This window comes from Neomonachus schauinslandi, chromosome 5, assembly GCF_002201575.2.
Source record: "Neomonachus schauinslandi chromosome 5, ASM220157v2, whole genome shotgun sequence".
NCBI classification, from domain to species: Eukaryota; Metazoa; Chordata; class Mammalia; order Carnivora; family Phocidae; genus Neomonachus; species Neomonachus schauinslandi.
The window spans coordinates 169,393,144-169,532,525 of NC_058407.1; the positions used below are offsets into that span (position 1 = coordinate 169,393,144).

General features: G+C 48.8%; 7 protein-coding genes across 11 annotated transcripts; 3 read left to right on the forward strand and 4 right to left on the reverse strand.

Annotated features, from left to right (window-relative positions):
• Nucleotides 1-17,538: 17,538 nt before the first annotated feature.
• Nucleotides 17,539-23,946, reverse strand: NYAP1 (neuronal tyrosine phosphorylated phosphoinositide-3-kinase adaptor 1). The gene is given in 7 exon segments (XM_021680084.1): nt 17,539-17,796; nt 18,379-18,488; nt 18,703-18,918; nt 19,809-21,326; nt 21,788-21,917; nt 21,919-22,144; nt 23,654-23,946. Coding segments are annotated over 7 exon segments (2,520 nt in total). The 5' UTR covers nt 23,722-23,946; the 3' UTR covers nt 17,539-17,544.
• Nucleotides 23,947-28,590: 4,644 nt separating this feature from the next.
• LOC110571964 (TSC22 domain family protein 4) lies at nt 28,591-44,226 on the forward strand. 3 transcript variants are annotated; one of them, XM_044915161.1, is made up of 6 exons: nt 28,591-28,676; nt 29,088-30,123; nt 32,646-32,812; nt 37,881-37,929; nt 40,453-40,776; nt 43,750-44,210. In XM_044915161.1, exons 2-6 carry the CDS (start codon nt 29,362-29,364, stop codon nt 43,981-43,983), a joined length of 1,536 nt encoding a protein of 511 aa, XP_044771096.1. In that variant the 5' UTR covers nt 28,591-28,676; nt 29,088-29,361; the 3' UTR covers nt 43,984-44,210. The 3 variants fall into 3 exon arrangements, with proteins under 3 accessions (XP_044771096.1, XP_021535862.1, XP_021535863.1); XM_021680187.2 differs by lacking the exons at nt 40,453-40,776; nt 43,750-44,210 and adding an exon at nt 38,319-38,974; XM_021680188.1 differs by lacking the exons at nt 28,591-28,676; nt 29,088-30,123; nt 32,646-32,812; nt 37,881-37,929 and adding an exon at nt 40,210-40,263 and having other exon boundaries at nt 43,750-44,226.
• An 18,349-nt stretch (nt 44,227-62,575) lies between these two features.
• On the forward strand, nt 62,576-63,780 carry PPP1R35 (protein phosphatase 1 regulatory subunit 35). Of its 2 annotated transcripts, XM_021680191.2 has the most exons (4): nt 62,576-62,903; nt 62,984-63,236; nt 63,316-63,452; nt 63,537-63,780. In XM_021680191.2, the coding sequence occupies exons 1-4, from the start codon at nt 62,673-62,675 to the stop codon at nt 63,708-63,710; spliced, it is 795 nt and encodes a 264-aa protein (XP_021535866.1). In that variant the 5' UTR covers nt 62,576-62,672; the 3' UTR covers nt 63,711-63,780. The 2 variants fall into 2 exon arrangements, with proteins under 2 accessions (XP_021535866.1, XP_044771097.1); XM_044915162.1 differs by lacking the exon at nt 63,316-63,452 and having other exon boundaries at nt 63,537-63,659.
• A 967-nt stretch (nt 63,781-64,747) lies between these two features.
• On the reverse strand, nt 64,748-70,022 carry MEPCE (methylphosphate capping enzyme). The gene is made up of 4 exons (XM_021680190.2): nt 67,223-70,022; nt 65,781-65,999; nt 65,478-65,604; nt 64,748-65,349 (listed from the first exon to the last, which is right to left on the reverse strand). Exons 1-4 carry the CDS (start codon nt 68,915-68,917, stop codon nt 65,297-65,299), a joined length of 2,094 nt encoding a protein of 697 aa, XP_021535865.1. The 5' UTR covers nt 68,918-70,022; the 3' UTR covers nt 64,748-65,296.
• Nucleotides 70,023-71,035: 1,013 nt separating this feature from the next.
• ZCWPW1 (zinc finger CW-type and PWWP domain containing 1) lies at nt 71,036-103,701 on the forward strand. Its single transcript, XM_044915281.1, has 18 exons — nt 71,036-71,109; nt 73,374-73,447; nt 76,784-76,842; nt 77,593-77,816; nt 78,238-78,316; nt 79,351-79,465; nt 79,756-79,913; nt 80,117-80,239; nt 87,573-87,689; nt 88,460-88,580; nt 89,414-89,489; nt 89,895-89,999; nt 90,957-91,040; nt 91,850-91,916; nt 92,349-92,452; nt 101,719-101,779; nt 102,313-102,447; nt 103,394-103,701. The coding sequence occupies exons 3-18, from the start codon at nt 76,815-76,817 to the stop codon at nt 103,699-103,701; spliced, it is 1,905 nt and encodes a 634-aa protein (XP_044771216.1). The 5' UTR covers nt 71,036-71,109; nt 73,374-73,447; nt 76,784-76,814.
• A 698-nt stretch (nt 103,702-104,399) lies between these two features.
• PILRA (paired immunoglobin like type 2 receptor alpha) lies at nt 104,400-120,212 on the reverse strand. 2 transcript variants are annotated; one of them, XM_021680090.1, is made up of 7 exons: nt 119,952-120,212; nt 119,234-119,623; nt 109,347-109,541; nt 105,831-105,861; nt 105,177-105,226; nt 104,941-104,984; nt 104,400-104,763 (listed from the first exon to the last, which is right to left on the reverse strand). In XM_021680090.1, exons 1-7 carry the CDS (start codon nt 120,004-120,006, stop codon nt 104,626-104,628), a joined length of 903 nt encoding a protein of 300 aa, XP_021535765.1. In that variant the 5' UTR covers nt 120,007-120,212; the 3' UTR covers nt 104,400-104,625. The 2 variants fall into 2 exon arrangements, with proteins under 2 accessions (XP_021535765.1, XP_021535767.1); XM_021680092.1 differs by lacking the exon at nt 105,831-105,861.
• Nucleotides 120,213-126,637: 6,425 nt separating this feature from the next.
• LOC110571899 (NADH dehydrogenase [ubiquinone] 1 alpha subcomplex subunit 1-like) lies at nt 126,638-126,850 on the reverse strand. The gene has a single exon (XM_044915163.1). The coding sequence runs from the start codon at nt 126,848-126,850 to the stop codon at nt 126,638-126,640; it is 213 nt and encodes a 70-aa protein (XP_044771098.1).
• Nucleotides 126,851-139,382: the final 12,532 nt, after the last annotated feature.

Genomic DNA, 139,382 nt, shown 5'->3' on the forward strand with positions numbered 1-139,382 from the left:
CATGATCCTGGAGTCCCGGGATCGAGTCCCGCACCGGGCTCCCTGCTCGGCGGGGAGTCTGCTTCTCCCTCTGACCCTCCCCCCTCTCATGCTCTCTCTCTCTATCTCATTCTCTCTCTCAAATAAATAAATAAAATCTTTAAAAAAAAAAAAAGAAAAAAGAAAGCTGACTGGCATCCCAGCACCCCAGAAAGCCTCCCTTGTTAGAGATACCAGGTATCCCTGAAAGTGGGAGTGCAAATGGGGGTGAACAAAGAGATCAGATAAAAATTTATAAGAAACTTGCACACCTATGCTCATAGCAGCATTATTCAAAATAGCCAAAAATAGAAGCAACCCAAATATCCATCAACAGATCATGGATAAACAAAATGCAGTACATACATACAATGGGATATTATTCCACCTTAAAAAGGAAGGAAGTCCTGGGGCGCCTGGGTGGCTCAGTTGGTTGAGCGACTGCCTTCGGCTCAGGTCATGATCCTGGAGTCCCGGGATCGAGTCCCGCATCGGGCTCCCCGCTCAGCAGGGAGTCTGCTTCTCCCTCTAACCCTCCTCCCTCTCATGCTCTCTGTCTCTCATTCTCTCTCTCTCAAATAAATAAATAAATAAATCTTTAAAAAAAAAAAAAAAAGGAAGGAAGTCCTGACACCTGCTATGGCATGGATGAACCTTGAGGACATTATGCTAGTGAAATAAAGCAGTCCCAAAAGAACAAATACTACAGGATTCCATTTCTGTGAGGTCCCTAGAGTAGTCAAATAGAGACAAAAAGTAAAATGGTGATTGCAGGGGCTGGGGGCAGGGGGGATGGGCAGTTACTGTTTGTTGGGTACCGTTTGGGTTTTGCAAGCTGAAATGTTCTGGAGATTGGTTGCACAACAGTGTGAATATACTTGACACCTCTAAGCTATACCCTTACAGAGAGTTAACGTGATAGATTTTATGTTAAGTACATTTGACCACAATGAAAACAAAGTTGATAAAGAAACAGGTTCTTGGCTCCCCTTCACCACCCTGAGCAAGATAACAGTTTCTCCTCAAATCCAAGCTGAAGATGTGATGTTGACTTTCTGGGGAAGTTTAAACAAGAGGAACTCTGGGCCAGAGGATGTAACACAGCTGAGGGCAGGGGGCTTAACAGGGCAAGCGAGCTCTCCAGCCAGCCCCTCTCTCTTTGATCTCTTCCCCCACTTCCATGGATGATTGGTGGAGTCCTCTCTGGAGTAACCGACTTGCTCAAGAGAAAGACCTTCAGATATTGATAAGTAAATAGAGAGCTAAAGGTCACACCAGCCTGTGACATGAAAGATAGAAACCAAAGCAACAAAGAAAAAAATGACCTTGGAAGAAGCAGAAGCAGAAAACCTTAAAGAAAAATTTAATATTGCTAGTTGTTGGAAAGATAAGATTAGATATTTCATCCCTGAAGCAAATACAAAAGGCCATTAAAAAAGGAACATTCAGAACCAAAAAAGGCTCTTAAAAATTTTAAATATGGTATTGAAAATGAAAAATTCAGTAGAAGGGTTTAAAAAAAAAAGGTGAAAAAAATCCCCTGGATAGTAGAACAAATGACAAAGATACAAAAAATAAGAGAGAAAAAATTAAGAAAATTCAAGAATCCATTTAGGAGATTGATCCAACATCAAAAACATTAGTTTTAAAGGGAAAACTGTATGGGAAGAAATTATCCAAAATAACAATAATAATAACAACAACTAGGAAAATTGCCAGAATTGAGAAATTTAATTTCTAGGTTGAGAGACCCCATACCCCATATGTATTAAATATAATGGATTAAAAGAAATCTATATTAAGACGAAAAATCTTGAGATTTCAGAACATAGAAGCCAAACCAAAGATCCTGAAAGTTGATAGAGAGAAATAATAGGGAATCAGAATGACTTGAGACTTCTCAACAATATTATTGAAAAGTAGAACAATTTTTTTTAAAGTAGAAGACCAATTTTTATTTTTATTTATTTATTTATTTTTAAAGATTTATTTATTTGACGGAGAGACACAGTGAGAGAGGGAACACAAGCAGGGGGAGTGGGAGAGGGAGAAGCAGGCTTCCTGCTGAGCAGGGAGCCTGATGCGGGACTTGATCCCATGACCTGAGCCAAAGGCAGACGCTTAACAACTGAGCCACCCAGGCACCCCAAGACCAATTTTTAAAAAGAAAGAAAAGTAGAAGACCATCAAGCAATGCCTGAGGAAATACAGATACATTAAATCATTATATTGTACACCTAAAACTCATACAATGGTTTATGTCAATTCTAGCTCAGTTCTTAAAAAGCAAACCTTCCATGGAGAAGCATAATATTAGTATTTTTTTGTTGTTTAAAGATTTTATTTATTTATTTGACAGAGACACAGCAAGAGAGGGAACACAAGCAGGGGGAGTGGGAGAGGAAGGAGGCTTCTGGCGGAGCAGAGAGCCCGAGGCGGGGCTCGATCTCAGGACCCGGGACCACGACCAGAGGGGAAGGCAGATGCTTAATGACTGAGCCACCCAGGCGCCCCCACAATATCAGTATTAATATATTTTTGTTGAAACCTATTGTTGAAAGAGACTGATTACTAAATTAAAAAAAATTCTGAGGAAAGATGATTGCAAACCTAGAATTCTGTACCTACCCAAACTATCAATCCAGTTAGGGTAGGACATTTTCAGGTATGTGAAGTCTCAAAAAAAAAAAAGAAAGAAAGAAAGATCTCCTGGCATGCTTTCCCAAGGGGGGAATAGGCTCCCATGAAACAAGGGACTAATCCAAGAAAGAGGAACCATGGAACTCAGGAACAGGAGCAGGGAGAGAGGTGAGCTGTGTCCCAGGATGACAGCTGTGTTGCAGCCGACAGTGGGCATTCTAGAGTGTAAGGGAGATGAAGAGCTACAGGACAGAGGTCTCCAAGAAAAAGCTTCGGTTGACAGATGACCTGCTGTGGTTGAATTTGTATTAGGCACCTGGAAATGAGACAAACAAAAACTTGAGACAATTAACTCCAGGGAAAGAAAACTCCAAGAAAGAAAATACAACCGTAGTCTATCACATGGCTGGAACTAATATGTATATAATAATAATATTATGAACACTGAATTCTGCTCTGACTAAAAACTAGGATATAACTTTTTTAAAAGAATTTTTAGGGCGCCTGGGTGGCTCAGTTGGTTAAGTGACTGCCTTCGGCTCAGGTCATGATCCTGGAGTCCCGGGATCGAGTCCCACATCAGCTCCCTGCTCAGCAGGGAGTCTGCTTCTCCTGACCCTCCTCCCTCTCATGCTCTGTCTCTCATTCTCTCTCTCGCAAATAAATAAAATCTTTAAAAAAAAAAAGAATTTTTATTTTTGGGGCACCTGGGTGGCTCAGTCAGTTGGGCGTCTGCCTTTAGCTCAGGTCATGATCTCAGGGTCCTGGAATCGAGCCCCCCATCAGACTTCCTGCTCAGCAGGGAGTCAGCTTCTCCCTGTGCTTCTGCCCCTCACTCTGCTCATGCTCTCTCTCTCTCTCAAATAAATAAATAAAATCTTTAAAAAATATTTTAAGTACTCTCTATACCTAACGTGGGGCTTGAACTCACAGCCCTGACTGAGATCAAGAGTCACGTGCTCCACAGACTGAGCCAGCCTGCCCCAGGATATAACTTTTTTTAGGGATGATGGAAGAAGGGGAAGAGTTGTGTGTGGGGATGGAGGTGTAAGAGTTAAATTCTCATTTTCTGTTTTAAGAAATCATGTGGAAAACCAAAAAAAAAAAAAACAAAAAACAAAAAATTAAGAAATAGCTGTACAAGCATGTTCCTGAGAAATAGGGAGGTACCTACCTACCAGGAGAAATGGCTGAAAGACTTGAAAATGATTCAATCTGAGAATCACGTTGAGAGTGTAATGAGGTGGGGTTGCTTTTCTTCTGGATCTGTGTTTTAGTATTTGACTTTTAAAATCACGTACAGGTCTAACTTGATAAAAATAAAAACAAACTGATTCAATAAAAGCTAGGGGGAAGGAGCAATAAAATGGAAGAGATTTAGGTGGAAGGATGGAACATTCTGTCCCTTCGCATTTTAAGTTAGGGGCAGGGCACATCAAACTATTTTATATGTGCAATGAATAATAAAAAAGTGCACTTAGGATTTATATGGGACCAATTATAAAGGAAAGATGAGGAGAGACAGGTGATGAGAGAAAGTGTGTGAAAGAGAAAGAAAGAGGAAGAGAGGAAGGGCAGGGAGAGACAGAAAACAACACCAAGACACACAAAGACAGAGGCGCCTGGGTGGCTCAGTCGGCTGGGTGTCTGACTTCAGCTCAGGTCATGATCTCAGGGACCTGGGATAGAGTCCCGCATTGGGCCCCTTGCTCAGCAGGGAGTCTGATTCTCCCTCTGCCCCTCCCCTTGCCCATGCTCTCTCTCTCTCTCAAATAAATAAATAAAATCTTAAAAAAAAAAAAAGACACAGAAAAACAGATGGAGATACGGAAAGACGCACCCAGACACACATACACAAAGTCAGAAACGTGGAGAGAGAAAACAGGAAGAGATCCACAGGTATGCTATGGGGGTGAATACACCTGTGTGTACTCACGCTCATGTAATGACAGAGACCCGAATCTTCATAAATAACATCTCAAGCTTTTGTAAAATAGCACAGAATGAGCTTATAACCACCGACCACCACTCCCACCACCATCATGGGACTAAGCCTCCTCTGCTTTCAAGACTCAGCTGAAATCTGCCTTCTTCTCAGGAGCCTTCTAGGCCATGCTATTCTTTTTTTTTTTTTTAAGATTTTATTTATTTATTTGAGAGAGAGAGATTGAGAGACAGCGAGCACGAGAGGGAAGAGGGTCAGAGGGAGAAGCAGACCCCCTGCTGAGCAGGGAGCCCGATGCGGGACTCGATCCCGGGACTCCAGGATCATGACCTGAGCCGAAGGCAGTCGCTCAACCAACTGAGCCACCCAGGCACCCGGCCATGCTATTCTTAAGTCATTGCTCTGTCTGCTCAACTTCTAGAAAGTTGCTCGGTATACAGAGCAACTAAATAGAAAGAGCCTGGCTTCGGATATCCTGGAGCCTCCAGATGTGCTATGGACTGATTATGTCTAGATGCTTTTTTTTTTTTAAGATTTTATTTATTTATTTTACAGAGAGAGACACAGCAAGGGGGGAACACAAGCAGGGGGAGTGGGAGAGGGAGAAGCAGGCTTCCCGCCGAGCAGGGAGCCCGATGTGGGACTCGATCCCAGGATCCTGGGACCATGACCTGAGCTGAAGGCAGACGCTTAACGACTGAGCCACCCAGGCGCCCCTGTCTATAGATGCTTTTATAATCAAGAGATAACCTCCCACTTAGGTTTGGCCACTATTGCTGGGTCTGTTTGAAGCACTTCAACTGATAGTCTAATGAACGAGGAGGGTGTGTGAGGGAGAAAGGAAGCAGGTATTTCTGTAAAGAGATTTCTGGATGTGATGGCATCGACCAAGATGGGCAGTCTAAGACATGATGGGTGGTTTGGGGGAAAGCTAATGAGTGCAGCTGTGGACATGTTGTCTTTGAGGTGGGCCTAGGGGGAAACTGCCCTGTTTTTCTGGAGCCCGGGAGAGAAGTTGGAAATATCAGTTTGGGAACTGCACATGTATCTATGATTATTTGTAACCTTGGGAAGAATGTGATCGTCCTGGGAAGACACGTACATACAGAAAAAAAGGACTCCCTATTAGCCAAATGTATCATGAAATGGGGTGAGAACATTAATAATCATGAATGTTTTGACCACTGACGACGCATTTCTCCATATGCCAGGCATGCTCTGAGCTAAATACTTCAAATGGGTCATTCTAATCCTCAGGATAACCCCTCTGGTGGATTTTATTAGTCCAATTTACTGATGAGAAAACCAAGGTTTAGAAGGCAGAGCTGGGATTTGAATCCACATCTGATCAACTTCAAAGTCCATGTTTCTAACCGTTAAGCCATAAACCTAAACATGGCTTTTTAAAACTTGTGTTTGGGCACCTGGGTGGCTCAGATGGTTAAGCGTCTGCCTTCGGCTCAGGTCATGATCTCAGGGTCCTGGGATCAAGTCCCACATCGGGCTCCCTGCTTCTCGGGAGCCTGCTTCTCCCTCTGCCTCTCTCTCTCTCTCTCTCTGTCATGAATAAATAAATAAAATCTTTAAAAAACAAAAAACAAAACTTGTGTTTATAGGTATAGGGAGTTGTCAAAACTCATTGTACTGTAGACTTCAGGTGGGTACATTTTATTATATATAAATTATACCTCAATAGAGCTGATTTTTAAAAACAGAAATACGATTTTAAAGCTTACATTGTGCATGCAGCCAGGGGTCAATAGCCAATTGTTAACAAGAAATAATACAAACTTAAAGTGCTAGCAAGTGATGAAGGTTGGAACTTAAAGGAAGGTTTTTTTTTTTTTATGATTTTATTTATTTATTTGACAGAGAAAGACATAGTGAGAGAGGGAACACAAGCAGGGGGAGTGGGAGCGGGAGAAGCAGGCTTCCCGCGGAGCAGGGAGCTGGATGCGGGACTGGATCCCAGGACCCTGGGATTATGACCTGAGCCAAAGGCAGACAGACGCTTAACGACTGAGCCACCCAGGCGCCCCTAAAGGAAAGTTTTGTGTATTTACCCACCCCCCACCAGTCTGAATTAGAAGTAAGAAGTCTTACTGGCATACTCAAAAACAAAAACACACAGACTTGTGGATGGAGGAAAGCTGTTAGGTTTTACAAAAGGAATCTCAAGGTACCATGTTCAATTGTATATATACATTTTTAAGTAAGCTCTACGTTCAACGTGAGGCTTGAATCCAAGACCCTAAGATGAAGAGTCTCATGCTCTGCAGACTGAGCCAGCCAGGTTCCCCCTGTCAAAGTACCATGTTCTAAGTATTAAGATACTCTAACTCAAACTTTCTTGACCTCAACATTCAAGGTTTATCAACCTCAATGCTATTGACATTTCAGACCATATACTTCTTTATTGTGGGGGGGGAGGGGCTGTCCTGTGCACTGTGGGATGTTTAGCAGCCTCTCTGGCCTCTACCTGCTAGATACCAAGAGCAACCCCATCTTTAGTTGTGGCAATGAATAATATTGCCAGAAGTTCCCTGGGGGGCAAAATCACTAGGTGGAGAACCATGCTCTAACTACTGATTAGCACATCACCTGAGTGGTAGAATTTTCTCTTGGGCTGCAGTACCACCAGGGTCAGGGACTCATGTCTGTTGGGCCCACCCAGGGCACCAAGCATCCCTAGATCACTTTCTAGTCACCTAGGCTCATCCCACTCACTCTTCTGGGAAGGATCACCACTTGCTTCCTTGGTGGGGCACCTCCATCACTGCACCCTGTCCGTCCTCTCCCTGAGCCTGGTCGGTGGTTCTGTGCTGTGTCCTCATCTGCACCTCTGGGAGCAATGGCTGGCCTCCGGAGCTGCTGTCCTCTTGTACCCTCCCCAACCCCACACTGTAAATCCAGAGTGGTATCTCCCTCCAAGGTATAAAGAGAGGTGGACTGTTGGTGGACAGGGCAATACCCCCTCCCTCTCCTTCAGAATGGCAAAGGAAGGGAAATCATCCACCCCAGAAAGGGTGGGCTGGGGACAGGTCTCTTTCAGAGCAATGATTGAGGGTGGCAAGGTTAGGTAGGAAGGAGGTAGATAACCCACACTCACACCCCAGGAGGGAATTCTAGAAGCTAACTGTCCCTCCCCAGGTCTGTTTTGTTGTCAGGGTCCCCTCCCACCATGGGTGTGTGGGTTTGCCTCTGGGAAAAGTTCCTGTTAGGACCATCTTTATTCCCTTATTTTAGGGCCTCCTAGGTGGGAAAGGTAGACTGAAACATGGAGAAGGAGGGGAAAACTTTTCCCCATAGACCTCCTCACTCAGCCCCAACCTCAAAATGGGGGGGAATGTTCTCTGTTTTTAGATTTCCATATCTCTAAGTAGACCAACCATGACAGTTTTATGACCCATATACAAGGATACATTTTATGTTACTAAATGAACAAAATGCCTTCAGATCTGAATGGGCAGGGAAATAAATACTACATATAATTAAAAATTTCCGTCTAGTTTCTAATTTTCCAGAAGGTTTCCCCTCATTACTCTGAAATTTCTGGAATGTGTACATCTCGCTATCCCACCCATCCCTGGGCTTTAAGGCAGGAATGTCAAACACAATAAGCATAAGGTCACCACTTGGTCAGTGGAAATTTTTTTAGATGGTGGTGACACCATTTCTGGTGCTTCCAGCCTAGGGTTTCTGACTTGAAGCCATTTTTGGTGGCAAAAGATTGCCCTGGGATGGTGGCAGAGGCCAGTGGATGGCCTGGATGAGTCCCCAGCCAACGTGCTCCTCACTCCATCCTAGGGGCAGTTTGGAGATGGCAGAGGTGCAGTGGAACTTAGACCCTCAGAATGGGCTGCCACTCTGAGGGCACATGCATCAGGGGCACCTGGGTCTGAACAGCAAGTGACAAGAGGCTCCAATCTCCCGGTACCTGTAAACTGTAGAGGTACCTTGAGGAAGCAACCAAGCATATGTGGGGAGTGTGACATTCTTTGAGACAAATGGCCCAGGCTATTCCACAAGTCAGAGTTACGGGAGCAAAAGAAGCAAAGATAATGTGCCAAATTAGAAGAGACAAGGAACATAACAACCAGGTGCAATTCCTGGTGCCGGATAGAATCTTGGTCCATAAATCACATGTTGATGCCTTAATCTCCAAAGTGATAGTATTTGGAAGTAAGACTTGGAGAGGTGATTAGGTATAGGTGAGGTCATCAGGGTGGGGCCCTAATGATGGGATTAGTGTTCTCCTAAGAAGAGAAAGACCATCCCCCGACATCCTTCTCTTTCACTCTTTCTTGCACTTTCTCGCTCTCTGCTATGTAAGGATACAGCAAGAAGGTACCTGTCTGCAAGCCAGGAAGAGGGCTTTAACCAGGAACCAAATTGGCCAACACGCTGTTTTGGATTTCCTGGCCTCCAGAGCTGTGAGAAATAAATGCCTGTTGTTTGAGCCACCTAGCCTATGGTATTTTATTATGGCAGCTGAGCTAAGACTCCAGAACACTTTGGGACAGATTAGGGAAATGTACATATAGCCTGGATATTAGATAAAATGAAAATCTATTGATATGGGGAGGTGTAGACCATCAATGGAGAAAAGCAGCTTTCAAAACATCATGTGCAGGATGATCTTGTTTTGTTAAAAAACATATGCATAGAAAAAGTCCTGTGATGTTATACAGTAAGTTTTTAAATGGTAACCTCTACGTGGTGGAAATGTGGTGTTTTATTTTTGCTTTTCAGTATTAGATAACTTTCTACAATGAATGTATATTGCTTTATAAAAATAAAAGGTTATTTTTAATTGGAGAGAGAGTATGTTCTGGGAGGGGTTTCCTAGAACATTTGCTCCCAACCCTCACTTTTTTCAAAGGAGGAAATTTTTTGATTCATCACATTGACTTAAAAAAAAAAAACACTTTTTATTGTGGAAAATTTCAAATAGACCCAAGTGCAGACAGAACATTCATCCAGCCTAACAATGATCAACACATAGCCATTCTTGTTTTGTCTTTTCTGGCATGTACTTTCTCTTTTTCTGTTTTATTTTAAAGCAAATACCAGACCTCAAATGATTTATCCCATTAATATTTCAATATTATTTCTCTAAGGACTCTAAAAATATATAACTGCAATACACTATCACATCTAAAAAGTTAATAATAATTCCTTAATATCCTCAAATATCCAGTCAGTGGTCATATTCCCAATTGTCTCATAAATGCAAGAAGCAAAGGTTTTTTTAAAGTTTGTTTGAGGGGCACCTGGGTGGCTCAGTTGGTTAAGCATCTGCCTTCGGCTCAGGTCATGATCCCAGGGTCCTGGGATCAAGCCCCACATTGGGTTCCCTGCTCACAGGGAGTCTGCTTCTCCCTCTCCTCCCTACTGGTGCTCCCTCTCTCTCTAAAATAAATAAATGAAATAAAAAATCTTAAAAAAAATAATCAAGATCCAAATACGGTCCATGGATTGCAATGAGCAATATGTCTTTTTTAGTTTCTTTTAATCAATAGGTTGCCTCTCCATCTCTTTATTTCCCCTAGCAATACATTTGTTGAAGAACCCAGGGAGTTTGCCCTGAGGTGTTTCCCACGGTCTTGATTTTGCTATTCGTGTTCACTGGTGTTCAATGCATTCCTGTCTCCTCTGTATTTCTTGTAATTGGTGGCAGCATCTACAGGCTTGATGGTATCTCTAGGTTCAGTTTTGGGGGGGGGCAAGAACACTTCAAAAATGATGGTCTATTCTTTCATCAGGAGGCACATAAGGTCTGGTTGTCTCTTACAATGTGATTTGGGATGTTTGTCTTTGTTGGAACTCAATACCTGGACCCATTACTTCATGGTAATATTCTAATTCTAAAATTCTGTCATCATTTACTAGCCAGAATGTTTCTTTATAGAGAAGCTTTATAATTTAAAATAATGAATTTATTCTCTAGCATCCTCCAAAGGTGAGAACATTTTTTTGTCAGTATGAAGTAATGAATTTAAGCACATTTGCTTTTCAATTCATTGTAGTTTTTACCTTGATGCTCAAATTATCCTATCCTTTGGTTATTAGGAGCCTCTTTAAGTTTGCTCCCAAGACTTTTTGATATGACTCTAGTTAACTTTGATTGAAATCTCTCTTCAGAGCTGAAATATCTCAACAGGTGATATGGGCCATGAGAAATAAGGCAGAATATTATTTCTGAAGTATTTCTTTTCTCTCCCCTGTAGTTTGAATGTGTTACCTCCCCAATGGGGGTCTCTCCATGCAGCTCCTATCTCCCTCTTGACTTGAAGGCTTCCAGTCCCTCTCACCTCTAGCTGAACTGCCCTAGAGTCCTCTGCTGTGCTGGGGTCTAGAAAGGTAGAAAGTCAGTGTTGAAGATGGCTTTGTGACCCTAGGAGGGGACACAGGTGTAGTCCCAGGTGAGTCCAGGTGAGTTTCACCAGGTGTCAGACAGGGAGGGCTGCGTCTGGGCTGACTTCCCCAGGGGTGCTCATCCTTCCATCCTTCATGTGTAGTTTATAAATTTCCAGCACAGCTTAAGTTCTTGAAACTGCAAACTCTTCACAGGTCTCCAATCTTAGGTAGCCTGAGGGCTCACATCAACCTCAAGCACCTGCCTAACCTGAGCCCTTCCTACCCTAACTCTGTTCGTTCCTGACTCTCACTCCATCTCTGCAGAGGTTCTGGTGTCTGTCCCTACTCCTCAAAGGAGCCATTGCGCTATCTGAAAGAGAGAAACTTGGCTTTATGTGCCGATCTGAGATTTGAACCCTCACATGCCAGCTCCTTGGTGCTGACACTTCATGCCTGCCTTGCTTCTTGTCATGGAGCACAACCCCTGTCTTCATCCTTCCTGAACACAGAACTACTTACTTTTCTTTTTTTTTTTTTATTTTTTTAAAGATTTTATTTATTTATTTGAGAGAGAGAGAATGAGAGAGAGAGAACACCTGAGAGGGGATAGGGTCAGAGGACGAAGCAGACTCCCCGCTGAGCAGGGAGCCTGATGCGGGACTCGATCCCGGGACTCCAGGATCATGACCTGAGCCGAAGGCAGTCGCTTAACCAACTGAGCCACCCAGGCACCCTACTTACTTTTCTTTAAAAATTTTTTTTTCTGGGGTGCCTGGGTGGCTCAGTTGGTTAAGCATCTGACTTCGGCTCAGGTCATGATCTCAGGGTCCTGGGATCGAGCCCTGTGTGGGGCTCCCACTCAGTGGTGAGTCTGTTCGTCCCCTTCCCTCTGCCCCTCCCCCCACTCGTGCTTGCTTGCTTACGTGTGATCTCTCTCAAATAGATAAAATCTTTAAAAAAATTTAAAAATATATTTTCTGATCTCAGAATAAAGATCTACACATAAAAATTCAAGCAATATACATTTTAAAAAAGAAAATTAAGGGCGCCTGGGTGGCTCAGTTGGTTGGGTGACTGCCTTCGGCTCGGGTCATGATCCTGGAGTCCCGGGATCGAGTCCCGCGTCGGGCTCCCTGCTTGGCAGGGAGTCTGCTTCTCCCTCTGACCCTCCTCCCTCTCATGCTCTCTGTCTCTCATTCTCTCTGTCTCAAATAAATAAATGGGGTCTTTAAAAAAAAAAAAGAAAATTAAGCCCCGTCTCTTCTTAGACCTCAAATAATCACCATCAAATATTTGGTGTATTTTCTTTCAGACCTACATAAAAATTTATAAATAAATGATTTTTCTTTTTTTTTTTTTTAAGATTTTATTTATTTATTTGACAGAGAGACACAGTGAGAGAGGGAACACAAGCAGGGGGAGAGGGAGAAGCAGGCCTCCCGCGGAGCAGAGAGCCGGATGGGGGACTCCATCCCAGGACCCTGGGATCATGACCTGAGACGAAGGCAGACGCTTAACGACTGAGCCACCTAGGCGCCCCTATAAATAAATGATTTTTCTAAAAATGTGCTTTTTATGAATAATTTTTTCTAAAAATGTGCTTTTCCTCACATTGCTTTATTCACTTATTAATTTATTGTGAACTTTTTTGTGTTTAGAACATCGATATCTTCTGTGTTCAATTTAACAGCTTCAGTGTTCCATTGTTACTATAAATTAGTGCCATACTAATGAAATTGGGGTGGTTTCCAATTTTTCATCATTTCAAACAGCACTGCAATTAGCACGTTTGTGCATCTAGCTTTGTATCCTTGTGTAACCATTTCCGTAGGATAAGTTCCTGGAAATGGAATTTGAGTCAAAACTATGTACATTTAAATTTTTAACAAATACTATTAAACTGACCTCCAGAAAAGGTGTATTTAGTTTTTTTTACACAATGAGTGCCTGTTTTCCACACATACTTGCCAGATTGATGCTATGAATTTTTTTTTCAGTTTTGTCAGACAGATAAAAAGAATTTATTATTACTTTATTTCACATCACTTGTGGTTATGGTTGAACATGTTTGTTGGTAATTTCTGTTTCTTTGGTGAATTATCTGCTCATGTCCTTCATTTGGGTTGTTTTTTCCTTTTCTTATCAACTCACGAATCTTTCTGGTATACCGTATCAATCTTTTTCATATGTTTGAAATCTTTTCCCATAGGGCGCCTAGCTGGCTCAGTCCGTGGAGCATGTGACTCTTGATCTCGGGGTTGTGAGTTCGAGCCCCACCTTGGGGTAGAGATGACTTAAAAATAAAATCTTAAAAAAAATATTTTCCTAGTTTAATGTTCATAGTTTGAGTTTGCCGTATAGAAGTTTTAGTTGAGAACATGATCAAAAAGTGTTTCAGTCTGTTTCTGGTTTTCATGTCATTTTAGAAAGGCCTTCTCCATCCCAAGGTTAGAAGAATGTTCACCCATTTTTCGATTTTAATGTTTTGTTTCTACATTTAAATCTTTTGGCATAATGAATGAAATAGAAATCCAGCTTCCCACACTCTCCCTTGAGTAGCTAGTTGCTCAAGGAACAACCATTGAATAATATTTTTCCCCACCCTTAAAATACTACATTTATCATATACATGCCAAATTCCCATGTGCATTTGGAACTATTTCTGGACTCTATTCTGATGGATGTGCCAGTCCTATGCCAATCCCAGTACACTGTGCTTTTGTTTCAACTTTTAATATTGGTAGGCCAGGTCCCCCCATTACTCATCTGTTTCAGAATGTTCTGGTTTTTCTCATTATCATTCTGGATGAACTTCTGCATTATGTTGTCAAGGTTCCCAACTCATCCTTTTGGAATTTAGAGACTGCATCAAATTTATGGATTCAGGGAAAACTGACATCTTTTATATTATGGCCTTCTTATCTAAGAATAAGTTATTACTCTGCTTATGCAAATATTCCTGGTTTAAGTAACTCAAAGGACTTTAGTTTTATTGATTGATCGAATATAAGTCCTGCACGTTTCTTATTAAAGTTACTCTGAGGGGCGCCTGGGTGGCTCAGTCATTAAGCGTCTGCCTTCAGCTCAGATCATGATCCCAGGGTCCTGGGATCAAGCCCCGCATTGGGCTCTCTGCTCGGTGGGAAGCCTGCTGCTCCCTCTCCCACTCCCCCTGCTTGTGTTCCCTCTCTCGCTGTGTCTCTCTCTGTCAAATAAATAAATAAAATCTTTAAAAAAAAAAGTTACTCTGCGATATTTTATGGTTCTTGTTGCTCTTATAAGTAGGATACTTACTTCCATTAATTTTCTAACTATTAAAAAGGTATCAGAAATTGTCCTATTTGTGACAACATTGAGGCATTATGCTAAGTGAAATAAGTCAGACAGAAAGGCAAATACTCTATGATCTCACTTAGATGTGGAATCTAAAACAACAACAAAAAATTCACAGACATAGAGAACAGATTGGTGGTTGTCAGAGACGGGGTTGGGGTGTGGGCAAAATTGGTGAAGGTGGATAAAAGGTACAAACTTCCAGTTATAAGATAAATAAGTCCTAGAGTAGTAATGTACACCATAGTGATTATAGTTAACAATAACATTTGAAAGTTGCTAAGAGGGTTGATCTTTAAAGTTCTCATTACAAGGAAAGAAATTGTAACTATGTGTGGGGATGGATGTTAACTACGCTTATTGTGATGATCATTTCACAATATATACATACATAAAATCATTATATTGGACACCTGAAACTAATACAATGTTATATGTTGATATATCTCAATTTAAAAAATAAATAAAAATGTAGAAAGTTGGGGCGCCTGGGTGGCTCAGTTGGTTAAGCGACTGCCTTCGGCTCAGGTCATGATCCCAGGGTCCTGGGATCGAGTCCCACATCGGGCTCCCTGCTCTGCGGGAAGCCTGCTTCTCCCTCTCCCGCTCCCCCTGCTTGTGTTCTCTCTCTCACTGTCTCTCTCTCTCTGTCAAATAAATAAATAAAATCTTTAAAAAAATGTAGAAAGCTATTTCTTGTTCATATTTTGTTCTTAACTCATATCTTTATCCAATTCTCCCTTATACAACTCAGTCTAGGCCCTGAGTATTATTTCTATGTTGATGATTCCTAATGTCTACAGTCTTCTCATCTTTCCCAAGCTCTCATTTCCTCTCCAACTTGGTGTTTCCTAAATTCCAAAAATTCTCATATTGCTGTCATAATTTTCCATATTCTGTATATCACACCTGTACCATTATCTATTTAACATTTTTCTTTAAAACAACTCATTAAAATAAATTTAGCTTTATCTTGTGCAATAATATCCATGAAATAACAAATACTTTGATGTGCTGGTTATAATTTCTCTAATAGGAATGAAAATAAATAGAAAACTACTAAAGTTTAAAAAAAAAAAACATTCTTCTTGGGGCACCTGGCTGGCTCAGTCGGTAGAGCGTGCGACTCTTGATCTCCGGGTTGTGAGTTTGAGCCCCATGTTGGGTGTAGAGATTATTTAAAAATAAAATCTTTGGGGCGCCTGGGTGGCTCAGTCGTTGGGCGTCTGCCTTCGGCTCAGGTCATGATCTCAGGGTCCTGGGATCGAGCCCCGCATGGGGCTCTCTGCTCGGCGGGGAGCCTGCTTCTCCCTCTCTCACTCCCCCTGCTTGTGTTCCCTCTCCCACTGTGTCTCTCTCTGTCAAATAAATAAAATCTTTAAAAAATAAATAAATAAAAAATAAAAAAATAAAAATAAAATCTTCAAAAAAAAAAGGCAAAAAAATGTTCTTCAGATTGCTTAAAAACATCTCTTGTATCATCCACCACAATTGTTGAAAGTCTGTTCCAGCTGGTAACAAACCTTTCAACCTGGATATTAACCATTGTTTCCCATTCAAAGTTCTTCCCTCAAAATCCTTCTCACCCCCTTGCTTTGCTCTGTCAAAGTGATCATTTCCCCAATCACAGGTGTTCCAAAGTTGGGCTTCGAGGATGCCCCATTCGACTCCTTCATTCCCCACCTGAGGATGTTCTTTCGGCTGCATCTTGCAAACTGTCCCTTGCCCTCCATTCTCCCAGACACTTTTTTTATCCTCCTCCCTGATTGCTTCCTAAGGATCAGAATCTTGCTTTGATGCCTATCTCTCTGGATCAGCTTCATCGTGGTTGACTCATTGCCCTTTGCGTTATTTAAACACATTTCCTGCCCCACCCCCATCTTCTGTTCTGCAGACAATCATACGGTGTGTGTGACCTTGGGACTTTCCCTCCTCCCCTTGCTCATCCAAACCTTACCTGTCCTTTTAGGCTCACTTTCTAGAAAGCCTTCTTAGATGATTCGTACCCACCTGCACCCCGCTTACTGCTGTAGCAACATCTAGTGTTGTCCCAGGTGGCTCATCACCCTGAGTAGACTATACACTGCCTGAGGGCAGGCTTTAGTCTGAATGCTCCTTCTGCATGGGTGTATTGCCAAGCACACAGAGGCTGGCTCAGTAAATGCTTGCTGAGTCAGGGCATGGTGGCATTCCCAGACTTACCTCAAACTCCACCTCTCCCTGTTACTTGCCACAGCCACTCACCCCTCCCTGCACCACCTCCAACTCCCACCAACCACGGGCAAGAGGGAAAAGAAACAGGTGTAAGAAAAGCAGAGCACACTGAAATATAAGAAGCCAGTTCTAGGATCGTTAGTCTTTTAATATATTATTCTGAAAAGAAAGGAATTAAAAAAAAGTTCCTGACATCTCTTCTGATTTTTTTAAAATTTAAATAAATACCCCGCCCTCCCCCCACCCGCTAAAATTTCCCTCCTTCCCCATCATCCCGCCCATCCCTGGTGCTAGACCCTCACCCCAGAGCTAAATAAGATGCCTGTTTCACAGCAGGCCACACTCACTACCAAATTCTGGCCACTCGTAAATACTGTAAATGAGTCTGCGGCCCTCAGCTCACCGGAGTCCCTCCCTTCTCTTGCTTGGCTCCCCAGTCCAGACCAATCCCCAGCGGCAGGGTGGGCGTGGATGGTGGGGCCTTCAGGCGTTGGGGAGAGCACAAACTTGGTTCCTTTTAATTGCCCACCACTGCCTACTCCCTGCCCAGAAGTAGGTCAGAAGAGCCCAGAATTGCCCTCCCAACTAAAATAAATAACGAAATAAATACCCCCTCCCCACTCCCGGCTCTATTAAAGAGCCCCTCTACCTCACACTCTCTAGCCTCGTCCTTCACCTGACCCCCCCCCACCCCGCCCCATCCTCCCTACCCTTCCCTCCTCCCCCATGCTGACCTCTGGCTCGGCCCTCTCAGGAGGAGGAGGAGTCTACCTCGCCCAGTAGGGAGAGCAGCGGAGGGCCTTACTCCGAACCTCAAACCCTCCTCCCCCAAATTTCAGGGGGTGCGGCTGGTGCCCCATGCCCAATGGGCCTGGCAGATTCCCCGTCTCCGGGGGTTAGGGTGGAAGGCAGGGGGTTCTCCCTGGCTTTCTCTCACCTGGTCCTTCAAGTGTCCCTCTTTCAAGGCAAGTCTCCCGGAGAGCCGGGCACCCCCGCCCCGCTCCCCAGTCCGGTACCCCGGTCTCCGGGCCTCCTCAGATGGCAGTGTCCCAGAGGACAGTGTGCTGCCGGCGGCAGGGCGGGGTGCCGGACTTGCGGGGCTCGGGCCCCCGCCGCCAGCTGGGGAGGATGGGCATGCTCTCCTGCTTGCAGAGGCCTCGGTCTGGGCGGTGGCGGGCCTTGATCTCCTTGCACACGCAGCGCTTGCGCTCTATCACCTCCAGCAGCTTGCCGTCGCGCTCCCGGGAGGGCTGAGGCGGTAGGGGCAGCGGCAGGGCGGGGTGGGTCTGTGCCCCTTCCTCCCGCCGCCGGCCCGCGACGAGGGGAGAAAGGAATAAGGGGGGCGGGTCAAGGACCTCAGAGTGACCAGGCCCTGTCCCCCACTGCAAAGACCAATGTCTTCCCCCAGAAACAAGTCCTCTCTTGCCCCCCAGGCCTCTGTCCTCTCCCCCTGGCTGGGGGTGTGTGTGTGTGGGGGGGTGGGACAGGAACAGAAACCCAGCTCTTGCACCCTCTTCCTGGCAGGGAGCCCTGGTGCCAGGCTGGGCCCATCTCACCCTGAGGAATGGGCACCTTTAAATCATTGTCTTCCCAGTAGAACGCACTTTTCAAATTGGTACCCCCCATTTTCTAAATGCACAAAGGCACACGGTAAGCTAGAGGTGGCGCTGCCTGGCTGGCTGTCCCCACCAAATACAGCCCTTTCCCAGGATCAATGCCCACCCCCCCCCCCTCCCCCCGCCACTGGGTCCCTATTCGACCATGCCAGGCCCCGGCTTGACCTCCTACTTTTCTTTCCACACCCAGGCCTTCTTCCCCACCTGCTCCTTCACAAATAAAAGAACACCCAACTTCGACTTCCTCCTCACCTGGCTTGGGGCATCCCCAGGCTGGCTGCAGGGCCGGGGGGTATGGAGTGCGGCCTGCCGGACTCCAGAGGTGGAGGCCGAGCGCCCCAGGCGGTAGCCTCCCGTGAAGTCTGAGGTGGAGAAAAGGTAAGTGAGGAGGGTAGGGGCCTCCAGGTTCCCCTTCTGCAGTTCCCAGAGGGCAGCCCCTTCCAGGCTGCCCCTGACTCAGCAGGGGAGGCAAGGGGATGGCGATGTGGTGTTAAAAAGGAGAGCCCAGGACGTGGACCCTGAGAGATCTCCCCCCCTTCCAGCCCCATCTTTGTCTGGGCGCGGGCGGGGTGTCACCTCCATTGCGGTGGCAGGCAGGAAACGTCTGGCAGGGTACGGGCAGCGCCGTGCGACTCCCTCCTCGGTCCCCTCCGTGGTGGATCCTGGCCAGCAGGCCCTCTGCCCCCTGACTCCTCACTGGGATCCCTGATGCCATAGGGCCCCTGTCCTCACGCTCCACCTTGCCTGGACCCTCAGCACTGCCATTCCAGGCCCGGGCACCATCCTCGACCTCTGCTGGGATGACAAGGAGAGCTTAGTGCTGTACATGGGAAGGGTCTTGCTGTTCCCCCCAGCTACACACACTGCGGCGTGCATGGACCAGAAGTGACTGCCCTTTTGCAAGTCACAGCAGAGAAGAGAGGGACCCTATTTCACAGTCCCCAAACACAAACACACAGGAGGGACCCCAATACTGCCACTTTCCTTTCCACCCATTGGTATCATCTCTGGCCTGACACACAAATATTTGCTGCTGCCAAACCCTTTTCTGTGGTCATAGGGGTCTCCCCTACCCCAACTTTAACTCCAGAACCCCTCTGGCCTGATAGGGCCACAATGACCACCCTCTGAAACATAGACCAGGAGCACTGTTCCCCCAGGAGGGGGAGATCCCAAATCCTGAGCCAGGAAGTAGAAAGGGGGGGTGTTGGGGGAAGGGCTGCAAGTGAACTAAGCTCAGATCCGAGAGGAAGCCTGGCAGAGCATTGCGTTGCCAGGCAACGGTAGGGGCCTCCCTCTCCTCTCCCTCCTGTCTGGATGGGTTGCCATGGCAACAGCTGGGAGGCAGCTGTGTTTAGCTCCTAGTGTGCGCACACTCACAAACACACACCCCTGCAGCCTAGCAAAGGGAAGGGCAGGGAGTAGAGCAGGACAGGGCAGGAGGCGGCGAACCTTGGGGACAGATTCTAGCCCCTCCCCATCGCAGATCTTCCTGCCCGTCCAGCACACACATGGGGACCCCAGCCCACCAGCCTGCTGCATGCCCTTATTCTCCAGTCTCCTTGAAAACTTCCCACTTCAGGACAATGGGTTGTGGCTTCCAAATAACCCCTCCAACACTTCCCCGAAATCATCCCAGGCATCCCCAGTCCCCCACCCCCAAATTCCCACCCCTCACTCACTGTCCAGCTCTTTTGCCTTCCTCCCTCCATACAGGACCTTCCTCTGCAGAGCCCAGCCTGCCCCAAATGTCGTGGCGCCCATCTCCTCTTCTTCCTCCTCCGGTGTCCCTGCACTGGCGATGACATGGGCGCAGGAGATGCTAGCAAAGGCACCCCCGTCGGTCCCCTGCTCCTGCAGCTGGATCTTGACCATGGGGGATGGGGCCCCCATTCCACAGCCCTTACTCAGCACCCCCCCGGCCTTGAGGCTCTCATAGGCAGGGGGTCTCTTGAGCCCAGCTGCTGCAGCTGGGTAGGTCCAGAGGGGAGTCAGGGGGCCTGCGGTTGGGTCCGGAAGGCTGTGTGGGGAGGCCAGGCAGCCACGATGGTGGAGGACCCCAGCTGCTGCGCCCATGGCCCCGCTGTGGGGGCTGGACTTCCCAGGCACTGGGGGCCTCGAGCTGGTGCACAGCATCCCGTGGAGGACTGAGATCTCCTTCTCCGTCTTTGGCTCCCCAACACCTAGGGGCGGACCAGCTGGCAGGACGGAGTGCGTGGTCACCTTGACTGCAGAGTACACCATGGTGTAAGACACAGCCCTGTCCTTGGGGGGGCCAGGGAGCAAGGCGGCCGGGGCAGGAGGGGCTGCCGGCGCCCCTGCCACCTTGGGGCAGATCATGCTGTGGGAGTTGGGGAGCTCCCGCTCCCCCCGGGGCTGGCCAGAGCCCTGGGGTGGCAACGGTGTTGAGTGGCTCCGGGCCCGGCCCGAGGGTCCCAGCAGCAGCAGGTTGGCAGCAGGAGGCGGAGGCGGTGGGGGAGGCGTCTCCCGCTCCCGGGCAGGCACTTGGGGAGCTGGGGTGGAGCCCGCTGGCTCCTTCGAGTGGCAGAGGACCGGTAGCCTCGAGACCCCATCGCCAGGGGTTCGGGAAGCAGCCTTGGCTTGGGGGAAGGCCAGGAGCGGAGGACGGTGCTGGAGGAGGTTGGGGAAGGGCGGGGGGATTTCACAAGGAGTGGTCTTGGTAGGTGTCCCATCCCTCCGGCTTGGGAGGGCTGAAGCTGGCCGACGGTGGGTGTGGGGCTGCAGGGCAGGAGGCTGGTGTGGCGAGGAGCTTGCGGTCAATGGAGGGGCCCCGTTGGCCCGGCCTTCCCCTGCCTCCTCGGGCAGCGGGTACTTCATCTCCTCATATATAGCCTCGCTCTCCTCTGAGTCCGAGTCGGCGCCAGCTGGAGGGGTTGGGCCCCTACCCCCAAGAGGGGGCCCAGTCAGGCCCCCTCCACTTCGCCCTCCTCCCCTGAAGACATCCCCCACCATCTCAATGTACACGGGCTCCTCTTCCTGGGCACCCACCTCAGGGTCCCCAGCTACGCAGGACCCCCTACTGAGGCGCTGAAGGGGCAGATTCCCCCCTCGAGGAGAGGGGGCTGGGGGACAGGACTCATCGAAGGAGACAGAGAGCTGGGTGTTTGGGCTTCTCCTGGGCTTCTGTGGAGGAACCTTCCGGCTGGACTCTCGGCCCTCTGGGGTTGGCTTCTGTGAGCCTGGGCAGAATGGGAAGGAGAAAAACAAACTGGGCTCTTAGTGCGGGAAGGAGATGGGCAGACCCCTTCTGATCTCTTAACCCATCTGCAAGGGCGCATGTGCGTCTTTATTTTCCCCACATTCCCCAACTTAAAGCACAGTGGGTTCCTTTTCTACCAGCCTGCTCTCAGTCCTTCTGATGAACTCCCCAGAATCTGCAGCTCCCGCCGTAAATTCTGTCCCCCCTCATGTCCCTTCAAGGCCACCCCTTTCCCAGGAATGGACTTTTCAGGGAGCTTCCCCTGCCCTTGAATGGTTCATCTCAGGCCCTTCCAAAAAGAACCCCCCACCACCACCACTCCCACTGAGAATGGAAGCTTCCATTTCCTTGGTTCTTCCCTGAATGAACCCTCCCCTGCAGGCCTCTTCTTGGCCTGGAATGGATCCTCCCAGCTCCCGGGGACGGCTGGGGGTGTCTCACCTGCTTTCTTGCCGGGGGGCATCTCTGCCCCCGACCCTGCCATGCTGAGCTTGGTGCTGGGATGTCTCCGGGGCTTGGCAGGGGGTCTTCGGGCACTGCTGTCCTCTGTGAGACCCCCACCTCCCCCCCCCAGGCCCACCCCCAACACTGTCCATGCTGCCCACTGAATGGCAGGAGAGTGAGCGTGGGGCCATGGCGCTGCGGCAGGGGTGGGGGGTGTGCTCCTGGGAGGCTGGCATTGTCATGAAGCCCATCCTGAGGGAGCGGCGCAGCGAGGCGATGTCCCGCACACGGACCCCAGGCCCCGGGCCAGCCCCAGGCCCTGCGGGGCCTGCAGGAGCCACCTCCTTACTGGAGCTGGGGAGAGAAGGCCAAGATGGAACAGAGGTTGGGCCTCAGGCCTGGGCCTCCCCATCCTCTACCCTCAGGGGGGGTGTGCAACCCTGTGGCCTCCCAGGAGGAGGAGGTAGGGGCCTGGGGTGGGGATGGGAGGCTGCCTGAAGGTCTAGGGCACCGAAGTAGAAACTTCAGGCAGAATCCCTCGGTTTTAAAACAGACAAGGAAATTGGGGAGGGATGGCGAGTAGGGATGATGAAGGGATGAGTACGTGTGCAGGGGAGCATCCCTGGAGCTGTCTGATCCCAGCCTGGGCATATCTGGCACGCGGCGCTTGTGTGGACGGCTTCATGCGCAGGTAGAGATGCAGACAGGCAGCACAGCCCCGCCTGGCACATACACCTGCCGCCACGGCTCTGCTCCTCGTGCGCGCACGGGCCCACACCTGTCCTCTGGCCTCTGGCCTCCCAGCGTGTCCGGCTCCTGCGGCCTCCGCTCCCAGATGAGGCCTGTGCAGCCGCATTGGCAGAACAGCCTCCTCCTGCTGATCCTTTTCCTCCCTTCCCCTCGCTCTCCCTCTCCCTCAGTGCTGTCCTTTCTCTGTCACCCTCCCAGGCTCACCCCCATTCCCTCTCACTGTCCCTGAGCTTCCGTGTGAGTGAAGGGAGGGGCGGCTGGTAGGGAAGAGGGGAGAGCCACTGTGGGGGGGCTCTCATTAAGGCCCTGTCTACTAACCCTTCATTAGGGAGAGATCACTGCAGTCATAGCTCTGATTAATCTAATTAACAACAAGAATTAAACTCCACAGTTTCGAGGAGGGAGAAGGGAGCAGGGAGGTGGCTCTGACTCAGGCTCCAAGAGGCTGTGCTGTCAATGGGGGTGAAGAGAGAGGGGAGAGGCCAGGGTCCAGGTCCCGGGGAGGGCAAGGAGAGAGGGCAAGCAGGGGGAGGTCCCCAGCCCTGGCCCCTCTGCAGGGCCCAGCCTTCACCTCTCTCACCACACACACACACACACACACACACACACACACACACACACCCCTGTACTTGGCCACTGACCTCCCCCAGCAGCCTTGGTGGGGAGGGGGCCAAACGGATCTTTTCGGGTACCCCGCAAATGACCCCGTCCCTGGACCAGGAGGGCAGTAGGGCCTGCCCCTTCCAAGGTCAGGTGACAGGGAAGCCTGGAGCCAACCCCACATTGACAGAAAGAAGACTATAGGCCAGAGGTGAGTCAGGAAGGAGTGACTCGGGCCTCCAGGGGTGGGGAAGAGCCAACAGGGTGCTCCTGAGCTGGAAGCCCCCCCAAGAGGCCAGGACAAGGGCCAGAGCCAGGAGCCAGGAGCCAGGAGCCAGGAGCAGGGTGGGGACAGGGTGTATGCAATCCCAGCAATTCTGTACTGAGCACAGACTCTAAGATCAGACTCATGACCAGGCTGTTGGACCCAGGAAGGGCAGAGGGATGTGGCCCCAGCCAGCGGGGAAGCAGACGTGGGACAGCCCGAAGGGCAATCTGGGACTGCAGCCTTACCTCCTCTTGGCCTCCTCCTCCTTGTGCTGCCTCCACTCCAGCTTGGTTTTTCGGTAGAGGAGGTTCATGTCGTGGGGCAGGAGGTGGGGGCTGGGGGGCCCTGCTCAGCGCCACCAGGCCCGGGGGGCGGCCCTCCCTGGGTCCCGGATCCACTTGGTGGGGGAGATGGGAAGGAAAAAAAGAAAGATGTGGGGTGGGTGGGGGCCAGGAATGAATGAGAGAGAGAGAAAGAGAGAGAAAGGAGCAGAGATGTGACTTGGGTCCTCAGAGAGTGGAAAACAGATGGAGGCAGAGAAAACCCAACACTACCTCTAGGATCCATAGACAGACAGACACGGAAGGCTATGTGTACACAGAGTCACACACCCGACAAAGGTGTTCAGAGACACAGATACACATCCCAGAGAGATCAGCTTGACACAGATTCCCATCCTGTAAATACATCCTGATCTACCACACAGACAGGCCCCACAAATACACAGCAGCCTCACAGCCCCACAAACACACATTCAGACACACGAACCACCAGGCCACAGACCCATATCTACAAACAGAGGACCAGACACAGATCAGCATGGGTAAACACAACCTAGGAACAGGCAGACACACACAGACATAAACACCCCCGACACACCCACAGCACACACAGACCTCCAGATACACACACCGGCTGCAGGGAACTGGACATACCTACAGACAAGGAGTTCTGCTACGGCCTACTTGCGTACAGTGCACCCCACTGGGGAAGGGGGAGATGGTCAGAATCCCCACCCGCTCTTGGGCCCTGAGGCTGGGGGTGTCATGAGGGCAGGGTGGGGATGCTAGCGAAGGGGTGGAGGCACTCGGAGTTGGGCATCTACAATACGACCCATCCATCTATTTCCATTCCCTGCGGGCAGTTCCCCCTTCCAGTCCTTTGCCTGGGCCCCCGGCCTCTGTCCACCCCTATTCCTGTGCCCTGGCCCCTCAGTGACTGGCTCCACCTCCCTCGATGATGGCCCAGATCCCCTTCTTCCTCCAGGATCTGAGAGGCTCCCGGCTGCCCTCTTCCAGTCCCTGCCCTCAATCCCACCCGGGGGTCTCCGGTCTGGCCCCATAGCTACCTTCTGAGCTTCGGCCTCCAGACCTGCTCTGGTTTCCCTCCCCCCCGAACACACTCTCCTTTTCGCCGTCGGCCTCACCTCTCCTCCTAGGCGCCCCTCCTCCCTGCCGTCCTCTTCCTTCCCTGTTTGTTCCAAACCTGGCGGCTTCATTCCCCTCTCCATCCAAGGGCCCCAGGTTCCCGGGCACCCCTCCCCTTCCCCTTGTCCTGCTACTCTGGGTTTCTCCGTCTCTCTCGCCCCGCCAATCCTCACTACTCCCTGCCCCCCACCTCCCCGCACCAAGGCTCCCCAATTTCCACATCACCGTACCTGGCCTGCCGCGCGCCGGCCCCCCCATGCCGGGCTCCGCCCGGAGCAGGAGGAGGGAGGAGGAGAGACAGAGAGAGACCGGGGGGAGCCGAGCTGGGCCCTGCCGCAGAGACAGCCCCGCCTCCGGGTCCGCCCCCAGACCCGCCCCCGGCCCCAAACCCACCCTTCCACACCCTCCAAGGACGGAGTGGGAGCGGCCGGGCTGCGCTGCGCCGCCGGGCTCGGGTGGGAGGCGCGGGGGACGCAGAGCCCGCGGAGCTCGCGGGGGCACTCGGAGAAAGGCCGCGGGGTGCGGGGGACCTGCCGCCGGCCCGCCCCCGCTTTGAGGCGTCAGCTCCTCGTCGCCCCTCGGCCTCTGCCCGGCCGGGCGGTGTTCGGTTGGGTGTCCGAGGCCCCGGCGGAGCGAAGCGGGGCGTAGCGCGTAGCGGCGCCCCCCGGTGGCAGCCCGCGACCTGCACCCCCGCGCGTACCCCGCGCGCGCCCGGCGCTCCCTGGGTGCGCACCCCGCGTCCGGCCCGGGCGAGGCTGCGGCTGCGGGGCCGAGTGCAGTGAGGCGGCGAGGCCGGCAGGGGGTGCCGCTTTCCGGGCCGAGGGGCTCGGAGAGTCGTGAGCCCTACCATCCGCGTCTCTGCCCAGCAGGGGGCGTATTCCCTTGGCTGCGCCCCATCTTCCTGCCGCCCCCTAGGTGCGGGGAGGGCACCCGGACCTCGTTTCACGGCCTGGGCTCAAAGGCTTCCGCCAGTCCGCCCCAGCGGCTCGAGTCATCCTCCCGGTAACCTCTGACTCCGCGGCGGCGCCCGCCAGGTCCTGAGTGCCCCGGGGGTCGGCCTCTGACTGGCACCACCGCGGCAACGGCCCCGGGTGCGGTCGATGCAGCCGCTCAGGGTCGCGACCTCGCGCCCCCCTTCTCAATGCCCCATCACCTTTCTCTTCAGCTCCGAGAAATCCTCCCTCGGAAATCCCTGTGCCGAACATTAGCTGCAAGAAGATCTGGGTTCTACCCTTAAGTGGCTGAAAAACGGACCTCCAAAAGATATCCATCCCTAATCCCCGGAACCTGTGCACTTTACTTTATGAGGCAAATCTTTGCAGATGCGCTGTGTGGCTTTGGGCAAATCACACCACCTCTCTGAGAGATGCCTCATCTCGTACCTACCTCCATAAGGTTGTTGGGGGCAGCAAAGGAATTAATACAAGGAGCTTCGTAAGCTGTAAAATACTTAAAGGGCTATTGTTGCCCCCAGGAGAGGGAACACATTAAAGTATAAAACAGTCCTTTCACATTTACACCTTAGTGTGAATGAATTTTTATTTATTCATTCAATAAACATTTCTGCAGAGACCAGCAATGTCCCAGGGCCTGCAGACACGGAGGAGTCCCCAGCTGGTGCTGAGTGTCTGAGTTGGTGGGAAGGGAAGGGTCCAAAGATAAATTTTGAATAGTTTGTAGCGAGTCAGCGCTGAAAGAAGGAGGATCTGGGGGCGGAGCAGCGGGGCAGTGTTCTGAATATTGCCAGAGGGGATAGAGTTGGGGGCGGGGGGGGGGGGGGGTTTGTGTGGGAGGCTGCTTCCTAGACCTCAGGACTTGTGAGGCCTTTAGGACCTGGCCGTGGTAGCCACTGTTACTATGAAGGGAGGAGTGCAGATGCATTTTAACAAAGAAATTCAGAATAAATACATAAACGTGGAGGCAGGAGGCATCATTTTGTTTTTCCCTAACCCTAAAGAGTGGTTAAAAATTTCCATGAGCTAAAGCTGAAGGAGGGATGTGTCAGCCCAGTCCTAGTCTCAATGCCATCAAATATTAGCTCTGAGGCCTCGGGCAAATAACCCAATGCCTGTGAGCCTCTGTTTCCTCAGCAGAAACACTGGAGTTTAAAACCTACCCCACCCCTGCCCTGGACTGTTTTGAGAATCTGTGAGATAACTATACAAAGCAGACGAATATGAGGAATTTTCAATGTGCTCAAGAATAGTTCCATATGACCAAAATTAATTAGAATCCATTTCCTTCTGAAGCTAGGAGTGAGGGCAGATGTGGCCTTTAGACCCTGCTTTTGCTCAGATTGTCGGTTGAGGGTGCCAAAAAAGAGAAAATGGCCGTTGGAGGTTTATTTTTTCATGCCAAGCACACAGTAGGCCCTTCATGCGTGTGTGCAGATCCTCCAATAGCAAAGGAGGGATGGGTGGGAGAGGTGGGGTGCTTTGGGCCAGCTGGGTTTGTCTTTGGGTGCATCTGTGTGGGGGACTGTGTGTACATGATGTATAAATGTGTATGTGACCGGGGTTGGAGAGAAAGCGCAAGTCAGCACATTTCTGAGCAGATCTCTTTGTTTCTCTATATGGGGGCCAGACAAGGGTGCACCTGAGTGTGTAGAATGTTCCAGCTGTACCACTGACAGCCTTTCTGAACCTTCCGGGTCTCAATATCCACGTCTAAGCAGGGGATAATACGGTGCCTGGGATGTGGTTCAAATACTCCAGCACAACACTACAAAAGGTACTGGGAGTCGAGATGAACCAAGGCTGGTTGTGAGTTGATCATTGTTGAAACTGCACGATGGGGACCTTGGGAGTCCACCATATTCTCTCTACTTGGGGGCCTGTTTGCAAATTGTCACCATAATCCCCCTTTTAAAAAAAAATAAGGACAGGCAAGACTAACAGCACCTTCCTCATAGAGTTACTGTGAAAACCAGGGAAGAGACGCCAATAACAGCGAAGCAGCACCCTTACGGGGACGCGCTGCTTACGGGGTGGCGGGCTCCCAGTACAGCCCCGGGTTGGTAAGTTGCTTCCCACTCTTCGCGGTCTCGGTAGGCCAATGGCAGCGAGCGCCTACAAGTAAGGGAATCCCGGGCCTCCCTGCAGACTCCTCCCCTTTCACTCCGCCCTCCACGGCCCCGCCCTCCGAGGAAGCGCGGGGCTGGGGCCCAGCAGGTGTGGGGTTAAGCCCGTGCGGGGGCCCCGGGGAGCCGCAGCGGCGGCGGCGGCGGCGGCGGCGGCAACTGCACCAACAGCGGTGGTGGCAGGTCTGGCCCCGGGCCAGCTGGCCGGGAGCCCCAGGAGGCAGAGAGGGCGGAGGAAGGGGAGGAAGAGGGGAAGGAGGAGGAGAGGAGCAGTCAGCAGGCCGGAGGAGGCAGGACTTCCTGGTGTGGGGGTTGTCAACAGCCCAGAAAGAGAAAGGCAGAGAGACCGAAGCGAGAGGAGCTGGGGAGCGGAGAGAGACGCAGCCCGGCCACGCGGAGGAGATCTGGGAGACCCACTCGCCCCCACCACCCAGGCGGCTCCACCTGGAGGCTCGGGGCGGGGGGCGCAGAGCCGCCTCTTCCCGCACCAGTCCCGAGACCCTTGGGGCTTTGAGAGGCCGCGCCTGGGCTCCACCAAGGAGGCGGGGGTTTCTTCTTTTCCGGAGAGCAAACTTTTTACTGAGATGCCTTGCGGGGCGAAGTGCGGCCCCCGAAGAGAACTGGACAGCCTCTGATCGCCGCCTGCGTCCCCGCCCCCCCCCCCCCCCACGCTGCTGGGGCCAGGAGGCCCCAGAGGAAGGACAGCCCGACATCTTCGGCGGCCGGGACCCCCGGCCCCAGCTCGGTGGCCGAGGCCGAGAGGTAGGGCTCTGGGCCGGGCGGGGCGTCGGGACTGCCCCAGGGATGGGGGAGCTGGGGTGCGAGGGGGGGCGCCTGGACACCCAGCAGAGGCCTCTCGGCGGCGGGGCCAGGCTGAGGAGCTGCTCACCCCTGCTCAACCAAGGCCCTGGAGCCCCCCTGCGGTCGGGCGACTGGGTCCTGTGAGTCTGAATCCCAGACAAGAAATGCCCAGCTTTGGGTCTGGGCCGCCCCTTCCTACTCTGTGGGACCGCTGGGATCTCCGGGTCTCTGTCGTCTCTGCCTGTCTCTTTGTCTCTGGGTCTCTGGTGGTTTCCCCTTCCTCCCCCATCCTGCTCCCCTGAGAGGAAGCCCCGGAGGTGGCCTGCCCACTGCTTTCTCACACACACACTCTCTCTCTCTCTCTTTTTCCAGTTTGCAAACTCAGCTCTGGAGTTGGGCAGCGCCAGCGGCAGGAAAAACCTGCCCCTGCCCCCATCTCCCGCCACCTCCCCTGCCCTGTGCCCCCTTCACCAGCCAGGCACCCCCAGTTCCCGCAAGGCCCTCCTGCCATGTCGGACCCAGATGTCCCCAGGGGCCCTGATGCCCCCGCCATGTGGCCCCCCTGTTCCAGGGGTGCCTGAGCCCTTTGGAGGAGCCCCAGCTGCACCCCCCACCCACCTTGGCCGAGTCCTGAGCCCCAGGGACCATGAGTGGGGGCAAGAAGAAGAGTAGTTTCCAAATCACCAGCGTCACCACGGACTATGAGGGCCCAGGGAGCCCAGGGACTTCCGAGCCCCCTGCCCTGCCAGCCCCCACTGGGCCCCCACCCCGTCTGCCTAACGGGGAGCCCAACCCCGAGCCAGGGGGCAAGAGCACCCCCCGGAACGGCTCCCCACCGCCTGGGGCCCCCGCCTCCCGTTTCCGGGTGGTAAAGCTGCCCCACGGCCTGGGAGAGCCTTATCGCCGAGGCCGTTGGACGTGTGTGGATGTTTACGAGAGAGACCTGGAGACCCCTGGCTTCAGCCGGCTCCTGGAGGGAATTCGAGGGGCCTCGGGAGGCGCCGGGGGCAGATCTTTGGATTCCAGGTTGGAGCTGGCCAGCCTGGGCCTTGGTGCCCCGACCCCGCAGCCAGGCCTGTCTCAGGGCCCCACCTCCTGGCTCCGTCCGCCCCCCACCTCCCCTGGACCTCAAGCCCGCTCCTTCACCGGGGGGCTGGGCCAGCTGGCGGTGCCTGGCAAGGCCAAGGTGGAGACACCCCCGCAGTCAGCCTCCCCACCCCAGCAGCGCCCCCCAGAGCCCAGGACTGGGGATAGCGCTGGCACGTCCCGGGCTGCCACGCCCCTGCCCTCCCTGAGGGTGGAAGTGGAGGCTGGGGGCTCAGCAGCGGGGACCCCTCCACTGTCCCGATCCAAGGATGGAGCCCTGCGGCTGAGAATGGAGTTGGCTGCTCCAGAGGAGATGGGGCAGGTAAGAGCTGGGTTCTGGGGTGGGGGAGACACCTGAGGGGTGGTGCTTGCTCATCTCAGCCTGGGCCTAACCTCCAGCCTGGGCCTTCCTGCCTCCACCTCCATACCGCCCTCTCCCCACTCCATCGACACTGGTGTCAGGTCAGGTAGCCCCTCTTTTCTCTTCCTGCCCTCTCCCTGGGAAGTCGATCCTACTCTTCACACAGCCTTGTTTTCTTTCTCAGGCTCCCCTTGCCCCTACATTCTGCACCTTTTTTCTTTCCCTTTGGCCTTCAGTTTGTTACCTTTGGCCCCCGTCTCCGTTTCCATATAACCCCCTGCTGTCCCCCCATCACAGAGATGTGCCTTCCTCACTTTGGCCCTCACCTTCTGTCTTGGTTTCACCTCTTCTGGCTTCGGGCATTGAGGGTGGGGGTCCCAGGTGGGGCTGGGTGCTTGGGTCTCTGGGAGAGGAGCTGCCAAGGTTGGCAGGGAGGGGTAAAAAGTAGGCTTTCCATTGTCAGTCTCCCTGGCAGCGCCATTCCAAAGGTGGGGGTCTGTCTTCTCATTAGCAGCCTCTCCCAGCCCCATCTGCAGCTTTGTACCAAGTCAGATTTCTCCAAGGACCTGAAGGATTGGGTGGGATAGAGGGCTTGGTGGTTTGTCCTTTCCAGCCTCGGTGTCTGTCTCTGGTCCCTGCATCTAGGCCTCTCCACGATTGATAACTGGGGGTGGCCACCAGGGAGTGGGCGAGAGGCAGGAAGCAGTGGAGAAAGAGTTAAATCCTCTGCTCTTTCTGCTTCCTGTCTCCAAAAGAGGAACAAGTCTGGGCTGGGGGGCAGGATGCCTGGGTCCCTGGGGTGGGGGTGGGCAGCCAGGGATGTGGGGGATGGATGTGTCTGTCCTGAAGGAGAAAATAACACCTTGGACCTCAGGAGGAAAGGCAGGGAGTGTGAGGATGAGAACTTTTCCCCCTTCCTGGCCTTGGGCACAAACCACAGTATAAAAATAACCTGGGACTGGATGTCTGGGCCCTGTCAGGACCGGTCAGGACGGCTCCCCCCACCCCCTCCTGGCCTCAAGCTCACATCTCTCATGCTGCGCCCCCTACTTTTCTGGAGCTTTCATTCAGTTCCTACCCCAGGGGAAAAGATGCTCTTTTTTTTTTTTTAAGATTTTATTTATTTATTTGAGAGAGAATGAGATAGAGAGCATGAGAGGGGGGAGGGTCAGAGGGAGAAGCAGACTCCCTGCTGCGCAGGGAGTCCGAAGCAGGACTCGATTCCGGGACTCCAGGATCATGACCTGAGCCGAAGGCAGTCGCTTAACCAACTGAGCCACCCAGGCGCCCCAAGATGCTCTTTTCTTTACTGGTCCCTGTCCCCATGCTCTTGCAAAACAAGCCTCCTTTGCCCCAGTCTCTCTGTGTCCCTAAGCCCTGCCTGAGCTTCCCTTGGGCCTGCAGACCTCCCTCTCTCCCCAGTGCCCCCAGACCCTCTCCCATGTGCACACCCCGATCCCTTCCTGTGAGCATGCATCTGTGCTGTCGTTTCCTGGCCCCTAAGTCTGGCTCCCTTCCACACCCCCCCATGTCTTCTCTCTCAAGAGAGAGGCTGGGAGGAGGGCCGGGGGGACACCACCTGGGCCCCCTTCCTCCGCTGTGTCCCTCTAACCACCCTGGACTCTCTGTTCTTGGCTTTTCCGAGAAGCACGGGCCTCCTGGGGCCTCACAGAGGCGGCTTGTTCCTGTGGCCCCCGCCCTTTTGCAGCCACCCCCAGCGCCTGTTAGGCTGTGTGGGTCCGTGCCCAGGCTCCGCCTCCCCCCCCATCTCCACCACTCAACCGCTCTCCCCGCCCCAGGGCCCAGCACAGGAGCAGAACTTCACCTGAATCTGAGAAGTTTGAGAGAAGAGGCTAGAATGGATAGAGTGGGGTGGGGAGGGTGTTGGGGGGAGGACCAGTTTCTGAGGATTCATTCATTCTACAAATAGCTATTGAACAAACTCTAAGCTCTGCCCTCTGGAGCTTACCTTCTAGCAGCAGGGAAGCAAAAATACTTTAATTTCAGATACTATTCAGTGCGCTTAAAAAAAAAAAATAGAGCAGTTCAGTGGAATTCACTAGTTGAATGATGGGGAAATGCCTCTCTGAGGAAGTGACATTTGAATCGCTTTAATAAGTCAGGTGACAGAAGGCAGACACCCTCTGACTAGCCTCTGACTGGGGGTTCCTGGATTAGCTGGTGGAAGGGTGCTGGAGTGCAGACTAGAGCCCCTCTCTGGTACTCTGATACCCCATGGACCACTTTCTGGAAGCTGCTCACCCAGTCCTCAGGATGGGCACTGTTTTCCTTGCTTCCAATACCTGCCTAGTACCTCCACCAGACCTGGGGGAGAGAGGGCCTTTGGGGCAGGACTCCTGGGTCCTCAGAAGAGAGCAGAAGTACATGGGGAGAGCTGGGGAGGCAGACTACTAGGCAAGGTTGTAAGGTGGCTGGTTCCTCTCTTGCCCTTGATGTGATGGTTCCTACCTCTCTGCCTCCAGGTGCCCCCACTCGACTCTCGCCCCGACTCCCCAGCCCTCTACTTGTTCCCCGATGCCAGTCTGGTTCACAAGTCTCCAGACCCCTTTGGAGCAGCGGCAGCCCAGAGCCTCAGCCTGGCCCGCTCCATGCTGGCCATCAGTGGCCACCTGGACAGCGATGACGATAGGTAGGTGGGCTCTGGGTCCCCACCCAACACGTGGGATAGCTGCATGAAACTGCCCGGTAGGTGTCCTTCTCCCAAGTTAAGCTTGGAGAGGACCTCTTCAACAGAGAAACCTGGCCTGGGCACAACCACTGGGCAAAGTTGATCTGGGACCCACTCCCTCTGTGTGGAGAGAGCTGGGTGGGACTCCCTGGCTTAGGATTGTCAAATCGTAGACTTTTTTTAGAGTTTGAAGGGAGTCATTGTTGTCAAATTCCAGAGCTCTTGCAGATTTAGCGATCATTTGGCCAACCCTGAGAATTTACTGGCAAATGCGCTGGAGAGGAGAAAAGGGAGTGGATCTCCTCCCTGGCTCGCACCTCCCTCTCCCTACTGAGGGGAATGGAGCTCCTGCCTTTGGAGTAACATCCTTAGGGACCATACGCACTACTTTAGGCTCCTAGGACCTCTAGTGCCAAGAAAGCGTGTCCCTGGGGTTCTGTTCTCCGCACCAAGCCAGAGCCGGGACAGGATGGCTGTGGGACACAGGGGAGGCACGGGAGAGCAGGATCGGCTGGGGTTTGCCCTCCAGGGGAGAATGGCCGTTCAGTTCGGAGGCACGGTGGGCAGAACTTCCTGTTTCAAGGGCCAGGTTTCAACATAGGAATGTCAGCAAGCTGAAAAGGGAGGAACAAAATTGCGAGGGCGATAGGCAGGCTGCTCCCTTCTGGCGGCGGACTGATAGAAGGGCTGGGGAGTCACCACTTTTATTTTGGAGGGAGGAGTGGGACTTCCTTTTTGAGGCTTGGGGGAGGGACTTCCTGTTTGGAAGGAAATAAGGGGTGGGGCTTAGCCCTGAGTTTTGTGGGTGATGGGGAGATCTGTTCCAGAAGGGAGTCTCTCCTTCCTGCCTGCCCCTCGTGTGGCACCCGCCTGCACACCCTCACCCCTCAGAGTGAGGGACTAAGTCTCACCATAGAAAAGGGCTGGTGGCCTTGTGGGGAGCCTGAGGCAGAGAGGAAAGAGAAGGGGTGGCGGGGCCAGTGGGATGGAGGGCGAGGGACCTGGTGGCAGCTGGTGGAGAATGAGGGACACAGTGGGGCAGGGCAGTGCGGCTTCTGGGCTCTCAGCTCTCAGGAATGTGTGAGGTGTGAGGTTGGCCAGGGCCGGGCGAGTCACCTGCCCTGTTGCTATTCTCAGCGCTTCCCACCCGTACTCCCTCCTACTTGGGAGGTTCCCTGGCACGAGGGCTCCCTATCACTCCCCACCCCTGTTGATTTCAGAGCCCAGCCTCCTGCTTCTTAGAGGGCTCTGCCCTCCAGGAGCCTCCTCAGCTCTATTCTTTGGCTCGTGCCTTCCCTCTGTCCCACCCCTCCCCACACCCCAGTCTGACCGGTCAGGCACCCAGCCTCCACTTTATCCTGCTCCACTCCAAGCCTTGGGGGCTCTGCTCTAGCCCAGCGCCTCTCTTGCCCCACCCTGCTGGGCCAGTAGGAAGGATTGGGTTGGGCCACCCCCTTGGCCCCCTGGAATGAGGCATGTAGCCCCCACCTCATCTCTCTGGTATGCCCAGAGCTGGCAGAAGAACAGGGTCTGAGTGGCATGGAATCTCCCTTTCAAGAGGGAAAGTGGGCTGGGGAGTTAAGTGCCTGGATCCCAGATGGGAAATTGGGGATGCCTGCCAATCTCAGAATCTGGGGATGGGAGAACAGAGGGTGCCTGGTGAATGGTGAATGCTCACGTGATCCTGGGTGGCAAAACCTTTGTGTCCCCGACAGGACCTGGCAGTTGGAAGGTATTGAATAAGTGGATGGATGGACGAATGGATGGGTGGGTAGATGGCCAGCATGGGGGATCCAGGCATTACAGGGAATGAATCCCAGGGACTTGGGAAAGAAAAAGTACATTTATTTATCCAGTGCCTCCTTTGGGTCAGGTGCTACCTTTTATCTCACTAAAGCAACCCCATGATCCCCACTTTCCAGATGAAGAAGCTGAAACTCAGAGGAGTTAGAAACTTGCCCAAGGTCACCGGGCTAGTAAGGCTAGTAAGTGCTAGGACTGCTAGGTCAGAGCCTGGGTCTGACCCCAAAGCCACATTCTACATTCTCCTACTGGGATGCCTACATCCCAAGAGGAGGAGGCAGTCATCTCTAGGATGCCTTTTCTTTCCAGGACAGGGGCAGGGACAGCTTTCCTAAGCCGGGCAAGGAGCTCCCCCCCCAACTCTGGCCTGGCCCCACCCCAAAGGCGCCACAGATCCGGGAGGGCGTAGTGCAGAGAGGACAGCCAGATGCCACTTTGTTGGTCTCAGGCCCATCCCCTGCGGGCTCCTCAGAGCATAGCTAGGGAGCGGGGCTGGCCCTTGTCCCCAGGATCAGAACCTTTCCACCTCTCCCAGGTGTCCTGCTTCTTCGTCTGATCCTCATTTTGAGACTGTTTCATTTGACCTTCAAAAAGGAAGACCAGCCTCTAGGGCTGTCCTTGTCCCAGGCCCCAGAGTCCTCCTGCAGGGCTAGAGTCCTCAGCTGTGCATATCCTGCAGGCCCAACCCCAGGGGGCGCCACTCACATTTGAAGTCATTGTCGTGGACACTTAAAGTCATGACAGTTTTCCAGAAGATGGCAATAAGTGTCTTGAAGGAGGGGGCATTTTGTTCTAATGCACACAGTCACCTTTTGGGCTTGTGGTGGGGGCTGATCCCACACAGCCAGCTCCAAGTTTTGGGGTCCTGACTCTGCCTGGGGAATTCCGGCACAGTGCCCTCTCTTTACTTACTGCGGGGCGGGGGAGGCTCTCAAAGGGAGGGTTTGGGTTGCCAGCCGGAGTCCTGGTCCCTTAAAGTGTTAACGTTAGAGTGTGACAGTGGAAAGTGCTGTCAAAAACTCTCCAGCACTAGACAAACAGGAGATAGACATCTATCAGCCAAGAAATGTTTATTGTTGTATTATTCCTTTATTTCTGGCAAGAACAAACAACTTACTTGGCATCTTTACCTGAGTGTCCGCCAAGCAAGGCCAGTGTTCCTATTCCTGTGAATCTTCCCCTCTTTGGTCTCTGTGTGTCTGTGTGTACTGGGGGAAGGGGGACAGGGTGTGTGCCCTGTGGTCGCCCAGACTCCACCCAGGCGTCTCAGATTGAAATAGCTTAAAAACTGCCCTGGCTCTCCAGCTGGCTGGCTCACCCTCCACTCTTAAATTTGTCTTGTCTCCCCCCGCCCCCGCCCCAACCCCAGGAGTCCCAGTGTCCTTTCCTCACCCTACCCTGTCCCGCTCTCTCAGGTCTGGTCACCCCCTTGGTTACTCCACCTGTCAGTGCCTTCTGCACCCAGAGCTTGGACAGGAAATGGAAAATTCCCAGCTCCCTCGTGCTCCCTTCCTGGCTGCAGGGCCTCATCCAAGGGTCACCTTGAATTGAGTGCTCATTCCCCCACAGGGAAATGAGTTGGAGCCGACAATCAGGAGAAAGGGCTCAACAAGGGAGCACAAGAGTGCAGGATGCAGCATGTTGAGACCACCCACTCTGAGAGAGGCAAAGCTGGGGCTGGAGGACAGGATCGATCCTGCAGCACAGGGAGGCCTGGATGTAGAGCTGGCCCCAGGGCTGACGTGGCTGAGGGAGAAGCTGGACAGGGGTGGGTCGTGAGCCTTGGGATGAGGCAGGAGCCTGAGACCTGGGCAGTGACAAGAGGGAGACTTGGGGGAGGGGGGGAGGGCAAGGCAGAAAGGCTTGTGCAGGCCCTTCGCCTCGGAGAGGCAAGACATGCTTGAGGGATCCAGAGGCTGACCCTGGGACCCATTTCGCCGGGCCTGAGTCGACCTCTGCTGGCCATTTAACAAACTGCAGCCAGACCGGCTCTCCCCTGTCATTCGCTCCCAAGGATCTTCAAAGCCCCTGCTCCAATTCCCGATGTCCCACCTCCAGCCTCACCTTCCCACCTCTCCTCAAGCCTCTGTTCCCTCTAAGACCCCAGACCCGAGACCCAGGGTCCAGATCCATAGGCTGTGCTTGCCTTTCAGGGCTGTTTTCGTTGCTTTGGTGACCTTTCCATTTCTCTTCTCCCTCACCATGGGAGGTGGGAGATCCTCTCTGGCCAGGCCCCAGGTGTCACCCATGATGTGGGCTTTGTGTCTGGGATGGCCGGGGCAGGGGGCGATGCTTACAGTCCAAGGAAGATGACAAGTTTATCAGAAACGCCCGCTATCCCAGCTGAGTGGAGCTGAGAGCTTGAGGGAGGCCAGTATTAGCCCAGAGGGGCGGACGGGGTGAGGTGGGGGTTGGTCTCCCTCACCCTTCGCAACCCCCCCTGACCCAGGCCTCTGGCCTCAGAGCCCCTCCCCTGACCCAGCCCACCAGCTGCCTTCCCTCAGCCTGCCCCCTTCCCTCTGCTCTGGGATTGGTGCCAGGGTGAGAAGGGGACACTGGCACTGACCGTGTCTGGGAATTCCCGCCCACCGTGGAGTCAGTGGGAGGGGGTCCCCGTGTCCCCGAGGAGCCAATAGCAGCCAGGCTTTGCCCTGGGGGGCGGCGTATATCTTGCAGACGAGCACCCCCTAGGCACTGTCTCCTCTCTGCCTGCCCGGCACCAGCCAGACCCCGCTGTGCCCCGGGGGGCTCTGAGCCCCCCAGGCAGTCCTTCTGATACAGCCCTCTCCCCTTGGAGGGGGCCTAAAGCCCTTTCCCTTGGGGATGGCCCAGCCAGGCACCTCTGTCAAGTCCCTGGTGTCATCTTATGAGACCCGAGTGGTGGGGATGGCGCCAGGGCCTCCCTGGAAAAGGGGCTGTGTCTCCTCTCCTTGCTCCCCTCGGGGAGCATCCCCCATCCGAGGGGCATCTGCACCCCCACCCCGCCGGGGCCTGGGGGTGCCTGGGCAACGGCCCCCACCCCGCCGGGGGACGGACAGAACTCTCCTCTCCCTGATTCTCTGTCACAGGTACAGGCAGGGGTGTGGGCGGGAGGCTGCAGTGAAGGGTTTGTGGAGGCGGCCAAAGCCTGCTCTGAGAAGCACCTGGAAGGCAGCCGGCTGGGGTGTCCAGACACCTGGCTTGGCACCTACTCCTCCTCACCTCTCAACTCCCTGTGTCTCTCCAGCGGCTCCGGAAGCCTGGTTGGCATTGACAACAAGATCGAACAAGCCATGGTAAGAGAAGCCATCTTGGTCCCGGGAGGTTCCGACTCATGTCCTGCTGTCCTCATCAGGGAATACCGACTCCTAGCTCCTCAACCCGCTCCCCAGCTGGGTTCCCTCCTGTCTCCACCTGAACTCCCGATCTCCCTTGGCCCCTGGCCTGGCCCCCATCTCTGTCCTCAAGCCCTGACCTTGTCTCTGTCCGGCATCCTTGCACACCGCAAACCCCCCTCCCCTCCCCCTCCCCGGCCTCTTCCCTGCTTTGCTGCTTCTCCAGTGGTCCTTCATCATTTGGGAGCAGGCAGGGGCATCTCTCACACCCAGGCCCTCGAGGCCCTGGGCAGGGATGAGGTTGGGGTGGCCTGGGACCCCTGACTCTTTGTCTGTCCCTGGGCCCCCAGGACTTGGTGAAGTCCCACCTCATGTTTGCGGTCCGGGAGGAGGTAGAGGTGCTGAAGGAGCAGATCCGAGACCTGGCCGAGCGGAACGCCGCGCTGGAGCAGGAGAACGGACTGCTGCGTGCCCTGGCCAGCCCCGAGCAGCTAGCCCAGCTGCCCTCCTCGGGAGTCCCACGGCTTGGGCCCCCTGCACCCAACGGGCCCTCCGTCTGAGCCTCCCTTCCCTCACAATGTGCCTTTGGGGGCTGCTACAGCTGCCTGCCCCCCTTCCTATGCAGCTTTAATGCCTCCTGATCCCTGGGGATGGGAGTTGAAGGCTCAGATGTGGCCTGTCCCCCCCATTCTTCCTCAGTCTCCCCCTAGTGCCCAGGGACTGGGCGGGGGCACCCCCAGGCCTTGAAGGAGGAGGGAGGGCTTCAGGATGGGATGTTGGATGGAGCCCCCCTCCTGCCTCCCGAGGTGTCAGTGTTCTGGGACCCCTGGCAGTCGATGGCTGGGGGACTTGGAGTCCCTCTGGCAGACACACCATCCCCACCTTGTTCCCTCAAAGTACCCCTTCTCCTCTGCCCAGGGGAGGGAGTGTGGACAGTCTGCAAGTTCTGGGATTCAGGTTGTTATTAAAATAATAATTATAATTAAAAAATCCGAAGAAACTTGAATCTGGAGGTTGGCATCTCGTTGCTTGTGTCCAGATGTGGCCTGCAGTGGTATTTCCACGTGTGGGGGAAAGACGGAGGTGTGGGCTCCCTTGGAGATCTTATCCAGACTGGGGAGGTTGAATGTGGTTTAGACACAGTGGTCGAAAGAGTTGAGAGGGGGGTGCGCCAAGGGCCCAAAGGGGAGTCAGCAGCCTGGGTCCTGGGAAGGGGCAGGCAGGGCGGGGGGGGGGGGGGGGGGTCGGCCCAGGTGGGGGGGGGGGGGGCCAGGGAAACAATGAGGCCTTTGGTGATTGTGCAGGATCCACCCCCAGCTTCCCAGTGTGTCCCCTCTGTGGGCTGGATCCCGGTGGCGGCGGCTTGGGGGGTGGGGCTGGGGGCCCTGAATGGGCCCCTTGTCTCAGCGCTGGGTGTGGGCCAGGTTCCCCGGGCACACGGTGCCCTCGCCAGGCCTGGCCGGCCTCCGTGGCTTCCACCCTCCGCTGGCTGAGGACCGGCCCTGTGGGTGAGCTGGGCCGCTCCCTGACAGCCTGGGCTGGGCTCCCGCCCTGGGCAGCAGAGGCAGGTAGGGAGAAGGACCCCATCTAGTGGGGAAGGGGGGAAAGCAGCAGCCTCCGCTCAGAGCACCCGGGGCCCCAGACTAAAGGGGCCCTGTGAAGAGTGGGATACTGGAGGCCGCCCCAGGTTGGACTTCCCGCCCTATAGCTCCCTAGATTTATGACAGGTTCTTTGTGTTGTCTGCACCTCAGCTTCCTCGTGGGTAAAATACCTACGGAGGGCCGCTCCGCTGGTTACGTGACATCATACGTGGGGAATGTCCAGGGAGGACCAGGAGCTCAGGAGCCCTCCCTCCTCCATCAAGGCCTGCTTAGTTTCCCTCCCCTGGACCTGGGGGAAGGAGGGCTGAGGGCACAGGGATTGGCTCCGCGGGTCCTGGAAGGGCCTCAGGGGTTGGGGTCAGGGCCAGGCAGGCTCTCACAATGGGCTAGAACTCTGCCTTCCTCTGAGTTCTCATCCACTTTGACTCCTCTCCCTGTCTCAGGGAGGGGAGGAAAGACTTAGGATGAGTCGTCGGTGAAGGCTTTCCCCCTGGATTCTCTCTTTCTTTCTTCTTGGCTGTGCCTGAAGCTCCTGAGAGACCCCTCAGGTGGTGGCCACTGGCCTGCAGCCTGTTCCCCTCCCCCCTTTGTACCAAATGCTTGTCCTGCCCCCTGCTTGGTGTTCGTGTATTGGGAGAAATGGCTGTGGTAATGCGGTTCTTCCGATGGATTTGGCAAAAGATTACTCGCTGGGTGAGTTTCAGAGAGTGCCCCTTCCTCATGACATGCTGGGGCGGGAGGTTCTGCTCAGTGACCTCTAGGTCACAGAAACCCATTTGCGGGGGGAGGCGGGGACACTCACGGCCCCTTCCCCTCTGTGATGGCCTTCTTGCCAACCATGTGTCCCTCTCTTGTCTCTCCTCTCCCTGTCTCGGTTCTCAGGTTTTCTTCTGGAAACACAAAGCTAAGTCAACCGTCTTGGAACACCATGACTCCCAGAAAAGTATAGTGAAGGTGGAGAAGAGTCCCAAGGTGATTGAGACTTTGAAGTTGGTTGAGCCCTGCGAAGAGGCTAAGGTCTCCAAGACGGCGGAGACCCCCAAGGTGGCTGATCCCTTCACGTTGGTCAAATCAACAGATAAGGGTGAGGTGGAACAGAAACGTGTGGGCCGGTCCCTGCTGCAGCTGCCCCGGACAGCTATCAAGTCTGTCTCCACACTCATGGTCTCGGCCCTGCACAGTGGCTGGCAAATGTGCAGCTGGAAGGTGAGCACCCTATTACCTGGTTCCCAGTGGTCCTTCCACCCTCCCTGATCCCTCATGACTCCTCCCCCGCTCCAATCACTTGGCTGACATTTGTTTTGTGTGCCTCTCAGGCACTGAGGCGGGCAATCGAGGCTACACGGTGAACGAGGTTTACCCAGACTAAGGGAGCTACAGACAAGATCATAGGCATTGTTGGTTCAGTGTCTTAGGGCTATGACAGGGGAGGTCAGGGGTCTGTAGGAGCCCAGAGGAGGAGCATCTCATGCAGACTTGGCGAGTCAAGGAAGGCCTTCCTAGCAGAAGAGACGGTGAAGCTGAGACCCGAAGGATTGGCCCTGCCTTGGGGTGGAGTGGGGTGCAAGGAAGTGAGGGGGGCATTCCATGAAGACAGAATAGCAAGGGGGCTGGGGTGGGGGGTTGCTGGCCCAACGTGATGGGTTTGGGCAGTCCTGGGGCCAAGGGTCAGCTTATACAAGGCAGAGTGGTTGGCCATTTGTGCAGTTTGGGTTTGACCCTAAGAGCAAGGGGAACCCTTGTAGACATTTGAGCGGAGGAGGGACACAATCAGATTTTAATTTAGAAAGCTCCCCTGCTGTCATAGGTTGTGGTGTAACCGCTCTGGAAACAGTTTGGTAGTGTCTTTCTTTCTTTTTTTTTTTTTAAGATTTTAAAATTTTTATTTCAGAGGGAGAGGGAGCAGACTCCCCGCTGAGCAGGGAACCCGATGCGGGGCTTGATCACAGGACCCCAACACCATGACCTGAGCTGAAGGCAGATGCTTAACCAATTGAGCCACCCAGGCGCCCCAGTTTGGTAGTTTCTTATAAAACTAAACTTGTAATCATCATATGCCAAGCAGTCATACTCTTGGCATTTATCCTAGATAAATGAAACTTTATGTTCACACAAAAATCTCCACGTGAATGTTCAGAGCAGCTTTATTTGTAATAGCCAAAACCAATCCAAATGTCCTTCAGTGGGTGAATGGTTAAACTGTGATGTCTCCATACCATGGAATACTTCTCAGCCTTAAAAAGAAACAAATTATTGATGCACCCAACAACTTAGATGAGTCTCCGGAATTATGCGGAGTGAAAACAACTAATCCCCAACCAATATTATATATATATATAATATATATAATATATATATAAAATGATTCTATTTATATTATATACCACTCTTAAAATAGCAAAATTATAGAACTGGAGACTTGATTAGTGGTTTAGTGATTGCCAGGGTCCAGGGGTTGGGGGTTAGCAGGTAGGTTGGTTATAAAAGGAATGAGGAATTCTTGTGATGATGGAAATGTTCTGTGTGTTGACTGTGGCAGTTGGCGACATGAACCTGCGTATGGGAGATAAAATTGGGTAGAATTTAATACACACACAACTGAGTGCAAGCAAAGGGGGACATGTGAGTAAGATCAGTGCATTGTATTGGTGTCAGTATCCTGACCATGATTCAATATTATAGTTTCGCAAGATTTTACTATTGGGGGAAATTGGGTAAAGAGCATACGAGGACTCTAGTAATTTCTCACAACTGCATCTGACTACAATTATCTCAAAGTCAGAAACGTAATTTTAAAAAGGGAAGTGTCTAGATCGCTACCAAACCAACTTATTTTGGCCTTGAATGAAGTATTACAGCACTAATAAAAAGTTCACTTGGCACCCTGTGATGGGCGGGTCAGAAAAGGACAAGAGGAGAGGCAGGGTATTTAAGAGGTAGAATTGTACCAGCTGGTTGATTGGATGACGGTGAAGGGGGAGAGAGAGACAGAAGTCAGAGCGGGCTGGAGCCATTCACTGGGGTGGAGAATGAAGGAACAAGAGCAGACTTAGGAGAGCAAGTGATGAGTTGAGGGCATTGGGACAAGATGAGTTGAGATGTTGGTGGAATATTTGCATGGAGATACCTAGGAGACAGTGAGATATACAGGCCTGGAGATGCGGAGGGAGCTCTGGACTGAAGATGGAGGTCAGGGGGCCATTCTGACCTTAATTTTTTTTTTTTTTAAGATTTTATTTATTTGGGGGCGCCTGGGTGGCTCAGTTGGTTAAGCGACTGCCTTCGGCTCAGGTCATGATCCTGGAGTCCCGGGATCGAGTCCCGCATCGGGCTCTCTGCTCGGCAGGGAGTCTGCTTCTCCCTCTGACCCTCCTCCCTCTCATGCTCTCTGTCTCTCATTCTCTCTCTCTCAAATAAATAAATAAAATCTTTAAAAAAAAAAAAGATTTTATTTATTTGACAGAGACACAGTGAAGAGAGGGAACACAAGCAGGGGGAGTGGGAGAGGGAGAAGAGGCTTCCCGCCGAGCAGGGAGCCCGACGTGGGGCTCAATCCCAGGACCCCGGGATCATGACCTGAGCCGAAGGCAGACGCTTAACGACTGAACCACCAGGCGCCCCATTTTTTTTTTTAAGATTATTTATTTGAGAGAGAGTGAGAGAGAGCACAGCTGGGGTGGGGGGCAGAGGGAGAGGGACAAGCAGACTCCCCGCTGAGCAGGGAGCCCCACACGGGGCTTGATCCCAGAACCCTGGGATCATGACCTGAGCTGAAGGCTTAACGGACCGAGCCACCCAGGCACCCCAACCCTGCCCTTCATTTTAACACAATCTCCCGGAAACCCTAGTGAGGACTCAAAGATGTGTGACACATGGTGCCTGTCTTTCAGGAGCTCGAATTCTAGTGTTGAAAACAGGTCTGCAGAACAAAGAGCAGATGTCATGCCAAATGTTGAGGCAAACACAAGGGTAGAGACAAAGAACACCTAATGCAGCCTGGGAAGGCTTCCTGAAGGAGACGGTGCCTGAGCTAGGCCTGACTGGAGGAGTTGGCTCTAGAAAAGCTTTTGCTGTTCATCTGGCAGTGGTTGTATCCCTGATTTCTCCCTAGACGAAGCTATTTACATGTGCACATCTTCTCTCTCTCTCTCTCTCTCTCTCTCTCTCTCTCTCTCGTAGTCCTCTGTGAGTTCTACCTCCATTTCCTCCCAGATGAGGCCTGGGTCCCCTCTGGAGACGCCGGAGGCTGAGATGCTGCGGGAAGTGTACCTAGTACTGTGGGCCATCCGGAAACAGCTACAGCAGCTTGCTCGCAGGCAGGAGAGGCGGAGGCGGCGCCACATCCGGGCCCACACTGGCCCCCAACCTGACGCAGTTCAGGGCCTGAAACAGGATGCCCGGAGTCCCCTCTAGGGGGGAGCCCCACATCCTCCAAAAAGCCCCACCTCACTCTTAGGTAAGGTTGATAGGAGAGGTTAGGGCAGCAGGCCAGTTGTGAGTGAGGAGAAGTTTTCATACTGTCACCTCTCATCGGGAGCCCAAGTCCAGGCCTGGGGTCCCACTTATTCCCCTTCATTCCGTTTATTCAATTTATTAAAAAAAAAAAAAAAAAAAATTATCCAAATGTTGGGAAATAAATATCAGATATTTCGGAGTAAATATAGTCTGTGGATAGCCAGAGGCAATGAGGGAAACTTGGGTGGGGCAGGGCGGGGCACCTCCGGCTGGCCCAAACGTGTGGGAGTAACTTGGGGGCTTGGGGGGGATCCCCATGTCCAGGGCCCCCTGGGCCCAAACCCACTTCCAGGGACTGATTGCCTTTGGCAACTCTGCCAGGCCAGCAACTCCGGGCATCCTGTCCGCAGCAGCACCCCTTTACTGAAGATACGTGGCGCCTCCCAGGTCCTGAGCCCATGCTCTCCCTGGCAATCCTACAAAGACGGGCGTTTTGCAGAGGTTGAGGGACTTGAACAAACGAGACCTGCTGGAAACTGCCCACTGCCCCGCCCCTCTGGCGCTCTGGGGCTCCCCCATAGCGAGGTCAGTGGGTCTGAAGACCCACGCGGCGGCGGCAGCCGGACCCGCATCCGTGGGTAAGGCTCGCAGGCCCTGCTGGGCGCCCTCGCCGAGAGCGGCCGAAAACTACAACTCCCAGGGTTCCGGGAGGCGCCGGGGGCGGGGCTGGGGCCGCGGGTCTGCGCCCGAGAGCCGAGCGTGCTGCTGCGGGTGAGGGTGTCGGCCTGGCTCCTGGGGAGTTGGAGCGGGGGGGTGCGGGTAGGGGGGAGGCTCGGCGGGAGGCCGTGGTGTTTTGGAGGAGGTTGGGGGACGGGAGGCAACACGAGGGGAGACCCGTCTCGGACTTAGTGCGCCCTCTTGCCCGGCCACACGAAGGCGCAGCGGTGGCTCCCCAAGGAAAAGCAGGGATATTTCACAAAGACTGCAAAATTAGGGCATTTCGGTGTCCACAGGGCTTGGGGGTGCGGTGGGGAAGGAGGAAGCGATGCCAGCAGAGGCCCCGGGGAAGGGGGAGAGAGGGAGAGGGCGAGGAGGAGGAAGAGTGCGGCTGGTTGTGCTGCTGGGTCTGGCTCAGGGAGTTGGGGCGAATAGCAAGCAGGTGGTGGGCGTGAGCAAAGCTGGGGTAGTGAGCAAAGGGGACGGATTGTTGGAAGCACCCAATTCCCTAGAGAAGTCAGCAAACTACTCGCCTCCCCCCAGAACCCCCTCCTCACCCCTCACTGCTCTGGAAGAGTTTGGGCCCCCTTGCTGGGAATTCGGGTTGCCTTTCCCAAAAGTCGGGAACTGCACCAGGCTGCCCAGCCCTATAGCCCTGCTACCCTGAGCGTATTAGCTGTCCACTGCACCTCAACCTTGCCAGCCGACGGAATACCAGTCACCGCTCATTAAGCTCCTACTGTGACTACTTTTAGGTCTCCTAAATTCTCACAACAGCTTTGTGATGAAGTATTACTGCTTCCGTTTCTTGGAGGAGAAAACCGAGGGACAGAAAGGTCATGTTTAATAAGATCATGTAGCTTTCATTGATCCAACTGATGAGTCTAGCTCACACTGGACATGTAACATACATGTTACACGCACACATACACGTTACACTGCAGGTGTTCAGTACATGAAATGGCTTCACTGGGAATGTGTCTTGAGTTTGGCATGAAGGCAAAGACTGTGCTCGGGTGGGGAGTCAAAACAGGCGGATACACAGTGGCTCATTTCTGGGGCTTTCAATCACCAATTATTCCTCACCTCTGCCTGTGTGCTGGGAACCATTCTGGGGCCCAATGGCATTGGTGCAGGGTCTGTGTCCCCGGGTGCCCAGAGGCTGGAAGGTGCTTCACTGTGTGAGCAGCCCCTCCCAAGTCCTTAGAGACAGGCTCCTCTTCCGACTGGGGACCTTAAGGTTTTCAGTGGGAGGATGGTGGGGTAGGGTTAAGGGTGGCCTGGAGGGTCACTGGTAAATAGCCTTGCAAGTAGCTACAGGCCCAGGAGCCAATCCAGGCTGGAGGCTGGAGGCTTATGGGAGGGAATTGGAGGCTGGAGGCTTATGGGAGGGAATACTGCCTTCATTTTTCTTTGGCTTCTTTAGCATCTTGGGAGTGGGAGGGGAGGAAAGGAAGAAGGTGAGTTCAGCCCGCAGCCAAGGGAGCTGTTGGCACCTCCCATCGCTCCCTCCCTCCCCAGACATGATGGAGTCCTGTCTGGGCTTGGCCAAGCAGGGGAATGGAGACTTGCAGGAGAGAGGGGGGTGGGATGGAAGAGAAGTCCACAGGCCTTGCTTTTCCTAGATGTCTCGGTGCACCCAGGTGGCCTCCTTCCTCCCCATCCTAAGTAATCCAGCCCAGAGCCCTGGGCAAGGCCTGTGGTGGGGCCTGGGAAGGAACTTTCCAACTGGGAGGGAAGTATAAGGAATCTCCTGGGGGTAGTGATTTACAGGGAAGGATGCTTACTCACCCCAGCCCTCTCCTGGTAGAAAGAAGTAGAGGACAGAGTGACCCCCGCAGAAATCTGCCTCCTGATGACAGTCTTGTGAAAAACTCCCACCTTGGACACCCTCCCCTCCTATCCCCATCAGACCTCAGGCACCTCTCCCCCAAAGCTGCTCGACTGCATGAGGCCAAAGTAGTAGGGCTATGGGTGGGCTGAGTTGGGACCAGAGTCCTCCTTTATTTTCAAAAGAGAGGGGCCCTAGGAATGTGGGGAGCAACATGAGAGTGCTGGTCCCAGATGCCCTCGCTCTCTGCCCCATCTCCCCTTCTCCTCCATCATCATCTGATTGCCTGAAAATGTCAAATCTTTTGTCCGGCTCCACCACACAGCAAAACATGTCATACCCTTGCTGAAACCTTCCAATAGTTTTCCATCCTTCTTGGAAAAAAATCCATACTGTTCCTTTTGTCTAAAATGCCCTTCTCTCAGATCTTGGCACCGTGGGCTCCTTGCCAGTCTGGATTCTGTGCAAATGTCGCCACGTGTCTTCCCGAACCCTTTCCCTGATGGCCTGACTTAGAAATCAAGAGAGACCCACTGTCCTGGCCATCCTCTGCCTCTTTTTTTTTTTTTTTTTAAGATTTTATTTATTTATTTGAGAGAGAGAATGAGAGAGAGAGAGCACATGAGAGGGGGGAGGGTCAGAGGGAGAAGCAGACTCCCCGCCGAGCAGGGAGCCTGATGCGGGACTCGATCCCGGGACTCCAGGATCATGACCTGAGCTGAAGGCAGTCGCTTAACCGACTGAGCCACCCAGGCGCCCCATCCTCTGCCTCTTGCCATGCTTTGTCTTCGTGTAGTACTTAACAGTATCTGAAACTATATTTACTTATTGGCCAGTATACTTGGGAGGCAGTGCAGTGTAGTAGTGAAGAGCATGGGAAGCGATTTGAACTAACACTTTCTGGATGTGTAACCTTGGGTAAATCGGCTAGCCTCTCTGAGCCTTGGTTTCCTCATCTGTAAAATGGGGAAAGTAGTAAGTAGTACCTGTATCACCGGGTTGTCAGGAGAATGAAGGAAATGATGCTCAGCACAACACAAGGACTCAGTAAATGTTAGCTGCTAGGAGTATGATGATGGTTACGATTTACGGTGTACGGTTTCTATCCCCATGGCCTAAAACAGCACTGAATAAAACAAAGTGAACGTTCACCTAGTCTGCGGGAAGCACACTCCAACCAGCTGTGTTTTGGATGCCACGCCATTTTGGAAGTGCCCAGAAATGCCATGTGCAGCGAGTAGCAGGAAGAGCACTTGACAGAGAGTCCAAAAGCCCTTGGTTCTGGACTCAGTATTGCTGCTACTGGGCCTTGGGCTCTTCAAATAAAATAACGGGTTGAAGCAAATGGTTCTGCTCCCTGCCAGCTTCCGGGGGTTCTGGTTTGAGCCCTGGGCTCCCTTTATCCACCGCATAGTCTTCAGGGTTGGGGACACATGGTGCCTTCAACTTCCCTCAACCCCACCACCTAACAGCCCAAAGCCGCCGTGAAGAGGGTCGACCCAGGGAAAACATTCTTGGTTTAAGCCCTTGAACCCAGAAACAAAGTCTCAGCCCTGGACAGCGGGTCTTCTCTTGACCCACGTCACCCCCTCCCTTTTGGCCTCATCTGCTCTCCTATCTGACCGCTGGCGGGGAGCCAGCCCTGACTGAGCCCCACCAGGGGCTGGACCCAGGCCTGAAGGCTGAAGGCTTCGGCCTCAGTTATTCTCGGACGCGCAGACAGGGTGTGTGTGCAGAAGCACGCGCCTGTGTGCACTTGCGGGTATCTGTGGCTAAATTTTGACTTGTTCCTGTCTTGCCCCTCAGGAGTGGCAAGACCGAGATTAACTAGAGGGCTGGTAATGCTGTCTGCCCCTTTGCTGGAGCCACCTATCTGCTCCTTGGGTCATTCTGGGGGTACTGGGCAGCCAGCCTGTTAAGATCTCCAAGGGGGAAATGGACCAAGGGTAGGGATCTCCTCTTTCCTTCTCGGTCCTCTTTGTCTCAAAAGCTGAGCCCACCCGCCCCACACCCGTCTGCCCACCTCACCGGGGATGCTCGGGTCTGTGTCCCTGCCATAGCTGAGTCATGGACTTCTTCCTATTTCCCTTTCCCTCAGTGCCTCCCGGGGTGAGTGGCTGTAGAGGGGCAGGTTTTGCAAGACAGGCTTGGTGTTTTGTGTTGAAGGAGGAGTGCACAACTGAGGTGTGGCCGCGGCTGGCTCAAGCTGGGGCGGAGAAGGCCCTAAGAAGGCCGGTCCCCGGGATGCAGGGGGTCCAAAGCACCCTTCGCCGGCTTTCTCTCTCCCCTCCAAGTTTAAGAGCCAGCTGTTTTTCCGTTATTGTTTATATGCTCTGACACTTTTTCAACTGGGTTATGGGTCTTTTCTAGAGGCCCACGTAGTTCAATATAGAGTTTAAGAGCCTGCCCTCTGGAGCCAGACTACCAGGTTTTGAGTCCTGGCTCTACCACTTACTAGCTATATGGCCTTGGGCAAGTTGCTTAACCCCTCTGTGCCTCAGTCACCTCAGCAGCAAAACGGAGGTACTTCAGGGATGTTGTGAGGATTGTATGAATTAAGGCACAGAAAAAAACTTAGAACAGTCCTTGCCACGTATTATGTGCTGTAGACATGCTTGTTTTTATTATTATTTCTTATTGATATCTAGAAGCTCTGGATATAGCAAGGGTGTTAACCCTTTCTGGGATATGAGTTGCAGAGGTTTTAACACAGTCCTCTGTTTTTTCTTTTAACTTTTTATTTTGGAATAATGTGGATTAGAATGTAGTCATCAGAAATAATATCCAGTTTTCCCATGTAGAAGTGAAATCTTTACAAAAATTACTTGGCATATATACTTCATTTTTAAAAAATTATTCATTATCGAGATGAGATCTTATGGTATCTGCCTTTCTCTGCCTGACTTATTTCACTTAGCAGGATGCCCTTAAGGTCCATCCATGTGGTCACAAACAGCAGGATTTCCTTTTTTTATGGATGAATAATATTCCATTATATATATATATACAGTTTCTTTATTCATCCACCAGTGAGCTTGTAAGTAACGCCATTATAAATAATGCTCTCTTTTCTCCACATCCTCACCAACACTTGTTATTTCTTGTCTGATGACAGACATTCTAACAGGTGTGAGGTTTTTACCATACAGATAGAGTTTTGACTTTTTTTTAAAGATTTTATATATTTATTTGTCAGAAGGAGAGAGCACAAGCAGAGGGAGAAGCAGGCTCCCTACTGAGCAGGGAGCCCGATGCGGGGCTCAATCCCAGGACCCCGAGATCATGACCTGAGCCGAAGGCAGACGCTCAACGACTGATCCACCCAGGTGTCCCGAGTTTTGAAATTTTTTATGGGGTCAGAGAGATCCTTGTGGTGTAACTCGGAGCGCGGCGTGTCTCCATGTAAGACCTTTCCGGGGTGTCTTGTAGCAGTTAGGATGAAATCCAATCTCCTTACCTCAGTTCCTGGCTGGGGTCCCTGCCCACCTGCCTGACCTCATCCCTCCAGGTTTGTCTGTGCTGTCACTTCCACTGTGCTTGGCTGGTTTCCATTTATTTCCTCTAACCCCCCTGGGCCTTTGCAAATGCTGATTCTTCAGTTTTGGAAGTAGTTCCCCCACATTCTTCGCCTGGCTTGCTCTCGATCCTCCTTCAGAGCTGCTGCTTCTCCAGCTACCTCAGAGACGCCTTCCCGGAGTCCCTGCCCACCCTGTCCCCTGGGCCGTGTCCCAGGGCTTACCTCAGCACAGAGTCTGGCATGCAGAGGTGCTCAGTGGATGTTTGGGGTAGGGAATGCACTGCTTGGTCCTGGCCTGTCCGCTCGATGAGTTCAGCATGGGCTTCAGGATTCAGGCCTCAGGGTTCAGACTCACTCCCTTTGGGGTCCTGCCTTTGGCTCCCTGACTGGGCTCCCCTTCCCAAGAAGATCTTTAAGACCCACAGGCAAGCAGGGCGAAGCACAAAGCTGGGGGCTGTAAGGGAGAGGCAGGGGAGAATAAGGACTGTCCAGAAGGACTCGGTGTGAAATAGACACGAGTAGGAAGTCACGGGGGAGAACCCTCCTCATCCCTAAAAGCCCATCCAGACTCGTTCTTTCCCCTGCCACACACACTGTCCTCTACCTGCTCGCCTCTCCAGCCCATCCACAGCCCCTGAGGACAGGGTGCTACTCAGGCCCTGTTGAGACAACAGCTCCAGGCAGCATTGACAGGTTCCCCAGGCCCCTGTGCGACACTGTCCCCTCCTTTCTCCTCTCGGGACCCAGCAGCCCTGCCTCCATCCTCCTCTGGTGTCCTTCCCTTCTCCTGTTCCCTGGTGCATGTTCGGGAAACTCTGGAGCCAACCAGGGAGAAGCCAGAGGATCGTCCACTCCCAGTATGAATGCGAGCAAAGGAGGGAGGGGTCAGCACACACCACAGGTTGGTTTCCCTGTCCCCTCTCCGTGAGCTCTCTGCGCAGAGAACCTGGCACCCACAGAGTCACTCCCCTGAACCCAGGGCAGTGTGGGAGGGGGACTTCAAAGCCCCATCGAGTACCTTCTCCGGCTTCAAGGCTTCAAGGCTTCAAGGCTTGACTTCTAGAACCAGACCAAGCCCCTGGGAGCAGGTAATTAGCAGTTCACAGGAGGCGGGGCCAGCTCAGAAACACTTGGGTTCAAATCCTGTCCTTCCTGGCTGTGTGACCTTGGACAAGTGAGTGAACCTGTCTGAACCTTACTTTCCTTATCCAGAAAATACGGTAACTTTATTTCACGTGGCTGTAGGAATGTGAAGTGTCTTCCACAGGGCTTGGTACCTAGCGAATTGGCAACAGGTGAATAGCTCTTCTAACTATATTGGAGAAGTGGTTCTCAGGATGTGGTCCCAGACCAGCAGCGCCCCGGAAGCTGGCAGAAATGCAGACTCTCAGACCCTACCCCAGACCCACTGAATCAGAAACTCCCAGGGCAGGGCCCACCAAACTGTTTTAAGGAGACAGATGAAGTTTGAGAATCACTGCCACTTTGGGAATGCAGACTGTCAGGTTCTGAAGGACACATCAAAATCACCTGGGGGCTTGTTAAAAATACAGATTCCTGGCCTCAAAGCCAGGGATTGAGGTGAGGCCTGGGGACTATATTTTAACCTGAGATGAGTTTGGGGTTGGGGGGAGGTCCGAGCACCAGAGGCTGCCCTGGGGGAAAGTCATGGAAGGCACTTCGGGTAGTCGAGGCTCCAGCCCTGGGGGGCTGAGGACTCCCATCGGGTGGCAGACGGGATATAAAGCTGGAAACTGAAGGAATTTGCACTTTACCCTGAAGTCGCTGAGTAAGAGGACGGGCACACAATGAGGGCAGTGCGTGCCAGACCTGGCCACCCGCCCAACCCCGTGACGTCACCCCACAAGCCCGGGGACCCTGGCCGTCCGGGGGTCTCCCCGGCCTCCTCCCTCGGTCCGGCGGCTGCAGGCGGGGAGAGGCCCGGCCCGAAGGCACCACGCTCGGGGTGGGACGACAGCAGGACGGCCGCCGAGCCGGGAGACCTGCGCGGCCCGTCACCTCGCGCTCCTGGGCTCCAGGTGGCGCTGCGGTGCGCGGACGCGGGTTCCGCCCGGGCCTCGCCGCCGCCCTCTCGCCGCGCCTCCCCCGGGGCCCCGGGAAGCGAGCTGGCGGCGGCGGCAGGGTCCGCGAACAGGGAGGGGACCCTGTGTGAGCCTCCCGACGGCGTTAGCCCGCGGAGGGGCCGCCCGCCGTGGCGACGTGGGCTGTGGCACCCTGGTTCCACGGGACAGGGTATTCCTAGTTAAAACGACTACTCCGCAAGCTAGTGAAACCCGTCCCCTGTCCGGGAACAGCCGATCCCTCTTTTCCTCCCGAGTGTCGGCGGCTCCTGTTCTTGTTGCCATGTCCACCATCACGGGGCCCCTTACTTCAGGCCTAGCAGAGCTTTGCATCCATAATCTCATTTCGTCCTGAAGGCAGACCATCCCTTAGGCCCGAAAGCCATCACCGCCGTTTTCCGAATCAAAAAATTATGCTGTAGAGGGGTTCATAACTCCTGTAAGAGCTCACAGTGATATTGGACGGGACACAGGTCTGCCAGGCTGGAGCCTTCTCCATCCTTCAGGGCCACCCGTTACTGTTGTGTAGGTTGTGCACTGCACAACTCTATAATCAACAAAGATGTATGGAACCATTAAGGCAATTTTCCATCACATGGCAGTGAAGGGCTTTGCGGAAGGGGCACATTTTTCTAATTTGCCCAGAATTGCTTTCTGGGCTGCCCCAGTGTCCCTGCAGCCTTCTCTCCAAGTTTGCTCCTCCTCTTCCCAGAAGGTGCATCTGGCATCCAGATTCCACGGCCGCACTTGGCTTTCTGCAGGAGCCTGGCCCAAGGTATCTAATCTCAGGTGACATGGCATGACACTACTCCTCAGTGGGATCTGTACCTATTAACAAATCCATGCTTGTGTGTGTGTGTGTGGGGGGGGTGTTGGGGGTCACCGCATCTGCCAGGCCATAACTATGCCTTACAGGTGAGAGTGTCTCGTGAGCAAGATGGGATTTTCCTGGCAGGATTCCTTGGGGGGCACAGGCCAGGTGGATGAGCCCTATGAACCAGGCATGTTGATCCTCCAAGCTGATACTATAAGGGCTAAGAGGAGGAACCCTCCCCTTCCCAGGGCCACACTGGGCACCCTGCAGTTTTGAGGGTGGACAGAGGGGATCTGGAGAGGATAGACATGGTCTCAGGAGCACTGAGCTCATTGCGTGGATGGTTCCAGCACCAGTGGGGCAGAGATGATGCTGGGAGTGGAGTGACAGAAGCTGGCCTGGGGTCTGGAGAAGAGGAGGAGAAGGATATGGAGGACCAGCCTCCTGGAAGTGGAGGAGGGGAGGGATACCTAGGCTGCACTGGGTGAGGGGGACCACCCCGGGCTGGGACCCCTGGCCTGAGGGTGGAGAAGGAAGAGGAGAGTTTGATCGGATTGGGGGACCCTGGTCTGGGTGCCCAATGTCCCAGCGAAGCTTCAGGCGGTGGTGGGGCTCTCTCGGAACGGTGGCTTCCCATTCCAGGGCTTCCTCTGTTCCTCCCTTTGAGCCTGCACCCTTACATCTCGGTTCCTTGCTCAATGGATGACCCCCACAGCACAGAACCGGCTCCTCCCCTCCAGCTATACTGCACCCACTTCATGTTTCTAGGGTTTTCTCTATTGCCAAGGAGCAGCCATGACCTCAGGCCTGACTCTTTTAAGTGGCATCAGGATACCTGCTGCTTCCTGCCGAGCCTGGTGGGCCTGGCTGTTGTGGGCACATCCATACAGTCATCCTGAGCTGCTGCTTCCGGCTGGGAGTGAGGCTTGGGGGGCTGGATGGGGAAGCTGCCTTGGCCAGTGGGGTGGGGAGAATGCTGGAGTCCTGAGGAGAAGTGAGGATCCTGGGCAGGAGAGAGCAAGAGGTTGGTTGCAGGGGATGCCAAGGGGAGGGGACCAGCTCTTGGGTGGTGGCAAAAGATTGAACTCAGTGTGTGTGTGTGTGTGTGTTTGTGTGTGTGGTGTTTTGGGGGAGGGGTTGTTCTGTCTGGAACACAAGCTGCTCAGAGATCAACTAATATAGCCCCGCCATTAAAAATGAGAAGACTGAGGCTCAAAGAGGAGAGAGATGGTGTTGTTGGAGGGAGGTGGGGGGTGGGAGGGCGGCCCTTTGACTTCTGGCCCCAGGCCCATCCTCTGAGGGGTGAGTCCCTCCTACTCCTCTCTCTGTCCCCAAGAACAGACTTTGGACCGGGGACTGCAAATGTGGTATCTATGTGCACATGTGCACTTCTTCGGTGGCCCCGCACTGGTGTGGAAGGCCTCTTTCTCTGCCACGTTCACTTCTTGCTGGGCTACCCCGTTCCCGCTGGCAGCCCCCTCCATCCCCCCAGCCCAGCACCAATCGACTCCAGCTCTCTGCTCTCCCATTGGCGCCAGAGCAACAAGCCTTCCCTCAGCCTAGGATGTGGATAGGAAATGCACTGGGCCTCTGGGGGTTTTCTTAGGTCGAAGGACTGACACTGTGCATGGCAGAGACGAACTTGTGAGGAGGGGGCCCAGTGCTGATTCCTAGGGCTCTGCTTGCAGCCCAGGTTTCGCTCTCCTAAAACTCAGTGCCTAAGGCCTCAGTTCCTTGAGCAGGCTTCCTGGTCACCACGGCCACCTGATACTTTGGACATGATCAGAGACCAGTTGTGTGGCCCCCCAACCCTGGGCCTTAAGATGTTGGAGGCCACTGGATGGGCATGGCTGGACACAGGCCCTCCCCATTAACTTCTTCACATGGAGCTGACGTGGCTCCCACACAGAGGGACTCCCAGTCAGTCATTCCTCTACAATGTCAACACCAGGCTCCCCTCCCCAGTGCCTCCAACACTCCGCCCGTCTCCTACCTCCCACTCTTCCTCCTCTTGCCTTCACCTGTTTCCTTTGGCAACTCTCTGGAGCCTGGGGAAGCCCTCTCAGGACAAGATGGTCCTTCAAGACTAAATCCTTCCCACTACGGGGCCTCCAATCTCAGCTCTCCAGGGATGGGGATGCTGCTGAGGTGAGTGTGTGGGTGGGATCCTGGGGAACACGGTGGCCAGAGCCCGAGGTGCCGCCCAGACCTGTCCCCCGAGCTGTATTAGTTTCCTGGGGCTGCTGGAACAAGTTTTTAAGTTTTCCTAAAAAAAAAAAAATGCAGTTTCTTGGGCCGTACTACAGACCTTACTGGATCAGAAACTTCATGGTGGAGCCCAGCATTCTGTGTTTTAACACGCTCTCCAGGAGATTCTAATGCAGCTGGAGTTGGGAGAAACCACTACTTTCAACTCCTCATTTAGAAAAAAGTGAATAAAGGAGCGCCTGGGTAGCTCAGTTGGTTAAGCCTCCGACTCTTGATTTTGACTCAGGTCATGATCTCAGGGTTGTGAGATCGAGCCCTGCATCAGGCTCCGTGCTCAGAGCAGAATCTGCTTGTTCCTCCCCCTCTTGCTCTTGTACACGGGCTCGCTCTCTCTCTCAAATAAGTAAAATCATTAAAAAAATGTGAATAAGACTTACAGCAAACACACAGTGATTGATAGGATTAAAAGAAGTCATGTGCACGGAGGACTTACTGCGTGCCTGGATCTTCAGAGTAGCTGCTCAATAGATATTTGTAGCATAAATGAAGGAGCTATCCAGTGAGTAATGATGGAATATGAATGGTGTTTTTCACTTGACAAACATTTACTCAGTCAGTTTGGGTTCTGCCTGGTATGAAAGGTAATTCCCCCCGACCTTGCCAGGTCACAGTGGAGAGGGGGTAAACTGATGTTCGCAGTGCAGGGTGAGAAGGGCCCCAGCTAAGGGGTGTTTGGATGGGCTGTATGAGCCCACAGATGGAAGGAAGGAAACCATTGTTGCTTTTCGTGCTTTCACACATGCATTATTTTTTCCATCTCTGAAAAGAGCACTAGGGTATGGTCTATTTCCTATGCTGACTTGCCGTGTGCCTATGAATGAAATGCTTGGCCTCTGTGCACGCGGATGCATTTCCTCATCTGCAAAATGGGAATCAGCACACCCCACAGGGTTTTGTTTTAAGCAGCACGCACAACGCCTGGCTTAGAGGAGGTTCTGAAAGATGTTCAATCTCTTCTTGTAATTTCCCCCAGCAATCCTGTGATGTAGGTGTTAACATTCATTTTAAGTCCAGAAGGGAGAGAAACATGTTAGAGACCTAGGCCAAGGTTAGTTATTGCAATGGGGGGTGGGGGAGCCCAAACTGAGGCATTGAGCTCCCTGGCCGCAGGGGGGCAGAGGATGAAAGGGATGGTTACTATCTTGAGAGCGCCTTAATTTACATAACAAAAGAGGCAACCAAGTTCCTAGGAGGAACCCTTAGGGCAGCTACCCCCAGGCTGGCCCTCTCCCGCTCCAGCTCCCAGATAGAGGCTTGTGGGAAGCACAGTTTGTTCAGCGAAGCTGCAACCGAGTCACAAGCCTGCTTTGATTCAAGGGGAGGGGACACAGACCTCACCTCTCAAGGAAAGGAGTGTCAAAGAAATTTTGGCCATTTAAAAAAAAAAATCATCACATCACACAAATCCCAAATTGTCAGAATCAGGGATAGTGTTTACAATGTGCAAAGAGTAATTTTCTCTTAATTATTCTTTTTTTAAAGATTTTATTTATTTATTTGACAGAGAGAGACACAGCGAAAGAGGGAACACAAGCAGGGGGAGTGGGAGAGGGAGAAGCAGGCTTCCCGTAGAGCAGGGAGCCCGATGCGGGGCTCGATCCCAGGACCCCGGGATCATGACCTGAGCCGAAGGCAGATGCTCAATGACTGAGCCACCCAGACACCCCAAGAGTACTTTTCTCTTATTTGACATTTATTTTCTCTCTCTGTGGCAGGCCAGGGGGCTTGGAGTCAGTGTGCTGGCCTGCAGCCTGACCTGTGCTCTCCTCTCTGGATCAGGAGAAAGGAGTGGTGGGCTCAGGCTATAATACCTCAGACTTGACCTTCTGCTGGGGGGAGGGGGTCTATCCTGCCAGCCCTGGGGATCAGGCAGAATGGGAAAGGGGGGCTGGGAGCATGGGTGTATGTATGTGGCTGAGGGTGGGTCACAGCTGATGGAAGTGCAAGGTCAGCGACCCATCCTCCATCACTCCCCATGTGACAGGGACACAGTGTGGAAATGTCTCTGGGCTGGCCCCCACCTGTAGGCAGCAGCCAGTTGGGGAATGGGAGATGGGAAGTGAGGGTCCCTGCAGGTTTGCAGAGGGTGGTGGGCGAGGGCTGTTGCCTCATTTCTTTGACAGCCTTGGCTGTACTGGAGGGTAGCTTCCTGTGGAGCCTTTGCCCTTCCCCTGCCCTCTCCTCCCTGGCAGGACTCCTCAGCTGCCCTCTGCAATGGTCCCAGCCACTCCATGGGTCACTGCATTGGAGATCTCCCCCTGCCACTCACCAGCATGGTCCCTTGAAGGACCTCTGACCCTATCCGGTCTCCAGTCCCATCTAACCCACGCATAGCATCTGGCCCAGCAGAAGCTCAGGATGACCTTGAATGACCCCTTCCAGCACTCAGACTCACCTTCCCCAAACGAGGATCCAGGTCTGGAATCACCCCTCCCAGATGACTAAAGGGAACATCAATACCTGGTGGGGTCTAACCCATCAAGACAGAACCTAAGGGCCTCAAGTGTGACCTCTTCCTGGGGACCTTCTCTGTGTCTCTTTCCCTCTTCCTTCAGCCTTCCCTCTTCCCTCCTCTCCCCACCCTTCCCTGGATGGGAGATGATGCAGAGGTGGGAGCTGCCCAGCCTGTGTGTGGGGGGCGGGGAGGGGTTAGTTGATGAGAGCTTGGGCAGGGCCCCCTCACTTGGCAATCTCAAGTAGTGCGGTCAGGGAAGCTTCTCTGCTTCTCCCCTCTTTTGCTTAGAGTAGAGGGGTGGGGGCAGTTACTGGACAATATTTTAAATTTCTCTCCTAACTCCTTCCTCCAGGGTTCCCCCTTCTCACCTTCTGCTGTCCCCAGACAGGGCTTGGTTTGGTGTGGCATGTAATTGAAATCCCTCTTTGCAGAAGAGGGTCCAGCTCTAGAACATGCCACCATGAGGAGACTCTAAAGTTAAGGATAGAGAAGGAGTCACTTGTCAGTACCTTCATAAAGGGGAGTTTTGTTGTTTATTTTTTTAAAAGGAAAAGCAATTCTAAGCCTCTCCGCTGGTCCAACCAAAAAATGTCTTAGGAAGAGTGGGGGCAGGACTGAGACCACCTCCTTCCCTCACCTCCACCCACCCATCCTCACATGCGTATTGTTTCTGTAATGTCATTTGTGGTAAACTTTCCACTTCCTGGAGGCCACCCATAAGCTGGCAAATAGAATGGCTTGTTCTTATCTCTGTCTGCACCTAGGAGGAGGTAGTGGCTAAATTTTAAGGCTGAAATTGAGCAACTGAACTTACTGAATTCATGGCTAGTGTTCCTGTAGGGCCTTTATATCCCTTAGCAGCCAAGGCCTGCGGGCTAGTTTTAAGTTTCAGCTCTAACACTTCCTGTGTGCCAAAGCTATCTCAGCCTCCTTTAAACAAACAAACACAACTTTTTTTTAAAAAAGATTTTATTTATTTATTTGACAGAGAGAGACACAGCGAGAGAGGGAACGCAAGCAGGGGGAGTGGGAGAGGGAGAAGCAGGCTTCCCGCCGAGCAGGGAGCCTGATGCGGGGCTCGATCCCAGGACCCCGGGAACATGACCTGAGCCGAAGGCAGATGCTTAACGACTGAGCCACCCAGGCGCCCCCAGACACAACTTTTTATTATAGAAATGCTCATATACAGAAGTAAAGGAAATATTATAATAACCCCCCCCACGTACCCATCATCTGTCTTCAACAATCACCCACATTTGGCCAGTCCTGTTTCCTCTTCACAACCACCCTCACACACTGCTCCTCTTCCCCAAACCAACATTACTTTTAATTAACATTTTTATTAAGATCCTTATAGATTCACACGCAGTTGTAAGAAATAACACAGAAAGATCGCTTGTACACTTACCCCAGTTTCCCCCCATGGTAACTGCTGGAGACTGAATATTTGTGTTCCGCCTTAAATCCATATGTTGAAACCTAATCCCCAGTGTGTTGGTCCTTGGAGGTGGGGTTTTTGGGAGGTAATCAGGCAATTAGTACTCTTATAAAAGAGACCCCAGGGAACTCCCTTGCCCTTCCAACAAGTGAGAAGACAACCATCCACAAACCAGGAAACCATTCCTTCCTAGACATTGAATCTGCCAGCACCTTGATCTTGGACCTCCCAGCCTCTAGGACTATGAAAAATAAATTTCTGTTGGTTATAGCCACCCAGTCTATAGTATTCTGTTATAGCAGCCTGAGCCGACGAAGAGAGCAACATTTTGCAAAACTATACTATTTTAAGGATACTGCCATTCGTATAATCCACCAACCTTATTTGGATTTCCTAGTTTTGTACTCATTTGTGTGTGTATATTAATTCTATACAATTTCTATACAATTTTGTCACCCGTGTAGGTTCCTGAAGCTACCACCACAGTAAAGGAAACGAACAGTTCCAACACCAAAGGATCTCTGGTATTGCCCTTTTATGACCATGCCCGCCTCCCTCCCTCCATTTCATCCCTAGCACTTGGCAATCACTAAATCTGTCTTCCGTTTCTAAACTCCTATCATTTCTGAAATGTTAGATAAATGGAACCATGTGGCATGCGGTATTTTGGGATTGGCCTTTATTATTATTATTATTATTATTACTGCCCAGCATAACCTAGCCAATTCACCCAAGCTGTCATATATCAATAGTTTGTTCATTTTGATTGCTGAGTACTATTTTATGGAATGGATAGACCATAGTTTAACTCTTTACCTGGCGAAGGACATTTGGGTTGTTTCCAGTTCTTGGCTATTACAAATAAAGCTACTATAAACATGTGTAGAGGGTTTGAAGTGCTCGGGGAAATGGAATTAGCTACCACATTCTGGGGACCACAGGTGCTTAATGGGTCCATCATTGTTTCTAAGGGCTTTTCAGCGGACAGAATTAGAATATACTTTTCAGGGCACTTGGTGGCTCAGTCACGTAAGTGTTTGCCTTCCGGTCATGATCACAGGGTCCTGGGATTGAGTCCTGCATGGGGCTCCCTGCTCAGCAGGGAGCCTGCTTCTCCCTCTCCCTCTGCCTGCCACTGCCCCTGCTTGTGCTCTCTCTGTCAAATAAATAAATAAAATCTAAGAAAAAAAGAATTAGGATATACTTTTCAATTTAAACTAAAATACACCAAGAGTTCGTAAGCTACTTCCTAAATTCAAGACAACAGGGAATTTGCATAACACCATTGATTTTGTATATGTATCTCTTTTCAGCTATGCCAAAATTCCAGTTCTGATAATATCAACATAATTATGTTTTATCCTACACATTTTCACAGGTTCCTAACATGACTACTGAATACAATTTAAAATTTTAAGGCAGGTTTTTTTTTTTTTTTAAGGTTTTATTTATTTATTTGTCAGAGAGAGAGCACAAGCAGGGAGAGTGGCAGGCAGAGGAAGAAGCAGACTCCGCGTTGAGCAGTGACCCAGATGCTGGACTCTATCCCAGGACCCTGGGATCATGACCTGAGCTGAAGGCAGACGCCCAACCGTCTGAGCCACCCAGGTGTCCCATTTTTATTTATTTTTTTTTATGGGAGTTAATTTTGTTCTTAGGGTAGATCTTCGGGATGTATAGTTAAATTACTGTGTTTTCAAATCATTCAGAAGAGTTCCCTTCTGTGTAGCTACCCCAGCAACTAGATACACATTTAGGTTCATCTGTTTCATTTTACTTTCAACTTAGGGACTGATTTTTTTAAATTAAAGATTTTATTTATTTACTTAACAGAGAGAAAGAGAGAGAGGGCGGAGAGATGCAGGCAGAAGGAAAGGGAGAAGCAGGCTCCCCGCTGAGCAGGGAGCCCAATGTGGGGCCCGATCCCAGGACCCTGAGATCATGACCTGAGCCGAAGGCAGACACTTAACCGACTGAGCCACCCAGGCGCCTAGGGACTGATTTTTTTTTTTTAATATTTAATTTATTTATTTGACAGAAAGAGACACAGCGAGAGAGGGAACATAAGCAGAGGGAGTGGGAGAGGGAGAAGCAGGCTTCCCGCAGAGCAGGGAGCCTGATGTGGGGCTCGATCCCAGAACCCTGGGACCATGACCTGAGCCGAAGGCAGACGCTTAAGGACTGAGCCACCCAGGCGCCCCCGGGACTGATTTTTAAAAATTAATTTTTGTCATATAATAATGGAAAACATAGCTTTCCAAAGTCAAATACACAAAACAAACTATATTCAAAGTCTAGCCTGTTTTCCTTTTATTCTGTTCTCTCCTTCTCAATGTCAGTAATCATGAAAAGTTTTTGAATTATACTTCCACGTAAAAACACACACACACACACACAAGTATTTACATTTGTAGCTCTCTACTCTCACAAATGAATAGTAGAGGGAATTTTCATACTTTCTTTTTCTTCTCTTCAGCAGGAAAGCCTGCAGAGTGTTTCACCCCAGAGATCCTCGGGAACATTTTGTGTGTGTTAAATGCGGGCAGCTATGCATTCCACCTGATCTTCCACAGCAGTTTCTGGTAAGATAAAGCATGAGAAAACTATCAAACTGCAAAGTGGTACCCAAACGTGCCTGTTGACTGAATATTAACCCCTTTTGGGGAGAGCCTCAAGAGTCATGCGCCCGACTTAGCACATTTTGCACAAGAAGAAACAGAGGCTCACAGAACTGAGAGGACCTGCCCCAAGGAACACAGGGAACGGACAAGCGATCCAGTCTCCTGCCCCGTAGTCTAGAAGTCCAGGATAAATCCACCGAGACTTTCTTTTTAAAAACTGTATTCAACATACAGATACGTATTTTTATAGAGACGAATACTGTAGGGAGCTCTCGAAGGGGGAAAAGTCACAAAAGGCCATAAGGCGGAACGAGGCAGTTACCGCCCGGGCAACCACGAACGCCCAGAGTGCCGGGAAGGAGCCCGGAGCTGGGCTCAGCGAGCCCCGCCCTCACTCATACTGGGAAGCTCCGGTCCCAGTGCCGAGGAACGCCGGGAGATGCTGCGGAGGCGCTGACGAGGGAGGGCCAATGCGGGGCCTCCTGACCTAAAGCTGTCTATTTGGCACCCCGACAGAAGGGACTGACAGACACACTGTGGACTGGAGCAGAAGTCAGGTAAAGACTCTGCAGGACAGAGACGCCACATCCAGGTTTCCGAAGGAGAAATTGTCCTCGTGAGGACCCGTAGGGCTTCCGCGGGCGGCGGTTCCGAAACTCCGGCTTAGGGGCGGGGCCGAGGTTTTGCGGGCGGAAGCCCGCGGGAGACAGGGAGCCGAGCAACGGAAATGACGCTTAGGAGCGCCAATGGGATGGAGCGGGGGCTGGTCTTCCCGCCCCATTGGGTAGGGGCAAGCGGTTTCCGGTAGCGGCATCCGGGAGGGGCGGCGGAGGGGGTGGGGTGGCGATTTCGTGTCCCGTGACCCCTGGCCTCCGGAGACCTTGCACCCCCGCAGCCACACCAAGATGATGGGCTGTGGGGAGGCCGAGCTGGAGTCGGTCGGAGGGGAGGAGGCATTGGCGGCCCCCGGGCCACCCCCAGAACCCCGCGCCCCGGAGCCCAGAGCCCCAATGCCCGAGCCTGGCCTGGACCTGAGCTTGAGCTCGCGGTCCGAGACCCCCGAGCGGCCGACCAGCTGCCCCGGCCGGCGGAAGGGGCGGGCGGACCGGCGGGGCGGGGCCCGCAAGGGGCGGCAGGTGAGCTGGGGGAAGGCCTGGCCGCCAGGCCGCAGACAAGCCCGCGCCCACCTATTCACCGTCCCGCTCTCTGCTCCCAGGTCCGCTTTCGCTTGGCGCCGCTCTCCCCCGTGCGGTCCGAACCGCCGCCGGCCGCCGCAGCACCTAGCGAGAAGCCCGCGGCACCGCAGGACCTGGGGGCGCCCGCGCAGCAGAGCAGCCTGGCTTTGAGCCTCGAGTTGCAGGCCGCGCGGGCTGCAGCCGGCAGCCAGTTCGATGCCGCGAAGGCCGTGGAGGAACAGCTGAGAAAGTCGTTCCAGACCCGCTGCGGCCTGGAGGAGAGCGTGGCCGAGGGTGAGAGAGAGACGGCCGGCGGGGCGCGGGAGTGGGGATGAGAGGCGCCGCTCACCCCCACTCCCCACTGCGGTCTCAGGGCTGAACGTGCCGCGCTCCAAGCGGCTCTTCCGAGACCTGGTGAGCCTGCAGGTGCCGGAGGAACAGGTTCTGAACGCTGCGCTGAGGGAGAAACTGGCGCTCCTGCCACCGCAGGCCCGAGCCCCGCCCCCAAAGGTGAGGGACCTGGGCTTGTTTCTGTGTCGTGCCCCCTTCCCCTTCCCGAGTGTAACCTTGGCTTTGGGCTCCAATTCCCAACAGGAGCGACCTGGGTCAGGGCCAGACATGACCATCCTTTGTGACCCAGAAACGTTATTTTATGAGTCTCCACACCTGACCCTGGACGGTCTGCCTCCTCTCCGTCTTCAACTCCGGCCCCGCCCTTCAGAGGATACCTTCCTCATGCACCGGACACTGAGGCGATGGGAAGTGTAGACGTGGAGGCTCCCTGGATTGCTAATTAATATTTTTGTTAAAACTTTTTCAGAATAAAGTGGTTTTTGCTAACAAATGGGACTCTTCTTGGGAGACTTAAAATGGGGTCAAGCCTCAGGATGAAAGCTGTCTGGAAGTCAAGTTTTTGGCCTTTTTGGAATTTGGTAGTGATGGCAAGTTGAGAACACTGTCCCACCTCTTCCCCTTACTTCGGTCATAGGACCACGTTGTTACTTTGCATTTTTTTTTAAATAGTGAAAGCATGCGTGAGGGGGTAGGGGGAGATGGGAGGGGGCAGAAGGAGAGCGTCGCAAACAGGTTCCATGCTCAGCGCGGAGCCGGAAGCAGGACTTCCAGGAGTCTGATGCTCAACCCACTGAGCCACTCAGGTGCCCCTGCACTACTTATTTCTGATCACTTTAACATGTGGGTGGGTCTCAGTCTGTTAAACTTCAGGGACTCCTTCCCTAATTACCTGGCTCAAGGACCCTGCAAGACAGCGGGCTATTTGCACCCAGTTATTGAAATTACTTCCTTGCTTTTACCTCTAGGGGCCTTGCCCATCTTGTTTACACCAGATCCAAGAGTGCTCAATATTTGTTGAATGAATATTCAAAGTTCCAGGAACACTTGAGGAGCTGCTGAAGAGTTTCATGTTAATTGCCTATTCATCCAGTTGCACATCACAAAAAAGGTGGGTGGGTGGTCTGATCAGTAGTGCCTTTTCCTAGCTCCACTGTTAATTCTTCCAAAGTTAGCCTTCTGTCCAAAGCTCCCACAAAAAAATTCTTGTCAGTGGGTTTTTGGGGGAGGGGAGATGGACTCTTTGCTTCAAGTTTCACATAAAAATTCACATTATATCCCTCCTTCCTGATTAGAGTTGTTTAGTTGTGTGTAGATTTGACTAGCATTCAACTCAATCCTCCCAACCACTGAAAAATCTGTCCTCTTCTTGAGACTTGTTTGGGCAGAGGACGCACAGGTTCTAATGGGAGGCGCCATCCCTTCCCCATTAGCTAGAAAGTGCCAGACACAAGTGTGGGGGCCACTGCCCTAAACATCAAATTTATTGTGCTGTTCTTACATTCCAAACCCAACCCCCTCTCCCAGTGGGGGTCAGCAGAGGGAAGGATATTCACAGTACCTGCATGCCTCCCTGCCAAACTTCCCCCTCTTAACCCTCAGTCCATTCATCTGTGGTCGCTGAAATGCAGCTAGGGACAAGGGCTGAGGAGAAATGGAAATCTCCTTTGGAGAACAGGAGGAAGAGGCTAGAGAACTTGATACCCGCCCCCCCCACACCCGAGGAGAACAGAGGTCAGCAAACAGTCCATGCCATCCAGCCCAGTGAGCTGGGGGAGAGAGGAAGATGTCGGTAACTCCAGCACAGCTGGGCTTGCCGCTTAGGGTGCCAGAAGTGTAGGGAGGAGGCTGGGGCAGCAACATAGGAAAAGCGTTCTTTGCAGATCCATGAAAGGAAACTATTTTTTGGAGCCAAAAAGGAAAGACCTTGGGATACTTTCCTTTCCCCCCAGGTCCTTAAGAGCAGTGGGCAGCTTCTTCACACTTTCTGTTCAGGGGGCCACTTAGTGGCTGGGGGAACGGGCCTTGTGGAACAGGTACACAGAACGCTGGAAGCCTGGGGAGAGAGTGTGCAATCAGTAGGGCTGGCAGGACTTCAAGACTCCATGGGATCTGCATCCCCTCTGCCACGACCCCCCTCACCATCCGCGGCCCCCCATCCTCTCCCAAGTCAGCCAACCTTACCTCTGGAGGTGTTGTGGGGTGTAGCCACAAGCTCATAGCTGGAGAAGCCCACCTCTGGGGATGTCAGGTAGGAACTGAACTGCTCTGGCCTCAGCTGGATTCGATAGTAGTTCTTATAGATTGTTTCCTAGGGAGAAGGGCAGGGGACCACTTCAGCTTGCTGGCTTCTCTCCTGGTGAATGATGCCCACCCTGGGGAACTATTCACCTTGTTCAGAAAGTACTTCTCTTTCTGTTTCCTTGAGGCCTTTCTTGCCCCAACTAAAGGAAGGATATCGCAATATCCACCCGAATCCCAACTCACCGTGAGAGTCTTTCTCTTGCCATAGGATGACCAAGGTTGGGGCTCTAGGACCAGGATGCCCCCAGGATGTAGATGCCGATAGATCCGGCGAAACATGCGCTTTAGCCCCTCATCTCCCCAGTTCAGATGCACCCACTTGGTGAGGCTGAGGCAGAGCACCACATCATACTCGGGTGTTTGGGCCTCCACCAGCTCATCTCGATCCAGCACATAGTTACCCTGAAGCAAGATTTGGGGGCAAAGTCAACAGAGGCAATAAAAAGAACCACTGCCCCTCCCCCCCCCCACCTGCTCTGCAGGCTCTAAGACAAAGTCCTATAGCCTTACCTTAGCCCTTGGCCACAACCTTCTCTGACACTTGTCAGACTAACTCCCAAATGGTGCCCTCTTAAGTCTCATTTTCTTGCTTTATACCCTCCTGCCCCTGCTTTCTGTTGGTAGTAAGCCAAACATAAAAAGGGAGCATGGATAATTTTAAATTGAGCAAATTACTCAAGAGGTCTCCAAAACTGGGGTGAAATTTCAAAGAACAAGGGTTCTCCCGAGACTCCATCCAGTACTTAATCCCACCCCACAAACACTAAGCTGAGTGACTCAATGTTATGCAGAGGGACCTAACCCAGGTTTGAAAGGGAACCAACCTGTGGTTCCTTCCCTGGAGTTGGGGCTGGCAAAGTTCCAGACCTATTTCCTTTCTCGGGGAGAAGAGCCCCAGCCCTTAGGAAACCTTTTCTAGATGATAAGCTCATCAACACCTTCTGCAAAGTCCATTCTTGCAGGCTTAACCCAACCTGCCACCACCAACTGTTCCTGCAGATGGTCGAACCGGAGTGTTCTATGGAGAGCTATGTGCAGTCAGGGGACAGACACTCTGAAGACACAATACCCTCCCCTCTTGCAGAGGACTCTGACTCTTACCTATCCCACTATCTAGGGTCAACATGAGGTTGACCAAGCCACTTGGGGTTCTGACCACCAACATTCTTCAACCAACTCTGGATCGAAGTCCCTATCAAAATACTAGGCACTACCCTAAATCCTGCTCCCACCCCAAGGCATTCCGTGTCTGACACCTATCCCTTCGTGCACCTCCATTCAGTGCGCTGGAGGACAACTTTCCATCTGGATCAAGTCTCCGAGTGAGCAGCAGCAGCAAGCAAGGGAAGGCGGACTAGTCTGGATTACAGCAGGGCAAAAGGAGTCCAACCCCATCTTGGGGCCAGTAGTCATGACAAAGGAGCCCAGGTGAGAGCCCCCACCTTTCCAGGTTATAGAAAAGGAGACACTCAGCAGTCATTCACAGATTCAGACCCTTGAGGATCTGGTTCTAGCAAAGAGTGCATGCAGAAATCTCTCTGGGTCTTAACTTCCCTGGGTCTTGTTCCCATTTAATCTCATCTTCACACCTGGCCCCTATCCCAAGAGCCTTCGGACCCTCTTACCGTGACGAAGACAACATTGTTGGGGAAGACTGACGTGTCCGCTCCATCCAAGGGCACTTGGGGTGCAGCAATGGGACCCCGGCTGGCTGTCAGTGAGGCTGGGAAGCAGCTTCTCTTTCGGACGGTTACAGTCCCTTCCTCACTCTCTGCCCCTGGGTCCCCCTCAGAAGTCTGGGATGGCAGACGCAGCTCCTCAGACAGGTAGTGTCGAATATTTTGGCGGGCCGAGTGGATGAGCCGGGAATCGATATCCAGGCCCACCATGCGGGATGGACCCCACTTACAGGCAATGCTCAGGGTCAGATGGCCCACATTGCAGCCCAGATCTAGGACGTCCCGACCCCGAAACCACTCAGGCTTCAACACTCGAAGGCGCCCATCCTCACAGGAAGGATTGCGGTAACCATAGTACTTGCAATAATTCCCATACTGGAACTTGAGCTGTTGCTTTTTGAAGCCTGCTGCAGGTAATGGGTGGTGGTGGTGGTGGTGGTGGTGGTGGTGGTGATGGTGGTGGTGGCGGCCTCCCCCACTCCCTCGGCCCTTTTCCTTGGGGCCCTGGCCTCCACCCCTAGCCCCTGCCTCTGACTTGCTGGAAGTCCTGCGACGTTTGCGATGTCGTGAGGAAGACGGGGGTGCAGAGGTAACTGAGGCAGCTGGAGGGGCTGAAAGGGAGCCTGAGGGACCCTGTAGGGCAGACGGAAGGGGAGACACGACCTCATCCCTGCAGTTGATGGCTGTGTTGAGTTCATAGGGCTGGGGGGCATCCCGGTTCTGGCCCCTATGCCGCTGCTGCTGTGTGGTGCCCTCCCCGTGGAGTGAGGGAGTGAGGGGGGCTGTGGGGAGCACAGAGTGGCTATCATTCCCTCCAGTTGCCTGCTGCTGCTGCTGGTGGTGCTGTCCCCGGTGTCTATGCCGCTTCCGAGCAGTCTTGAGTGGCGATGCAAGAACTACCTGGGCCTCATCAGTGCAAGTATTGAGACTGAGCGGGTCAGTAATATCTTTGGGGATGAGGATTTCCACTGGATCTCGCCCCTTGGCCGGAAGTGGAGATGACTTAGGGGTCTCTGCATTGAGTGCGCGGCTCACTTCCTCATCCAGGAGACTATTCAGGTTCAGTGGATCAAAGATATTGCCCCCCAGGAGAAAATTGGAGGGTAACACAGAATCACAGTCCGAATTAACCCGCCTGCGCCTCTTGAAGGCCGGATGTTTGAAGCCTCCACCACCTCCCCCTACGTTACAACTATTTCTCCTCTTGCCCCCGCCTCCCCCAGGGGGCCGGTGGGGCTGATAGCCATTTCGGGGTCGAGGAGGGGCAGGGGGGCCCAGTTCTGTTCCGCCCCCTCCCCGTCGCTCCTCCCCCACGTCAGGGGGAGCGGCTCGCCCGTGGGGATCCGACAAGCGGGCCTCCCCATGCGACTGCGCCTGGGGGCCGCCCCCTCGTTGCTGCTGCGACTGGCCTCCCCGAGTGGATGTAGCCCCAGGGTTCTCCTTGCCAGCCCCAGAAGCCGGGGCCCCCGCCGACTGTGCACGCGGGCCCAGCCCACGCTGCGTCCCGCCGCAGAGCTCCCCGGAGGCGGCCTCTCGGTGCGGTTGCACCGTGGGGCCGCCCCCTCCGCCCGACTCATCTTTGAGCGGCGGCGGCGGGGCCGGCACCAGAAACGGCTCCTTCTCCGCCGCCATCTCGATCATTTCCTCCCCTTATTCCGTCCCAGTCGAGGGCAACGAGGGGGGGGGGACTGGGGGCTTAACCCCCCTCCCTAGAGCCCGCTCCCTTCCCCCCTTCCCCGAGTGCGCGCGCAGCTCTGCTCTTCTCGCCTTGTCTCGCGCCCAAGCGCCTCCCCCGAAGCGCGCCCCACTCGCCCGCGAGACCAAAACAAGATGCCCGCGAGAACCGAACAACTCGAGGAATCAACCGCGCGTGCGCCGAACCCTTTCTCCTCCACCACTACCGCTTCGCCGCGAGCGCGCACTGCTAGAGCGCGTTCCTCTCGCCCCTGAATCACGCATGCGCACTCCACCACCACCCTGGTTGCGCGCGCATGAGTACGAACCAACTTAACGGCTCCGGGAGTTTAAATATAGCCCACCTCAGCCCCCCCCCAAAAAGCCCACCACCCCAAACTGACACCCTACTTCCCTTCGCAGCTATGTCCGTCCCTACTGATATCCTTTGTCTCTGCCGCGCGATCCCACCCACCGTAGGCGGGAGACGGGGAGCTGGTGTGAAAAGGTCTCCTTGACACCCGACCCTCGTTCCTGAGGAATGAGTCTCAGCGGTCTCCGCCCGGCTCTAAACCCAGCAACCTCCCTACCCCGCCTCCTTCCTCCCCCTAGCGGGCAGCGCCTGCGCACACCCTTTTGGGCTTGCGCGGGTAGATACAGCACGTGCTGGAGCTAACGCCCCGCCCTGCACCCTAGGGGCGGGGACTGTTACGTCGCTTCCTCAGATTTGGTACACGCAACGTGCGTCAGCACGATTTGGAGGGGGCGTGTCCAAAGAATGGGGCGGACCTCATGAATTATTCATAATTTGGTCGCCTTCCTCCCCATTACCCCCCTACTTAGAAAGGCTTCCGAGGGAACGGAGGGTGAACCTAAAAGTAGAGGAAGGGAAGGAGAGGAGCGTACAGACAGTTTTCCTACGAACTGTTCTCAGTAAAATACAATAAGTCATTGTAACTCACCCCCCTGGGAAATATTCTCTGCTGAACTGAAAAAAAAAAAAAAGGCACTAAAGCAGCCGATCTTGTCCAACTTCCTCTTCCCCCGAAATGGCCGAGTCGTTCTCTCGCTCCTCCGCCTTACCCCAATCGCGATCACCTGGGGACACCACGCCCTCCTCTCCGCCTCCACACCCACAACCCTGGCACCAAAACCTCCTCCCACCACCCGACGCCTGCGCGCGAGCCCCCAGCCCGCGGACTGCGACCCGACGCCCACCACAGCCACCAATAGCAGTACATTCACTACCACCACCGCCACCTCGCACGCAGGCCTTCCCAAACACACGCTGTCTTCACGCAGCCTTATATAAAAACGAGTGTGGGCGGGGAAGAGGGTTCGGCCTGCTTTGGGCCCCGTGCCTCGGCCAATGGGGAAGAAGCTATTCGGCGCCCTTTCCACAGGGTGCTAAGGTGGTGTGTTCTCCCTGCCAACAGAGCTTGGGGAGTGGGTCCTGTGGCAGAGAAGAAGGCGGGAGAGGCGAGAGTCGGGTTGCGGATAGTCTCAACTAAAATATCAAGATAGGGCGTGAAGGAAACTAAAAGGAAGAATAGGAATCAGGAAACGAAAAGGAGAAGGAAAAGGCAGTCTGGGGTAGAGAAAAAAGTTAGTAAAAGAAAGATGTGCTTCATGAACGATCAGGCGCTGCTCCTGCCGCCTAAAAAAGTGAGGCCACTAAGGATTATGGGATTTGTAGTTTTACGGGGCATTCGGTTGGAATATGGCGGAAGTAACAGCTGCGCAAACGCAGAAGCACCTTCAACTGGGCATGCGTCTCAGTCCTGGAAGCACGCCGCTGGGGTGGCAGCGAAGCTAGTGCGTGTCCTCACGCCTTTTCTTGGTGGCGGGAAAGCTGGGTCGCGGTTGGAGGAGTTTGCAGAATTGCTGCAGTGGCTCATTTTGTTCCTTGCCTTTAGGTTCTCCTTGTTCCAGAAGGTAGCTGGCTCTTCTCTGGTTGCAGATGAAAGTGCTAGGCGCTGCCAATCCTCACACCCGTCGCCTGAGGAGTTTTCTCTTCAGGACGACAGCCAACTCTCATCCCTCCTCAGAATCTCTACCGCAAACCTACCCGCAACAAACAGACAAACAAAAGTCACCCAGTCTTCTGGCGGGCAGCTACGGGCTGAGCGGGAATGAGGATGCTGGTGCCTCCACTGGGGGTGGGGATGCGGGCAGGCAGCTGAGGGGAGATTATCTCATGGCGGGGGTTCCTGAGGTGGAAGAGAGGCTAGCAAGCCATTATTCTATCCACTGAGGGGAGTCAAGGACTTTTGGTTTTGGTACCTTCGATCTTAATTGCCGTTCTTAAGAGCAAATTGGTGAGAGAAGAGAGCGGGAAAATGCGGATCCCCAGAAATTCTTCCCTCTGGTTAGAAAGGTGGAATTAGGACTTTTACTGTTCCAGACCTTGGCATCTTGTGAGGGGAAATGGTGCAGGGATCTGGGGGTTCATAGGAATGTGCTCCTTTAAGTGAAAACACCACACAAAGTCGAGTTAGAGGTCGGTAACGGGCACCTGTGGAAGTGTTGCAGCTGGCAGATAGCAAGAGTTAGAATGAAATCAGCGCTCACGAAAGAAAACCCGTATTTTGGTGCTGAGTGGCCATATCTTTTGTGCTCCCTTGCTCTGAACGAATAAGCTTCAGTTCATTTATTGATAAGATTCTGGACAAGGTTTAGTTCAGGCAGTTACCACAGTAAATGTCTTGGTAGGTGTGGGCAGTAAAGGTAGCTGGAATCTTGTTTTTACCTTCTTTCTTGTGAAATTATGCTCGCTGAGGAAAAAAAGAAAAAACCCACTATGGTTATTAATGGGGGCATGAAAATAAGCAGGAGTCCACATGCCATTAGACACTGATGCCAAAAGGAAATCAGGCTCCAGCTTAAAGGAGATTTTAAATAAAGTTTTCCAGGCTCATGGAGCCTGTGCAGACTGTGTGTCTGAGGACAATTCTAAAGGGTTTACTTGTATTCTTTTAGACCGAGGATTCCAGGAACAATATAAAGAGGGAATAATTGGATAGTTAGGAGAGAGAAATTTGTGAATACATTCTAAATGGGGGGAGGAAGGTTAACGGTTTTTGAAAAATATTGACATGACTGAATTGTTATTTAGCTAGATCAGTTCTCAAGCTTATTGGCCTCAGAACCCTCCTATACTCTTAAAAGTTATGAAGGATTCCAAAGATTGGTTTATAGCTACATATCTTTTATATCTATTGGTATTAACATATTAGAACTTGAAATGAGAACACAAATTATTTAATGTTAAAATATGTTGTAATTAATAATTATGTTGATATAAATAATATTTTTTTTAAAAGATTTTATTTATTTATTTGTTAGAGCGTGGGCGAGAGAGAGTGAGCGAGAGTACAAGCAGGGGTAGCTGCAGGCAGAGGGAGAAGCAGGCTCCCTGCTGAGCAAGGAGCCCGATGCGGGACTCGATCCCAGAGCACTGGGATCATGACCTGAGCTGAAGGCAGCCGCTTAACTGACTGAGCCACCCAGGCGTCCCGATATAAATAATATTTTTACAAAAAACATTTTCCTAAATGAAAGAAATTTAGTGTGAAGAATGGTGGTGTTTTACATTTTTGCAAGTCTCTTTCATATCTGGCTTAATAGAAGACAGCTAGATTTTTATGTTTCTGAATTCAATCTGTTATGATAGCTCGTTTTGGTTCAAGTATATGAGAAAATCCAGCCTAACATGGATAAGTAGTCGGAAAAGGTAGGGGACCCCAGGGGTCTTTGGATCACACTTTGAGAACTGCTGAAGGAGACGATTTCATCTTAAAATCACTGTGATGACCTTTAGTGTTCTTTTTTTTTTTTTTTTTAAAGATTTTATTTATTTATTTGAGACAGAGAGAATGAGAGAGAGAGAGAGCACATGAGAGGGGGGAGGGTCAGAGGCAGAAGCAGGTTCCCTGCCGAGCAGGGAGCCCGATGCGGGACTCGATCCAGGGACTCCAGGATCATGACCTGAGCCGAAGGCAGTCGCTTAACCAACTGAGCCACCCAGGCGCCCAACCTTTAGTGTTCTAAGTGAAAGAAAACTTACTCTTTTTTGGAACACCTCATTCACCTTCCCTTAGTTCCCTTCATTTGTTATTTCCAAGTTCTTTTTCCCCTTTTCACCTTTCTTACTTAAGTTGAGTGGGTAGGATCTGATAGTGCAATTTTCCTTTACTTTCATACTTAAAGCTTTATTGGATTCCCCCCCCCCCTCTCATCTCAGGTAAAAACAGAAACAAAACAAAAAACCCTTCAAATGTTATTCCTGGCTCCAGAGCCCTTGGTTATTTAGTAGCTGGTCAGATGAAAGTTGGTGGTATTTTGTGTATTTATTAACTGTCTGGTTTTAAAAAAATTTCTCTCTCTCTGCACTACATTTTAATATTTCTTATTGTGGAAGAAGAAAATTCATCTGAAACAGAGGAGCAGAGACTTGTCAGAAAGTGACTTCTTGGCTTTCCCTTCTCTATTGATCAGGTTAGATATTTTCTTTAAAAGTAATGTTCTTCATCAAACACACTCTAGATTAAGGGGAATTATTATATAATGCTGCTTATAAATTTACTATATCTTATTATAGTGATCCACAATTTTATCCAGTTGGTTGGGGCGCCAGTAACATACTTTGGCCTAGAGAGGTCAGTATAGGTTTAGATAATGATTTGAACCTAAATGCTGGAAAATTTTCCATTTTTAGGTGGATCAAAACACTCTATTTTATTTAAAGAATTTGGAATAAAAAAAATCACTTTTGATGTGGTAATATCAGCATGTTATAAAATGCTAGAGATATGCAAGGGGGTACAGTAAAAAGCTCTCTTCCACCCCCAGCCACCCAGTTCTATTTCCTAGAGACTCACTTTTGTCAGTTTATTGTGTATTCTTGCAGAGATAGTTTATGAATAAACAACCATATTATGTAGATGCACATTTTAAAAAATCAAATATTGTCATCTCAAATACACTAATTTTCATTTTGCTTTCCCCATTTAGTATAGCTCACCTTGTAATTTATATTATCTTCATAGGGACTTCTCATGATCTTTTTTGGAATTCTGGAATCTGAGAGAAGTGTTTGTCATTTGTGGTCAAATTAATATTCATTTTGCAGCCTAATTTTATTCAGTTTCTAGCTTCTATTTAGAATTACCATAAAGAAGACCAATTTGCTGCAGTGTTTCTCCCCCAGTTACCCACTTGCCTTTTTTCCTAGAGTCAATCGACTTAGGGGTTGGTGGTGATGAGTTAAGATGGAAATAGTGAGGAAATGTGCTCCTTAATACAGAGGAAAAGTAGTTGCTGCAGAGCTGCGCACCTGAATTATTCACATTTATAGAAGTAATACAAGGAACAGAAAAATACCAAAAGATAATTTGAAAATGCACTTAGCCATGTTGTACACACACTAAGTCAAGCCCCCAATACCTTTTGAATTCATCTTGGGATCTAGAGGGAGGAACTCTATACCCTGAAGCAACTGAATGTTCACTATAGTTTGGTCATTTGAGGGTCTAAAATTTTCATATCCTTTAAAGGGATGTGTATATATCTTATATATAAGATCCATTTTATGCTGCTTTTGGGTCTCTTTATAGTGGGAGATGACATAGTTGGAAGACTGAGTTTCAGTTCCAGGGCCTTCAAATTACTCAAAACCAACAGCCAGAAATAAGATCATTGAGCAGAATAGATGTGTTATTAGTAGAATTTAGAGGCAAAAGGCCTGGGTTCGTCTTGGCTCTACCATGTATTAACACTGAGGCTTTGGGCAAATCACTTAATTGCGTTTTGTATATTTTTTTTCATCTGTGAAAAGGGGAGCTGGCACTTTATGACCTCTGTAGACCCTCCCAGAGCTACAATGCTTGTTTTAAAAATAAGAATGGCTTACATGTGTTAAGCCTAAAGAAAACTGGGTGGAAGGGTTATAAGAAGTTGAAGCTGATAAAACCAGGGCATTTTTCTTCTAATTGCTGAGTAGAAATAGTATCGATAGTGGAAAGCAAATTGGAAAAAAATGTACAAATTATTGCAACGTCACAAGATGAGTCTTGGCACTCTGCTAGGCGGTAAATGGCTTATAGCTGTGGGCAGATACTGATCTCTTCAGCCTTTGATGTGGCTGGAGGGCCCCCTACTCCCACCCCTCAGTTGTCTATGGCTGTGAAAAGCCTGATCCTTTTACTCCAGAATACCTGGAAATATAATTTTCTGTGTATTTCAGCGTGTCTTTTTAATATATGCTTTCTATGTGTGCTGTGATATTAAAATGGGTTTGAAGCACTGAATTAGACTATTGGGATATACCATGCCACAGTTAATTAGCACAGACTTTCAAAACCTGAATTGTAATCTATCAATTACCTATTATGTTTAAATCCCTCTAAGCCTCAATTTCTCCAAGTGTAAAAAAGTACCGATCTCAAAGATTTACTGTGAGAATTAAATGAGATGACATATGTAAAGGGGAAAGAATATAGCTGGTGCTCAATAAGTGTCATCTATTATTATTAGTCACAATTTTGGTAATGATGATGAAGCACACTGAAGTGGTATAGAACATCTGCGAGTAGATAGCTGTAGGATATAGAGTGAAGGTATTAGATTCCTATTACTAGCTTCCCTGGGGACCTCTGCCGGTTACCAAATATTTTTGAGCCACAAATAGAGAGAGACTGCTAGAATCCAGCATACTGGAAAATTTATTGGACTAGAAGATCTAAGTAAAGGGTAGATAAAGATTATGGTGATGTTAAAAAGGGAGGGTTCTCTATGCATAGGGACCTCTGAATTAGGTCAGAGAATTGCAGGATTATTTGTATCTTAAGTGTTTAGGAGAACCTTGTGAGATGAGTTTATCCTTCTGAAGAAAACTCTTACTTTTTTTTTTCTTTTAAGATTTTATTTATTTATTTCACAGAGAGAGACAGTGAGAGAGGGAACACAAGCAGGGGGAGTGGGAGAGGGAGAAGCAGGCTTCCTGTCGAGCAGGGAGCCCGATGAGGGGCTCGATCCCAGGACCCTGGGATCATGACCTGAGTCAAAGGCAGACGCTTAACGACTGAGCCACCCAGGCGCCCCGAAAACTCTTACTTTTTAACTCCCAGGACTGTTCCTACTACTACTATTGATGCTTCCATCTGTTAACAACAAGACAACAGGCCCAAAATGCAGTTGCTTCTATTAAGCCCCATGTCACCAAAACAAGACTTAAAGTTTTGGCTCTCCCAGAAATAGAATCTTAGTTTACAGCCCATCAGGAATCACCGATCAGCACTAGTTAGGTAATCTGCCTAACAGACCCCTACCATCTCCTACAGGAAAGTAAACTTGCCATAGCTAATGCCCTTTTTTGCCTAGTGTACCTTCCTTGTTTCTGCTCCTCCTGCCAGTACAAGTCTTTCATTTCGTACATCTCCTCTGAGTTTCTTTGTACCCGCTAGATCAGATGCTGCCCAATTCATGAATCATTGAATAAAGCCAATAATATCTTCAAAATTTACTCAGTGAATTTTTTTTTTTTTAACTCATCGCTACCACTACCACTTCCACTATTGACTAGTGCCTGCCTTATGTAGGACAGGACTCTAGGCACTTAAAACACTGAGGATTGTTGCTTATCTTTAAAACAGTAACTCTCATTATCCCCTGGCATGTGATTGACGCTGCTGAGGAGGTAGAAGTGTAGTCCAGAAGGCCGAAAATGTAGTTCAGGAGTCCCAGGCGAAAGATCCTGAGCCCAAGAAGACAGAGAATAAAGTTTAAAATCATGTTCAATCAGGGTTCTAGCAGTTACTTTCTTTTTTCTAACAGAGGCACAAAGAAAGTGTAGCTTCTGAGCTGAATGATGACAACATTGCAGAGTAAAGAAGGTGAGTCAAGAGTGAAGGAGGTTCACATTTTATACATTTCTCTCAGTTTTCCCTTCTTTCTCAGTCCTTGGTCGTTTCGATGCCCTTCCCACCAAAGGGAAGCTCAGTCCATATATATTTTACGTGCACTTTGTTAAAGTTACTACTTTTCTAGAAACTTTGAGTGAAATGTGTATGACCTAGAAGCAGTCCAGCTCAAGAAATGTACGAGCTCATATGGAGACAAAAGATATTTTAATATCTATAACACAAGTTTGAATGTGGTAAATGCCAACAGAGATGCATGAAGTGTTGTGGAAGCTGAGAAGAAAAAGATACTACTTATACCTGGGAGGATCAGTGTAATTTTCGTTGTACTAGTTTGTTTTCTTTCCCCTCCAATTTTTCTAATTTCCCATAAAATTTTGTTTAAAGTTAAAATGAGCAAATTTTAAAAATTTCCATTTGAAATACTCATCTTCCTGCATGTTCATATTTGTCACCTTTGAACTACTCAGTAGTTCCTAAACTCGGCATCAGAATAATCTAGATGGCCTTGTAAAATGACAGATTCCTAGGCCTCACTCCCAACTATTTCATCTGAATCTCAGGGGGTGGGGTGGGGTGGGAGAGGAGAGGCCTAGTAATCAGATTTTGTTAAAAAGCTCTCTCCAGATAATTCTGATATCCCCAGTCAATGGGCAATGCGAACGCTTTCTGTGCTAGACTCTGTGTTTCATAAATTCCATTTGATAATCAAATTTCTTTCAGAATGTGGGAAGGGGCCAAAGAAAACCTTTGCCCCACCTGCACAAAAATTGCATAGCTTGATGTGCTATAGCCCTAACCCACCCAAGGAGGAGACCCTGGAGATCAGTTCCCCAAAGGCCAGGTCAGAGAAGAAGGAAGAGAAAGCAACCACAGAAAATGGTCCAAGCGGTGGCCAGGAGAATAAAGGAAAGCCTCAAGACAAGCAAGCAGTGAAGAAAGAAAAGGTATCAGTCTCATTGACGGGTTCTAGTGGGACAGTTTCTCCTAGATATCCAGTCTAAACGATCTTTTATGTAGAGGAACTTTCAATTTTTATTCCTTTCTTGGGGCTTCTATTTTCTTCTCCAAGAGATAAAACAAAAAATCTTGATGAAAGCCTTTAGCTGGAAATAATGGCTGGGTAGGGGTTGAGGTGGGATGGAGGTGAGAGTAGATGTGGTCGGAGACTTTAAAAATTTTCCTTTTCTTTTACTCCTTTATTCCCAGGAAATCTGGGATAGAGTGTATAGAATCCTTAGGGACATTGACTTCATGCTTGCAGCCTTGCGAACTTACTGCCTCGTGTAAAAGAGTCTTCCCTGACTGGTCAGAGAGGAGACCCGGGGATAGACGAGTGGTTTTCCTCTTCTGCCCTTGTCTCTGTAGGAAAGAGCAAGTCTCACCAATGCAGAATTTGAGGAGATTGTCCAGATTGTGCTACGGAAGTCCCTCCAGGAGTGCTTGGGTATGGCTTATAGTGAGAGAAGAAGATTTCAGTTAGACAAACTGTTATCTGAGGGGTAGAATAAGTTGACATCTGTTCTCCTTCCTTCTAGTTTCCTAAGTAAGGAAATACTAGATGGACTTTAAAATATTTTTAAATAGTTCATCTTCTATCAACAGGACTATAAACCACCTTAGAAAGGGGGTACAGGCTGTTAGAAAAGTGAGTTACATTGACTTCAGAATAAAAATACAGTCTCAGATTGTTTTTTAAAATGTAACTTAAGGGCGCCTGGGTGGCTCAGTTGGTTAAGTGACTGCCTTCGGCTCAGGTCATGATCCTGGAGTCCCGGGATTGAGTCCCATATCGGGCTCCTTGCTCAGCAGGGGGTCTGCTTCTCCCTCTGACCCTTCCCCCTCTCATGTGCTCTCTCTCTCTCATTCTCTCTCTCAAATAAATAAATAAAATCTTTAAAAAAAATAAAATGTAACTTAAATTCATTTTTACATGTTTACAATCTACTTAGAAACGATAAATTGTATTTCTCGGATTCGAAGAATGTAGTTTCCATCTACCCTTGTATATTTCTGATTCCAATACTGTTTTAACATTATGCTCAGGGATTTGACTTTTGGAATAAAGAACTCTATAGTGTAGGCCCTGAGGACTTCACCGTATGTCCTGAGGAGAAGGGGAATAGTTTGATGTTTTCAGCTATTCGTAGGTGTACTTCTATTCTTAGAGAAAGTTTCAGGAACAAATGATATAAAACACAGTGGTGTAAAATTTCTGGTATATACACAAAATAAAATTGACATTACCTGGCTATCCTGGAATAAGGCAGATCAATCTGGAAAGACTTGCCGAAAGATACAGATTTGTAGTTTTTTTCTGAGAATTTAAAGACTTAAAGTTCTGTGATAATGACAAAACTCCAAAGGTGGGCTCTTCCAGATAACAGGTGGAAGACATTTTAATGGAAGGCTGCCATTTGGAAATAATCGAATCAGTATTTTCTTAATTGCTTCTCTGCATACAGTATTTTGTTTTGGGAGAGATGGGATCTAGCCTTGATTTTGCAGATACTTCCTGTGCCCAGCCCATAAGATGCACCCAATTAGACAAGGAACCAAGAATTGCTTCTTCTACTGATAATGACAATGCTGATGGGTAAGTTTATCCCAGTGAGGCGAGTTGATCACAGGGTGGACTTAGCATTGGTAAATGGTTATCTGTCTATCTAGTCGTTCTCATATCTCTATGAATTTCTCTCAGGAAAGATACCTGTTTGAATTGGGAAAAATAGGCAAGTAGATGGATAAAATGGCCTCAGGAAGCCTTAGAGAGCCTAGGATTCTTCTATCTTCCTGACTTTTACCCTTGGGTTTTTTTTTTAAAAGGAGGGTATGACATATTCCTCCTTATTGCCTTTTCATTAAAGAAAAAAATATTATTTTCAGAGAGAGGGTAATGGCACCACATATTCTAGAGATTTCAGCCACTGAGGAAGCTGGAGTAACCTCTGTGATAAAGAGATCTAAGCCAGGCCAGCCGGATCCTGCACCCTCTGAGAAGAAATTCAACAGATCTTCCCTAAGCAAAGGAAAGAAGGGAGCTCGTAAGTACAGTCAGATATACTTTGACATCTGGCTCAAGTACCTATGGCACAGAATTAGGGAATGGGACAGTGGACAGACAGAGAATCTTCAGCCCAAGGCTTGAAACTCTTAGGCTATGATTCTTCTTCCTTCTTTCACTGGCCCTTACTATCTACATTCTCTTCATCTCCCTACCCTACAATGTTTTGTTTTGTCTTCCCAGAAGATGAGAAAATGGAAAAGGCCCAAAGTGGACATGAGCAGAGACAGAAAGACCAACTGAAAAAAACAGTTCAAGATGACTCTCAGACCAGAAACCGACAAAAAGGAGAAGGCGGTGGTTTTGGTGAGTTCAGCATGATTGGGAAAACTTACCTGGGCTTGAAAATTGAAGATAGAGACAGAGAGAGGCAAGGGTTGGGTTGCTGGAGGAAATTCTGCAAAGACTGTAATTTATCTCTCATAGCTACTTGTCAGGGATATGCCATGGAAGAGAAAGAATTCATTAATTCATTTATTCAGTCATATAATCCATAGTTGTTGGGTGCTTACTATATACCAGCAATTTTAGGAGGTGCTGAATAAATTCAGAAGAAATTAATATATGCCTGTTGGAAGGGAAGCAGGCTTGTGAGGAAGGCAAACAAGAAAGCTGCAAGTCGGGAGTAGATCTGGAAAAGTTTCCAAGAAAAGATACGTTTTGAGCCATATGTCAGAAGTATAATTTAGTCAGGTGAACTGAGGTGGGGATGGGGGCCAGAGTGATATTTATTGGCAAAGTTATGGAGGAGAGCTAATGGTTGTAGCTTTTGGGTGTATGGGGGTGGGTAGGAGGTTGTAGGGGGAGATAAGGCTAGAAGCATGCAAGGGCCTTACATGTCAGGCTAAGGAATTTTAATTTAATTTAATTTAATTTTTTTTTTGAATTTTATTTTAAAAGTAAAGAGGAGGGGTGCCTGGGTGGCTCAGTCGTTGGGCGTCTGCCTTTGGCTCAGGTCATGATCCCGGGGTCCTGGGAATGAGCCCTGCTTCGGGCTCCCTGCTCTGTGGGAAGCCTGCTTCTCCCTCTCCCACTTCCCCTGCTTGTGTTCCCTCTCTTGCTGTGTCTCTGTCAAATAAATAAATAAAATAAAATAAAATAAAATAAAATAAAATAAAAAGGTAAAGAGGAACCACTGGCATTAAGTAGGGAAAACTTGGTAAGATTTGTATTTTAGAAGGCTCACCCTGGCACTGGCATGGAAAATGAATTGGTGGGAGCACAGCTAGACCCACAGAAATAGTGATCCAAGTGAGGAAGACAGTAGCAGTGAAGAAGAAGAGACAACGTTGAGATTTTTAGGAGGAAAGACCAGTATGGTATGGTTGCCAGTTAGATCTGAGAGGTGAAGGAGAGTGAGGCTTCAGGATGATCCTGTTTTCTGACCTGAGTGGCTGAAAGAACCATCATTTGAAATGGAGAATATAGAAGAAAGAGCACATTTCAGATGGTGAATTCAACTTTGAACAAGTTAGGGGATCTGTGATGAGCTTTAGCATCCAAGAAAGAGCTTTAGTATCCAAGAAAGAGATCTGGGAATACGGATTTGGGAATCTGGATGAAATTTTCCAAGAGGAAGACATGGAGAAGAACAGTGAATAGAAAACCCATAATGTTTAGGGGGAATATAATGTTTAGGGTTGAGCACAGGAAGAACTGCATGGGGAGAAAACTAAGAACTAAGAGAAAACTTATGGACGTGGAAGGAGATCTAGGAGAGTATGACATCACAGATGTCAGGGTAGGAGAAAATTTCAAGAAAGAGGAAGCGTTTAGCCTTGTCCAGTGCTGCTACAGAGACATCGGAGGATAAAGATTTGAAAATGCTCAATGATGTTACAGTTAGGAAGTTACTAAGGTCTTGATTAGAGCACTCATATGGGTTGGTAAGGGTGAATGGCCAGTTTAGCTGGTTGAAGAATAAGTACTTTTTCAATTAGTTTAGATGTGAAAACCAGGATGAAGAAAATGGTGAACAGAGGGGAGTGGGTGTAGAGTTGAGGGGCGGCTTTTCTTTTTTTAACTTTCTTTTAAAAGAAAGAGACTTGACCTGTGTGTTGTTAGCATATGTATATGCTGAGGGAAAATTGTTTATAAAGAAGGAAAGATTGGGGTGACTGGGTGGCTCAGTCGGTTAAACATCCGACTCTTGATTTTAGCTCAGGTCTTGATCTCAGGGTTGTGAGTTCAGTGCCCGTGTTGGGCTCCACTCTGGGCACGGAGCCTACTTAAAAAAAAAGAACAAAAGAGAAGACATTGAAGGGAATGAGAAGAGAGCCACAGGGCTTATTCTTAGAAAGGACACTTTAGCCTTTGAGATTAGATGGAAGGAAGATAAACATGGATATAGATTTATTTATTCTTTTAACAATAGTTATTAATGTCTTATGTTCTATTCCAGGCAGTGTGCTAGGTATTGGAAATACAGTGGTGAACAAAATAGATAATCCTTTCTTTCATAGAACTCATGGTTTTAGTGTATTGGGTAATAAACAAATATAGGTTATAACCATGATAATTTTGGGAAATTTTAGAATGAGAAATAAAAGAGATCAGATGATGTGTTAGTATGTTTAAAATTTTGAAAATAAATACACTTAACAATGTGGGGGGAAAACAGGCTTGCACCAAAAACAGGCTTGTAGGTACTTGAAAGAAAACTCTAAAAAAAAAAAAGAAAGAAAGAAAAGAAAACTCTAGGCAGGGGCATCTGCGTGGCTCAGTCGTTAAGCGTCTGCCTTTGGCTCAGGTATGATCCAGAGGTCCTGGGATCGAGCCCTGCATCGGGTTCCCTGCTCAGCCGGAAGCCTGCTTCTCCCTCTCTCACTCCCCCTGCTTGTGTTCCTGCTCTTGCTATCTCTGTCAAATAAATAAATAAAAATCTTAAAAAAAAAGAAAAAGAAAAAGAAAACTCTAGGTATCACACAGGATAGTCCAAGGCAATAAACTGCTTCTTGTGTTATGATGACATGGTAACATAAGGAGCCGGAGGTGTAAGTCTCATTTGGGCAATTGGGTGGTCTGGGTGGCAGTGTTCCATCTCCTGCACCTCTCAGTATTAAGGCAAGGATTGGATTTTCACTGGGAAATGGAAAGTCCTCTCCTTAGGCAGTGCTCATTGAGTCAAATTGTGATTGTCGTGAATATGTAAGCCTCTGGCTGTAAATGGACTGCTCTTCCTGTTTCTTCCAGTTGCCAGGGACAGGTGAGTCCTCCTGGAGTAGGAAGGAGGAAGGGCAGTATCTGATAAATACAATCCATTTGTATGAAGTGAGGGAAAAGAATGGAGTGTCATCACAGGAAATAAGAGAGACCTAATCAAGATCGGGCCAGTCAGGGAATGCAGCTGTAAGGAGATGGCTGTTAAGCTGAAATCCGAAGGAGGAGCAGGAGTAGGAGAAAGAGTTTAGGGAGAGTGCAGTTTGGCATATTCTGGGTATTAAAAGGAAGTCAGTGTGATTGGCGTTTGGAGAGCAAGGAGAAGCAAGGCAGGAAAGTGGCTCTGGATGAATGTACAAAGTGAGGATTTTATCCTCAGTGCAGTGGGAAACTACTGATGAGTCTTCACCAGGGGAGTGATGTCATCAAATTAGTATTTTAAAAGGCTCCCTTTGGTGATTAATTGGCGAATGAAGTATGTAGGGGCAAGAGTAGACAAGTGAGTCCTAGGATTAGATACTTTGGTGGCTTGGAGGAGGATGATGGAAGTGGAAACAGAAGTGGATGGTTTTAAGATATGTTTTAGAGGTAAACTTGTCAAAACTTGGTAGTGAATTGGATATTGTGTGTGAGAGAGACGAGAATATGTTAAAGATGATTGGTTTCTGGCTTGAGCAGTTACATGAGAGAAGGTGGGGAAAAGTGGAGGAAGAACACATTGTGGGATAAGATCAAGCATTTGGGTTTGGGCCTGTTAGGTTTGAGATCTTTGTGAGACATCCAAATGGTGAAGTCAAAGAGCGAGGTGCCTGTAGGGATCTGGAGCTCAGAACAAAAGCTAGAAGTATTATTCATCTGTCTGTGGTCAGGTGTGGAGATGGGTCTCAAACCTGTAGGAACGGGCGAGCTCGCCTCAGGAGAAAGTGTAGCATGGGAGCAAAGGCCCGTGACTGGGCTTTGGGATCCCAACATTTGGAGACTGAGTGGAGAAGGAAGAGGAAAATGCCAGAAAGAGTGGAGGGGGCGGGAGAGGGCGAAACAGAAGGAGGAAGGATCACAGAACCCAAGGAAACAGGTGTCCACTGAAATGCTCTTTGTGTCTCTGTGCCATCAGTCTTCATTATCATAGAGCTGTGTCGTGAGCCTCAGTTTTCTGGAGCACATCATCCTCTCTTCTAAGTTGTTTGAAAGGAAACTTCAAAGAACCGTGTGTTGCTGTCATTAGAAATTTTATCCCAAGCCGCACAAATATACCTAGTTCTACATCATTAGGATGACTTTTCTTCATTCATTTGCTCACGAATATTCATTATTTTCACAACCAACCATTTATTTTATTAATCTGTGTTTACTTTTATGGTCCCTGGCCCCTTCTCCCACTCTTTTTTCTAGTCTTGGTAGGTCTCCTCTATAAACATCAAAAACTATCATTGGCAGCTCTTTTTGTTTTGTTTTGTTCTGGTTTGGCTTTTTTGGATGATATTGTTTTTATGTATACAAAGTTTCCAGATTTTATATTATCATATCAAAGACACAAGATGCCAGCACATAGTGATCAGAAGAAAACCCAGGTAGGAAGCCAACACAGAAGGTTCCAGTGGACCTGGGCTAGCCAGGCCTATGCAGAGTCCTGATACCACCGTCCATTGGCCCAGAGGCAGGGCTGGCTTGTTGGGCACCCTCACAGGAGGCCTGTGCCTGAGCCAGGTCCACAGGGGCTCTCTGTGGATTGCCCAGCGGCATCCGCCTCTAACTCCAAATTACAGTCCTTCTGTCTTGGTCCTTGCTCAGCTTTCTCTGGTTGCTGAGGCAGAAGGTAAAGATCTGTTTGGGCTAGACATTCTCATCGTCGTGGGACGGGGGTGGTAGCAGCGATGGAGGGGCTGCCCAGGAGCGCAGCGTGGAAGAAGGCAGGCCCCAAGTGGCATGGCTGCCTGTCACTGCAAGTCTTGCCTACCAGCATTACCAGAGGCGTGGATCTCACTGACCCACGGCAGTTGCTGTGGTGTCGCACATACGTGTGTGTTCCAGGCTCTGCTGCTGTCTTTTCAGACTAACGTATCGTTCCTGACCAGTGCTTTTTTCTTCAAATTAAATTAATTCAGAATGTGATGCATAATATGAACTACCTTGAAAGGACCCAAATAAAAGTCAACTGCTTCTCTGAGGGCCGATTTCAGGGGGATGGAGGGCATCCCTTATGTTCAGGCATGGAAGGTAAAACTTGACAGTGGGCAGATGAACTCATTGGAGAAACATATTGGTTGATATTGTTAATTGTGATGGTATGGTGTAGACTCATGTGCCTGGTTATGTGATATTTCTCTAGCAATGCTCAGTTGAATGAATGTAGGCACAGAAAAGGTAGAATGTGTTTATTCAAGGTTGTGTTGGGCCAGCTAGGTGGGAAGAAGGACGGAGGGCAAGGGAGTTGAAGATGTCTGCAAGAGAATCTAAGGAGTCAAACCTGAGTAAGTATAGTGAAGAAAGGAGGTCGCTACTAGATTGGGAAGAAGTTAGGGGCCAGTGGATTGGTGATCTAGATAAAGTGAAAGTTCCTTAGAGGTCTTTGGGCAAGTGAGGTGGAAGGATGGGGCATTTTTTAATCAGAGAGGGATGTTTGGATAAGTGGGTTCAAGGGTGTGTGAGGTCCCTATGGATGACTGAGTGGGGCATGCAGGAGGGGAGTGCATCACGAAAGTGAAGTGCATACTGAGGTGGCATGGAGGAAAAGACCAAGGAACTCAGAGAATGGGGTGCTTCTTTGAGTTACCTCTTGAGAACAGCAGTCATCTGGAATGAGGGCAGGAGATGGATAGGAGGAGGAGAAGGCTGAACCAGATGCCAGCATCTTTTCAAGGGAGACGAGAGGGTGGTGTAGTCCCATGGCATGGATCTCAAGGAAGGAAGGGTTTTTGTTTTTTTTTGTTTTTTTGTTTTTTAAGATTTTATTTATTTAGGGCGCCTGGGTGGCTCAGTCGTTGAGCGTCTGCCTTCGGCTCAGGTCATGATCCCGGGGTCCTGGGATCGAGTCCCGCGTCGGGCTCCCTGCTCGGCGTGAAGCCTGCTTCTCCCTCTCCCACTCCCCCTGCCTGTGTGTTCCTGCTCTCGCTATCTCTCTCTCTGTCAAATAAATAAATAAAATCTTTAAAAAAAAAAGATTTTATTTATTTATTAGAGAGAGAGAGCACACGAGCAGGGAGAGGGGCAGAGGGAGAAGCAGACTCCTGTCTGAGTGGGGAGCCCGATGCGGGACTTGATCCCAAGACCCCAAGATCATGACCCAAGCTGAAGGCAGATGCTTAACCAACTGAGCCACCCAGGTGCCCCAGGAAGGGTTTTCATAGGAAGGAGGATAGTAATGGTCTGGAAGTGGGGATGAGTAAGGATGATGCTGACCCCACTTTCTGGCCTGGGGTGTGAGAGAGGGAACAGACTCCGCTTAGAGGGCTGTGGGTGGGGTGGGGTCGGCTAGGGGTATTGTCATTAGTCCATCACCAGGTTTCGAAAAGGAGATGGATGTTCAGAGAAGTTGAAGATATGTGGATTTTTTGTTGCTCTTGTCTAGAATTCTAAAGAACATAGCGGAAGGGTTTGGGACAGAGAGAGGAGAGCCTGTGAGGGGCATTGGGTCAACTTAGCAGATGTTGGGATAAAGAAAGGTGGGGATAAGGGTTTGGAAGGTAATGGATGAAAGGAATGCTTGGCCTTTGAGCAAGGCCTGAAGTAAATGTGGTTGAGTTGGTAGGCTTATCTCTGTCTTTTGGAAGGGATTAAACTCAGGGCTGTTGGTCCCAAAGACTGCAACTTGGTGATTTGGTGACAGGTAAATCAGCTGGGACTCAGGAACTCTGGATGTTGTACACAAAAGAGATGCTGGTTAGCTCTTCAAAAGAACTTTCCAGTAGTGACAGGCCAGCAGAGAACGAGGCACTAGCTGGAAAAATGCTGGCCAAACTTTTCAAGAACTGTCAATACAGGAAACACTCCTTTTCTCCTCGGGGGAAGGAGAGATTAATAGTATGGCATAGGAGGGCGCCTGGGTGGCTCAGTTGGTTAAGCGACTGCCTTCGGCTCAGGTCATGGTCCTGGAGTCCCGGGATCGAGTCCCGCACCGGGCTCCCTGCTCGGCGGGGAGTCTGCTTCTCCCTCTGACCCTCCCCCCTCTCATGCTCTCTCTCTCTATCTCATTCTCTCTCTCAAATAAATAAATAAAATCTTTAAAAAAAAAATAGTATGGCATAGGAGAAAGATTGATATGTGAGACGTGGGGCCCAAGTTTAGCTCTGCCACCAATTTAGACTGATCTTCAGCAAGTCAATTATCTTCTCTGAGCTTAGTTTTCCCATTTATCAATCTAGGATTAGACTAGTTGATCCCTAAGGCTGTGTGATTTTGAAGGGAGTACATTGATTTTAGTTGGACTGAAGAAGGAAGGGCATATTTTTCTTTCATTTCAGTTTTTTTTTTCTACTTGCAGGTCAATGCCTCGTCTGGGTCCAGTGTTCCTCCCCAAACTGTGAGAAGTGGAGGCGGCTTTGTGGGAACATTGACCCCTCAGTGCTTCCTGATAATTGGTCCTGTGATCAGAATACAGGTAGATAGGACTGGAGATGGTTGGGTTTCTTTTGTTTGTTTGTTTGTTTTGTTTTTTAGTTTTTAATGGTTCTTCCCTTTCTTTCTCTGTATGTATCCCTTAGATTAAATATGTCATAGATGTAGTTATAATTCCAGGGGTCCTTGTAGTGTTTGGGAGAGAGGAAGGGATCATCCTGTCATATCAAGATGAATCTGGCATAATGGGCTAGAAGAAGACACCCTGAAGAGTTATGTTGTGGGAAGGGCCTGGGATCTAAATGTAGATTCTGAGTGAATTCCCCCTTCTTCAGCATTAGTCTGACCCGGTTGGTCCTGGCTAGATTGTTGGTATTGGGTTGGTGGATAAGAAGGGATATGGGATATATGGGGGGAAAGTAGGTGAGAGAGAGCCAGTGGCTTAGAATTCTAGAATGTTTGAAACCACTTGAAAGAGATTATGATGATCTAAGCCCAGCCCAATTATTTTCACAGATGAGATAACAGAGTCTCAGAAAAATGACTGTCATGATGTTATATAGATGGAAGCAGTGTCAGATAATGTGGGATATAGGCCGAAGTTTGGAATCTCTGTAAAGTACAAGGAGGCAGCACTCCTCCTCTACCTGTAGCTGCATATCCTCCACGGGTCTTTGTTCTTCCTCCATGCCTGTTTCCCAGGTGCCCTTTTGGTCCCACCTGCTGCGTATTCTTGTCCTCTCTCCTGCCCTTATCCAGATTTTTCTCTGATGGGGTTCTTTCCTTCCCTTCATTCCTTCTCTCTTTTGCCAGACTTGAGGTATAATCGCTGTGACATCCCTGAGGAGTCCTGGACAGGGCGTGAGAGTGATGTGGCCTATGCCTCCTACATCCCAGGATCCATCATCTGGGCCAAGCAATACGGTTACCCCTGGTAGGGCACCATGGCATAGTCAGAGCATCCTTCATGAACTTGGAGGTGGTAGATTCAAGCAGAGAGGGAAGGAAATGGAGAGTATTTATAATGGAAATGGTACCTGCCTTAGAAAGAACATGGGATGAGGGAAAAGATAAAGTCCCAAGCCTGGAGGCTTTGAAAGAATGCATTTTCTAGAGGTTTCACAGGGAGGTATCTCCCTGGAAGAAAAGGTCTACCAATTCTACCCTGAGTGGATAGAAAAAGGAAGGTGGCTTTAAGGCATTTTTTTTTTTTTAAAGATTTTATTTATTTATTTGACAGAGAGAGACACAGCAACAGAGGGAACACAAGCAGGGGGAGTGGGAGAGGGAGAAGCAGGCTTCCCGCGGAGCAGGGAGCCCGATGCAGGGCTTGATCCCAGGACCCTGGGATCATGACCTGAGCCGAAGGCAGACGCTTAACGACTGAGCCACCCAGGCGCCCCGAAGGCATTTTTTAAACATTGAGTTATGACGTATTTATAAAGTAGAGAGAATGAAGATGGGTAGGATGGTTTCTTCTCTGGAGATGTCCCTAATCAGAAGATTTTTTCTCAGGGTTGATGGAAGGCCTAGAAGGGTAAGATACTCTTACTAGGAAGATTTTGAGTTTCTTTGTACAGTGATAGAAGTCTCTTTAAGTCATTTGTTAGACTACTGATGGAGATCCACAAGGAGGGGTCTGTCTTTGAGATCCTTTTTTTTTTGCAAAACCTATTTCCCCTTTCTGTACATGTGTATTGATGAGTTTGTGTTGTGTTCATCTAAACCCTTCGTCTTCTGTCCCCTAAACCTGTTTGTTTTCTCCAGGTGGCCAGGCATGGTAGAATCTGATCCTGACCTGGGGGAATATTTTCTTTTTGCTTCTCATCTTGATTCCCTGCCGGTGAGTTTTCCTGGCTCAGGCCAAAGTAATGAGCAAATCCATCCTAACAGGTGTACAGAATTAGAAACAGACATAGCCAGCAGACATCAGCAGAAACAGACACTTAACTAGAGTGACAAAGACAGAAATAACTACCCACATATAAAAATAAACTTGTATCTAATTAAATATTTAATCATTACTAGGACATTTATGGTTCTGATAAATGTGCGTTGGTTAGGATTCCTGAGGTCAGGACGGAAGAACAGACTGAGGTAGGGTAGGTGGGTCAGGTTTATGGCATCAGATGAGGCCCAGCACCTCCTTCCTTTTATGAATCCTCAGTTCTTCCCCCACCTTTTCTGGCTAGAGGGCCAAAGCAAGGAGAAGGACAAGAGGCCGTAAGAAAACCATTTTTTATTTCAGTCTAAATACCACGTGACATTTTTTGGAGAAACAGTCTCTCGTGCTTGGATCCCAGTCAACATGCTAAAGAACTTCCAGGAGCTGTCCCTGGAGCTAGCTGGAGTGGTAAGCAACCCCTGGGGGTCAGTTGTGATACAGGGAACCCGAAAACTAAATCTGCCTTTTATTTAACCTGATTTTCTCCCAGGGGAAGCTGTGTTGGGAGGAAGTCCCATGTCTGACCAAGTGTGCAAAGGTGAGGTTATTCATGAGGGACTCTTCTTTCTACCCAGGATTGCAGCGGGATAATGATTTTTCTTAGTCTCCTTCCTTGCCTGCAGGTAGGGGGTCTTCCTGAAGACTGGAGTTTTCTACAGTTTAGCCAAGGCAGGTGTGGCAGAAATGAGGGCACATATCAACTCAGGGTTTCTCAGTCAGGTACCATTTGGGGCCTGATAATTCTTTGTTGTGGAGGGCAGTCCTATGTATTTTAGCATGTTTAACAGCATCCCTGGCCTCTACTGACATCTAGCCAGGGGATGCTACTGCCTCTGACCTCAGTTGTGACAACCAAAAAAAATTGTCTCTAGACATTGCCAGATATCTTCTGGGAGGCAAAACCTTCCTTGGTTGAGAACCACTGAATGAACTAAATAATATTTCCTGCCTATAATCACTTTGGGCTCAGCCAGCCTTAGAAATAAGCAGAGGCCCAGCAGCTCTGGGGCCTTCAAAAATTAAGCAGTATTAAACCAAGTTGCTGGATCTGAAGAAATTTGTGAGAAGCTTAAAAGTGGAATCACCTGAGCTCCTTTAATCTTGCCTCTCCAAATTTTCATGGGATTTACTGTGGAGAGGACACCAAAATGTTGGTTGACTGTATTGCTAGCAACTGGTAACAGGTTTGTTATGGGGGGATAAAGGGAGATTGTGTCTCTAAGCTCAAAAGATTAAGAATAGGAGTATCAGATCAATATCAGAAACTGGAAATAAACATAGTTAAAGATCATGTCTGGTGAGTAGCAGTACGTTGGAGTCACTTCTTAAATATTTATCATTGACTTTAATCTTCCTCTATTTCAGAAAAAGTGCAGGAACAAGGACTGCAACCAGAAGCTGGGAGCAGCCCTGATGATGGCTCAAGAGGCAGAACAGATCAGTATACAGGTGAGTGTTCAGACCACACACGTGCTCCTCTTTGGGACTTGGGACACAAAGCAAACCATGTACTCTCTACTACAGAAAAGTGGCTCGTCCTTCCCCATCATCCTGTCTTAGTCTTAGAATTAGTCTTTTCTTCCCAGGCCAGATTCCCTTGACTTCTTAAATCATTTATTCTTGGGGCGCCTGGGTGGCTCAGTTGGTTGAGCGACTGCCTTCGGCTCAGGTCATGATCCTGGAGTCCCGGAATCAAGTCCCGCATCGGGCTCCCTGCTCGGCGGGGAGTCTGCTTCTCCCTCTGACCCTCCCCCCCCCATGCTCGCTCTCTCTCATTCTCTCTCTCTCAAATGGATAAATAAAATCTTTTAAAAAAATCATTTATTCTTTCCCCTACCCTTGGACAAATGGGATCTTCTCTCATCCCACAGAGAGACAGTTTATAGTAGGGGGCATCCTACCTCCCTATTTAACTTTAGATCTCAGATGTATGTGTCTTAACCTCTCTCTTATGCAGGGTCAGTGTTTACCCTCAAATTCTGCCTTTGGGGGTGCAGTGGAGAATGACAAACTGAATTATAAATAAACTGGAAAAAAGAGATTATAGTAATATAGCATATAATTATATAACAATATAAATATTATAAAGATAATATAATAGTTAATCTTCACAGAAATTGAGATAAACAGAACATGAAATTTCAAGTAAAAATGGTATAGAATATGAGTATAAAGTCCATAACTAAAGTCTTAAAGACAGAGAGCAAAAATCATCCCTGGGAGATAGTGGATGATGCTTTTTTTCTTGGTTTCCTCAGGAACGGGTTAACTTGTTTGGTTTCCGGAGCCGATACAATGGATCTGACAGTAGTGGGGAAGGAAAAGGTAGGGTCAATAGGAGGATGAGGACTAGAGAAGGAGGTGAGGAGAGGACATAGAGAGGGAGGTCCTTCATGAGGGCAGCAACTGAACCTTTATTTTATATCCAGTGTCATCCACCTAGTTCTGGATTCTCTAACAGGAGGCTCTGCATGAATGCCATTGACCAAGTGTCCAGGGTGGATGGATGGATAAATGGATGGGTGAAGAGAGGAATGGAGAAAAAAAGAGGGTAGGAAGGGAGGGTGCGTGTTGAAGAGTGGTGGGACTTTGGAAAAGGTGGTGCCGTGATAATCTAGGGCCATGTTTTATGGAGAAAATGCCACTGGGACATGAAAGGCAGAGTTAGAAGACTGCTTCTCTGGGATCAGCACCATTAACTCATCATCTAATTTATTGGATAAATTCTTTAGCCTTTCCTTCCTATTCCTGTTCTAGACTTAAGTCTTTCTGGGGCTAACAGCCCAGATTCCTGCATGGAGAAAGAAGAGGAAGAGTCAGAGTTGGAGACGGAGGAGTTGGAAGAGGAGGAAGAGAAAAAAGTAAGATTGATCTTGGGGATTGCTTTTAGGAGATTCCTGTAGGATGTCTGGTTGGCATGGATTTATACTTACTAGGGGACCATCCTGTGCCTGGCTTAGGGTGGCCCTGACTAGCTGGTCTTATCTCTTAGGGGTCTTCAGGGAAGGGGACTCTCCTCTTTCCTCAGTTATTCTCTCTAATATATCACATTTCTAGGAACTTATTTCTTGGTTATCATCTCAGTTCTTAACGTAGTGCTTTGGTTCTTACTAGAGCAATTTCAGCGAATAGCAGGTTGCCTCTCTTCACTCTCGGTCCTCCCTTGTGTGGACCCTTAATCTTAAGTGTCTTAATAGTCATTCACTTGCCTCCTTAGGCTCTTTTCAAGCATATGAAATATAGATTTTTAAAAAAATTTTAAAGGGGCGCCTGGGTGGCTCAGTCATTGAGCGTCTGCCTTCGGCTTAGGTCATGATCCTGGGGTCCTGGGATTGGGCCCTGCGTCAGGCTCCCTGCTCGGCAGGAGGCTTGCTTCTCCCTCTCCCACTCCCCCGGCTTATGTTCCCTCTCTCCCTGTGTCTCTCTCTGTCAAATAAATAAATAATTTTTTAAAAAGATTTATTTATTTATTTGAGAGAAAGAGAGAGAGTATGTGTGTGGGATGAAGGGGAGAATGCAGGGGACGCAGAAGGAGAGGGAGAGAGAATCCCAAGCAGACTCTGTGCTGAGTGGGAGCCCAATGCAGAGCTTGATCGTATGACCCTGAGATAATGACCTGAGCCGAAACCAAGGTTGGATGCTTTAACTGAGTCACCCAGGTGCCCCAGCCTGAAATACAGATTTAAAAAAAATACTTAAGACTTTTTTAAAGAGTGGTTTTAGGTTCACAGCAAAATTGAGAGAAAAGTACAGAGAGTTCCCATATCCCTCCTGTCTCCACACGTGCATAGCCTTTCCCATTATCAACACCCCCACCAGAGTGGCGTATTTGTTTACAGTTGATGAACCTACACTGGCACATTATAATCACCCAAAGTCCATTGTTTACAGTAGGGTTCATTCTTGGAGTTGTTATATTCTATGGGTTTGGACAAATATAGAACAATATGTATACATCTTTATAGGATCATACAGAATATTTTCACAGCCCTGAAAATCCTGTGTGCTCTACCTATTCACCCCTCTCCCCGCAACCCCTGACAACCCCTAATCTTTTTATTGTCTCAATAGTTTTGCCCTCTCGAGAACATCATATAGTTGGAATTAGACTGGCTTCTGAGAAATATACATTTAAGTTTCCTTCATGTCTTTTCATGGTTTGATAGCTTGTATCTTTTTTTTTTTCATCTGAATTTTTCCATTTTCTGGATGTACCATATTTATTTATTCCTTCACTTACTGAAAGATATCTTGGTTGCTTCCAAATTTGGACAGTTATGAATAAAGCTGCTATGAGCTGCTGCATACAGGCTTTTGTGAGAACATAAGTTTTCAACTCCTTTGGGTAAATACCAAGGAGCTTGATTGCTGGATTGTACGGTAAGAGTATGTTTAGTTTTGTAAGAGAACAAACTGTCTTCCAAAGTAGCTATACCATTTTGCATTCCCATCAGCCTTGAATGAGATTTTCTGTTGTTCCACATCCCTGCCAGTATTTGGTGTTGTCAGTGTTCCAGATTTTAGCCATTCTAATAGGTGTGCAGTGGTATTTCATTGTTGTTTTGATTTGCATTTCCCTGATGACATATGATCTGGAGCATCTTTTCATATTCCTATTGGCCATCTGTACATCTTCTTTGGTGACGTGCCCATTAAAATGTTTGGTCCATTTATTTAATTGTGTTATTTGTTTTTTTTATTGTTGAGTTTTATGAGTTGTTTATATTTAGATAACAGTCCTCAATCAGATGTGTCTTTTACCAATATTTTCTCCCAGTCTGTGGCTGGTTTTCTCATTCTCTTGACATTGTCTTTTGCGGAGTGGATATTTTTAATTTTAATGAAGTCAGTCTATTAATTGTTTCTTTCATGGATCGTGCCTTTGGTGTTGTATACAAAAAGTCACTGCCATACCCAAGGTTATCTATATTTTCTCCTATGTTATCTTCTAGGAGTTTTACAGTTTTACATTTTTACATTAGATCTATAATACATTTTGAGTAAATTTTTGTGAGGGGTGTAAGGCTGTGTCTAGGTTCATTTTTTTTGCATGTGGATGTGCAGTTGTTCCAGCATATTTGTTGAAAAGACTGTCATTGCCTTTGCTCTTTTGTCAAAGATCAGCTGACTATTTTTATGTGGGTCTATTTTGGGGCTCTCTGTTCTGTCCCATTGACCCATTTGTTCTTTTGCCAATTCTACACTGTCTTGATTACTGTAGCTTTATAATAAGTATTAAAGTTGGCTAGGGTCAGTCCTCCAGCTTTGTCCTTCTTCAGTATTGTGTTGGCTATTCTGGGTCTTTTGCCGTTCCATATAACTGTAGAATCCGTTTATTGATACCTACAAAATAACTTGCTTGGGTTTTGTTTGGAATTGCGTTGACTCTATATATCAAACTGGGAAAAACTGTTGAAATATTAAGTCTTCCTGTCCACAAACATGGAATATCTATTTATTTAATTCTTTGGTTTTATTCATCAGAGTTTTGTAATTTTACTCATATAGATCTTGTACATATTTTGTTAGAATTATACCTAAGTATTTAAATTTTTTGGTGCTACTATAAAGGGTTTTGTGTTTTTAATACCAAATTCCATTGTTCATCGATGGTATATAAGAAAGTGATTGACTTTTATATATGAACCTGTATGCTGCAACCTTGCTATAAATGTTTATTAGTTCTGGAGTTTTTGTTGATCCTCTTGGATTTTTCTGTGTAGGTGATTATGTTATCTGCAAACAGAGATAGTTTTCCGGTTGATCCTTGAACAGGTTTGAATTATGCGGGTCCACTTATATGTGGATTTTTTTCCCCATAAATATAGTGCAGTACTGTAAATATATTTTCTCTTCCTTATGATTTTAATATCTTGTTTTCTCTACCTTTATTGTAAGAATACAGTATATAATACATATAATGTACAAAATACATGTGAATCATCTGTGTTATTGGTAAGGCTTCCAGTCAACAGTAGGCTATTAGTAGTTAAGTTTTGGGGGAGTAAAAAATTATACACAGATTTTCCACTGTGTGACGGGTCAGCTCCCCTAACCCCTGCACTGTTTAAGGGTCAACTGTATTTATGTCTTCCTAATGTCTCTATCCTTTATTTCTTTGTCTCACTCCATTAGCTAGAACTTCCAATATGATGTTGAAAAGGAGTGATGAGAGGAGACATCCTTGCTTTGTTCCTGATCTTAGGGGGAAGGCTTCTAGTTTCTCAGCATTAAGTTCCTATATTAGTTATAGGTTTTTTGTTTTTTTTTTTAAGATTTTATTTATTTATTTGACAGAGAGAAACACAGTGAGAGAGGGAACCCAAGCAGGGGGAGTGGGAGAGGGAGAAGCAGGCTTCCCGCGGAGCAGAGAGCCTGATGCGGGGCTTGATCCCAGGGCCCTGGGATCCTGACCCGAGCCGAAGGCAGATGCTTAACGACTGAGCCACCCAGGCGCCCCAGTTATAGGTTTTTTTGTAGATGTTCTTTGTCAAGTTGAGGAAGTCACCCTCTCTTCCTAGTTTACTGAGAGTTTTGACCATGAATGGGTGTTGGATTTTGTCAAACGCTTTTTCTGTGTCTATTGATAGGATCATGTGATTTTTCTTTTTTTTTGCCCCTTGATGTGATGGATTACATTAATTGATTTTCAAATGTCAAACCAGTCTTGCATGCCTTGAATAAATCCCATTTGTTCATGGTGTATAATTCTGTTTATACATTGTTGGATTTAATTTACTAATATTTTGTTGAGGATTTTTTTATCTCTTTTCATAAGAGATACTGGTCTGTAGTTTTTTTGTAGTGTCTTTGACTGGTTTTGGTATTCAGGTAATGGTGGCCTCATAGAACGAGTTAAGAAATATTCTCTGCTTCTTTTCTCTGAAAGAGATTATAGAGAATAGGCATAATTTCTTCCCTAGTTTGATGGAATTCACCAGTGAACCCATAGGTCTGGTGCTTTCTGTCTTGGAAGGTTGGCTACAGGTTACTGATTCAATTTTGTTAATAGATATAGACCTATTTAGATTGTCTGTTTCTTCTTGTGTGAATTTGGACAGATTATATCTTTTAAGGAATCGGTCCATTTCCTCTTGGTTATCAAATTTGTTTGCATAGAATTATTCATAGTATTCCTTTATTATCCTTTTAATGTTCATGGACTCTAGTATATTGTCTGATATCAGTAATTTGTTTCCTCTCTCTCTTTTTCTTGGTTAGCTTGGCTAGAGGCTTATCAATTTTATTGATCTTTTCAAAGAACCAGCTTTTTTGTTTCATTGGTTTTCTCTACTAATTTCCTGTTCTCATAATCCCATCAATTTCTACTCCAATTTTTATTATTTCTTTTCTTCAGCTCACCTTTTTAAAAATTTTAACTGTTAATTTATTTGATTTTTGAAGGTGAAAAACTATTTGAGGAATCAAGTCAAACACTAATTGGGAATTGTGGTGGGGAAACACAAGGCTCACTTTGCTAACAAGCAGTATTTGCTGGAAGAATTTCAGAAAACAGTGCCAAGAGGCCAGCCTAGCTGTGTGGCCCTAAGGGAAGTCACAATATCTGAAACCCCAGATCTGCTTATCTGTAAAATGAAGAGATTAGGCCAGGTGACCTCATGACCTCTAAATGTCCTTCCAGAACTTAATTTCATCCTGCTAGGCTCAACAATTAAGGGCAAAGCACCATAGGGAAAGTGCTGTCCACTCAGGAGCCACACAGAGAAATTAAGAATTTTTAGAAAAAGCTTCAGGGATCTCTGTCATCACTTCATTCAATCTTCAGCTCACTTTGGATTTAACTTGCTCTTCTTTTTCTAGTTTCCCAAGGCTGAAACTTCGACTGCTGATTTTAGATCTCTCTTCTTTTCTAATATATGTGTTCAATGCTAAATTTCCCTCTAAGTACTGCTTTTGCTGTATCCCACAAATTTTGATAAATTGTGTTTTCTTTTTCATTTAGTTCATATTTTAAATTTCATTTAGTTCCATATTTTAAAATTTCTCTTGAGATTTCTTCTTTGACCCATGTGTTATTTAGAAGTATGTCATTTAATCTTTATGTATTTAGGGACTTTTTAGTTATCTTTCTGTTACTGATTTCTAGTTTAACCGTGTTGTGGTCTGGGAGCAGACACTGTATGATTTCTATTATTTTAAATATGTTAAGTTTTGTTTTATGGCTCAGAATGCAATAAATTTTGGTGAATGCTCCATGTGAGCTTGAGAAGAATATGTATTCTGCTATTGAATACAATGAAGTAACTTGTAGATGTCACTTATATCCCGTTGACTGATGGTGTTGTTGAGTTCAGCTACGTCCTTCCAGATATTCTGGTGTCCATGGATCTATCCATTTTTGATAGAGTGGTGTTGAAGTCTCCAGCTATGATAGTGGATTCAACTATTTCTTTTTGCAGTTCTGTCAGTTTTTGCCGTATGTGGTTTGGTGCTCTGTTGTTAGGCTCACTTTAAGGATTGTTGTATGTTCTTGGAGAATTGACCCCTTTATCATTATGTAATGCCATTCTTTATCCCTGATAACTTTCCTTGCCTTGAAATCTGCTTTGTCTGAAATGAAATAGCTACTCCTGCTTTCTTTTGATTAGCGTTAGCATGGTGTATTTTTCTATTTACTTTTATAGTGTGTATATATATATATCTTTATGTTTAAAGTAGACTTCTTGTAGACAACATATAGTTTGGTCTGTTTTTTAATCTACTCTGACAATCTGTGTCTTTTAATTGGTGTATTTATTTTTTATTTTATTTTTTTTTTAAAGATTTTTTATTTTTATTATTTATTTGACAGAGAGACACAGTGAGAGAGGGAACACAAGCAGGGGGAGTGGGAGAGGGAGAAGCAGGCTCCCTGCAGAGCGGGGAGCCCGACGCGGGACTCGATCCCAGGACCCCGGGATCATGACCTGAGCCGAAGGCAGTCGCTTAACCGACTGAGCCACCCAGGCGCCCTAATTGGTGTATTTAGACCATTAACATTCAAATTAATTATTAATATAGTTAGATTCATATCTACAATATTTGTTACTATTTTCTATTTGTTGCCCTTGTTCTTTCTTCTTATTTTTGTTTTCCACTCTTTTTCTGCCCTAAGTCTGTGTGTGTGTGTGTGTGTATTTTTAAGATTTTATTTTTTAAGTAATCTCTACACCCAACGTGGGGCTTGAGCTTAAAACCCCTGAGATCAAGAGTCTCATGTTCTACCAACTGAGCCAGGCAGGCACCCTCCAAGTGGTTTTTTGTTTTGTTTTGTTTTTGGAGAGAGGAAAAGTGTGTGTGCAAGTGGTGGGGAGGGGCAGAGTAAGAGGGAGAGAGAGAATCTTAAGCAGGCTGCATGCTCAGGGTGGAGCCCCACTCAGGGCTTGATCGTATGACCTTGAGATCGTGACCTGAGCCAAAACCAAGAGTTGGGTGCTTAACTGACTGAGCCACCCAGGTGCCCCTCCCCACCCTGCAAGTGTTTTTAACTGAGCATTTTATATGATTCTATTTTCTCCCCTTCCTTAGCATATCAGGTTAAGATGTTCTTTTCCTTTGGCTTTTTCTGGGCTTTTTCTTTTTTTAAAGTTATTAAATTCCAGGCAGTTAACATACAGTGTAATATTAGTTTCACGTGTACACTCTAGTGACTCAGCACTTCCATACATCACCCGGTGCTCATCACAATAAGTGTACTCCTTAATCCTCAGGGCTTTTTCTTTATCTTTGATTTTTTATAGTTTGTAGATAACATGCCTACATGTGGTTCTTTGGCATTTATCCTTCTTGGTGTTCTCTGAGCTTCCTGAATCTGTGGTTTGGTGTCTGAGAAACTTCTCAGTCATTATTGTTTTTAATTATTTCTTGGGTTTCTTTCTTTTTTTTCTTCTCCTTCTGGTATTCCCATTGTGCATATGTTACACATTTTACAGTTATCCCACAATTCTTGGATATGTTAGTGTGTTTTTTTTTTTTTCTGTCTTTGTTCCCTTTGCTTTTCAGCTTTGAAGTTTTCTGTTGAGATAACCTCAAGCTCAGGGATTCCTCCTCGTCCATGCTCAGTCTACTAATAAGCCCATCAAAGACATTTTCTGCATTTCTATTACAATGTTTTTGATCTCTAGCACTCCCTTTTGATTCTTTCTTAGGATTTTCATCCTTTTGCTTACATTGCCCATCTGTTCTTGCATGCTATTTTATCCATTAGAGCCTTTTGCATATTAATCATATTTGATTTCAGTTTCCAATCTGATAATTCCATGCCATGTCTGGTTTTGATATTTGTTCTGTCTCTTCAAATTGTGTTTTTTGCCTTTTGATATGCCTTGTAGTTTTTTCTTGATTGCCAGACACAATGTACCAGGTAAAAGAAACAGTTGTAAATATGCCTTTTTTTTTTTTTTAAGATTTATTTATTTATTTTAGGTGGGGAGAGGGAGGGAGTGTGTGAGTGGGGATAGGGGCAGGGGGAGAGAGAATCTTAAGCAGACTCCCTGCTGAATGTGAAGCCTGATTCGGGCTTGATCCCACAACCCTGAGATTATGACCCAAGCCAAAAATCAAGAGTCAGACGCCCAACCAACTGAGCCACCCAGGCACCCATAAATATGCCTTTAGTAATGTGGTCGTAAGGGTCAGGGGAGGGGATGTGTTCTATAGTCCTACTATTAGGTCCCATGTCTTTTTTCTTTTTTAAAAAATTTAACTTATTTAAGTAATCTCTATACTCAATGTGGGGCTCGAACTCACAACCCTGAGATCAAGAGTTGTACCCTCTTCTGACTGAACCAGCCAGGCAACCCTAGATCTCATGTCTTTAATGAACGTGTGCTCTGGACTGTGAACTTCAAAGTGTTTTTAGTGTTTCCCCCCCATACACACACACCCCCGATTAGGTGGGACAGGATGGTTAGAGTGGGCTGGGGTTAAATATTTCTCTTCCCCCTGGACAGTCAGGCTCTGATAATATCCTGGTAGATTAGGCTGTGGTTAACTAGTTTCTCCTGAGAGCAGGCCTTTGTCAGAAGGATAGAGTGCTCTGGTATATTTCAAAATGGTTCCTTTTGCACTCCTCCTGCTGGAAGCATGAAGGGATTTTTCTCTGATATTTTATGTGAGAACCTGGTCAGATTCCTGGAGGTCAAACTCACAAAAGTCTGGGAGCACCTATAAGACTGGGCACCACTGGAGTTTTTAACTCCCAGACTTGTCTGCATTGAACAATTTATTTAGTACTGTTGAGGTTTTCTTGCCCTGGAACTGGTTCTTGTGAGAAGTACTGGTTCTTCTGCTTCTGAGTCTGTGCTCTGGTAAGTTATGTCTTCCTGCATTTGCCTCTCTGTCTCTTCAGGGTTGGTGGCCCTGTGTCCTTCCCTCTTTGATCAAAACAAAAAGAGTTGTTGATTTTTCAGTCTGTTCAGCTTTTTTACTTGTTGTTAGAACAGAGTGATGACTTCCAAACCCCTTACATGTATAACTGGAAACTGGAAGTCCTGAAATACAGATTTTTTACTTTCTCTTTTAATCATTTTCTTATTGAGGAAAAATTGGCCTGTAACATTATATAGGTTTCAGGGGTACAACATTGTAATTCAATATCTACATGCACTATGAAGTGATCAACACTAAGAGTCTAGTTATTGGTTTAACTTTTAATTTAACAGTTTTTTTTAAATCATGTTCATGGCCTAACTTTATTTCTTTCTCTTGTGCATAAAGCCTTGTACTGACTAATACCAAATAGAATGGAAAGGAGAACAGTTTTATCTTTGTTGTCATTGATTTAAACAGTATCAGGCTACAGAACCCAATGTGACTCCCCTAACCACCCATCATTTCTGTAGCATCCCACTCTATTAAAAACACAATTAGGGCGCCTGGGTGGCTCAGTTGGTTGGGCGACTGCCTTCGGCTCAGGTCATGATCCTGGAGTCCCGGGATCGAGTCCCGCATCGGGCTCCCTGCTCGGCGGGGAGTCTGCTTCTCCCTCTGACCCTCCCCCCTCTCATGTGCTCTCTCTCTCTCTCTCTCTCATTCTTTCTCTCAAATAAATAAATAAAATCTTTTAAAAAAAAACACAATTATATGACTTCATTTGTATTTTCTTATTTTTCTCTCCCATTCTCAGGACCCGACTTTGCCCAGTCCCAAGCCAGCCAAAATTCAGACCAAAAAACCCAAGGCAAGAGGTAAGCAAGCCAGCTGGGAACAGGTATATGTGGCCATTAAGGCAGAGCAGAAGCAGACAGTGGGAGGGTCTGCAGGTCACCGGATCTTACTGACTGTCTCAGCTCTAAACTCTGCAAAAATGGTCAAGATTCCTACTAGTGTCACCAGGGAAGCTGTAACCTCCTCGCTTCTCTGTTCTGATTATAAAATCTTAAGTTAAAGGTGGAATGAATGTCTTAAATTCTTAGCCAAGAAGGATGACTTCCTGGAGGAGCCAGGCTATGAGGAAAAACATAAGAAGAAGAAGGTCCAGAACGAAAAAAGGTGGGGGTGGGAGGGTGGGGGCGGGGGGTAGAGAGAGAGAGGGAGGAAGAGAGAAACAAAGAGAAATATTTGGGAAAAAGGAAGGAACTGAGAGAACTCACTAGACTGAGAATGAGCGGAGGATGCAGGGCAGAGACTAACTGTGGGGAGTCCATGGACCCTTGCCAAACTGTCATTTAGAGAGAAATAAACAAATGTCCTTCATGGTTGGGGGGTGGGGGTGATGCAGGCCTAACAGATGGACAAGATGTGACCCTGCAAAAGAAGACAATGAAGAGAGCTCTGGGAAATGAATCTGCAGCCCCTCCTGTACCCATAATAGGAAGGAAAGAAGGGCATGGGAAATCGGAACCTGACCAGCCAGGTAAGGCTCAGGGCCTGGGCAGAACTATGGGAAATGAGGTTCAAGTCTGTGTCTCCCCTCCCTGGATCATTTCTTAACTTTATAGCTTCTCATTACTTTTAAAAAGAATAAAAATTAGGGGCATCTAGGTGGCTCAGAGGTTAAGCGTCTGCCTTCGGCTCAGGTCATGATCTCCAGGTCCTGGGATTGAGTCCCACGTTGGGTTGCCAGCTTAGTGCGGAGTCTGCTTCTCCCTCACCCTCTGCCTCTCCCCCTGCTTGTGCTCTCTCTCTCTCTCGAATGAATGAATGAATAAATAAAATCTTTAAAAAAAGGGGCGCCTGGGTGACTCAGTCGTTAAGCGTCTGCCTTCGGCTTGGGTCATGATCCCAGAGTCCTGGGATCGAGTCCCGCATCGGGCTCCCTGCTCAGCGGGAAGCCTGCTTCTCCCTCTCCCACTCCCCCTGCTTGTGTTCCCTCTCTCGCTGTGTCTCTCTCTGTCAAATAAATAAATATTTTTTAAAAAAAGAACAAAAATTAGGTATCTCAGATTGCAGAGTGTAGCACAAAATGGTTATTGATGTCATTTGATCCAAGGACAGGAGAATGGTGAGGAGTGGGGGAAACTGATGTTTATCGAGTATTGCTGTGAGCTGGCTAGATAGATACTCCTTGCTGGTTCCCTTTAATTCTTTCAATATCTCTATGACTAGACAGTTGCCATTTTAGAGATAAGGGGATTAAAGCCCAAAGGGTTTAAAATTTGCTCAAGACCCAGGACTAGCATATGGCTAGATCCGTGGCTTAAATCCAGGTCTTTCTAACTCCAAAGCCCATTTTCTTTCTATTGAGAAAAGTCATCTTTCCCAGAGATTTTTTTTGGAAATAGGAATTTAGGAGTTTGACTTGTAAAAGGGAAGGCCAGATGGCCTAATAGGACTCTCAGTTTCATCACTTTTTCATCCAGGCCCTAAGAAAAAATTTAAAGCTCCTCAAAGCAAAGCCTCAGGAACCAGCTTGTCTGAGGACAAAGAAACTAGTATGGTGCCCAAGGGCCTGACCCCACCAGCTCATCGCGGGGTCTGTCCCGTGGGAGGGAAAGAAGGCTGGAAGTGTCCTCCAGAGGCTGGAAGTGTCCCCCCTGACGATGACGCCTCCAGTGACCTGGACCTGGAGCAACTCCTAGAAGATGTTGGAAGAGAGCCGGAGCAGCTGGAGGGGCCGCGGTGTGGAGATGACCCTGGGGAGTTCACCTTGGCCTTCTTCGAGGAATAGCTGTGTGCACCTGCCTCCCTGCTGCTCTCTCACCCCCTTCCCTGCCAGCAGCAGGGAGAGCCCCTCAGAGGGTCCCTGAGAGGCTGCTAAGGGTGGGGCTTGTTCATCGGCTACAGGTCACCTGGCTGAAGTCCCAGCTGTGCAGTTTCTGTGTTAATAAAACAGGTTACGGCTTTCCGCAATTGGTCTCTAACCACATGCTTCCCTTCGGCTTCCCTCCCTCCCCTCCGCTCCGCTCCCTGTGGCACGTCCCTGTTTCCATGGGAGGCCGGCACAGTATAGAGATCTGGGAAGGCGGGGACACCCGAGTCCTGGGAGAAGGCTGTCGAGAAGGGCAGGTCTGGGTTCAAACCCCCGGCTCAGCCACTTACTAGGTGCGTGGCCTGGAGAAAAGCGCTAACCATTGTGGTCTCTTCACGCCTCAGGTGAGTGCGTCCAGTCCCAGCTCAGCTTGTTGGAGATGCTTAATGTGGTGGTGCACTTGACACATGCTCGTTCTGATCAGAGGGGAAGGAGAATGGGTAGAGGAGGGGCAGATCCTGGGTTCTGGGCTGGCTACCAGCGTTCCGGGTTTACTGTTCCCCGCCCCAAGGCAGTCACCGAACTCCAGGACTAGGGGAGGGATCTCAGGTGTGAGCTCTTTATTATAGTTCGTTTTTGGCGAGAAGGAAAAGACAGAAGTGGAAGCTGCCATCAGTTTTCTACTTAGAGCCTTGGGGCAGATTCTAGGTATTTTTATTCTTGTGGGCAAGGGCTGGGAAGGCGGAGAGGGAGTTGGAGCAGATGGCTCTGTTTTTCTGCGGTCCTTGGTGGCCTTCCACACCTGCTGACTTCTGAGCCTTCTGTGTCTGGCCGGGGTTATTATCAGAAGCTGTGACCCGCTGGGCAGCTTAGTCTAAGGAGGTCGTCCTTCAGTCCCACTCATCAGGCCTTTATGAGAGAATATAGGGTCTCCTCCTGGGGGCTCTCCTTAGGAGGGATGCAGGGAGATGCTGCCAGTGATGAGGAGCTGGAGAGAGTGAGGGAGGCATAGAGGATGCCGCTGTTGTTCTGGGCTTCATTCTGGCGAGAAGGAAGGAGAAGGGGGTGAGACAGTGCAAGGGGAGCTGTCCCCACCTGAGAGCAGTTATCCGGCACCTGAGGGCTCCACCGATGCTGCGAGCAGTCCCTCTATTCTCTCCACCCCCCCTTCTCCAAACTTCTCTTTAATTCCTTCAGGCCCTACTCCGAGATGCTCACCTGGGGCTCCAGCTGGGGCTCCAGCTGGGGCTCTGTTTGTTGTCCTAGAAAAAAATCAAGGTGTGCTGGGGTCAGGTGGCATGCCGGCCAGGGTAGAGAAATGGGCAGGGCCCTCCAGCAGTGAGGTCATCTGCTGCATCAGGACCAGGGTCAGGCAGGAGGGATGGGTGGGGCATGTGTGTGGGGAAGGATTGGCCGAGGTGGAGAGTGGGGGAGTGATGGCCATAAGAACTTACTTTTAAGCCCAATGTTCTCATATTTCTCCTCAGTGTTTTGGAAGGATCCCCTGTATAGGAAGGAAAGGGCGGAAAGTGGGTTAGAGGCTGAGCAGAAGAGAGTTCAAACCTGTGTGGGGCTGGTTCTCTGTGTGGGGGCTCTGCGACCCCCTGACACTCTGAGGTGAGCTCTCATTTGAGGCTCTCTGGAGGCCTCCTGGAAGATCGAGAGGCAGTGTGCAGTGTAGCCAGTAGAGGTCCCAAGGGCCCATTGAAGGCGGATTGTCCTGGAGAAGCAGCCTTTCCCAAGGCTCTTCCTTGGGAAGGGTGAAGTCTTGTCTGCCCTGCGGTGTCGGTACAAACTGGAGAATGAACACCAGCTCCACCCATCTCAGGTCTTCTGGAGGGTGCCCAGGCTGGAAGGGAGAGAGGGGAGGGAAGGGGCTGGAGAGAAAGAAAGAAGTTGGAAAGATGGGCTGGAGGGAAGGAGAGGTGGGAGGGTGGAGAGGAAGAGGGCTCCAGCGGGAGGGAGGGAGGCGAGGCTAGGAGCTGAGGAGGGAAGTGGCTCTGAGAAAAGAGACACCCACTGGGAAAGGACCAGGAGAGCGGAGTGATAGGTGCCCTGTGCTCTTCCCATAAGGAACTTCCTGTTTCCCAAGCAGGACAAGCACTCACCTAGCTACAGTTCTGGCTTTAGTCTGCAGGCCTGTAGGGGAACAGCATATGTCAGGGTGCCATCCATAGAGGGCACCTCTCCTCCCTGCCTTCCTGCTCTGTGTGCTCTGGGACCAGCCCCCAGAGAGACCAGGGCAGTGGAGCAGCTCTGCTGAACACACCTGGGACTCCTGAGGCTGCCCAGCCCTGTCCTGTGGTTGTCCTCAACACCAAATCAGGAGAGCTGCTCTTACCTGCACCTTCTCTCTCCCTCCCTCCCTTCCTCCCTCCCACTCTCTCAACTTTTCCCTTTGTTTCCTTCCCCCTTCCTTGAATTCCCTAAGCATCCCTCAACCTTGCTCCTTCCACTGCTGAGGCCCTGCCCACCCATTCCTCTCCTTCCACCCTTGTCTCAGACTCATTGCTTCCTCCTGCCCTGAAACACTGGCTTTTTGTGCTTTCCTAAGTGGTGGTGGTTTCTCTCCTGCCTTGTGAACCTCATGGCGGGGACCTGGGTCTGAGCTGCAGCCCGTTCCCCTCCACCCTCTTCCCTCCTCGTCCTCCTGAGTTTCTCTGCGGCATCTCCCAAGGATTGGCCCCTGCTTCACAGCCATCCCCTCCACCACCTAACACCATCCTGGGAGGTCCTGTCATGCACGGAGACAACCCTCTGAACACACGGGACTCCTATGTCCCCCAAACGGCAGGGCCCTCTACTTCACCATACCCTGGACTTTTTTTTCTTTTTTTTTTTAATCTCTGGGACTGAGAACTCTGAAATATTATTAAGCCAGCATCATTTTTATGCTACAACTTTCTTTCCTTCCAGCTTTCTCTTACCATCATCCTGCTTGCTATACCTGTGCGTTGACCCCATGAACTCTCGTGCCTTAATAATCCACTTTCTTTCGGGCTGTCCAAGCTCCCCGCTGATCCTCTACTCTCCACTCCCCTCTCACGAGCTCCTTGAACTCTCCTGTTCCCCTGTCCTTATGCCACACTTAGCTGACACATCTTTAATTCTGGCTGTGGCCTATGGTGGGGGTGCTATTTGCTTACCCAATATCCATTCATTTCTTCTTACTCAGTTACAGAACCTTGATTTTATTTGGGGCGGCAGTGTGCTCCCCTCCTGATAGATGTGGGACATATGACTACATCCTCACCAATACGATTCAAGGGGAAGTTGTGGTCTTTTTGTCCTTTCTTCCTTCCTCCTGTTTCCTGCCTGGATTCAGAAATAATGGCTGGAGTCTGAGCAGCCATCTTGGATCATGAGGCAACCTTCAGGGTAGAAGCCAGTAGCCAGGACAGTGAGCTGGAAGATGGAAGCCTGAGTGCCTGAGGACAGTGGCCTCTGCCATCTGCCTCCTCATCCTTTTATACGAGGGGAAACAAGAAACTCTGTCTTACGTAAACCCTGTTATTTTGGTCTCTGGTGCCAGCAGGGAAACATAACTTCTAACCAACAAGTTCTAGAAGTTTCTAAACCTGCATGGTTGAATACTGTGAGGGGAAACACGATCATGGGCAGCGAAGCTGTTACAGAGCTCTGGCTTCTCATCTGGGTGGAATCCTGAAATACCATCTTCCATTCCCTCAGTGACTATCACGGCTCTTCATCTCTGACCCTCATCCTCACTCTGGAGACAACCGCTGTGATTTTTCCTCTGCAGAATTAAAAACAATTTGTATATCGTTGAGTTTATCAATATTTTTATTCATGGCTTTAGGTTTTATGTCATACTTAGGGAGGCCATCTCCACTCCATGGATATGAGATGGTCTCACAAGCTTTCCTCTAGTACTAGGGTTATTTTCCCCCTCATTTAACTCTTTGATTGATCTCTGTGGAATTTATTTTGGTGCAATTATGAGATCACATTATTTTCTCAGATGGCTGCTCAATTGTTCCAGCACCATGTATTGAATGACTCCTCTTTCCCCATTGATTAGAAATGCTACTTATTAACCTACTAAATTCCTGAATGTATTTTGATCTGTTTCATCCTGCCTATATTCGGGCTTTTCTCTTTTCATATACTGGTTCATCTGTGTTTCAGTATGACAGCATTGAATCATTTTAATTATTACAGCTTAATACTTGCAGGTGCTAATGCTCATGTGGTCCTTATTCCGTGCCAGGATCTATTCTCAATGCGTTACATTTAATTGTCATGACCACCCCCAGGGTAAGTATTATTACTCTTCTCATTTTACTGATGAGTGAGTTGAGGCACAGAGTAATAGTATCATTGCACCAGAGTTTACTCAGCCAGGATTTGACTGCAGGCAGTCCAGACTCTGTGCTCTTCACCTCTGTGCTTTAATGTCTGATGGGGCTAATCTCCTCTCATTGAAAATTTTCTTCAGAGGAATTTCAAATCAATATTGGAGCGTGTTGGGGTCTAAATAATGAATGCCTCTAGCCCTGTCCTCTTGAGCTATAAGTGCATACGTCTACATTTCTGATGAACATCTCTACTCAGATGCCACACAGGCATCTCTAACATATCCCAAACTAGAGAACCATCGTTCTCCCCCAAACATGGTCTTTGACCTTCTGTGTTCTCTAATTTACTTGGTGGTTCACCATGGATTCATTCACCCAAGTTCTTCTACTCCCTCACCTCTACACCAGTCCAATCACCAAGTCATCCTGGTTTTCCCTCTTAAACTGTTCCAGGATCAGGCTCTCTCCCTCCATCCACCACCAGCGCATTAGATTGGCCCCTCATAGCCCACTTCTGGCCCCTCCCAAAGACTGATGTATCTGTAAGGCAGAGCTGAGGTTGCCTCTGGGATCAGAGGCTCTTGCGTGTCATTTACAAACTTCTCTTCTCCCATCTCCAGCCTCCCCAACAGCACTGAGCTACTTAGAGTTCCTGCACTGATTTCCTGCACCTGCGTGGACAGTCACCTACTCACCACCCTCACCATTTGCCTGGCTAATTCTCTTATATTCTTTGAAAATTTTTGCAGGGTAACTTCCTATGGGAAGTCCTCCCTGATTCCCCTCCTTTCTTCCAACCTACCACAGCTCTTTCCAAATGAGGCAGTCACTCCGTCTCCCCTCCCTCCACCACTGAGTTCCTTGAAAGCAGGACCTATGCTTTATTTACATTTGCAATCTCCAATGACAAGCCAGACCCTGGAAAATAGGCCCTCAACCAAAGCTTACTGAGCTGAGCCAACTTCCTGTCCCTTCCTTTCTTGCCTTATTCTTCCCAGGGCTGACCCTCCAGTCCCCATGAACTAAAACGTGAGGATTGATGAGAAATGATTAAGTCAAAAGACAAAAACTAGAAAATGATCAAATTTGTGGAGAGGGATTGGTCTGGAGCAGTGGTTCTCAAACTTGATCACACACAGACACCACTTGATGAGACCTTTAAAAATGCAGATTCCCAAGCCCAGACTTCAAGCCCAGCAGGGATCTGCATTTTTTAACCAGTACCTGGGATCATTCTGATGCTGGTGGTTCTGAGAAACACTCAGTTGGGAAGCCTGGTGGGGGGCGTGGCCCAGAACCACTTACCTTTTCTTCTCTTCCACCTGAGGTAGAGTATCAGTCCCAAAATTGCAATTATGAGCACAGCACCAGCCAGTGCCACCCCAACTGCAGCTCCCCCACTCAGGGGTGAGGACGCTGAGCTCCTAGGGTCTTCCAAGACACTGAGGCCAGTGGTGGTGGGGGCAGTGGTGGTGGGGCCCTCGGTGGTCCTCTTGGCAGCTGAGAAGACATGAGAATTTAGCAGATTCTCCCCTGGAGGACTGGAGGTTTCTGGATGAAACTTGTCACCTTGTTCCCTAGTTTGGGGAATATTGAGGGTGGGGAGCAACTCTCTGAAGCTCTCACACAGGGAGGGGGTAATGAATCCACATCACCCAGCTTAAATGCTGCTCTACCTCCCATCAGTGTTGTGACCTCAGAACTTCATTTCATGGCCGACAAATAGGGATCACTAAATCACAGGAAGAAAAAACAGTTTTTCATTGTGGTAAAATACAGGTAACATAAAATTTACTGTTCTAACCATATTTAAGTATATAATTCAGTGGCATTAAGTACATTCACAGTGTTGTGCAACCATCACCACTATCCTTCTCCAGAACTTTTTCATTTTCTCAAACCGAAACTCTGTCCTCATTAAACACTCACTACGCACCCCCTTCCCCAGCCCCAGACACCCACTGTTCTGTTCTCTATGAATTTGACTGCTCTAGGGACTTCTGGTAAGTGGAACCAAACAGTATTTGTCCATTCTGGATTGTTTTAATAAGTGGCAAAACATCTGTAAAGCACCTAGTATATATTAGAAATATGTTTTTAAGATTAAATTAATATATATTGAACTTTACTTCCTACAAAAAGATTGTACCTTTGTAGATGTTTAATGCACTGTTTAAAAACTGACAGAATGCTAAGCCACAGGAAAAAATTCAACTCCAATAAAATCTTCAGATTAGTATGGACCAAATTTTCTGTCAACCCTCATAAGAAAGGAATAATAAAACCATCTTTTAATTGAGATAAAAATTTTAAAGTCTTAAACAAATGTATATAACATGCTATTTAGAAAAATAAAAACCAGAGGAATACATATTAAAAAAAAAAAAACCTCCTAGAATGTGACTAAAGCCACACTCTAAGCCAAATTCATAGTATTAAGTGCTTTTATTATTTAAAACAAGAAGAAATTTGAAAAATGAACAGAATAGTCGATTCCTTAGAAAAAGTATCAAAACCTGAAAGAAGGCAGCCCTATGAAAACCTAGAGGAAAAAAGTAATGAAACCTATGTAGGAATAAATTTATTAGGAATCAGGACAACAGAAATAAATGCAGGAAGTGGTTATTTAGGGGAAAACCAAACAAAAAAACAAGAAACAAACGAAAATAGACAAGACTCTTGCAAACCTAACAAGAGTCTGCTGAAATCATTTGTGAGTATATGCTCAATTATAGGTTGATAAATTTTAAAAACTGAATTAGATGATTTTCTGAAATAATTTTTGAAAATAGAGTTAAGTAGTACACTTTCAGTGATAGGTAAACAAAGAAGTAAAAACTTTAGGGATGCCTGACTGGCTCAATCAAAAGACATGAGACTCTTGGTTTGGGGGTCATGAGTTTGAGCCCCACATCCGGGGTAGATTTTACTAAAAAAAAATAAACTTGAAAAAAATAGTGAGAACTCTATTAAAGAACTACCTATCATAATTAGGATTCCAAGCTCAGGAGGTTTTATGGGTAAATTCTTATGAAAATTTAAGGAACAAATAATTCCCAAATAGATTCTAGAACACAGAGAGATACGGAAAACGATGCAATTCTAATTCATTTCATAAAATTAATGTAACCCTGACGCTACTTTCCATTCATAATTTTTTTTTTAAGTGCAGGTTAAAATGATAAAGGCCTATGTTTCTTACAGATCTGAGTGGAGGAAAATACCCAGGACTGGCACATTGGGAGCGTAGGTTGGCACAACCTTTGGGAATGCATTTGCAAAATGTAACATACCCAGGCATGCCCTTTGACCCAATGATTTCAGTGCTAGAAATTTATCCTGTGGAAGTGCTGAACAAATGTTCAAAGGCCTGTGTTTAGGGCTGTTCTTTGCAGCTTTGTTTGTGATGTGGTAGCAACTTAGAAGACTGAGGGGCGCCTGGGTGGCTCAGATGGTTAAGCATCTGTCTTTGGCTCAGGTCATGATCCCAGGGTCCTGGGATCGAGCCCCGCATTGGGCTCCCTGCTCAGCAGGGAGCCTGCTTCTCCCTCTCCCTCTGCCTGCCTGTCTGCCTACTTGTGATCTCTCTCTCTCTCTGTCAGATAAATAAATAAAATCTTAAAAAAAAAAACCCCAAAACCCAGAAGACTGAGTAAGTAGATTGTGATACATTGCTGCGGCGGGACACCCTGCAGCCTTTTTTTTTTAAAAAGGCAGAGCTGTATATGTACTGAAATGGAAAGATACTTTGTGGTACGGGGAAATGTAAACAAGTTGTAGAGCAGAATAGTACATGGTTTGATTCTATTTGTGTTATGTATCTGTATCTGTATCTATTATCTGTAAGAGAGAACATTTTGCAGAAAGAAGTAGTGGCTGGGGAGATAAAGTGCGGAGAAAAAAAATATAGTCTTCATTTGACTCCCTATGTATTGTTTGACCTTTTTTTTTCATGATGTGCAAGTATTACCAGCACCTTTATTATTTTCAAAATTTAACATTTATCAAACTTGTATAGGCACATTATTTATTTTTTAAAAAAGATTTATTTATTTGAGAGAGAGAGTACGGGGTGGGGGGGGGGGCAGAGGAAGAGGGAGAAAGAGAATCCCAAGCCGACTCCCCGCTGAGTGTGGAGCAGGACATGGGCTCAATCTCAGGATCCTGAGATCAGGGCCTGAGCCAAAACCAAGAGTCAGTTGCTTAACCAACTGTACCACCCAGGCGCCCCAACAGGCACATAATTTAAAGAGTCCACAAATTCCATACAGTTTATAAAAACAGTAGCCCCTGCATAAGCCCACCTTTCGCTATTTCTTCTGACATTAACCTTGTATTTCTAAATCACATCAATATATAGCTATTGCTTGACTTGTCTCAAGTCGTGTTTAATTACTTCCTACCATTGAAATCGAGGATTTAGATCTCTCACACCCCCATTTTCTCCATTTTACTCAACAGTCCAGCATTTGATGTTCTTTTCACGACATGGGTTCTTCACTTGGCTTCTGGAACACCATTCTCTTTGTTCTTTTCCTTCGTCCCTAGCAGCTCCTTCTATCTTCTTGTTGATTCCTCCTTTTCCTAACCTGTAACAGTCATGGGACCTCCTTAGTTCAGTTTAGGACCCCCTCTCTATCTACACTCACTTCCCAGATAATTTATCTGGGATAATTTATTAATCCCATGGCATTAATTATCAGCAACATGCCAATCCTGCCCAAATTTACATATCCAGCCACCTCTCTCCCCACTCTTCCGACTCCTGTATCTCACTGCCTACTCCCACCTCCATTTGTTTGTCTTATAATGTCTCAAATTTCAGATGTCCAGAACAGAACTCTTGATTTCCTCCCAAGCCTGTTCCTCCCCCATGTCCCCCTCTCTGTAAATAGCAACACCATCCTTCAAGATGCTCAGGCCAAAAGCCTTAGAGTCACCCTTGCTTCTTCTCTTTCTTACCCCCACATCCCATCATCTGCAAATCCTGTCTGCTCAGTGTTCAAAATATAAGCAGCATCTCCCCTGCCCTTGTTGTCATCCTATTCAATACATATCACCTCTCACTGGTGTCCCTGCTGGTGACCTTGCTCATCTTTACAGTCTGATTCTCCATACAACATCTGGAGGGACACTTGCACAATACACATCAGAGCACAGCAGGAAACGCTCACTAGACTCATTGCGCTGAGTGAAAGTTCTTTCCCTGGCTTTCAGAGCCACACAGGACCTGCCCCCACTGCCTGTTCTGATCTCACCTCCTGCCACCATCGGCTTCTTCATCTGCTTCAGCTGTACTTGTCCCACCTCATGGCCTCTGCCCTTGCTGATCCCTCTTGACTAGAACATTCTTCTCCAGACCTCTCCCTCACTTCCTACAGATCTGTGCCTAGGCTGGTTTTCTCTGCTGGCTTCTCTTAGATCCACTCCCCAACTCTTCTCCACCTGCTTTGTGCCTTTCGAGGCTGGTTTTAGTGGACTCCATCCATGGGCTCTCTCACACACTGGTTCCTATTCAGTGGCCAGTAGGAGTCACCATCAGGAGACAGAGGGAGAGGGGCGCCTGGTGGCTCAGTCGGTTAAACGTCTGCCTTTGGCTCAGGTCATGACCCTGGGGTCCTGAGATCGAGCCTCACATCGGGCTCCCTGCTCAGTGGGCAGTCTGTTTCTCCCTCTCCCTCTGCCCCTCCCCACACCACCCCCCAACCCCCACTCATGCTCTCAATCTCACTCTCTCAAATAAATAAATAAAATCTTTAAAAAAAGAGAGAGAGAGGGAGAGAGGAGGGTAGGTCATGGCATAGCCCTTGGCCCCTCTCCACTGGGTCTTGTATTAATCTGGTTCTCAGAGACATAGAACCAATGGGGTATAGAAAGAGATGTAGAATTTTGAGGAATTGGTTGATGTGACTATGATAGCTGAGAAGTTGTAGTTTGCTGTCTGCAAACAGGAGGCCCAGAAAAGTTGGGGTTTTAATTCCAGGTCAGACCTATAGGTCTGAGAACCAAGGGGACCATTTATGTAAGTCCCAGTGTGATCCTAAAGTCCCAAGAACCAGAAGCTCCAAAGTCTGAGGGCAGGAGAAGCAGAGGTCCCTGCCCATCCTCTATTTTTTTGTTCTTTTCAGGCCCTCAAGGATTTGGATGATGCCCAACCACTGCTAAACTCTTCTGGAAATAGCGTCACAGACATATCCAGAAAGAATGTCTTACCATCTCTGTGGGCATCCCTTAGCCCATTCAAGTTGACACGTAAAACTAACCATCCCAGACATGTTGACTCTATCTCCTCAGAGGCTACAGCTCCTCTCTGGTCCCAGTACCTTCTTTCTACCCTGCTCCTCAGTCATGGGGATGGTTGCAGGTGTCTCCCAGCCCTGACTGGTTTCCCTGTCCTGTGCTCTACTCAAAACTCTCCTCAGTCCCCCTGTTGCAGTGGCTGCTTCCTCCTGGCTCTGACTAATATCTCTGGGGCCTTTCTGTTCCAGCTGAATAGAGTAACACCCCTAGCAACCTTTATCCCCCAGATCCTGCTCCATTTCCCTCCTTTTCTCTTTTCACCACCATTCAACACACAGAAGTAATTTGTTGGCTTTCTCTCCCATCTTCTTTCCACATTTATGTGCAAGTGGCATTGTTGCGAGCATGTTTTGCTTTTTTTCTTTCTTTCCTGCTGTTTCCCCAGTGTCCGTATTAGCCCCTGACACATAGTAGGTATTCAATCAATATTTGTTGAATGAATGAATGAATGAATGAATGAATTTTCTCTTAGAATTTCAAGGCATTCAACCATTGTCTTCCAGCTTCCTCTGTTACTATGGAGACCGCCAAAGCCATTGTGATTCCCAAGTTTCCTGTTGCCTGTTTTTTCCTCCTTGGAAATTTTTTGGATCATCTTTTTGTCCCTGACGTTTTGAAATTTCATGTTGCTGTGTCCCAAGGTAGGTCTTTTTATTTTTACCCATTTCTCTGGGCTTCTTTGTTCTGGAAAATTTCTAGAGTTATTTGGTCAATGTTTTCGTCCCACGGCCTTCTCTCTTCTCTGTTTCTGGAACTCCCATTATTCAGAGGCTGGAGCTCTTGAACCAATCCTCATTTTTTCTCTATATTACTTTCCTATGGCTGCTGTAAGAAATGACCACAAACTGGGTGACTTTAAACAACAGAAGTTTAGTCTCTCACAGTCCTAGAGGCCAGAGGTTGGAGAGCAAGGTGTTACTAGGGCCTCACACCCTTGGGAGGCTCTGGGCGAGACTCTGTACCATGCTTCCTCCAGCTTCTGGAGGCTGCACCACTGAGTCTCTTCTCTGTGGCCATACTGCCCTCTCTTCCGTGACAAGTCTCCCTCTGCCTTCCTCTTAGAAGGAGGCTTGTGTTTGCATTTAGGGCCCTCCCAGAGAATCTCAGATAACCTCCTCACCTCAGAAGTCCTAACTGACTCACATCTGTTACCATGTAAGGTAACAGTCCCAGGTTCTGGGGGCTGGGATGTGGACACGTCTTTGTGGGGGCTGCTATCCAACCCGCTACAGTTTCCAGATCCGTGACTCTTTGTCGGCTTTCTGAGACATTTCCGTCAAGTTGATCTCTCAATCCTTTTACCAGGTTTTCCATTTTTGCCATTATAGCTTAAATTCCCAAGAGCTCCTTGTTTGTTTGGAAAGCTCCTTCTGTTGCTCCATGCTTGCAGTCTTAACTTTCTGAAGATGGTAGTTATCTGAATTTTATTCTCCTTCCATTGTTTTGGTGTCTTCCAGGTACTTCCCTTCGCTCCCCACCTCCCCATTTGTTTTGCTGTGTGTTTCATGGGGGAAAGATTGCTTAAGTATTCAATGTAATCATAGTTTTAAAATGGTGTGTCTAGCCTCAGGCATCCCAGGCACAGCAGAAGTGAGGGGTCAATCATCAGGGCTGGAGGATTCCGTGTGAGGCCGAGACCCCATGTCCTTGGCCCCTTGGCGGCCAGTGTGCAGAAAGCCATGCTGATTGGAAGCTGTGTGTGTGGTCTGGGAGAAAGTGCTTGTCAGCTAGTGGGCTGTAGGATCTATTAGGATTTCTAGATCCTTTTGGGCCCATCAGATAGATTTTCCAGAGAAGAATCTCCTGATTTCTTGCCCTTGGTGGGGTGGAGGATACCAGCTGGGTTGCTGGAGTCCTGAGAGGCATCTAAGGGGGGGGTGGGCAAGACATTTAGGGTCTCATCAGTTCACCAAATCTCCAGTTTTAAGGACTGAACCCTTGCCCCCAGTATGCCTGGGGTACTGTCCTGAGAATCCCTCTGGTCCATCCTTTCTGGAAAGCAAATCTCCAGTCTCTGCTGGGTGGGGAGGGGGCAAAGAGGTTTCCCTGCTTCTTAAATAGATTCTCACCTAGTCCTCCAGCTTTCTGATCCCCTTTCACTCCCACTGTCAGGGGGTCTGCGGTCGCCCTTTTGCAGTTTAAAAATCGCCTTTCTTCTGAGTCTCCCCACTGCCAGTTTAGGGCTAAGCTCCCCTGGTCTCCTAGGCCAGGTACATTAATCTATGTATTTCCAGCTTCCCAAATATTGTTTCTGACCATAGGACTCACATATTTTTTGTCCTTGTAGATTTTGTCTTAAAAAATTCCCTTTGCTGTCATTTTAGTAGGATTTGGTAGAGAAAGGAGGTAAATGTGCATATAACCCACCATTTGGCCAGTATTTATGCAATATTTTCTAGAGAAAATAGAAAGCGAACATTCAAAAAATAATGTTGCATATTAGTATAAAAATAAAAGATTTAGAGGAAAGCATCTCATGAGATATTTACATGGTCTTTAGAAGAACACTCCCCCAAGGTTACTGAGGTATATATAAAATAGGGGCCATTCCTGGGTGGGAAGATTGGACTTACACTGATTTCTGTTTCTGTCAATTGCCTTATAGGATTAATGCAATTCTGATTTTAAAAATACCTGTTGGTATTTTCTTCAGAACTTGGCAAACTTATTCTAACATTTATGTGAAATAATACGCCAAAAGAACAGTAAGGTTTTTGAGGAAGTAACGTGGTTCTGATGGACATAGTCTTATCAGCCACTGAAACATGACAAGTTACAAACCCTAGAACAGTGTGGTAGCGGCAAGATAAAAGACAGAACAGGGAAAAGGAGTTGACAGACCAGAAGTGGGTGCTATCCTACAAGAAGGCCAGGCCTAAGAGTCAATGAAGAAGAGAAAAAGGATTCCATAAATGCAGTTGGGATGATTGATTTGTTTCTTGGTATAAAGATCAAATTAGTTCTTTACCTCAAACCATATACCAAAAGAAGTCCTCACTACATTAATGAGTTTTACTGTCAAAAGAAAGCAGACAAAAATCAGGAGAAATTAAAATATTTTCAGCTCCTAGTGCAATACAGGATTTTGGGCTAAGAAATAAAAGAGGAATTTACAAAGGAGAATATAGTGAGGAAACATCTGTATGTAAAAAACATTATTAAGCCAACCACAAACTTATCAGTTCTATTAGCTGCAAACATTCCTTTGGGGTGATGTTTTTGCATGGTGGTACTTATCTTGCGTAAAAACATTTCTTTTTATTACTTTCCTGTATTTAAAAAAAATATATGAGCATGAATATCCAATTAATTGCATTAATTGAAAAAATTAACTTACTGATGAAACTCATAGCAAACGTGACTGAAACTGAGAAATGAGAAAAGTCAGGAAGATTAGGGAAGGAGGAAGAGGGGTCTGAGGAGAGCCAAAATCTCCCCAAAAAGGCCATTTAAGGGAAGATGGAAGAGGTGCCCGAAATATAAATCCAAGGCTGTCTTGCCTAATTCAGGTTGTGAGCCACTGTCTACTTGCTCTAAAACCAGCATGGTGGTCCTACGGGGCAGTGGTTACCAAGGGTGGGGACACAGAGAGTGTCCTTCCCACCAGGAACAGTGATGCATTGCTCAGAATTGGCAGCGCAAGTGATTGTAAAAAGGAAACCTACGATTTTTAGTTTTTAAGGAATTGTCTACAGACAATACACCCTCCAGTCCCTGCTCCTCAGAGAGACGCTCTCCCCACACTGCTCTGGGGACAAAGCTAGGTTCAAGTTCCCACGGCCTGCTGAGTAACATGGGAAGATCTATTAATGTAACACATCCCATTATTGGGTGAACAATAGGTCAAGACAACGATATGATCAGGTCAGCTGGTGAGGCTGAGCAACTACTGGTTAAGAGTGGAGGCTCTGGGCTTAAACTGAGTTCAAGTCCTGCCTGCACCAGACTGTGGCTTTGGGCAGGTCAGTGTTTAGGATCTTGGAGCCTCAGGGTCCCGATATATCTCTAACAGGAAGACGACAGCAGTACTTACTGTTACTGTGGGGTCGTGGGGAAGGTTAACTAGGGCGATGCATACCAAGTTGTTCAACCCTACACAGTGCACAGTAAGCGGGAGCTGCCGTATTTCTGCTGCAGACGTGCCTCTCAAAGGCCAGCACGGAGCAGTGAGATCGGAGTGGACAGTGGGGACAGTACAGGCAGAGGTGGGGACTAGGGATGGGGGGAGCAAGGAGGGTAAAGAGGACAGAGGCGGGGAAGAGGGAGATGGGAAAGGAGAGGAGGGCTGGGGCTGGGGCGGGGAGCATTGTGGGCGGGGTTCCGAGGAGCAGAGCAGGAGAGGAAGTGGGGGTTTTGGGAAAACAGGTAATGGGGTGTTGCCAGGGGCCCGGGGCTCTCGGTCATCATTGGGTACCTGCTGTGTGTGCTGGGCTGAGCCCATGGCTGTGGGGAGACGCAAGACTCGGGGCTAGCTGGGGCTGCACACACGGACACATGACAAGGGGAAGGCAGCCCACATCCTGAAGAAGTCAAGTCCACCTGGACGGCATGGGGGGAGGGTAGGGAGGCAGGGCTGGAGCCCCAGCTTGGGGCAAGAAGGGAGGATAACTGGGAAGCCCAGGAGGTGCTGAGGCCGGAGCCTGGGGGGGGCCTGGATCCGGAGGGGGCAGTGAGGGGGATGGTCAAGGAGAGCAACCCAGGCCTGGGGAGATGGAGGAGAAAGAGTAAAGTTGGCAGAGGCCTAGGGAGGGGGTGAGCATGGGGAGAGGAGTCTGAGAGAAGGGGCGAGCAGGAAGATTGAGGCCTGGGCCAGGCCTGGAGGACGAGGGCACCGTGGTCTTTAAGAGCCTCAGCAGGGTGGGCGTGGTGGCTGCCATGGCAGCTGGACTCACCGGGGGTGACGGTGAGTCTGGTCCCCTGGAGGGACTGCCACACCTTTGTGCCGTCTCTTAGTGTTTCCACTTGGACCCGGCAAAAGTATATATGCGCATCCTCCTTCTGCAGGTTCGATATCTGCAGGGAGCCAAACTTCTGACCCTTTGGCAAGTTCAGGAAGATGCGGTTCTTGTACTTCTCATGGATGAAAGGCTGAGTACTGTTGTAGATGGTCTCCCCATGGAAGTGTTTCCATCTCAAGGCTATACTCACTCTGGGATCGTTGGCTAACTCCCAGCAGTAATAGAAGGAGAAATTGATATGGACGGAGCCACCCATGGGGGCTGAGAGGTGAATTGGTTGCTCGATCCCATAGTCAGGATTTAAATCACATTCTTCTGAGCTACCTGCAGGACGGGGGAGAGGAGAGACTTTGAAGCCACTGGGAGAGATGAAGAAGATAACCCCAGACCTTCTGACACCCTCACCACGGGCAGTAGTGTGACAGATGGTAGGACCGGCTCTCTGGCCTGGGTGTCGCCCTCGCCAGACTTGGGGTAGGGAGGAGGGTGAAGGGTTGGGGCTGACTAGCACTATGGGACGAGCCCATCACTTGCTGGGGCTGGGAGGCCTGGCCAGCTACCCCGGCAGACCCATTCTCCAGCTGCCCAGCCTCAGCCCTTCCCGGGGACTTGCTGGGCCTCAGGGCAGAGCCAGGGTGTCCCGGACACTCACCAGCCTGCAGACATGTCGGCAACAGCAGCAGAGACAGCAGCAGGGGCAGACCCATTGCCTCACTCTCTTCCCAGGGGAGGAGAAGACAAGCAGCTCTGTCAAGGCCAGGGGAGGCCCTAGGGGGCGCCTCCTTGGGGAGTCAAGAGGCACCTGGGAGCGTGGATCAGGCCCCTTCAGAGGAGCAAGGGAGGGTGAGAGCCTTCCCCAAACTCACCAGCACCCAGAGTAACCAGCACTTCCTTTATCAATCTGGTTTCTTCTTTTCCTATATTGCAAAAGTGCTTCCTTGTGGTCAGAGCTCAGGGAGCCACGACAGAGGCCCCCAGCCTCTATCTTCATGCTGAGGGCCGGCCATGGTTCTGACCTTGGCCATGTGTGGCCTCTCCTTTCTGCCTGGACTCCTGACCACTGCCAGCACCTCTACCTCCTTAGGAGTCAGTGTTTGTCTCTCTAGCTCTCCTTTTCATTGGCTCTCTCGCCCCAGGTGAAGGGGCGGCAGCAGGACCAGCTCCAGCTCTTGCAGCAAGAAGGCAGGCAGCCATGCGTCTCTGCCCAGCTACAGCCCCCTAGAGAGGAGGAGGAGGGATCCACTGGTGGTCAGATGCCCTCGACCTCCAGCCCCAGCACCAGGGACTCCTAGCTTGCTTTTGGTCCTTCTCCCTCCCGGCAGGGGCTCCCCTTCAGCAGCCCCCGGCAGTCCTGTGCGGGACCCAGGCCTTCCAGGCCCCTTCCCTGCCCTGATCAGCTCCTCTTGTGCAGTCTCACACCCTCCCTGGGGTTAAGAGGTGAGGGTGGGCCTTCTGAAGGCCACGCCTTGACCCCCAAGATGCAAGACTGGATCTGCAGGTCCTTCTGTCCCCCACTCTAGATGAGGAGACCAAGGCTCAGAGAAGCCCTGCCCCAGGTCGAATGACTCTCAAGTGATAGGTCTAAGACTCAAACTCCAGCCTCACTGAGTCCACAAAGCATTCGGTTCCTTCTGGATGCTTCCGCCTGGTTGCACCACACAACCTCAGGGCCTCAGCTCCCAAGAGCAGAGTTCTGGGGGGTGACTCCCAGGAGGCTCTATTTTTATAATGCTCCTTAGATGATTCCCTCCCCAGCTGTGAGAGCCTTGGTTAATCCAGACCTTCCTTCACCAGGGGGGATATAAGGCCCGGAGCAGTAGCGTCACCCTGGTGACAGTCCCTGGACCATCTCCAATGGAGGGCACTGCCAGCCTGTGACTGGTGGTGGGTGGGGGTGAGAGAGTGGGGCTGGGACTTTTGGTGACTCCCTGGGCAGGTTGTAGGAGGCTGGGCTCCCTCCCGCCCCCGGATGAGGTTGGCATTGGCTTACTGAGTAGATGGTGAGGGTGGGAGAGCATGATTTCATCACAGGAAGTGACCTTGTCTTCTGGAGATGGAAGCAAGCAGACTGACTTCCTTTCTCTCTTTCTGTTTCTTCCTCAAACCCCATAGTTTTCTTCCACGCCTCTCTCCAGGCCAGCCAGGCAGCCCCTGCCTTTTCCCTGTGTCTGTGTTTCTTACACTTCCTCCCAGGCTCGAGAAGAGAAGTTCTGCATTTTCATGGGATCCCCTTATCTGAGCCAGGCCTTAAACATCCATTGGGTCATTTTCGGCTTTACAACATTGTGTGGTGGACGTATTTTCACCAACAGGAAACTGAGGCGCTGTCAAGAAACTGAGCTTTAATGTCATGGACTCCTCTGGGCTGTGGAAGGTGCTTGGGCGAATGGTAACTGCTGGAAAGGTGGACAGAAGACAGGACAAGGGACCAACTGCCTTTTTGATACCTCCTCTATAGGGTAGCCTGCCCTGTCTGAGGGGTGACACCTGAGTTCCATTCTTACCTTGTCTCACTAGCTGTGGGACCTGGCTGGGCAGTCTTCTCTTTGCCAGGCCACCCAAGGAGGGGGCTGGACCCCACTAGGGGGTGTCCCAGCCCATTCCGTTGGGCAGTATGGCATGTTTACTAGATTAACTTTGGCAGAGTACCTGCTGTCCAGGTGTTTCAGGCTCCACTGCTCCCACATATGGTCTCCCTAGATGCAAACTGCACATTTCATGTCCTGTTCAGGCCCCTGGACCCACCTGGATCCCCATGATGTCTGGAATTGTGAGGTGTGATTTTCTGCTCACAGATGGTGTGTGGTCTATGGATTTGCTCATCCTCACTTCTCCCAACAGCAATGAGAGGGCCCACTGATCAGCCTTGAGCTGTGGCTCTCACAGAGGGGGCTTCTGGTGGGAGAAGGGTCTGGAGTTTCATGATTCATAGATGGGCAGAGCCTAAATGCAGCTCTTTAGCCCAGAGGGTGGCCATGGGGGAGGGGTCAGAAGTGCTTGCTCAGGAGCAGAGACAGAATGAGGGCTATGAGCTGTGGACCACACTTTGTGAATACCACCTTAGATCTTCTCAAGTTCTCCTAAGTTTCTGTTCTCCCTTCCTCACTGGCCACATCCATCACTACCTTACCCCCTCCACGGTACCTCACCTTGCTCCTGCTTTCCCCCCAAGACCAGGAGTAAGGCAAAGATATCTGCTCTCACTACCTCCATTTATTATGATGGCGGTTCTAGCCCATGCAATAAGGCAAGACAAAGAAATAAAAGTGTTCTGGGTTTTCTTAGATACTGTATTTATGTATTTGGCATTCATTTATCACAGGGAAATTGTATTAACTATTTTTTTTTAATTTTCTGCTTTATTTATTTATTTGACAGAGAGAGACACAGTGAGAGAGGGAACACAAGCAGAGGGAGTGGGAGAGGGAGAAGCAGGCTCCCCGCGGAGCAGGGAGCCTAATGCGGGGCTGAATCCCAGGATTCTGGGATCATGACCTGAGCCGAAGGCAGACACTTAACGACTGAGCCACTCAGGCGCCCCAATTTTCTGCCTTCTTGATGCTCAGGCACTTGTGGCCTGGCTGACTGGGGAGAGATGGCCCCTCCCAAGGCTAGCCTATTCTTAGATAGAGCAAAGGGCATTCCTAGGAGCATGCCTTTCCTATGCAAACTAACCAATCCAGGGCCCATACTCTAAACTACCTCCTTTATCTAACTCTCACCTACCACGCCAATATTTCCTCTGCCCTGAGTCAACCCTGTGCCAGGTGCCAGACAACGAGAGACAGTTGTAACCTGTAACCCAAAGCCCACCGGAATTAATCAAACTAGCCAATCCTAAGCTGTTTCCCTTTCCTTGCTTGTCTTGCCAGGGGAAAACACACTAAAGGTGTGGTCTGTGCTTCCCCTTGGTCTTGCCTCTTCCTCCTCTACTGCTTCCCCAGGTGGCCGGCCCTCTACGGCACGGCATGGCATTTTCCTTCTCTGCAGGAAACGTAAGTTACAAAAACCTTCCTTCAGTGTCATTACCCTCTCTGTGTCATCACTCAGTCACCTGTATACATTAAAACACTGTGAGAATAAGAATTGAGCCAAAAGGCATCCAGATTGGAAAGAAAGAAAGAAAAACTCTTCGTTTACAGATGACTTGATTGTTTACATAGAAGATCCAATGGAATCGACAAAAAAAGCTACCAGAGCTGTACCTGATTTAAGCACCGTCACAGGATACAAGAGCAATACCTGAAAATCAATTGTTTTTCTATATACTAATGACAAAAAATGGAAGTCAAATGAAAATGGTACCACTTACAATAGCTTCAAAATATGAAATACTTAGAAATAAATACAACAGATGTGCAAGATCTGAACACGAAAACTATAAAACATTATTGGGAGAAATTAAAGATTAATGAATGGAGATTTCATACGTATGTATGAATAGTGTTCAATACTGCTCAGATGTCAATTCTCCCCAAATTAACATGTGGATATAACACAATCTCAACCAAATCCCAGTAGGCTATTTTGTAGAAATTGGCAAGCCAATTCTAAAATTCCTGTAGAAATTCAAAGTACTTAGAATGGCTAAAAACTAAAATTGAAGAACAGAGTTGGAGGATTTACACTACCTGCCTTTAAGACTTACTATAAAGCTACTGTAATCAAGATGTATTGGTGTCAAGACAGATAAATAGATCAATGGAACAGAACGGAGTACAGAAAGAGACTCACAATTACGTGGTCAATTTATTTCTAACAAAGACGCAAAGGCAATTCAGTGGAGAAATCAGTCTTTTGAACAACTGGAAATTTAGATTAAAAAAATGAACTTGAATTCATATTTTGCACTACCTACAAAAATTAACTCAAAATGGATCATCAGCCTAAATGTAAGTCCTAAAATTAATTAAGTCAGGAAAAAAAAACAACAACAAAAAAACAGGGTGCCTGGGTAGCTCAGTCGTTCAGCATCTGCCTTCAGCTGAAGTCATGATTCCGGGGTCCTGGGATGGAGCCCCGTATCAGGCTCCTTACTCAGCGGGAAGCCTGCTTCTCCCTCTCACACTCCCCCTGCTTTGTTCCCTCTCTCATTGTGTCTCTCTCTGTCAAATAAACAAATAAAACCTTAAAAGAAAAAAACAGGAGAAAACCTTTGAGACTTTGACTTAGGCAAAGATTTCTTAGATTCAACACCAAAAGCATTAAAGAAAATATTGACAAATTGGAGCCCCTCAAAATGAAATCTGTTCTTCAAAAGATACCATCAAGAAAATGAAAGGAGAAGCTACAGACTGGGAGACAATATTGGCAAATCACACAACTGACAAAGGATTTGTATCCCAAATATACAAAGAACCCTCAAAATTTGTGAAAAAAAATCCCAACTGAAAATACGAGCTAAAGATTTGAAGAGATAGTTTGTCAAAGAAAGACATACAGTTCACAACCACATGAAAAGATGTGTAAGAGCATTAGTCATTAGGGAAATGTGAATGAAAACCACAGTGAGATCACATTGTATATCTGTTAAATGGCTCAAATTGAAAGACCAGCCATTCTGACTGTTGGCAAGGAAGTGAAGCCACTGGAAATGTCCTACACTGCTGGTGGGAATGTACAGAGGGGCATTCATTTGCGCCATTCCTTAAAAAGTTAAACACGTATCTACTACAGGCATACACACACGTACCTCATATCACAGTGTGGACCAGCCGCAAGTGGGAACCTGTGAAAAGGAAAAGTCTCAGGCCCCACTCCAAGCTGTTGAAGTTTGAGAACCACTGCCCTGGGGCAAGGACACGGACTTTGAGGACCTGTCTTGTCTGCTACCTTTCCTTTTCAGGGCAATCCTGTGAGAAAAAGGAATTTTATTCCCACCCAACAAAGGAAGAAACGAAGGCTCAGAGGGATCACCTCACTCACTCCAGTTCCCTCCACCAGGCAGGTCTAGAGTCTGGACAATGCTCAGGTCTGTGTGCCTTGTGAGCTTGGTGCTTTCCCAAATGATTGTCCTTCTTCCCAGCTCCCCCAGCAGCCTAACTTCCCCCACCTTCTCTCTCCTCCCACGGCCTTTCCTATGAAGGCCATTTGTCAGTGCTGCTTTCATCCAGCCACTGGTCAAGTTCTGGGGAAAGAACGGCAGCAGGGATGAGAGTGTGAGGAGGGGCAGGCCATGGAGGTATGGGAAGATGAGAAGGAGGGCAAACCGGGGGCCAGATCTTGGTCTCTTTTCTTCCCCATGTCTGCTTGCGGGCCACGCTGACATCAACACTCTGTTTACTTCCTCTTGTTTTCCATTGAGGGAGGGAGGACGGGTCCAGAGAGGGTTTGTCCTGCCCTGGCTGGGGGCAGGCACGCAGTGAGCCCTCCAGAAATGAGAGCCAGCTGAGAAGAGAAGACTCCCCCATGTGAAACAAGTAGAAGGAGGCCCCAAAGTTAATGTTGGAACAGGTGGGGATGACACCTCCCACTTCCTGGGTGCTGGGTGTTTTGCTGATTTGCTGTATTCTTGATGCTTTGACATCTGGAGCCTCACTGAGCAGGGAGCGACTGCCCCTTGCAGTGTTAGCCAGCTCCTGGAGATAGGAAAGACGTGCCCAGGAGCACGCCTTTCTTTTTATTTTTTTTATTTTTTAAGATTTTATTTATTTAAGAGAGAGAGAGATAGTGAGTGAGAGCATGAGCGGGGAGAGGGAGAAGCAGGCCCCCCACCAAAAAGGGAGCCCGATGGGGGGCTCGATCTCAGGACCCTGGGATCATGACCTGAGCTGAAGGCAGATGCCCAACCGACTGAGTCACCCAGGTGCCCCAGGAGCATGCCTTTCATATGCACACCAACCAGTCCAGAGCCCACACTCCAAACCACCTCCTCTATCTGATGCTCCAGGAGGGCAATATTCCTCTACCCCATTCCCCCCAGGGCAGCCCCTCATCCTCAGAACCTGCTGAAATTATTCCCACTGGTCAGTCCTAAGCCTGCTTATTCTGCTTTGCCTTGTCTTTTCCACAGACACTATTATAAAGTCTCCAGCCCCTGTTTTCCCTTCACTTCTTCGGCCTCCTGACCGACCTTGGTGCCTCCCAACATGGCCCCGCTCAGAATTCTGTGCCTCCTCTTTCTAGAGGTCTGTGAGTATAAATTCGTATTTCACGACAGTCATTTCTGCATCTTTGTGTCTTACCATACCCGATGCGAACAAATCCAAATGCAATTTTATTTTATTTTTAATTTTTTTGTTGTTTTTATTATGCACTACGTTAATACACTGCATAACCTTCTAGAAGGGATAGATGAGTATGACCGAGTTATTTTTCATCCGTCAGGAAAATGCTTCCTTAATCCATATTCTGCAAACCCTTTGACACATAGTAACGATTAACTCCAGAGACCCGCCTATCCCTTTGCATCAAACTCCACTGATACGGATAACAGGCAACCCTTTTTTCCTTGCCCCCGTTACTGAACCTGTGGATGTGTGCTGTGGCCATGCCGGGGAGGACCAAGCACACGGCCATGATGCCGATCCCGGGCAGGATCTCGAACCTCATCGCAGCGCGGTTGCCAGGGCCAAACCTGCCTTCCCGGCCCGGTAAAGGTGACCCGGCCTCGGCCCCCTTCCCTATAATTATATTTTAAAACAGTAGTTAAGTCTCCCCAAGCCCCAGGAGGTAGGCAGGGTCTGTTACAGTCCTCATTTCACAAGAGGAGACTGAGGTCCCGTGGGAGGTTATGAACATCACTTAAGGTCACATTGCCAGTAAATGTCTGCTGTGGTGTGGGGTCTGGCTGTGCACGGTGACATTTTCCCCTTGCAGTGACAGAAGTCAAGAGTCCCCTGACCCACATTACAGCCGGGGTTCCCTTTTCTGGGTTGTCTTCCTGCTACACAGGGAGATGCTTAAGGACAGATGGGCTCATGGAGCTTTGGGTCCCTGTCACCGGCTTCATGCACAGGGCAGTCAGGGCTGACTGGTGTGGATGGAGAGAAGACAGAGAGGTCTTCGTCTTTAAAGGGTGGGCGTCAGGCGATGAGGATCCATGTAGCTTTCCAGGCAGTGTGCAGTGTTTTCTGTGTTGCTCATTCTGTCCCCACTCAGACCCTCTAAGGGAGGTGGCTATTATCCCCACTTGACAGACGAGAAAATGGGCTCGGGGAAGGGAAGGCATTTGCCCAGCTGTCTGACCCAGAGCCTGCCTTCTGTGGAGTCGGCCTCTGTCACATTCGCACATTTCATGTGTGTCGTGTGACCGAGACTTCCTCCTCCTCACGGCCCCTGGCTGCATTCCAGCTCCTGACCAACCTGACACGTGCAGACTGAGCTTCTAGATGAGCGCAGAGGGCAGAGACCTGGGAGGCAGGGACTGACCCCTGACCTTGCTGCGTTCCCAGCTGGGAGGAGAGAAGGGATGCTCACAGAGGAGACCGTTGTCCGCCCTTGCCCTCAGAGCAGTGGAGGGTTGTAACTGTTGAACAAACAGCTCTCCAGAAAAGAAGCCCCGATTCATAGCATTTGCCCATTTCCATGGTGTAAAAACTCCCACAGTACTGAGTTAACTACTACTGTGTGGACCAAATGTTTGCGTCCCCACTCCACCCCCAAATTGACATGTTGAAGCCCTAACCCCCAGTGTGGCTGTAGTCAGAGATGGCGCCCCTAAGGAAATAATGAAGGTTAAAGGAGTCATGGGGCTGGGGAGCCGATCCTGTAGGATCAGGGTCCTTATCGAAAGTGACAGCAGAGTGCTTTTCTCTCTCTTTTTCTCTCTCTCTCTCCAAGTGCACAGTCTGAGGGAAGGCCTTGTGAACACATAGCAAGAGGGCACCACGTACAAGCCACAGGCCGTGACCTCAGAATGCAACCTTGATCTTGGATTTCCTGGACTCCAGAACTGACAGAAATTCCTGTTGTTTAAGCCACCAGGTCTGTGGCACTTCATTATGGCAGCCCGAGAAGACTACTCCCACTCCCAATGTGAAGTCCGCTGAATTTGAGTCCAGAAGAAATGCACAGCAGCAGTATGTCTTTCCCACTGTAGGACACAATAGCATGAATAACCTCAAGAGCATAGATCATAGTAATATGTGGTAAAATTAGAGAGGGATGAGCTTCCTTCTTTTTAAATATAATTTATTGTGAGTTTATATTTTTTCTTGATTATAATTTTTTTATTGATAATGCTTACCTGACAAAATTTACCATTTTATACCATTTTTTAAGTATACAGTTCAGTGGCATTAGGTACATTTATAGTGTTGAGCATACACTTAATTTTTAATAATGGCTGTGTTATTATTGGCTGGAAAAGGGCTCACAACATTCCCCAAAATGTACAATCAGCTCCAGCACACTTCCCTCTGTGGGGTTCCCAGGTGGTCATCAGGTGCCTTAGCAAACTCAAAAGGAAAATCCATGAAGTGATTTTGTTTATGGGCATTTCACGGAATTCTACCTTAAGATGAATTAGGATTGACACGTATATCCCCTTCCTCTTTTTTTCCTTCCTTCATTTGTAAAATGGTTTTAGTAATCTGAGCTGAGCATGTGCCCTCAAGGAAACTGGCAAGTGGATCTCAGCTGAGGTGGGGCTGCAGTTCATGTTAGCCCCAAAACTTCATGTCACTGCATGTCACCGGCCATGGTATTTATGTGGTTTGGTTTGAAACAGCAGATGTATATTCTCTCACCATTCTGGAGGCCAGAGGTCCAAACACTCAAGGTGTCAGCAGGGTCGTGCCCCCTCTGAAGGCTCTCAGGGAGGGTCCTTCCCACCTCTCCCAGCTTCTGGAGCTCACAGGGGTCTCCCGGGTCCTTGGCCGGTTGGCACCTGGCAGTCCCTCCTTCCCGTGTCTGCCTTTCAGCGTGAAGACTGGCTTCACTGTATTTCCAGTTCAGACGCAGAGTGCATCAGGGCTCTGGGCGTTCACCGGAGGGTAAAAAACTATGAGGAAGTGGTTAACAAACATGCCTGGGGACAACACAAGCGTGTGCTGAGGGTGAGACCCAGGAGGACCGAGAGAGGGGGAGCTTGCATCTGAGATGAAGTACATGGGGGTGGCGACGGCAGCAAGGACCCCAGGAGGAAGAGGCTTCTCCAGAGTCAGGGCACGATAGCTGAAATCACCCCACCTGCAGTCCTGTCCCCAGCACACAGTCTGTCATGGGACTTGATTAACTTGTGGTCTCTGGAGAAAAGTTATTATTTGGTACAAGCAAAAGGCAATGTTCCTTCATACATATTGGTGAATGTTGTTTCTGAAGGCAGAGAAGAGAGAGCATCTCTACTTGCTGGATGGGATGCTGCTTGATTCATGAATTACATAAGAAAGCCAATTCTAAGAAAGGCGGAGAAGATACCAAAAGCACAGCGGCGTCGCTCAGAGTTGGGCTTCCTGTAGCAAAGCAGGGCACAAAGTCCTCCTGTTGGACCACAGGGCCCATTCTCCCTCCCACACCTGCCTGAGTGCTGGTCCCACCTGCTCTTCCTGGGTTGATGGGCTGATGCCCCCTTGTGCTGAGCCAATGGAAGCAGTGGCAGGATCCTGATTGGGGGGGGTGAGGGGGAGCGAGGAGAGTGCGGTCACGTGGGGGCGCCTGGGGTCCCTCTGGCCAGCGGGGGTGCGCCTTGCAGGGCTGTGGTCAGGTTCACTGTGGCCTGTCACCTTCCTTTTGGATGGTGGGTTTGCCCCTATCAGTTGTGAGACCTGGGCCAGAGCCCTACCAGAGCCCCATGCCTTATGTCAAAATATTTAAATTATCATAATCTGCCAAATAATCTCTCTCTGCCCAGAGAAGTATACCTTCCTAATACAAAATTGAGAAACGTGTTTTTACACAAATGAAAGTCAGCAAAACAAGGACAACTGTATTGATTATTATTACATGAGCCTGGATGATCTGTTTTGGGGTGGCGATATTTGCAGGAGTTTTAAAGATATGTGGAATTCTTCAAGTATTACATATTTATGTTGTAAAATTTTTTTTTTTAGAAGTTTTTTTTTTCTTTTTTTTTTTTTTTTTTAAGATTCCATTTATTTATTCATGAGAGACAGAGAGAGAGAGAGAGAGAGAAGCAGGCTCCCAAGGAGCAGGGAGCCTGATGCGGGACTCGATCCCAGGACCCCGGGATCATGACCTGAGCCGAAGGCAGACGCTTAACCATCTGAGCCACCCAGGCGCCCCTATGTTGTAAAATTTTTTTAACATCTCCCCGTAAAATCACTAAATATGTTATGATCATTATTCTCATATAATTTGTTTCGTATGGGTGGTAATGCCAAATTCGACCACCTTTCTTGGATCATTGTAGCTCTGAGGTAGTTTTGTTTATTAATTCCATCTGGAGAAACCCCTGTCGAGGCAGCAATCCGTGCAACTCTTTTTTTTTTTTTTGAAGATTTTATTTATTTATTTGACAGAGAGAGACACAGAGAGAGAGGGAACACAAGCAGGGGGAATGGGAGAGGGAGAAGCAGGCTCCCGCTGAGGGGGCAGCCTGATGTGGGGCTCGATCCCAGGACCCTGGGATCGTGACCGGAGCCGAAGGCAGACGCCTAACGACTGAGCCACCCAGGCGCCCCTATCCGTACAATTCTTAAAGCAATACTTAGATTTGGAAATGTCATGCATTTTACACAATATATGCACGGGCTGTGGTGGGGTCATATAACAAGTTATCCTTGTTACAGAAAATATTACAAAATGTTTAAATTTTATGATCTAAGTTGTTACCACTTACACCATGATTTTAACCACATTGTAAAGCAACTTTGGTAGCTTGCTTCATGCCTGATATGTCAAATTCATATATATATGTTACATATACATGTATGTCGTTATGGATATGTAATAAGACTGGTTTAAAGTTCCGCAGTTGACTTTTGCAACTGTTAGAGCATGCTAGTCTGTATCTCTAGAACTATGAAATGGAACATGAAGAAAGAAAGTGGGTGTTTGATACAACTAGGAGACAGGTGTTACGCAAAAATCCATTGCATGCAAGTTATCTGAGGGAAAGATTTAACAAGTTAATTAGTCTTTTTGTTACTTAGGTGGCTTTTCTGCTCCTTCCCTTCATACAGGCCCATGCAAAGACAGTCTTCTGTGTCAACAGGCCACAACCCCCACCCCTGGCATTGGGTCCAATCTGGGGGCCAGGCTTCTCTGGGGCCAGAAGGGTGTTACAGGCTCCGTATTGCACTGGGCCAGCCCTGGGTGTTAGAGTACCACATGTTCGTGTGTCTTTTATAAATTCACTTGTATGTTTAGGTTCAAGACTTTCTAGAGCCTGGGGCCAGGGTGGGATCCCTAACTCTGGACGTGGTGTTGGTCACAGCCTGGCAGGCAGCCGATCTCCCCGCCTCTCTCTGAATTCTGGTAGCTTAGCTGCTCTCTCTGGAGGTACAACAGCTGACTTTGCTGGAGTGGCTGTGGGCCCCCACTCTGTCTCAATAGCGTGTTCCTATACTCTGTAAGGGTTCCTTTCCTAAGCTCTCTGTTCCAATTGCCTGCATCTGAGAGAGCCATCTCTTTCCCATCAGGGTCTGCCCTGCTTCACGAGGGGACAAAGGCATGTGGGGTGTGAATTCATCGTTGGCAAACATGCAGTAGACACAAAGGGTGAGGTGCTCAGTGGCTATTTGTCCTACCGATTGCTGAAAACTGCTGCAGGAGAGGAGAACCACAATGTAGGTTGGAAAATGTAGACTGGAAAAACTTCTTTCATTCCTGGACCTGAGATGCACAGGATAAAGTAAATCCCACCACTGCTGTGACACAAGCAAGCTGAAAATGCTCATGGTTTAAGACAATGAACATCAGTCCTTGATTGTACAACATCCCAGTGTGATGTTCCTGGTCCAAGGCACTCTGGGGCAGCTCCTCTCGTCCCTCCCGTACTCGGTGATTCAGGGACCCAGGCTCCTTCCATCTTGCAGCTTCACCTCCTCTAGTTCTGTGGGTTCCTCTCCACTCACCTGGCAAATGGGGAAACAGCGTGGAAAATTGCATGACAGAGTTTTGCATTACTTCCTCTGGAGGTAATATACATCCTTTTCCCCACACTGCACAGGCCAGAGATCGGTTGTCTGACCCTGACGTGTCTGTGAGGCAGGCTAGGAAATGTGTTTAAGTGTGGGACCAGGATCAGGGTGAGACAGGTGAGGCACTCACCTCTGCTCAGAGCCTTAAGAGGCTCCAAAAAACTCAGTAGATTTTGGAAGTATTATTGATGAGCTTGCTTCCATTAAAGCCAGGAAGGTAAAATTATAACAAATTCTATTTGGGGTATAAATAAAATATTTAAACTTAAAATAGTTTTGAGAGTTTTAATGACCTACTTTTTAATGTTTCAATATTTTTTCAACTCTTGAATGTTCTGTTAAGAATTAACCAATAAGGGGCACCTGGGTGGATCAGTCAGTTAAGCGTCTGCCTTCAGCTCAGGTCATGATCTCAGGGTCCTGGGATTGAGCCCCAAGTAGGGCTCCCTGCTCAGTGGGGAGTCTGCTTCTCCCTCTCCCTCTGCCCCTCCCCACTGCTCAAGAACTCTCTCTCAAGTAAATAAATAAAATCTTTTAAAAAGGCAATTAAACATTAAAAACACATGAAACATGTACATAGGGGCCCACTTTTTGTGTGTCCCATAGGAAAAGGATCTAAGTTTTGAGGAACATACAACAGTCTCAGTCCTCAAACTTTATTTTTTATTTCTTTTATTTTTTTCATTTTTCTTCTTTAATACCAAACGCCTTTAAGAAGGGACACTTCTCTCATACAGCTTTCCTTGTGCCCAACGGTGTTGTTACGACAGTGTTTTCCTTCTTGTTGCCAAGTAGTTTGTTACTTCCCTTTTAATTTCTTTTTGATCCAAGATTTAAGAGTGTGTCTCTTCCTTTCTGAGGACATGTAACTAAGATGTTTTGTCCCATTTAAAAAAGGAAAGTTCTGGGGTGCCTGGGTGGCTCAGTCGTTGGGTGTCAGGGGAAGTTCTATCAAGCCATGATTCACACACCATACAATTCACTCATTTAAAGCATACAATTTGGGGTGCCTGGTGGCGGGTGTGCTGGCTGGGAAGTTTTCCTTCATTGGAGAATATCTTTCTTTCGCCTTCACTGCTAATGGGTGTTTTTGCTGGATAGAGGATTCTGGGTTGACGGCTCTTTCTTTGAACACTTGAAACGTAGTTCTACTATCTTCTGGCCTCCATGATTTCTGATGAGGAATCTGCAGTCCTTTGAATGATTGTTCTCCTGAATGCAATGCTTGTTATTTTCTGGCTGCTCTCAAGATTTATTTCTTTATCTTTGGTTTTCAATAGTTTGATTATGATGTCTTTGAGTTGATCCTGTCAGGCATTCACGGATCTTCTTAAATCTTTAAATTTATGTTTTTCACTGCATTTGAGTTTTCAGCCATTGTTTGTTCAAATATTCCTTTCTGCATTGATCTCTGTCTCCTCTTCTTCCAGAATTCCAATGACATAGATGTTCGATCTTTTTTAGAGTCCCATGGGTTTCTAACACCTCTTCGTTTTTTTAAAATCTTATTTTCCCTGGCTGTTCAGGTTGGATAATTTCTTTTGATCTGTTTTTAAGTTTCCTGACTCTTTCCTCTCTCATCTCTATTCTGTTATTGACAGACTTCTAATTAACTTTTTGTTTCAGTTATCATATTCGTCAGCTTTAAAATTTCCATTTGACCTTTTTTTATGACTTTTATTTTCTGCTGAGAATGTCTATCTTTCCATTCATTTCAAGACTCTTTACCTTTATTTCATGGGGCATGCTGTTAAAACAGCTACATGAAAGTCTTTGTCTAATAATCCCAACATCTTGGGGTTAGTGTCTTTCATCCGTGGGCTATTGAGATTTTCCTGTTTCCTCGAATGTCAACCAATGTTGGATTATATCGTGAACCTTTTAAGTATTATTATTCTGTGTGGTGCTGGGTCCTGTTAAAATTCTATGGAGAGGGACACCTGGGTGGCTCAGTTGGTTAAGCGTCTGCCTTTGGGCTCAGCTCATGATCCAGCTGCGGTCATGGTTCCCAGGGTCCTGGGATCGAGCCCTGCATCGGGCTCCCTGCTCTGCAGAGAGCCTACTTCTCCCTCTGCCCGCTGCTCCCCCTGCTTATGCCCATTCTCTCGGTCTCTGTCAAATAAATAAACAAAATCTTTAAAAAAAAAATTCTATGGAGAATGTTGATTTCTCTGTTTTGGCAGACAATTGAGCTAAGTTCAGACCACAAGTCCCAACACACCTTCTGTGGGCCGTGGTTCCAATGCCATTATCTTGGAGGTGGGCTTGGGGCTTCATGCTTCATATACAGCTGATGGATCCCTTTTTCAAGCTTCCTCTTCTTGCACTTCATGTCATGCACTTCCTGTGACTGCATCTGTTCTCCGGGAAAGCGGTGAGAGAAAAGGAAGAAAAAAACCAAGGGGATTCCCACCCTCCACTCCTTCCCTTTGCCAGTTTCTATCAGGCAAAGGGCTTTTTTCTCTGTCTCCTGGTTTCTTGAGGTCAGTGTAGTCATGTCTGCTCCTGGACCTTGCCTCAGGGCAGGCTTGGGTGGGATTAAAAATAAAAACAGGGTTTCCCTCCCCTACTCTCCCGGTCCTAGTCCCCTGACCAGAAAAAGAGTTTCTCTTGGAGCTTTTTCTTCCTGTGCCCGCTATGTAGTTCAGGGATCCAGGATGCCCTGAGTGTGAGCTGGAGATATGGGATGATAAAAACCAAAGAAAACCATCAGCTCACTGCCATATCTTTCCTTGAGTTTTGATTTCTCTCTCCAGTCTGTCTGTTATTACTTACTTTTCAGTCTTCCATTAGCTGCTTTTTGTGTACCCTGTCCAGGGTTTTCGTCGTAATAGTGTAAGACATGGGTTGGAGTATCACTTATTCCATCATAACCAGCACTGGGGCTCCTACCTTGATATTTTAAATCCCATGAATTAGGCATTGTTGTTGCTGTTCGATAAGCTCAATTTGTTTCGAGTTACAATTTGTTTCGAGTTGCCGACAGGCTTCTTTCTTCTCCCCACCCCCTTTTGTACCTCAGAACTTACTTCTTTCTGGTAATTTTGTCTGAAAGTATCTTTATTTTTCCAGTGTTCTTAAAAATAATTTATCTGGGTGTATAAATCGAGGCGGACGTTATTTTTTCTTCACAATTCAAAGACAACATTGCACTATCTTTTGGGTTCCACTGAGAAGTTAGCTGTATGTTTGTGGCTATACTGTAGATACTGTTTTGTTTCTGTTTTTGCTTTTCATTTTGCCTGCTATTAACACCCTCTCTTTGTTTTTGGTATTTTGCTGTTTTACCAGACTGTTTCTGGTTGTGGACTTCTTCATATTCATTATGCTTGGAATTTTTTGGGCTTCCTGAATCCATACGGAAAATTCTTTTTTTTTTTTTAAGATTTTATTTATTTATTTGACAGAGAGAGACACAGTGAGAGAGGGAACACAAGCAGGGGGAGTGGGAGAGGGAGAAGCAGGCTTCCCGCTGAGCAGGGAGCCCGATGCGGGGCTCGATCCCAGGACCCTGGGACCATGACCTGAGCCGAAGGCAGATGCTTAACGACTGAGCCACCCAGGCGCCCCAACAGATCTTTTTTTTTAAGATTTTATTTATTTATATAAGAGAGAGAGTGCATGAGTGAGAGCATGAGTGGGGGAGGGGGGAAGGCAGAGGGAGAGGGAGAAGCAGGCTTCCCGCGGAGCGGGGAGCCCTATATGGGGCTCGATCCCAGGACCCTGGGAACCATGACCCGAGCCGAAGGCAGACGCTTAACGACTGAGCCACACAGGTGCCCCCATACTGGAAAATTCTTAACCATTGTCTCTTCAAATACTGCTTCTTCCCCATTTTTTCAGTCTTTCTTTCTGAAGTTCATATTATTAGACGCATCCAACTTTCTTACTGTCTTTTATGTTTGATTTTTTTTTCTTCATATTTTTCACCTCTGTGTTTCCATGCTGCATTCTAATCATATCTCTGGATCTGTCTTAGGCTCATCCAGTAATGTTATCTCTTGCTGTATCTAATTTGCTGTTTAATTTATCCTCTTTCTTATTCTAATTTTTTAAAAAAGATTTTATTTATTTGATGGAGAGAGACACAGCAAGAGAGAGAACACAAGTAGGGGGAGTGGGAGAGGGAGAAGCAGACTCCCCAGGGAGCAGGGAGCCCAACACGGGGCTCGATCCCAGGACCCTGGGATCATGACCTGAGCTGAAGGCAGACGCTTAACCAACTGAGCCAAACATTTCTTTTTTTTTTTTTTATTCTTATGTTAATCCCCATACATTACATCATTAGTTTTAGATGAAGTGTTCCATGATTCAAGCCAAACATTTCTTATGGTTTGGGCCATTTTGATTTTTTCTTCTGTGAATGCCTCTTTGTATTTATTTCTTTTCTATATTTATCTATTTTTAACTTGATTTGCCGTTGAATAGATCTTTTGATACCTGATTCCTTATCAGTCATATATGTTGCAAACACTGTCTTTCTGTTTGTGACTTACTATTTCATTTTATCGTACCTTTGAACTATAGAAAAATTTTTTAAAGATTTATTTATTTGAGAGAGAAAGAGACAGAGGGAGAGGGAGACAAGCAGACTCCCTGCTGAGCGGGAAGCCAGACATGGGGCTCAATCCCAGGACCCCGAGATCTTGACCTGAGCTGAAATCGAGAGTCGGATGCTTAACTGACTGAGCCACCCAGGCACCCCTGAACTGTAGAAATTTAAACCAAATCTTCTCAGATTCATCAATATTTTTTTTTGTATGCCTTATTTAAGAAATCCTGTCCTACGTTGGGGAGGGGATGTGCTATGGTGAACTCTTGTGAATTGTGTAAGACTGATGAATCACAGACCTGTACCCCTGAAACAAATAATACATTATATGTTAATAAAACAAAAAATCCTGTCCTACTCCTAAGGTCATAAAGATAACTTCCTGTATTTTCTGCTAAAGACCTCAAATTTGCTTTTCATTTTTGGTTTTTCATCCAGTTGGAATTGGCATTTGTATAAGGTGTGAAGTTGGAATTCATTTTTTCCAGCCAATTGTCCTACCCATCCTTCCCCAGAGAATTGTAATGCCACCTCTCTAATATTTAAAAGTTCCACATGCGCAAAGATTGATTTCCAGGCTCTCTATTATCATTGCTCTATTTATCTATCTCTGTGCCAAAACCACATTGTCTGAATTTCAGTAACGTTGTAATTAGTACCTATGTGAGACCCTCATCTAATTTTGGCTCTTCAAAGTCTTATTTATCCTAGGCATTTTGCTCTTCCATTTGCATTTTAGTATCTGCTTACACATTCCCATGAGAAAAACTGTTGGGATTTTTATTGGAATGGTGTGAATTTATGGACTAATTTGAGGAGCGGTGACATATTTATGATATTGAGTCTCTTATCCATGACCATGGTGTATAACTAAGTGAATTTCAATAGATTAATTTATTTATTTAGAACCCTTGTGCGTGGTGGGGGGAGGGGGAGAGGGAGAGAGAGAATCCCAAGCAGGTTCCACCTGGAGCCCAATGTGGGGCTTGATCTCAGGAACCTGAGATCATGACCTGAGCTGAAATCAAGAGTCTGTCGCTTAACTGACTGAGCCACCCAGGCGCCCCTCAATAGTTTTATATTCTTTTTCCAAAAAGATCTTATGTATGTTTTGTTAGATTTATTCATTTTATTCCTATTACCTTATTGTTTGCTGTTTTAGATAACTGTGTCTTTCTTAAAATTAAATCTGGTCTAGTGTGGTCTAGTTTACATACAGTATCCTTTTCAGGTATTGTAGTGCAGAGAGTTTTTAAAAGGTATAAGGTGGGGGGGTGCCTGGGTGGCTCAGTTCGTGAAGTGCCCCACTCTTGATTTCAGCTCAGGTCTTCATCTCAGGGTTGTGAGTTCAAGCCCCACACAGGGCTCCACACTGGGCTTGGAGTCTACTTAAAAAAAAAGAAAAAGAAAAAGAGATATAACGTTGTACAGCCACCAACACAATTCGGATACAGAATATTTCCACTACCCCCAGAGCTCCCTCGCACCCCTTTGTAGTCAATCCTCTCTCCCCAGCTCCAGTCCCTGGCGTTCAGGGCTCTGTCCCTATGATTTTGCCTTTTCTAGAATGTTGTGTTAACCTTCAAAATAAAACTGCCAGCTATTTTACCAGCAAAAATGGGTTTGTTCGGGAACAGCGGAGGATTTACAATCCGTGACAAACCAGCTATAGCAAAATCAGAGGCAAGTCCACCAGACAAAAGAGAGGAACACTTTTTTTTTTTTTTAACAGAGGAAAGGGGGAAGCTGGGGGAGGCTGTTATAAACAAGTCCATTGGAGTCACCTGGGAGTTACAGTGGCTTCTCATTGGCTGGGTTGTCGTGGCGGGGAGGGGATGAAAGCTGCTGGGGTATTAAAGTAGCTTCCACCTGAAAGGCCCAGCTCTTCCTGTTGGATTTGCAATTGATGACGCACCCTCCACGCTGCTCTGCTCGCTGCTCCAGGTAAGGCACGAGAGGACCCTGGGATCTTGACCTGAGCGGAAGGCAGACGCTTAACGACGGAGCCACCCAGGTGCCCCTATTTTTTATTTTCTTAATAGTATCTTTCAAAGAGCAGAAGTTGTTAATTTTTTTTTTTTTAAGATTTTATTTGACAGAGAGACAGCGAGAGAGGGAACACAAGCAGAGGGAGAGGGAGTGGGAGAGGGAGAAGCAGGCTTCCCGTGGAGCAGGGAGCCCAATGTGAGGCTCGATCCCAGGACCCTGGGACCATGACCTGAGCCAAAGGCAGATGGTTAACGACTGAGCCACCCAGGTGCCCCAGAAGTTAATTCTGATTAAGTTGGTTTATCAATGTTTTCTTTTATGGATCGTGGCTTTGGTGTTGAATCTTAGAGATTTTTGCCTAACTTATAGTCCCAAAGGTTTTCCCCTGTTTTTTCTTCTGGAAGTTTTATAGTCTTAGGTTTAACATTAGGTCTACAATCTAGTTTAAGTTTTTAGAACATATAATGGAAAGTATGGGTCGAGGTTCATTTTTATTTTT

Coding starts and splice junctions, on each gene's coding strand:
- LOC110571964 (XM_044915161.1), top strand. CDS start 29,362: ATGAGTGGGGGCAAGAAGAAGAGTAGTTTCCAAATCACCAGCGTCACC. Junction 30,124..32,645: donor CTCCAGAGGAGATGGGGCAG/GTAAGAGCTGGG, acceptor CTCTGCCTCCAG/GTGCCCCCACTCGACTCTCG. Junction 37,930..40,452: donor ACAAGATCGAACAAGCCATG/GTAAGAGAAGCC, acceptor CTCGGTTCTCAG/GTTTTCTTCTGGAAACACAA.
- ZCWPW1 (XM_044915281.1), top strand. CDS start 76,815: ATGATGACAACATTGCAGAGTAAAGAAG. Junction 78,317..79,350: donor GTCCCTCCAGGAGTGCTTGG/GTATGGCTTATA, acceptor TTGTTTTGGGAG/AGATGGGATCTAGCCTTGAT. Junction 102,448..103,393: donor ATCGGAACCTGACCAGCCAG/GTAAGGCTCAGG, acceptor TTTTTCATCCAG/GCCCTAAGAAAAAATTTAAA.
- PILRA (XM_021680090.1), bottom strand. CDS start 120,006: ATGGGTCTGCCCCTGCTGCTGTCTCTGCTGCTGTTGCCGACATGTCTG. Junction 105,227..105,830: donor AAAGCCAGAACTGTAGCTAG/GTGAGTGCTTGT, acceptor CTTCCTATACAG/GGGATCCTTCCAAAACACTG. Junction 104,985..105,176: donor TGAGAACATTGGGCTTAAAA/GTAAGTTCTTAT, acceptor ATTTTTTTCTAG/GACAACAAACAGAGCCCCAG.
- PPP1R35 (XM_021680191.2), top strand. CDS start 62,673: ATGATGGGCTGTGGGGAGGCCGAGCTGGAGTCGGTCGGAGGGGAGGAG. Junction 63,237..63,315: donor GGAGGAGAGCGTGGCCGAGG/GTGAGAGAGAGA, acceptor CTGCGGTCTCAG/GGCTGAACGTGCCGCGCTCC. Junction 63,453..63,536: donor CCCGAGCCCCGCCCCCAAAG/GTGAGGGACCTG, acceptor AATTCCCAACAG/GAGCGACCTGGGTCAGGGCC.
- LOC110571899 (XM_044915163.1), bottom strand. CDS start 126,850: ATGAGGTTCGAGATCCTGCCCGGGATCGGCATCATGGCCGTGTGCTTG.
- MEPCE (XM_021680190.2), bottom strand. CDS start 68,917: ATGATCGAGATGGCGGCGGAGAAGGAGCCGTTTCTGGTGCCGGCCCCG. Junction 65,605..65,780: donor GCAAGAGAAAGACTCTCACG/GTGAGTTGGGAT, acceptor CCTTCTCCCTAG/GAAACAATCTATAAGAACTA. Junction 65,350..65,477: donor ACCCCACAACACCTCCAGAG/GTAAGGTTGGCT, acceptor CTCTCTCCCCAG/GCTTCCAGCGTTCTGTGTAC.